Source organism: Actinia tenebrosa, unplaced genomic scaffold, assembly GCF_029948245.1.
Source record: "Actinia tenebrosa isolate PJP-AT-01 unplaced genomic scaffold, QUT_ActTen_1.0 PGA_scaffold7__59_contigs__length_16204524, whole genome shotgun sequence".
Taxonomy (NCBI): Eukaryota; Metazoa; Cnidaria; class Anthozoa; order Actiniaria; family Actiniidae; genus Actinia; species Actinia tenebrosa.
In genome coordinates this window covers 13,362,296-13,485,154 of record NW_028292584.1, presented here as the reverse complement: position 1 = coordinate 13,485,154, position 122,859 = coordinate 13,362,296, and the positions used below count along the sequence as shown (strand labels likewise).

At 42.4% G+C, this 122,859-nt stretch overlaps 7 protein-coding genes and 1 pseudogene across 9 annotated transcripts; 7 read left to right on the top strand and 1 right to left on the bottom strand.

Annotated features, from left to right (window-relative positions):
* Positions 1–18,939: 18,939 nt before the first annotated feature.
* On the top strand, positions 18,940–20,004 carry LOC116293099 (uncharacterized). The gene has a single exon (XM_031700497.2). The coding sequence runs from the start codon at positions 18,940–18,942 to the stop codon at positions 20,002–20,004; it is 1,065 nt and encodes a 354-aa protein (XP_031556357.2).
* An 841-nt stretch (positions 20,005–20,845) lies between these two features.
* LOC148905699 (uncharacterized) lies at positions 20,846–23,637 on the top strand. Its single transcript, XM_089040608.1, has 2 exons — positions 20,846–22,274; positions 22,379–23,637. Exons 1-2 carry the CDS (start codon positions 20,846–20,848, stop codon positions 23,401–23,403), a joined length of 2,454 nt encoding a protein of 817 aa, XP_088896734.1. The 3' UTR covers positions 23,404–23,637.
* A 15,484-nt stretch (positions 23,638–39,121) lies between these two features.
* On the top strand, positions 39,122–70,356 carry LOC148905697 (uncharacterized). Of its 3 annotated transcripts, none has more exons than XM_089039859.1 (3): positions 39,122–39,380; positions 39,499–39,909; positions 70,225–70,356. In XM_089039859.1, exons 1-3 carry the CDS (start codon positions 39,311–39,313, stop codon positions 70,233–70,235), a joined length of 492 nt encoding a protein of 163 aa, XP_088895985.1. In that variant the 5' UTR covers positions 39,122–39,310; the 3' UTR covers positions 70,236–70,356. The 3 variants fall into 3 exon arrangements, with proteins under 3 accessions (XP_088895985.1, XP_088895984.1, XP_088895983.1); XM_089039858.1 differs by lacking the exons at positions 39,122–39,380; positions 39,499–39,909 and adding exons at positions 67,180–67,609; positions 67,728–68,138 and having other exon boundaries at positions 70,225–70,303; XM_089039857.1 differs by lacking the exons at positions 39,122–39,380; positions 39,499–39,909; positions 70,225–70,356 and adding exons at positions 67,187–67,609; positions 67,728–68,933.
* LOC148905698 (uncharacterized) lies at positions 63,102–64,624 on the top strand (annotated as a pseudogene).
* Positions 70,236–80,727, top strand: LOC116288678 (hemicentin-2; the record flags this gene model as incomplete). Its single annotated transcript, XM_089039833.1, has 13 exons — positions 70,236–70,488; positions 73,225–73,494; positions 74,175–74,456; positions 75,794–76,054; positions 76,641–76,907; positions 77,241–77,537; positions 77,652–77,767; positions 77,914–77,972; positions 78,236–78,381; positions 78,714–78,848; positions 78,963–78,987; positions 79,065–79,095; positions 79,368–80,727. Coding segments are annotated over 13 exons (2,580 nt in total), but the record flags the coding sequence as incomplete, so codon positions are not given.
* Positions 80,728–81,567: 840 nt separating this feature from the next.
* Positions 81,568–98,070, top strand: LOC148905695 (neuroglian-like). Its single transcript, XM_089039855.1, has 5 exons — positions 81,568–81,763; positions 92,744–93,166; positions 95,827–96,102; positions 96,846–97,103; positions 97,417–98,070. Exons 3-5 carry the CDS (start codon positions 95,922–95,924, stop codon positions 97,689–97,691), a joined length of 714 nt encoding a protein of 237 aa, XP_088895981.1. The 5' UTR covers positions 81,568–81,763; positions 92,744–93,166; positions 95,827–95,921; the 3' UTR covers positions 97,692–98,070.
* Positions 90,617–91,246, bottom strand: LOC148905696 (uncharacterized). The gene has a single exon (XM_089040607.1). The coding sequence runs from the start codon at positions 91,244–91,246 to the stop codon at positions 90,617–90,619; it is 630 nt and encodes a 209-aa protein (XP_088896733.1).
* A 2,296-nt stretch (positions 98,071–100,366) lies between the features above and the next one.
* LOC116295313 (uncharacterized) lies at positions 100,367–122,629 on the top strand (the record flags this gene model as incomplete). Its single annotated transcript, XM_089040606.1, has 11 exons — positions 100,367–100,736; positions 101,461–101,721; positions 102,064–102,327; positions 102,570–102,866; positions 102,984–103,099; positions 103,287–103,345; positions 103,613–103,758; positions 120,741–120,872; positions 120,960–120,984; positions 121,065–121,092; positions 121,804–122,629. Coding segments are annotated over 11 exons (2,136 nt in total), but the record flags the coding sequence as incomplete, so codon positions are not given.
* Positions 122,630–122,859: the final 230 nt, after the last annotated feature.

Here is a 122,859-nt window from a genome sequence, read left to right as displayed (position 1 = left end):
ACAAACAAGGAAAGATCAACCCCGCCTCTCTTCAAAAGGACCACGCCGACCAGCGACGACAAGATCCAATGTTATTCCCCACGAACTTCAACAGTTCGCGCCGGCAATAAGTGCCAAGGAAACAACCGAACCCCAGCAGCCCAGGAAGACGGATGCACATCTTTTTTCCCAAGTCCGGTGTCCATTGCCTAATTTCTTTACGCCCGCGCCTGTAGCCTTAAGCGCGGACAAGATCAGCCTAATACGCTCGAAAATAGCAACCGCAAATGGCCCAGTGGAAGCCAAACTTTCAAAAGGGCTCTTTTTATTTTCATTGGTGGCTAAGTCCCAATTCTCGTTCCAGGTTGTCATTTGCGCTTGTTAATTCCGCGACTCTTTGCTGAAGGCTTCTAATTCCCTTTGTGATGCCTCCCTTCCATTCGGACGAGTTTGGTCATTGATATATCTGCTGCTCGCTCCTAGTTGTCATCCAGGTCTTCAATAGCATGATCTCTTTGCCGGATTTTTTATGTTCTGTCACTTAGTGTAAGTTCGGGAACCAAACTGCCGCCGTTCGACCTCTAAAGAGCCCCGACTATGTTAGGTACGTATAGTTCTTAGCATCTTCCTTGCTTTGTCTAGGTCTTGCAGGGCAATGTTCGAAGGCCTTTTGGGCTGGTCCCTGATCGCGTAGGGTGCTTTGCTTTGTCTGTTTTTTCTCTCATTTCTATTATTCTTTGGGTTATGCGTATTAAGTTCTCTGTCTTTTGAGGCATCGATGGGAGTATCTGGGTTTGTCGCATATAATCCTCCCTTTCTTCCAACGTTTCTTGTTAGTCCCTCGACGCGCTTTTCTAGCGCGACCCTTTTCATTCAGGGTTCCAACCTTCTAACATGCTTCTAGTGGCACGCTGGAAGCCTTTTAATCTTGAGACGTAACCCCTAACGTCACCATTCTCATACAAGAGGGGTTGTGGTTTCGTCCAGCGGTCTTTTGTCAGGAAATCCTTAGGTCTTGAACGCTTATGAGGACTTTTGTTTCCGCGTTCTGTGAGGCATCCTATGTCGTCAGCATCGAAACGGGATAACGCTGCGTTAGCTCTTGCATTGCACACTCTACGGTTTCTCCGCGCGGGCTGCTTCCGGCTCCGCCCCATGTTTGAAGCTCTATGTGCTCACGCGGAACGTGTACTCGCGTGCTTTGGGATGTCTTAAGGCCTTTTGCAATCCTTCCCTTAGGGAATCGTCGACCTTGTTGGGTGGGAAGCAGCGGTTCTTCATCACCTCGTTAATGTCAGCCTGACCTTCCTCAGTGGTGGGGATCGAAGTCTGGATCCGTTCCTTCTACTTTCCATTATATATGATAAGCTCAAAGTTTAAATCCCAACGTATTACCTAAGCAGGTTGGCGGGCTGAAGCGGAACGCCACCTTCAACCGGTCACATTCACACCTTCTAGCGCAAAGCCAGGAGAAACCTTGTACGTAGGTCGTGCCCCGTCCTAACGGATAACCTAGTCTTAGTTCCTGGCACCTTGGCTTGAGGTTTGACCTAGCGGTACAGTCAAGCCCCACAGATGAAAGGATTATCGTTAACAACGTGGGTCGCAACATTGTTTCTAAGATGCGCGTAAAGTTCGCCGGGGAATCCTTGCTGGACTTAAATAGGTACGATCTGTATACCACGTACAAAGACTTATGGTTGACGGCCTTTGACCGCGCGCAAAGGATAGAAACAAGGAATTGGTAGTGTCATTCTGCGTAAGGTTCGCACACCTACGAAAACGCAACCTACTGACGGCAGCGGAGAAACGCAGTAGCAGACGCAAAGCGAATAAAGACCGCCTATGGTAGCAAGTATATCATACCATTAGACTTTGAAGTAATCACGAAATCACGGTGTGTATTACCCAAGACAGTTATCCGAGTTACAGTTTGAAGTAACTTTAGCAGATGCTAATAACATCATTGGGTGGGCTAAGCACTGCACTTACCACGACAACCCCATACTCTATTACCACTTAGAGCTACAGTACGAAACGGTCTACAGCGAAGAGCTGGCCCGTAGCGCTGGCATGGAATACAGCTCCGGAAAGGCATTCCTTTACGACCACGTAGTGATGTATAAGACATTTAGCTTCTTGGATAAGACGGATGAGGTTATCAATCAAAGCATTAACCTCCCGCGAAGAAGTCTCACGGGGTTAATGCTGGTGTTTGCCAAACCCTACGAGGCCGGGTAAGCGCGACTCCGAAGCCTTTCACAACCCTAACATTACTAACGTCGGCGTGAATATTAACGGCGTTCCAAACAAGGTTTACTCCCAGGGAAATAAAGCCTGAAGACATTTACAGAGAGGCCGCGCGCAAGTTTGGCGACCAAATTAGCCCTGAGGAATTCTTTAATGATAGGTACGCGCTGTGGATTGATATGCGCACAACGAACGACGAAGACCTACATGGTCAGGACTTACGTCTAGTAAATACGCAGGATGGCATAACATTGGAGATCAAGCGCACCAAGAACGCCAGTGCGGGCGACGGCGACAAAATAAACTGCTACGTTTTCGTAGTCTCAGACGCGCAACTGAGCGTAGAAATGAATCAGCTAAAGAGCGTTGCCTATTAAAATATTTGTCTAATATACCATGTTGCGCGTATTTCAAAACAACGACACCAAACTGCAATGCATAGTGCAAGGCGACAAACTGTACTTTAAAGCAAAGGAAGTGGCGGCTGCGTTGAATTACGAGAACACCAAGAAGGCTATTAGAGACCACGTTTCTGAGAAGTACCAGAAAAGATGGGCTGACGTGCAAGGGGTCCCAAACCGTTCCCCTTCTACTATTCACCCACATTCCGTGTTTATCTCCGAGCCTGGGTTGTACGAACTGATATTTCGCTCTAAGCTACCCAAAGCCGCGGAGTTTCGTGATTGGGTGTTTGAAGAGGTGCTGCCTACGCTAAGGAAAACAGGTAAGTATGAAATAGAAAGGCGGTTCGATAGTCCTAACAAGTTAGTCTTCAAAATGGAAAATGAGTTTGACCTGCATAAGAAAGTCGTGGACTACATACGCCGCTTCTACCCACAGATGCTCATAGCGCCCGGCTTAGGGGAATTGCAGGATTCTGACAGCAAACGCATAAAATGCTGGCAGAAGGGTTATCAAAGGGGTCAACCCGACCTCTTAATACTGAACGCGCATTTAAGGTATGAAGGGCTTTGCATCGAATTAAAGACGCCGAAAGGAAATGGCATACTCTCCGCAGACCAACGCAAGATAATTTCGCAGTATGACGCGAATGGTTACCTGACCATGGTTAGCAACGATTATGACGTCATCTGTCGTGCCCTTAGCAACTACGCGGAAGGCATCCGTATTCCCTGTCGGTGGTGCTGCAAACGCTTCAAGACTACGGAGACAAGGGCAACGCATTTAAGAATATTTCATAGATATAATGATCGTCAACCAAATACACTGGCGTGACCTGATTTGCGGTAAAGCATACGAAATAAAAAATTACGTCGTCTTCGAAGACATCGACCGTTTACGGTTAGTCCTCAAAGACTTAGAAGGCAAGGAATATTCCCTTTGGGCGCCGGATTGCGTGCGGTACGTAATTCAGGGCGAGGAATTCACCCACTTACGCAGCTATGGTAAGGTAAATGGCCGATGGAAGTTGACATTGAAAGAAGAGTCACTCCATCTCCTCTTTGTAGTTAAGCGCGTCTGCTAAAGTCCGCTGCGCTTTAGGATCCGCGGAGCACCAATGCCCCACAAAGGATCCTTCGGAGAATACCCTGTCGCAATGAAGGCAGGTGTATTTTTTACGCGGTGCAGGAGTGGGCGTAATGCAGTCGGCAGGTAGTTCGCAAGTAATACAGTCCATATATTGAAAGGGTGATTAGGGCGCCCCCAAAGAATGCCGTGAAGTAGGCTACCATATACTTAGGGGACTCTGCAAGGCCCCTTTAAAGGGGTCTTTATTTATATTTATTATTATTCATTATCCTTAATAATAATAAATAAAAATAAGGATGGGATTTGAGACTCTTTGCGCAAACCCTACCTTACTATTAAAGGCCCCAAGAAATGCTATTTCAAAAGTGTCTCAGAATGTTAACAATAAGGTTAAATCTTTGTTAAGTATGTGTGGAAACTATTTCAAAGAGTGTCTCAGAATGTTAACAATAAGGTTAAATCTTTGTTAAGTATGTGTGGAAACTACTTCAAAGAGTGTCTCAGAATGTTGACGTTTAGGTTAAATCTTTGTTAAGACAGTTGAAGATATGTTCCTCTTCTCTAACACAACCACAACGATCACACTCCTGCCTCCAATACTCCCTTTAGTCCACGGAACGCCTTCGGCGCGTTCAAAAGAGGGGAAAGTACGGACTATCTTCTTATGGTAATCTATGCGATTCCTTAAGTAATCCTCTTTATGCGGGCAGCGACACATCAAATCCGCACATTGGTAGCAATCCACGCCTTCCAAGTCATACGCCCCAAAGAGAAATCGATAATTCACTTCATGCGTTCTCCGGTGCGTCTGTAAACGTTGACGACTACTAAGTATCTTATTACAGAAACTACACTGTCTGGTTCGATTACAAACGCCCCTTTTCAGATGCTGCTGCATTTCGAAGGGGTTGTGGAATTCCTTATTACAGTCCTTACAAAGCCCACAAATGCGTTTATCCTGATGTTGTTGCATCTTTTGAACGGTGCTGAATTCCTTACCGAAATCCTTACAAGCGCGGCTAAGGGGTTTCTTTGTACAAACGCCGCGACGAACGTGGTATTGAAGTCTTTGTTTGGTGCTGAACACCTTCTTACACAACAAGCAGTCCATATATACTTAACAATATCTTAGCCTCCATTTAACATCCTTAACAAAGATTTAACCTAAACGTCAACATTCTGAGACACTCTTTGAAATAGTTTCCATATATACTTAACGAAGATTTAACCTTATTGTCAACATTCTGAAGCATTTTTTGGAATAGCTTATGGGCGACTTAACAAAGATTTAACCTTATCGTAAACATTCTAAGACACTTTTTAAATAGTTTCCAGGCATCCTTAACAAAGATTTAACGTTATTGTCAATATTCTAAGACACTTTTTAAATAGTTTCCAGGCATCCTTAACAAAGATTTAACCTTATTGTCAACATTCTACAGGGGATATCGCATGAAGTCCTTAACGGACTCCTTAGCCCACGTTGCCATCGTTATCAGCGCGCCAAACCGTTCTGCACGCTTCAGACCGCACATTTCATCGTACAATTCCTGCACGCGCTCTTTTAACCGGTCTATCTCCTCCCTTTGCATTTCTATGGTGTCTCTTTTATCTTTTGCGTCGGCGACAATTCTTTGCACTGCTTCCACTGGCTCCATATATATCAGGGAACAAGTTCCCTTCGAGAGAAGGGATATAAATGAACCCAGATCACATGCCTTGTAACGCTCTGATAGTAGGACCCACCGGCTGCGGAAAGACCCAATTCGTAGTGGAGCAGCTATTAGGACCCTTTAGATACCGTTTCGACTACATCGTGCTATTATGCCCCACATACGTGAATAACCGCACCTGGACGGGCATAGGAGTGAAAGATGACGACTTCTTCGTAGATATCTTAGACCCTAATGAGTTATCCAGCCATTTGAAGTTCTGGCACAAACAATTCCCTAAGGATACGCAAACTTTACTCATACTGGACGACATCGCCTGTGGGGACGATGTAAAAAGGCGCACTTCGGAGTTGGTGAAGCTCGCTTTCAGCGGCAGACACGACAACATTAGCGTTTGGCTGCTTTCCCAGCAGCTTACCAGTGTCTCTAAACCCTTCAGGGAAAACATAGGCTCTCTCGTAGTATTTTATACTCCAAGTAAGTCTGACCTGGAAACCATCTTAAGCGACTACGGCGGTGAGATAAGCAAGGAACAGTTACACGAATACATGCGGCACCTAAAAACGCACCAACATTCCAAGATGATCTTCTCTTTGAGGTTTCCGTATTCCATAAAGATCGCAGATCTTTAAAGTCTTTGATTCCTAATGTATATGGACATTGAGCAGCTCTTAGATGAAGTCCCCACGCAGTTAGATGAAAGTAACCTCAAGGAACAACTTAACGTCCTTGTGTCTTCTGGGAAGTGTAAAGAAATGATAGGCAAGGAACTTACCCATGAGCATGTTAATAAGCTGTCAGAAGAGGAAGTCAAGAAGTTCCATAAGAGATACGAGGCCGCCCTCGCAAGTAAGACCACGGACGCCGTAGCAGACTCAGCCATTAAGCTGGCCACCAAGCTTCTCGGACTTGCGCTGCCCATAGACGACGTGGAGCAACTGCGGAAGGACATCAGCGAGGACTATGTCATCGCCCAAGAACTTAATACAACCTGTGGGTGGTTGTCTTTGAAGTGCGGTAAGTTAATGGCAGTCGCCTCTGCGGCACTTCACGTAGCTCAGCACGTCGACTTGAAGGAGATACTAGGTTCCTTTGGAACCTCTTGGAAGGACTTCAAGAAGGATAGAGAAGTCGAAAAGGTCTTCCAGGCGGCACTTGCTGAGGTACCTGATCACTTAGTCAAGTCGTCCTCAGGAATTACCCAGGTCGCCTCAAGTACTTAGTCAAGTCGTCCTTAAGTACTTAGTCAAGTCGTCCTTAATTACGTAGTCAAGTCGTCCTCAAGTACTTAGTCAAGTCGTCCTTAAGTACTTGCTCAGGTCCTATTAAGTTACTTATCAAGTCCTTCAAGTCCTTAGATATAAATGGAACCAGAGTCGAAGGTAGAGCAGCCCCAAGAGGAGCAACGAATCACCAAGGCTAAATCCCCAGGCAGAGTTGCCGCGGGAAAGAAGCTCGCGGAGATGAATAAAAAGAACAAAGCCAAAAAAGAAGAAAAGGTGGAGGAAAAAGAAGAGGAATCCTTCATTAATCCTGGGTACGTCATTAACGCGTTAGGAGTTGCTATAGCAGCAGGCAGCCTTTACTTACAATGGCGGGCTACGAAGCCAAAAGTAGAACCACCAACATATCACGCGCCCGTGCACGCACCTGTGGAACCAGCTGTTAGAAAAAGTAAGATCCCTGAAATGGAGTAATAACCTTCTCGCTCTATAATATAATGTCAACCGCGTTATTGAAAACTGTTGAAGAAGCAGCTATTATTACTTCCATCGTTGCGGGTATTGGTTGGGTAGGTAAGAAAGTGCTCAAAGAAGACTTTACTGAAGACCCAAGCAAGAGCTTCGCTAATTTCGCCAAAATGACCGCTGCCGTAGGCGGGGCTATCATGGTAAAGGATTACCTACGGAAGGAAAAGTACCTGCCAACGACATAACTCGTGAAAATCCCTGTGATTTTCTAATATATAATGGCTAGCGTGGTCGCAGGTGAAGTTATTGCAGCTTTAGCATTCACTGGAGCTAATTATGGTGGTCAGTATTTGGATAGATTAGTTAGAGGTGATCGCAGCGGAGATTTAGCCGCCGAAAGGAAGAGACACGACTTGGCGCTGGAGAAATATCAATGGGACGTGGCAGCTTGGAATGAAAAAAGACAAGCTTACAGGGATTGGTTGGATAAGAACTACCAAGACAAAATGCAGGCGCATAAAAACTTTGAAAACACAGACTACGCCTTTAAACTTTATGCGCAGGCGCACCCCGCGGCATTAACGGGGTTAAGAAAGCCTCAGTTTAAGAATTACTATCAGCCTTCTAAGAAACAAAAAGATAGTGAGCTGGTCTTTGTAGGAGTCGCAGGGCTGGCAGGAGGCGTAGCTTTGGCGTATCTGCTCTAACGAAGGAAACTGTGTTTCCTGAAATATATGATCGTCTTTTTGGAAAGCGACAAGAATAACTTTACCACTTATCTGAATCCTCCCATCAAAGCCCATAAAGTTCGGTTGGTTAGTTGCTCTTTGTACAATTCTTGGTATAATTTAGTCAATGCCTTGGTCACTGAGCATAAAGGCGGCGGCAATTATCAAGGCGTATTGCTGCCCGATGGACATTACACACCAATCACCCTTGCTAAGGAATTAGCAAAACACGGTTATACGCTCACCACAGGATTGCCGCACGAAATGACCCTCAAACATAATATGCCAAACTATTCAGTCACTTTTGGAAAGTCTGACCCATTGGGGTCATTATTATGTGCCTCAGGCAAGACAATTACCGACGCGGCCATACCCGTGAAATGGAAAGTCGCATCCTCTTACGAAGTCTATTGCGACTTGGTCCATAGTTACAACAATGGAGAAAAGTCTTCTCTTATGTCCAAGTTTCTGCCCAAAGGTAATCCATTTGACTCAGAAGAATACACTCCCATTTCTTTAAGCTATGACTTGTCCAATTTGGTAGAAAGCATAAACATCACCATTAAGGTGGACGGAAAGGCGGTGGATTTTAACGGACGTAAGATCAATCTTGTTTTGGAATTCATATAATGGGCCGCGTAGAGGACAAACTCAAAAGGATTTACTATGGGCCTGAAGGCTGTTGGAAAGGAGCGTCAGCTATCAAGAAACTCGCGACCGCGGCCAGGGTATCAGAAGAAACGGCTAAGAACTGGCTAAGAAAACAAACCCTCTGGCAGGTCTATCTTCCCGTGCCCAAGTACATTCCCAGGCCCAGCTTCACCGTAAATACCCCCAATGAAGTTCATCAGGCGGATTTGCTTTTCTTACCGCACGACAAGGTGAGAAAGAAGACCTATAGATACGCTTTGACCGTAGTCGATATCGCAAGCAGATACAAGGACGCCGAACCCATAACCAGCAAGGATTCTGGAGAAGTCGCAGAAGCCCTAGGTAGGATTTATAAGCGCGTCTTGAAATGGCCTAAGCTGCTGCAAGTGGATGCGGGGACAGAGTTCATGGGCGTGGTTACTAAGACCCTGAAAGACCACAACACTAAGATTAGGAGAGCCGAAGCAGAGTACCACAGGGGTCAGAGCATTGTCGAAAGATTCAATAAGACCCTGGCCGAGCGTCTCTTTGGGTACCAGTATTGGAAAGAGCTGGAAGATCCCTCCAAACGCAACAGGGAATGGACTCAGCGGCTCCCCCAGGTCATCGCGGCTTTGAACAACGAGGCGGCCAGGGCTACGGAAATGAAACCCAAGGATGCCATAAAAAAGAAACACGTGGAGCACAAGTCCTACGTCAGAAGTTCGAGGGCGGTCGGACTAAAGGAAAAAAAGCTCCCCCGCGACATAGTGGTCAGATACCTCTATCAGCCGGGGGAACTCGAAGGTGGCAGCAAGAGAGCCACGGATCCTAACTGGTCTTTGGAAACCTATGAGATTTCAAAGTCCGTCACCAAGGAAGGGCAACCCGTGTTGTATTACCTAAATGGCCCGAGTCGTGGATTTGTCATGTAAGAGCTGCTCATAGTCCCCAAAGACTCAGAGTAGTGCTGCTCCACGCGCCCGATTACACTCTAGGCATGTCAGCCTTACGTTGCCTCTGCAATGCCCGCGTTTATTATTTATACGATCCACGGAGAACTGTCGATCGTCATTCGGGTCAAACCTCCATAGTAGAGGTATGTTACATTTGGCACACCTTGCCCCTTTCTTATAGACGTCGTCCACGCATAGGTCGAACGTCATATTTTTTTCTTCGTCGTGCCGCTTGTAGCGAAGGAGTTTCTTAGCAATGTTCTCTTTGGCTATGTCCTCTGGCGTTTTATCGTAACGCAGTTGCGGACCCCAGCTTCTTTTCAACTGTTTGGCATACTCCACACGACTTACGGCGGTGTAGATAAGGTTGCTCCAACACAGCCGCTGGTCTATGATCCATAAGGTTTCTTTTATGGTAAGCCCTTGCGCGCTGTGGACTGTCATGCAATAACCCAAGCGCCAGTCTGGATGGGAGGTTATTTTTTCCACCTTTTCTATGGGTACCCAGACTTTATCATGCGTTACTGCGTTCTGCAGTTGGATGTCGGTACCAGGTACCCAGACGTCTCTTTTTTGCATGCGGGTGTCGTGGGGTTTATAACAAACAGGTACGGGATGCGTAGGGAAGCGCTCTTGGTGTATTTTGAGTAAGTCTTTCTGTATGCGAGACTGTGCTGCGCGTTTGCTGCTCAGCACCAGATCCTTTGGATGCCATGTGTAAAGGAAGTCCTCGTATTTCTTCGCTCGTACGCGTTTGCGCAGCGTTTTGCATTGCTCGGCATCACTAAGGCCCCTCAATTCCGCTTTCAGGTTTCTTATTTGATCCTTACTGCGGTAGTCGGTGTTAATTTCCTCCGCATGGTCTACGAAATCTTTTAACCATTCGTGGGGCATCTCTCCGGCTATTGGAGGAGGCTGGCAGGGATCTCCGGCGAATATTACTTGACACTTTCCACGGAGGAATTCTACGAATTCTTTGAGGATTTCTAAAGGAACGGTACAGATTTCGTCCCAAAGTATCACCGGAGGTATGTCGTGGATGGCTTCAGGTACCCACTTTTGGCCATTCCAGCGAAAGAAGCTGTGGTACGTTTGAGCGTCGTGGCCCATTTCGCAGAGTTCTCTTTCCAAACGATGTGTTGGCGTTAGCACCTTTATCTTAGGAAAGAGTTCTAACACGCGCGTAGTTTTACCGCTGCCGCCGGTACCATAGAGGTAAGAGAAGCGTTGGTAGGAAATAGGGTCCGCAACTGAAGGTAGAGGCTCTTTGGTAGGCGTTACGGTGCCCTGGGTGTGTTCTCCGTGATATTCTACGCGGCCTCTCCAAGCTTTGATCTCTTCGTCTTTGACGCGCCATTGGCCACTTTCCGCTAACTCGTCTTCTGTGTAGAATTCTTTCATCTTTTCTAAGACGTGCGGTTTCACGTACAAAGAATCCGTGGCTACGCGCGGAATGTCTTCTTTGTCGAACCGCAGCAGCATCGCGAGAAGGTTAATGTGCGCGTAGGCTAACATGCTGGCACGCAGATGGTAATACTGTGGTCGATGGTCCTGGTAGTAACACAAAGCATTCCATTTCTGTTCTTTCTGACCTTCTATGAAATAGTCCCACTTCTCCACGGACACCATGCTTCCTTGGCCATGGGCACGTTTTATGAGGAAACTCAACTCACCTTCGTCTGTTATTAAGCGCCGTTGCATGTGTTTTTCTCCCTCCTTAGCGCCCTGGGTGAATTTACCTATGACAATTCGGGCCGTAGGGTTATGCTCTGGTAACCATTTGGTAAAGGCGCTGTGACAAAGTATGGCTTCATGCGCTGTGTATTTTAAAAGCTTGCGCTCTTCAAAGAACTTCAATAGGGGTATGGGTATCCATTCTTTCTCTTGTAGATGCTTCCCGTACCACGCGTAAATTATGGGATGTAAGTCTTTAGCCAACTTCCAAGACGTTAATCGTACGAATCCAGTTGCTGGGGCGTCGTAGCGACCGTCTAACGAAACGCGGAAGAATTGGGAGTCTGGATGTCCGTAACGGTCGTAATATTCCTTACAATCCCCTAGACCTTTAAAACTTGCAGGGTAACAGTGTTTCATATCCAGAGACACGTACTCGTCTTCGTCGTACTCCATGTTCCAAAGACCACCGTGACCATGCTCTACACAGGCTTTGGCTATGTCTCCGAACTCTTTTGGGGTAGGTTTCCACCCATTCCTCTTCTTGGCTGCCAAGAAGTCCAAGCTGCGACTGCTAAGGACCTCGTCAGAGAAGTCTTCCCCTAAGGTCTCACAGGCGCTTTGAATGCGCTGTTGTTCAATTTCGGGTCGATACAAAGTGCCGTCTTGCGTCATAAACTGACTTCCTTCTGAATCCATCAACCAAATGGAATTCTCATGGATTAACTCTGCCAATGGTGACTTCTTATAGACCTTCGTTTCCTTCTTTCTTGGGAACCGCAGTTCGCGCCAGGCGTGCCCATTGTGCTGGTAGATGACTATAGGCGCACCACGGCCCCCATATTTGTGCGTTCCGGAGTAAATAAAGCCGTCGGTGATATCTTTCACTTGGATTCGCCTCTCCAGCGCCGTTTCTAACTTCTTGATGTTGTCTATCGACCCTCCGGTCCTATTAGTATCTTTTTCCCATTTCCTGATGGCTTCTCTTCTCTTTAAAGTCAGTTTACCGCCTCGAGAGGAGTCTTCAAAGAACTCTCTTACTAACTTCCCTACGCAGTTACCGGGATGTCGCATCGGTTTCAACTTCTTAACGTCTGGCGTCTTTATCTCGTACGCACCGTAAATGACTACGGTAACCGGGTAAGCAACCTCGTAGAACAACATGTCTATTCCTACCAATGCTCCCGGGCGTGTGTTTTCGTTTAAGACAAACAGGTCCTTCTTACCAGACGCCCGTATTGGATTGCGCCCCTTTTCTATCATCCACTCACCGTCTAAATACTTTATGAACGTCAACTCCAACCGGTAGTTACCTTCGGGTATTAAGTTAATTATTCTTTCAGCCCTTTCTTCTGTCATCGTCTCGTCCGTATCTCCCTCCATAAATGTTGTGAAGGCAAAGTCAGCATCCAGGCGATCCAACACCTGAGTTCGCAGTCGGCGCACAGTTTTATTTCGAATGCTTGTGATGGCGTCCATCTATATGTAAAGGATATTTTAACCTCCGTTTGCGGTACCCAACACAGCAGCAGTAAGGACTTATCGCGCGGCTTATTCCCGCTGCCGGCGCCTTCCTTAAACCGCCTGTAAAACCCGTAAATCTTTGACATTGACCGCGAGTCCCCCTTACTGCTGCTGGTGCACCGCGCCCTGAAGTTCCACCAAGAGCCGTGGATGCAGCCGTACATAGACTTTAACACCCAAAAGCGCACAGCCGCCAAAAATGATTTCGAGAAAAACCTGTTTAAGCTAATGAATAATAGTGTGTTTGGGAAGACTATGGAGAACATTCGCAAGCGGGTTAGCATAAAGATTGCTAACACACGCGAGGAAGCGGAGAAGTACGTATCGCAACCAGGGTTTGTACGCTACGTAGACATGTTGAACTTCTTTGTGATACACATGAAGAAGGCTAACCTATTTCTAAATAAGCCTGTATACACCGGGTTTTCAGTGCTGGAGATATCGAAGTTGCTGATGTACGAGTTTTATTACGACAAACTCAAACCCAAGTACGGCGATAAGTGTCGACTCCTTTACACGGACACCGACTCCCTAATAATGGAGATAGAAACCCCCGACGTTTACGCAGACTGTCTCGAAGATATTGACGAATATGACACGTCCGGTTACCCGCGCGACCATCCATTATACTCAGCCAAAAATAAGAAAGTAATTGGAAAGATGAAGGATGAAATGTCAGGCAAGCCAATCGTGGAGTACGTTGGGCTAAAACCAAAGATGTATAGTGTACTTAAGACGGACGGCGCAGACAAGAAAGCAAAAGGCGTAAAAAAATACGTAGTTAAGAAGCAACTTACGCATCAGTCTTACGTGGATGTGCTTCATAGTCAAAAGTCTCAGAAGCACCACATGAATTCCCTGCGGTCCTTTAAGCATCGAATACAAAGCATTACTCAGGAGAAGGTGTCGTTATCCGCATTTGACGGTAAGAGGTGGATGCATGACGATGGTATCCATACGCACGCGTTCGGTAATTACACGATAAGCAGTTCTTCTTTGACGAACCCACGTGTGGGACCATCATAAAGATAATACAAGATGGGCTGACCCTTCTTAGCTATTACCCTTCGGATCTGGTAAGTTTCCAAAGACCAATTAGGATCCGTAGCTCTTTTGGATCCTCCTTCTAATTCACCCGGCTCATAGAGATATCGAACCGTGACATTACCTAATCTCTTTTCCTGAGGGAAGACCGCCCTCGAACTTCTGACGTAGGACTTGTGTTCCACGTGTTTCTTTCTTATGGCATCCTTGGGTTTTATTCCCGTAGCCCTGGCCACCTCGTTATTTAAAGCCGCGACGACCTGGGGGAGCCTCTGAGTCCATTCCCTGTTGCGCTCGGAGGGATCTTCCAGCTCTTTCCAATACTGGTACCCAAAGAGACGCTCGGCCAGGGTCTTATTGAATCTTTTGACGATGCTCTGACCCCTGTGGTACTCAGTTTCGGCTCTCCTAATCTTGGTGCTGTGGTCTTTCAGGGTCTTAGTAACGACGCCCATGAACTCTGTCCCCGCATCCACTTGCAGCAGCTTAGGCCATTTCAAGACGCGCTTATAAATCCTACCTAGGGCTTCTGCGACTTCCCCAGAATCCTTGCTGGTTATGGGTTCGGCGTCCTTATATCTGCTTGCGATATCAACTACGGTCAAAGCGTATCTATAGGTCTTTCTTCTCACCTTGTCGTGCGGTAAGAAAAGCAAGTCCGCCTGATGAACTTCATTGGGGGCATTTACGGTGAAGCTGGGCCTGGGAATGTACTTAGGCACGGGAAGATAAACCTGCCAGAGGGTTTGTTTTTTTAACCAATTCTTAGCCGTTTCTTCTGATACCCTGGCCGCGGTCGCGAGTTTCTTGATAGCTGACGCTCCTCTCCAATAGCCTTCGGGCCCATAGTAAATCCTCTTGAGTTTGTCCTCAGTTCGACCCATTATATGAATAGAATCGCGCTTCGCTTGAATCAAGCGAAGGATAGGACGAGATTGATCTTACGTCCGTTAAAATCTACCGTCTCTCCGTCCACTTTAATGGTGATGTTTATGCTTTCTACCAAATTAGACAAGTCATAACATAAAGAAATGGGAGTGTATTCTACCAGGTCAAATGGATTACCCTTAGGTGAAAACTTGGACATAAGAAAAGACTTTTTTCCATTGCCGTAACTATGGACCAAATCGCAATAGACTTCATAAGAGGATGCGACTTTCCATTTCACGGGTATGGCTGTGTCGGTAATTGTCTTGCCCGAGGCACATAATAAAGATCCCAATGGGTCAAAATTTCCAAAAGTTACTGAATAGTTTGGCATATTATGTTTGAGGGTCATTTCGTGTGGTAATCCCGTGGTGAGAGTATAACCGTGTTTTGCTAATTCCTTGGCCAGTGTTATTGGCGTGTAATGTCCATTGGGCAGCAATACGGCTTGATAGTTAGATCCTCCTGTATGCTCAGTAACTATGCCCCCAATCAGGTTATACCAAGAATTGTACAAAGAGCAACTTTATGAGCCGAACCTTACAGGCTTTGATGGGGGGATTCAGATAAGTGGTAAAGTCATTCTTGTCGCTTTCCAAAAAGACGATTATATATCCCAGGCAACAAAGTTACCTTCTAGAGGCAGCTTAGACTAAGTACGCCAAAGCTACGCCTCCCGCCAGCCCTGCAACTCCTACGAAGACCAACTCATTGTCTTTTTGTTTCTTAGAAGGCTGGTAGTAATTCTTAAACTGGGGCTTTCTCATTCTAAAGTCGGGGTGCGCCTGTGCGTAGAGTTTAAAGGCGTAGTCTGTGTTTTCGAAGTTCTTGTCTGCCTGCATCTTGTCTTGGTAGTTCTTATCCAACTAATCCCTGTAAGCTTGTCTTTTTTCATTCCAAGCAGCAACGTCCCTTTGATACTTTTCCAGCGCTAAGTCGTGTCTCTTTCTTTCAGCAGCGCCGCTATGATCGCCTCTGACTAATCTATCCAAATATTGACCGCCATAATTAGCTCCAGTGAATGCTAAAGCAGCAATGACTCCACCTGTGATCAAACTAGCCATTTATACATTAGGGATGTACTTTTCCTTCCGTAGGTAATCCTTTACCATGATAGCCCCACCCACGGCAGCGGTCATCTTAGCAAAGTTAGCGAAGCTCTTGCTTGGGTCTTCAGTAAAGTCTTCTTTGAGCACTTTCTTACCTACCCAACCAATACCCGCAACGATGGAAGTAATAATAGCTGCTTCTTCAACAGTTTTCAATAATGCGGTTGACATTATATTACAGAGCGAGAAGGTTATTACTCCATCACGGGTATTTTTCTTCGGGGCTCCTGCGTCACATGCACGGGTTCTACTTTTGGCTTCGTAGCCCGCCATTGCAAGTAGAGGCTGCCTGCTGCTATAGCAACTCCCAACGCGCCGATGACGTAGCCCGGATTAATGAAGGATTCCTCTTCTTTTTCCTACACCTTTTCTTTTTTGGCTTTGTTCTTCCTGTTCATCTCCGCGAGCTTCTTGCCGGCAGCGACTCTACCTGGAGATTTAGCCTTGGTGATCTTTTGCTCGGGTTCCTCCGCCTTCGATTCAGCTTCACTCATTTATACTAAGGACTTGAAGGACTTGACAAGTAACTTAAGGTGACCTGAGAATGACTTGATAAGTACTTGTGGCGACTTAACTAGGTACTTGAGGCGACCTGGGTAGTTCCTGAGGATGACTAAGTACTTAAGAAGGACTTGAGGCGACTTGATCAGGTACCTCAGCAAGTGCTGCCTGGAAGACCTTTTCGACTTCTCTGTCCTTCTTAAAGTCCTTCCAAGACACCAGTACCTCCTTCAAGTCGACGTGCTGAGCTACGTGCAAAGCCGCAGAGGCGACTGCCATTAACTTACCACACTTTAAAGACAACAACCCGCAGGTTATCTTAAGTTCTTGAGCAATAACGTAGTCCTCGCTTATGTCCTTCCGCAGTTGCTCCACGTCGTCTATGGGCAGTGCAAGTCCAAGCAATTTAGTGGCAAGTCGGATAGCGGAGTCTGCTACGGCGTCCGTGGTCTTACTTGCAAGGGCAGCTTCATACCTCTTATGGAACTTCTTTACTTCCTCTTCTGACAACTTATTAACTTGCTAATGGGTAAGTTCCTTGCCTATCATTTCTTTACACTTCCCAGAAGACACAAGAATGTTGAGTTGTTCCTTGAGGTTACTTTCGTCTAACTGTGTGGGAGCTTCATCTAAGAGCTGCTCAATGTCCATATACATTAGGAATCAAAGATTCCAACCGTGTAGGGAAACCTCAAAGAGAAGATCATGTAGGAGTGCTCACGCGTCTTTAGATGCCGCATGTATTCATGCAACTGTTCCTTGGATATTTCACCGCCGTAGTCGCTTAAGATGGTTTCCAGGTCAGACTTACTTGGAGTATAAAATACTACGAGAGATCCTATGTTTTCCCTAAAAGGCTTAGAGACACTGGTAAGCTGCTGCGAGAGCAACCAAACGATGATATTGTCGTGTCTGCCGCTGAAAGCGAGCTTCACTAATTCGGAGGTGCGCCTTTTTACGTCATCCCCACAGGCAATGTCATCCAGTATAAGGAGGGTTTGCGTATCTTTAGGGAATTGCCTATGCCAGAACTTAAGATGTCCAGATAACTCGTTAGGGTCCAAAATATCCACAAAGAAGTCGTCATCTTTTGCGCCTACGCCCGTCCAGGTGCGGTTATTCACGTAGGTGGGGCAAAGCAGCACTATGTAGTCAAATTGGTATCTAAAGGGTCCTAATAGCTCATTTGCCACGAATTGGGTCTTTCCGCAGCCGGTGGGTCCTACTATCAGAGCGTTACAAGGCATGTGATATGGGTTCATATATTCCAGCAAACATAGTTTGCTTCTAGAATTTCGAAGGGAACTTGTTCCCTGATATATATGGAGGGCCCAGTGGAAGCAGTCATCCCTGGAGAGGACGGTCGAAATGCAAAGGGAGGAGATAGACCGGCTGAATGAACGCGTAAAGGAGCTATATGAGGAAATGTGCGGCCTAAAGCGCGCAGAGCGGTTTGGCACGCTGGTAACGATGGCAACGTGGGCAAAGGAATCCGTGAAGGACTTCATGAGATATCCCATATAAGAGGTCGATAATGTTGCGCTGAGGTTAAGGAATTTGTTAAGAAGGGCTGCAAACTATTTCAAAAAAGTGCCTCAGAATGTTGCGCTGAGGTTAAGGAATTTGTTAAGAAGGGCTGCAAACTATTTTGAAAAGCGCCTCAGAATTTTGCGTAGAGGTTAAGATATTTGTTAAGAAGGGCTGCAAACTATTTCAAAAAAGTGCCTCAGGATGTTAAATAGAGGTTAAGATATTTGTTAATATATATATGGACTGCTTGATGTGCAAGAAGGTGGTTAGCACCAAACAAAGACTCCAATACCACGTTTACCATGGAGTTTGCACGAAGAAGCCCATTGAGAAGACCTGCAAAAACTGTAACAAGGAGTTCAGCTCCCTTCAGAAGTTACAGCAACACGTAAGGAAAGAAGTTTGTTATAAGACAAAACGATGTGGTTTCTGTGACAAGGTCCTTAGCAGCCGCCAACGTCTTCAGACGCATAAGAAAGTGCATAAGGAAGCATATCAAGTCCTTTCAGAGAAGTACGATTTGGAAGGGGTGGATTGTTACCAATGCGGCGATCTTATGAGTCGTTGTGAGCACAAAGATGATTACCTAAGGAATAGAATAGACTACTTTATGAAGATGAAAAGAGTCTTACCAGGGTTCGATAAGTTGGAGGGAGTACCATGGACGAATAGGGAATATTGGAGGTGTGAATGTGAGAGGTGCGGATGCGTAAGAGAGGATGAACACCTATTCAACTGCCTTTTAACAAGAAGTTAACCTCAGCGCAACATTCTGAGGTCTATCTTGAAATAGTTTGCAGCCCTTCTTAACAAATTCCTTAACCTCTACGCAACATTCTGAGACCTATTTTGAAATAGTTTGCAGGATATATGCTAGCCTACGCAGTCGCATTCTTTGGAGGTTTCAATATATGGATTGTATTACATGTGGTTAAATAAAATATTTAAGCAAAGTTAGACTTGAACTAAGTTGCCTGTTATCGCAAGTATCTGTCATCAAAAGGCTATAGCTTCGCGGCCATCTGATAAGCAAATTAATGTCTCACGCAATGAGATGAATGATGAACAGATGGTATCTGGGGACGAAGCTTGCATCGGGTGCTATCCAATTTCGCTAACGCCATGTGCTATCCGATTTCGCTAACGCTATGCGCTATCTCATATCGCTAACGCTAGCTTACGCAGTTTGTACGCTACACCAACGCTATTTGTTTGTACGCTATACTCTCGTTATGTCTCGGGCTACACGAAGTGGTACGGCCGTACTCTCTGCAGAAGACCGGCAGGAGATTATCCGGGAGGTTGTTCAAGCGGTTTTGGAGGCATCCTCTGCAAATGGGTCAGGAAACTCGTCCTCCTCGCCACCTTATTCTTCACAGCCTGCACTGCCAACTTCTTCCACCTCCGCAGTGGTTTCTGCTACGCAGGACGCTACAGGTACGTCTATTTTACCTGTACCTTCATTCGCCAGCACTTTTACGCTACCATCGCAGTCATTGGCTGACACGAGCGCTACGCTAGCTTTCTCAGCATCTGTGCCGAGCTCCGTCTCGTCGGTTTGGGCGCCATCATTGCCATCTGTTTCGGCGGTCTTGCATCAGCCTTTTATCGTTGGCCCAGGTTGCTCTCCCGTTCCCACAAAGCTGGTTACCCAGATCATCAGTGGCAAGTTCGTCGACATGAGCGATCTCATTTCTCCTAACCTGGTGGAGACGGAAAACGAGCCCCAACTCTTCTTTGATGGTCGCATCGCTTTGACCTCTACGCCCAAGCGCCAGCGGCGAAAGGTAGAGGACATAATGACGTGGGTCGAGGCGTTCAGCATTTACTCGCTCGTGCTGACTTCTTATTTTCCCAATCGCTGGAAAGATCTTTTGCTCTACAAGCTGCTTATTCTGCGAACCTATCGCCAGTTTAGCGGCCGCGCTTGGCTGTCTTACGATAAGGCTTTTCGTGAGCACGCAGCAGCAAGCAAACTCACAGACTGGTCGCACATCAATAGCCAGCTCTACAGTTTCCACACCGCGGGATCTGTCCCACGCGCTCTCAGTGCTACAGCTGCTGAAGGAGCAGAACCCAAGGGCTCATCCAATAGCGACACCATATGCCGTTCTTGGAATCGGGGGCAGTGTTCTTCGCGTTATAGTGGCTGCCGCTTCGCACACAAGTGCTCTTCATGTTCTGGCCGCCATCGCTTGGTAGATTGCCCGAGTGGGACCGACGAGTCTTCGGAGTCCAAACGGAAATCCACGTTTGCCGAGTCGTCGAGGGAACTTCACAGGTCTAAGCGCCGCTAATCCAAGCACGCTAGTACTTTATGTTATACTTATGGTTCTTACAAAAAAAAAAAAAAAAAAAAAAAAATGTTCCGTTTAATTTGTTCTTTAGCTTTAGCTATCTTGTATAGCACTCTATAATTTTCGCTCGTAATCTTGTCTAGACAGTTCAAGTGCATTTAGATTGTGTATTGTCAATTGTCTGGAACGTTTCAATGGTCTCGGGACATTTCGTTCCGTCGTTATTTCTTTTCTGCATGCTAGGCTTTATAAGAAACGCAGACAATGTCACTGGTATTTCATTGCATATGATATATATACATATATATATATATATATTAAAAAAAAAAAACCTTTCGGGCTAGGACTTTTGTGTTATCTCTCTATGCTGTCATACCTTTTAGCGCGTTATATTTACAAAACCTTGATACAATCTTTTCGCGTAACCAGGCCCTTAAGAAATTAGCTTTGCTGTCAGTCTGGCCTCTATGATTGGCTGCGGCGTTATTAGGACAATTAAGCCGTCTTCTAGCTGTCTCTGTAGGTCCCTTTGTATGCTATCGCAACAGCATTTCAAGCTTTACGTCGGGACCCTCTTACGCGTTTGTTTTGCTAATTTTTCGTTCTTTTCGAGTCCCGTGCTATCGCCAGAGTGGGTCCTCCCCCTCCCATAGCATATACTTTACTCTCGATATATTATGTTTATGTGCATGTAATTTTAGCCCGTCTAAGTTCCTATCTAGGGTAATTAGCTTTACTCGTCGTTTATCGCCTCACGTATCTCTTTTTAAGTCGTGTGAGCAGTTCGGAACATCTGCCGGTCACTATTATTTTCACGGTCGTATTGTATCTTCTTTCAGCTATGCTTAACCTCCCGTTGGTATCTGACGTCACGCCCCTTAGTGTTGAGTGGTTTTCCCAAGAGTTGCTATCACACCCAGACCAAATTGAAGTGGCTTATGTTTTAAGTGGGATTCGATATGGTTTCAAAGTTGGATTCCAAAGTCAACTCAGCTCTTTAAGATCGGCCAAGAGTAACAAGGAAACCGCTATCCACAACCCTCAGGTGATTGATTCGTATCTGCAAAACGAGGTCAGGTCGAACAGGGTCGCGGGCCCCTTCTCCGAACCTCCCCTTCCTGACCTGCACGTCAGCAGCTTTGGGGTGATACCTAAGCGTGGCCAGCCTGGAAAATGGAGGCTCATAGTCGACCTTTCATCTCCCAGGGGACTTAGCGTGAACAATGGTATCGACCGCGAGACTTTTACCCTTCAGTATGTCAGGGTTGATCAAATCATTCGGATGATCTCTAGCCTTGGTACCGGAGCACTGATGGCAAAGTTCGACGTCGAATCGGCCTACCGTAATATTCAGGTTCATCCTTCTGACAGGTACCTTCTCGGTATGAAGTGGCGCGGAAAGTATTACGTTGACTTAGCGTTACCTTTTGGTCTTCTATCAGCCCCGTTTATTTTCAATGCGGTAGCCTCGATGATAGAGTGGATTTTGGTGAACAATTACCAAGTTAGCAATCTCGTTCATTATCTTGATGATTTTATCATGGCGGGCCCTCCTAACACTGACACCTGCGCAGTTAACCTAGCTAAGTCACGTCAAGTATGCCGCACTCTAGGTGTTCCGCTACATCCCGACAAATGCATAGGCCCTGATACTACCCTGGTTGTTTTAGGCATCGAATTGGACTCAGTGGACCAAATTGCTCGTTTGCCAGCAGATAAGTTATGCAACCTTAAACTATTGATTGCTACCTGGCGGTCGCGACGCTGGTGTAATAGACATCACCTAGAATCGTTGATTGGCCACCTCCACCACGCAGCGAAGGTGGTGTGGCCTGGTCGCACGTTTATACGGCGCATGATTGACCTGCTAGGCTGTTTCCGCAAGCGAGACCATCCTATACGTCTGAATTGCGAGTTCCATCGCGACTTAGACTGGTGGCACCAGTTCCTCTCTACGTGGCACGGGGTTTCTTTTTGGCTGTATCCTGGTATCCCAGTCGTAGGCGATACCCAGGTGGTATCGGACGCCTCAGGAGCAATTGGTTATGGAGCTTTTCTGGACCAAGCGTGGTTCAACGGTGTCTGGTTGGAGAAGCAGGGTTCTCAATCTATTGCATATAAGGAACTCTTTCCGATCGTTCTAGCCGCGCATGTGTGGGGCCATCGGTGGTCCAAAAAGCATGTCATCTTTCGTTCCGACAACGAGACTGTGGTGTTCATGCTGAACGGCAGGACTTCTAATGTCCCCGACCTGATGCGGCTGTTGCGCAGTCTGTTGCTAGCGGCAGCGCGCTTTAACTTTTCCTTTTCGTCGCTCCACATACCCGGCGTCCACAATGCAATCGCTGATGCCTTATCCCGTTTTCGTTGGCAGGAGTTCAAGCGTTTGGCTCCTTCAGCGCACCGATCCCCAACTCCAATTCCGCATCAGCTTCTTCTCAACTTGACCAGTCCACTCTAAAGAAACAGTGTCAGGAATTCCTCCTAAATGGCCTGGCTCCCACCACACGTCGCACTTACGCGTCTGCTCAGCGTAAATTTATTGATTTTTGCCATCAGCTTGGCAAAGTTCCTGTCTTACCTGCAGATGAGAGAACTTTATGTCTTTTTGTAACGTTTCTGGCACAGTCGCTTCAGCATCGGTCTATTAAAGTCTACCTGTCAGCGGTTCGGGCCCTTCACATCGAGCAGGGTCACGCAGATCCATTGGTAAATTGTCCGCGGCTGCATCAAGTCTTTCGGGGCATTAAACGTTCCCAAGGGTCCCAGTTTTCACAGCGTCTACCGATTACCGACGCTCTCATGCTCACCATTTTCAAGGCCCTGGATATTGACTCGTTTGACCATGCCATGTTTTGGTCGTCATGTACGCTCGCATACTTTGGTTTCCTGCGATCGGCAGAGTTTACGGTCTCCAGCTTGGCCAGTTTCGACCCCACCATTCACCTGCAGGTCTCGGACTTGTCGTTTGATAGTTTGGACCGACCATCGTGCTTATGGGTATGGATCAAAGCATCCAAAACCGATCCTTTCCGCGCAGGGTGCTATGTTCACATTGGTTGTGGCGTCTCCCCACTATGTGCGGTGACTGCAATGTCCGCTTTTCTGCATAAAAGAGGAAATGCTTCAGGTCCACTATTCTTATTAAAGAATGGCCAACCATTGTCTCGAGAGTTGCTGACGTCGTGGCTGAGGGATATTTTCGCTGGTGCGGGAGTGACTGGTAATTTTTCCAGCCATAGCTTCAGGATTGGAGCCGCCACAGTTGCAGCGCGCAATGGTGTTCCAGATCACATGATCCAAACCCTTGGCAGATGGACTAGTAACGCTTATCAAAGTTATATCCGGACACCTACAGAATCCTTAGCCTCGATCTCGCGCTATCTTTCTCAAGCTTAATTTCCTGGAGTGACCTTAGTTTGGGTTGGTGCTTGGATCATTGTGGTGGGAGGCCCTTCTTCCTGTTCCTCCTCTCCAAGCACCTTGGAGAATCATTTGGAGGTGACAGGGTTGCCATAGTTACCGCTGACCTCCGCCGAGTTCCCGAGGCTCCTCCCACCCAAGCACCAACGCCAAGCTCATCTACGTGTGATGAGTTTAAATGTGGTTAAATAAAATATTTAAGCAAAGTTAGACTTGAACTAAGTTGCCTGTTATCGCAAGTATCTGTCATCAAAAGGCTATAGCTTCGCGGCCATCTGATAAGCAAATTAATGTCTCACGCAATGAGATGAATGATGAACAGATGGTATCTGGGGACGAAGCTTGCATCGGGTGCTATCCAATTTCGCTAACGCCACGTGCTATCCGATTTCGCTAACGCTATGCGCTATCTCATATCGCTAACGCTAGCTTACGCAGTTTGTACGCTACACCAACGCTATTTGTTTTCCCACCCACCCTCCACTAAGGTAAGGATAGGTAAGTATTCCACTGCCAAGTCAGTGTGACGGTGCTAGGTGGGAGGTGACAGGGTTGCCATAGTTACCGCTGACCTCCGCCGAGTTCCCGAGGCTCCTCCCACCCAAGCACCAACGCCAAGCTCATCTACGTGTGATGAGTTTAACTGCGAGATATCCAACGACTGCATAATCACCCCTGAGGTCGTAGAAGTCGTTAAGGAGCGCGCCGACCAACCCAAGCAGGTTAAAAAAAAGTCGCCCTCTCACCCAACGAGAGGTACGACTGTCTCTACTGCCGCCACACCTACTTAGGCGACGACTTCACCGACCATTGGTGCAGCGCAGACCCTAAGGCGCTACGGACCGTCGCCGACGCACTTAACTACAGAGGGGAGATTGAGTAACCCTCCTTTCTATGTCAAACACCCATCTACCGTTCTGCTTACCATGTGAACGCAGGTGGGTAAATTCTTCACCTTGCAGTATGTAGCGAACCCTGTCAGGCGCCCATAAAGAATACTCTACATCGTCGTATTTGAAAAGTAACCGCATTCGGTTCAAATCCTCAAATACTACGTAATTTTTTATCTCATATGCGATGCCTTCGATCAATTCACGCCATTGCGTTTGCACCAATTGCCCTTTCGATGTAAGCTGGTTCATATATTCTATGAAATATCTTTAAGTGCGTTGCCAAAGTCTCAGAGGTCTTAAAGGCTTTGCAGCACCACCTACAGGGAATCCTCAATTGCTCAGCGTATGCGGCAATTGCGCGGCATATGTCGTCGTAGTCGTTGCTTATGAGCACTTTGTAGCCGTTTCCCTCATATCTTTGCAGGAGCAGCTGTTGATCCTGGGAAAGTATCCCATTGCCTTTTGGCGTCTTTAATTCGATGCAAAACCCGCGGTAACGAACATGCGCATTCATGATCATTAAGTCAGGCTGACCACGTTGGTAGCCCTTCTGCCAGCACTTGATACGCTTACCGTCGCTGTCCTGCAATTCTCCTAAGCCTGGCGTTATGAGCATCTGAGGGCAAAACCTGCAAATATAGTCAACCACCTTCTTATGCAGATCAAATTCGTTTTCAATTTTGAAAACCATCTTGCTTGCGCCGTTAAACCGTCGCTCTACCTCATATTTACCTGCCTTCCTGAGTTCAGGCAGTGCTTCTTCAAAGACACAATCGCGAAACTTCGCAGCTTGAGGCAACTTAGAGCTAAATATCAGCTCATACAACCCAGGCTCTGAGATGAACACGGAATGCGGTTGGATATTAGAAGCGCCCTGTTTTAGAGCCCCCTTGAGATCAGACAGCCTTTTCTGGTACTTCTCAGAAACGTGCTCCCTAACTGCGTTTCGCGTTTTCTCATATCCTAATGCGGCTGCCGCCTCCTTTGCTTTAAAGTACAAAGTTTCGCCTTGCACTATGCATTGCAGTTTGGTGTCGTTGTTTTCGAATACGCGTATCATCGTATATATACGATATTTTTCATCAAAAATATCCTAGACACTAGGATGAGTGAGCGCAGCGAGCGAATCAATAGGCGACGCTTTTCAATTGGTTCCTTTCTACACTCAGTTGCGCGTCAGACACCACGAAGATGTACGCGTTTATCTTATCACCGTCGCCCGCACTGGTGTTCTTTGTGCGCTTAATCTCCAAAGTGATACCATCCTGCGTATTCACTAGACGTAAGCCCTGACCGTGCATGGATTCATCGTTGGTGGTGCGCATGTCGATCCACAGCGCATATTTATCCTTAAATAATTCCTCAGGGCTAATTTGGTCGCCAAACTTGCGCATGGCCTCTCTGTACACGTCTGCGGGCTTTATTCCCTGGGAGTAGACCTTGTTTGGAATGCCGTTGACATTCACCCCCACGTTAGTAATGTTGGGGTTGTGGAACGCTTCGGAGTGGCGCTTACCAGCCTCGTAGGGTTTGGCAAACACCAACATCAACCCCGTGAGACTTCTTCGGGGAGGTTGATGCTTTGGTTGATAACCTCATCCGTCTTATCCAGGAAGCTGAACGTCTTGTACATCACTACGTGGTCGTAAAAGAATGCCTTGCCGGAGCTGTATTCCATGCCAGCGCTGAGGGCCAACTCTTCGCTGTACACCGTTTCGTACTGCAGCTCTAAGTTAGTGATAGAATAGGGATCCACAGCTCCACTGATGGCGGTGTCCATTCCTCCTATGACATTCGTAGTGTCCGCCAAGGTTACTTCAAACTGTAACTCGGATAACTGTCTGGGGTAGTACACGCCCTGACTCGTAATTACTTCGAAATCCAAGGGGATAACGTACTTGCAACCATAAGCGGTCTTTACCCTCGTCGCGTCTGCTACTGCGGTTGCTCCACTGGAGTCGGTAGGCGCCGGGTTGGTATCGCTGCGAAGCTTACGAAAAATGACGCTTCCGATTCCCTGCTCTATTTTTTGTGCACCGTCGAACGCCGTTAACCATAGGTCCTTATAGGTGGTGTATAAGTCGTACCTATTTAAGTCCAAAAGGGATTCCCCGGCAAACTTGATTCTCATCTTAGAGACGAGGTTCCTGCCCACGTTATTGACGGTATAGCGCTTGTCCTTGGTGCTGGGCTGCACCGCTAGGTCAAACCTTAAAGCCAAGGTGCCAGGAACTAAGACTAGGTTATCCGTTAGACGGGGCGCGCCTACGTACAAGGTTTCTCCTGGCTTTGCGCTGCTGGGAGTAAAGGTGACCCGGTGAAAGGTGCGTTCTGCCTTTAGTCCGCCAACCTGCTTAGGTAATACGTTGGGGTTTAACTTTGAGCTTATCATATATAATGGAAGTAGAAGGAACGGATTTCGACCCCACCACTGAGGAAGGTCAAGTTGACATTAACGACGAAGAATTTGACGCATGGACTAAAGGCGCGGAAACCGACCCCCTAGTGTACGACGCAGCCTTACGACGTAAGTATGGTGATAGATGGAGAAGCTTCAAGGCGGCCTTAAGTCGCATGTGGCAATCAAGAAACCGCGGCCCCGTACCTGAGTATTTGGAATTGCAAAACTTGGGGCCCACGGACCTAAGAACCGAAATGCTAAGGGGGCGTTTAGACGACGTAAGGGAGAAATTTTCAAATGTGGACTTGGCCCGCCTCAATTTCCAAGCCGGAGATAAGGGGCAAATTCAAATCCAGTACCAAGGAAGGGATAAGTGGTATAATCTCTACCAAAGGAGAGACTCCGACAGGCTCACCAGTAATCTCCCAAAAGAGATCGTAGACGCATTAGGAGGGCCTAATTTGCTGGAAAGACTAAGAGAAAACGATGAAAACACCGGCGAGGCCTTTGAAAAGTTCAAGGTCCTACTGCAGCGGCAACAAAGAGGCGCTGAAGCAATAAGGGAAGTCGAAGAACTAAAGGAGGTAACGGACGAAAGGGAAGCAGATTACATGAGACAAAACCGACTACTTCTCGATGCTCAAAAAAGAGAACTTAACGACAAAGGCGTGCAAATAGCAGAGCTTAAAGAACAAAGGAACCGTGCCCAACGCGAAAGGGATCGAACCCAAAGGGTCTTTGAGCTTGCCCTGCAAGACTTAGACTTAAGTAAGGAAGAAGCCAAGGATTTGCAAATTACCATAACTGGCTCTTTGGAGGAACGGCGGCAGTTGGTTGCCGAAATCAACACCAAAGAAGAGCAAATTCGGCAAATGAGTCAGGCCATTGAAGACCTGGAGGAGCAAATAGAGCGGCAGCGAGAAGTAGTTGCGGACCAAACTCATCCCGAAGAGGAAAGGGAGGCAGCCCAAAAGTAAGTAGAAGCTTTAGAGGTGCGCCTTGCGGAATTACAGGCGCAAAAGGAAAACCTGGAAAAGGAGTTGGGGCTTACCACCAAGGAAAAGGTAAAAAGAGCTCTGGTGAAGTATGGTATTCCGCTGGCATTTGCGGTCGCTATTTCAAGCATAGTAGGAGTTATCTTGTCCGCGCTTAAGGCTACAGGCGCAGGCGTAAAGAAATTAGGTAGTGGGCTGACGGACTTAGGAAAAAAGATGGCAGCCGGCTTGCCTGGGCTGCTTGGTTTAGTTGTTTCCTTGGCACTTAGGGCCGGCGGAGAACTGTTAAAGTTCGTGGGGAATAACATTTGGATCTTGGTTGTCACTATTGGAGTGGTACTTATGAAGAAGATGAAGGTTTAATCTTGTCCTTGTATGTTACTGGGGGCTTGTCATCGTCAGGCGCCCGAGGCGTCCTCGACTTGGGATAAGTAAAGATAGTATTCGCGCCGCCTTGATAATTTGGTATCAAGGGTATAGCAGTCATGGTGCTAATAGGCTTATGATTCCAAGTGGCATTCTGAATAATTTCCGGTTCCCACTCCTTAGCTGCGTTAATTATTAAAGCTCTGGCAAAAGAATCGGCCTTGTCCTTTTCCTTTATTTGAAGCTTTGCATATTTGCAGTTGACTATCATGTGAAATGTTACGGGCATTTGGTCTTCGTCGGTAACCGAATGCGGAAAGGCTGCAAAATGAACCGGATACCTCTTCTTATTTTTAGCCCCGTAAGGCGGCAGGGGAACGTCGCCCTCATCAACTATCCCAAAGCCAATAGTACCACTATAAGCTACGCATATGTTAATCGTGCAAATGACCAATCCAAAGCCGCCTACTTCTACAAATAATCCTGTATCCCGCCAGCCTTTTAGGTACCCCCTCTCCTTTAAATAATAAGTATACCCAGTTTCCTTTGTGTGTGGATTCATATATTACAGGGAACAAGTCCCCTTCGTTAGAAGGGGCTGCAAACATAGTTTGCTTCTAAAGGCTAAGTACCGTAAGAGCTCTAATGGTCATGTGATTATAGGCTGCATCTCTCTGATCCTCTATGCTGTTTATGCAAACGCTCCCGGTGTCATCTACTCGTATTTGTAGCTTTACCTTTCCATGGCAATCAGCAACCATATGAAAAGTCCAAACGGAAAGATTTTCAGAGCTACCAGCATTTGGCTCTACGGAAAAATGTACGGGCTCTCTGTTGTTTGTTTTCGTGCGCATAGGCTGCAGTATGCCATTGTCATCCAGGAACCTAAAGCCAACCTTGGCGTGGCTGCTCGTGCCAATGCAAATGCTGCATATTATCAGCTTCTTCCCAGAGTAGTTCAGATCCACAGACATGCCCGTGACGTCAACCCAAGATGCCTGGGTGTATTTTTTCTCGCCTGTGTAGGTCGTGTAAACACAATCTACTCCAGCTACGTAGGGGTTGTTCATCGCCATATATAATAACTCAGACCAATGCTTGCAGCTGCTAGGTCGGCTTTTAACAAGTTATGGTCATATTCCTCGGGTATGGCTGGTAGCGCGGGAATATGCTTTGATGGTTTCTTAACTGCGGGTAGCTTTGCTTGGTGTGCCTTTTTTGGCTTCTCTACGAAGTGAGGAATGCCCTTGGTCATGTCAGAGTTTACGTCATTCACCCCAAACTTCATGTCTTTGGTTGCTCGCTGCAGCTTGTTGTTATAACCCACAACGGAATAAGCGTTGATAACCAAATTACTTGGCATCAACCAACAACCAGGCGACAAAGCGTAATCCAGCCGCACTTTAGATTGCTGCACCGCTAATTGATATCTCTGCACCGACTTGGATATGTCATTTTCTATTATTGCGGACTCAAAAAGGACAAGGAATTCTTGTTGCGTTTCCCGCGAAGCACCTTGGGAACCAACAATGGGGCTGCTTGTATTTACCTGCGCTCCCAGGGTGCAGTAGACGAATGCTTCAATGCTGCGGTTGATCCAGGCTAGGTTTCTTAGGCCTTTTCCTTTTAATAATACGAATGGATCCCAAGGACTGGGGTAAATCGTCTCAATCCTATCGATCAGCGTAACGTCATTCTTACGACCACCCAAGTCGTAAAAGTTTAGGACCCCGGGGTATTTTTGATGATACATGTCTGCCGGACGCACGCCGTCAACATGCCAAGCATAGATAATGCCCAAGCCATGCGTGGCGCCCTCCCGATAACGAAAGTCTCTTTGCTGCGGCTTAAACTCATTCATTAGTCTTTCTAGGGCAGCGGAATCGTAGTGGTTATCCATTCTATTGAATGGCTTTTCCCCCGGCAGGGGCACTCTCAGCTCCTTCAATATGCGCCGCATAGTAAAGGCAACGTGGAACCGTAGAAAGGCAATGTCGAACATATCCGCGGCAACCCCGCAGCCCTTTGTAGCCGCCCAGACGGCAAAGTTTAACTGCTGCGGCCAGTACTTAAAGTTAGGCCCCCTTAACCATTCGTGGGCTTCTTTTCCTGAAGTGTGCGTAAGGTTAAAATCCTTAAAGATATCCCTTATTACTACGTTAAAGGTTTGCTTACCCACTGGGATCTTCAAATGCGTCACTATCTTATCAAAGTTGTTTACGCCACCTTCCGTATCGTAAAATGGGTAATCCTGGTTGGTTATCGATAGATTCTCCGGAAAATTAGGTGGCGCAGGCTTTGGTTTAGGGGGAACAGGCTCTGGCTCCTTCCTTACAGGTTTTGGTTTACGCTTCGGATCGGTATGCACAGGCTTCGGCCGATGCTCAAACATCTTTCCGAGATCTTTCCTACTTAAGTAATCTCCATAAACATCATTCCCAAAAGCGTCGTACATTAGTATATATAATGGATGTTATACCATCAGCACCTCCACTTTATCCTGATTTACCTAGGGAGGGTCCTAACGAATTAAACGCAGAGAATTTCAGACTTAACAAAGCAAACTTAATCCTGGCTTACTTGGAAGGGCAGGCAAAGCACTATGAAAAAGTTAGGAAGAAATACGTCAGAGCACGGAGTACGCTACATAAGATTGCGATAACTTCAGGGTCCATATCTGTTGTGTTAACGGGCTCCGGCGTTGCTACTTCGCTTACTGGACCGGGAATAATTATTGGGGTTTCTTTGGCCGGCGTTGGGGCAGCCTGTGGTATCATTTCGGCTGTTGCTACGGGCATTATGAAACAGTTGTCAAGCAAAATATCCAAGCATGACACGACAATAGCTCTGTCAAGGACTAAAGTAAATACTATTACCGACCTTGTCTCAAAGGCATTGCGTGACCGTAAAATAGATGATGTAGAATTCTCGCTTATTCTGGCTGAGGAGGAAAAATACGAGAAACTAAAGACGGACATAAGGAACAAAAAAACAGTCGTAAAAGATCTTTCCGAGGAATCTCGCAAAAAGATCTACCAGGAGGCAAAAGAGGACCTACAAAGAAGGCTTGCTCAGTGAACATCTGCTTCGAAAAGAGCGCAACAGGGTTTCGTTTACATATTGAACGCCGGCTGTCTGGTTCATATGCAAATTAAGTAGTTTCCAAGAATTACGCGTAATATAAATCATTTGGCGAATTATTACGCGTAATACGAATTCATCGTATGAATTACGCGTAATATGTTATTGTCGCCTCGGAATCCATCCTAACAGGGGGTGGTTGGGGTCGATTTTGTAAAATATTTCGTAAATTACGTCAGGGTAATAAGGAATATCCTTATCCAACCGACAAAACATCCACTCGGCTTTTGTCATATCAGAAACCTCAGGAATAGACTTGCCGGTAATTTCAGACAAAAGATAGGGAATAGCTTTGTAATATTTCCCTAGTTTTAATTTTTTCAGCGTTTTCCGTAGACTTTGTGGGGTTGGCTCTTCTAAGTGGTCTATGATTTTCTTCTTTACTTCGTTGTCTAAATATACCGGCCGATAACCATGGATATGACTCATCCAGTCTCTAAAGTATTTTATTCTTTTGTATGGGGTCTTCTTACGACCTCCATTGGCGTAATATTGCTCTTTGGTAGCATTTGGTACGGCATTACGAATATTCTTACCACACTCGTAACACTGTGCTGACGTGTCGTCTTCTATCTGCATTTTCCTACCACAACAAATATACTTATTTGGTGGTGGGGTAACAAGCTTGGGTTTCAAGCACTTTACACAGAAGTCATAAACGAATTCTTTGCATTCGTGCATATATATCTAGCATATTTTTTGCCCGCTTTTTGAGACCCCTGTAATCCTGGGGGACCATTTTTTGGTGACGTAGCTTTTACCGCGTTTTTGGAATTTCATTACTACGCGAATTTGATTAACTCAGGGAATCATGGGGTAAGGTCGGGTGAATCAGGACTGGTATGCCCTATACTACTCAAGCCCAAAGAAATGCGGCTTATTCAGCTATTGGGCACTCTTAGTCCCAACGGGCTTAATGAACGCTTTACTTTTAATCAACCCACTCTTTTGTCTTTTGACGCGTTTCGGGGAACGAAGTGTCAACAAAAGTGAGCTTGAATATATTCAAATTTTTCGGAAGACGTCCTTGCATACATTTTAATTTCAATATTACAATATATATATATATATATATATATATATATATATGATTTATACATTAGAAGACAACGTATATGTTAGAAACGCTGATGTAGAATCCTAAGTCAAATTAAGGATAATATTGAAGCACGAAACTATTACTTTCTGCTGCCATTTGATTCATATATTACGAGTTGATTTGCTGGTAGAGACTTTCATTGGAAGGCCAAAAACAACTTCTACAACTAAACTCCACTACTAACTAACTGAATTATCTCAATGCATCCTTTTTATATGGATTTGTACAAAAATCAAATTAAATGACAGGTTGTCATAATTATCCGATATTAACTAATACATTTCTGGAGGCGTTCCTTCTTAATCAATAATAATAATAATAATAATAATAATAATAATAATAATAATAATAATAATAATAATGTAAACTTTATTATGTTTTCCAAATTCCATCGTAAATCTCGCTATATATAGGCAATTTACGATTAGCTACTTAAATCTTTTACGCATAAGTACATGAAATATACTAAGAACATTAATCATACATTTTTTTCACATTTAGTTGTAGCGCCAAAGTTAAAACTTCATCAATTCAGGGTTATCCCAGATTTTGTTTCTACAACAAAATATATAATAGGTTGTTCGAATAGCAATGTTCATAATTTTCCTTATTACATATATATTTACGTTGGTTTTTGTCAAAATCTAAATTTTCTAACATTTCAATAAATGTTGCACAATCACTAGAAAATACTCCGAGGGAACTTATTAAAAGATTAACAAACTTTACATGACTATAATCATTATTGAAATCACTAAGTTTTTTATTTTTTTTTTCTTTTTACGATTCAGCATTATTCTTAAGGTTTGATTCAAAGCCAACAGTAAGTTCCAATATTTAGAGTGTACTAGATGTTCTTAAAATCAAGTCAGGGCGATAACTATCGCCAGTTAAAATTGAAGGACTGTGATAATTATCAAAGTCAGCATAGAAAGTAGAATTGTCAACGGGTTTGAGTGATGAGGCAATAAAGTTGAGGACAGAATTATGGCGCCAGGTGAAGCGATCGAGACATCCACTTAGTTTATGTAAAAGAGATTCGGATGAAAGACAAAATGAACAATCTGGTGATTGCGAGATTTATGTTCTCGTTCTGTATGAAACGTTTTCATTACCTGTTTTGTCGTTTTGAAAGTGTCATATTGGATGTTATTGTGGTGATTTGGTGATTTGATGATTCGAATGAAAGACAAAATGAACAATCTGGTGATTGCAAGATTTATGTTCTCGTTCTGTATGAAACGTTTTCATTACCTGTTTTGTCGTTTTGAAAGTGTCATATTGGATGTTAGTGTGGTGATTTGATGATTTTCAAAGATGTTGAATGTCAAGGTTTTTCGAAGATTTTAAGGACTTTCGTTGACGGTTTGACACTGAGTAAACAGATTTAACTGAGGGAGGGCAGATGTTTAAGCCAAATTTATTGTAAGGAAGAAATGTATTACTCAGAGTTCTAGAGATGGGAATATCTTGCCACTTTCGTAGAAATTGAGATATTTTGTTATCGATGTCTTGGATAACCCATGTTTTTGAGAGATCACAAACCGTAAAATGCCAGCTGATTTTCGAAAGGACGTATCTACCGTAAAGAAGTAGTTTGTTTTTAGGATGTAGTGGTTTATTGTCAATGTCGGTCATCAGATTGTCAATAAGATTACTTATCTCAGTCTTGTGGCTATCATTTGACATTTGAAAATCTAGATAGCGACTATTTTGACACACGGGACAAGATCATTGTTGATGATTAGTTTGGGTAATATTGAACAGATTTGGAGTTGACTTTTTTAATTCCACAGCATTTATCCACTCTTATTAACATGTCAGACCATTTACACCAAAGAGCAAAGCGAATTAACAGAAAGGTAGGCTGTTACAACGGTTTAAACGGTTTTAGGGCACAGTTTACGTATCCCACTAATTTACATCAGGGGGCAAGGAGTCATATTCGTCATAGAACAGGTCTAGGCCTGACCGCAAGCTTGCATAAGATCAAGGTCAAATTTATCTTGTACGTGTAAGTCGTGAGAGGCATGTGACTATATACGTTATGACTTGCCTTCAAGACCAACGCTGGCTTGTATTTAAGACATGAGTGACATTTGTTAATGATTATATAAAATAAAATATTTTTGGAGTTAATATGTTTCCTTGATTGTCGTCCCGTAACACGTATATGGCGCAAATGTCCAGTCCTTTTTTTTTTTTCTGCCGTAGGCAACGAATTAAACACGTTTTCTGGTCCGTCTCAGCAGTGGTAGCCAGCATTAAGCTTTGGGGTTAAAAGCTATTTTATATGCTGTACTTAGGAAGCTAAGCTAGAATGTCATAAACAAATTTTAAAAAGCAATTGTAAAATTATGTTGTTGTTTTTAAAAGAGAGATAGGAATTAAAGGTTACTAAGACCTATAATAAAGCTAATATGATAATGATAAATAGATAACACTAAAAATGCACGAAAACGAATTGTTATTTGCTGACTTGATTGACCGCACTATGGTATTTTCATTACTAATTTTGAAATAATTAAAGTGCTCCTAATGCCTGAAACAATACTTTTAGCATTGATTCTACATAAAGTGAATAGAGTTGTTCCGCACAAGAGCGTTACGTATGCAAATCTACAACTACTTGCGTTGGACATGCAGAATAGACCCAAGAGCTCTGAAATCCACGCGCCGCCTCATTAGCAAAGGGTGCGAAATTTGGTAAGCTAAAGCACGCATTCGAGCAGAACACATACAATACCTTCAATTTTTACTGATGAATTTTCTAGTGTTCACCCATATTGACCTATGATTTTGTTGATCTTTTTTTGCTTGGGAGAAAAGGTGATACGCTTTTTGCAAATGATGTGCTACTACAGACACTTTTTACTCGGGCTTCTTTCCGAAGGAAGGCCCGAGTTATAAAACGCCCATTATTATTGGTCGTATTTTCCATACTCGTCTACAAAAAGCAGGCATGCGCACTTAACACCAGTTAGGGACGCCTGGGACACATGATGAGAGAACACCTTACGAGCGAACATTTAACGAGCGACCAATTTATCGTGAACAATTTATCGAGAACCAATTATCGCGAACCATTTATCGAGACAAATCTATCTATCTATACAAATAGGGAAACAAGTTATAAATCTTATCAAAACTTTGACCTTACGAAGGACTCAACTGCTGAATTTCCAAACGGCTTTGCTGATAAACAAATAAAAAGAACTACTGTATACGTAAGCGAAGGCGTAAACACACCGGATGTGACTCACAATGTGCTGTAATGATTTCTAATCGTTTCGAAAACATATGGATTATCTTGATGGTTCTTTATATTACCATGTTTTTCACGCTGCAAGTTCATTGTTTTGCTATCTTGATGATAATAACTGCTATTACTTTACTAGCTCATGTAATTATTAACTTCATTATTGTTTCATGCATTGACGTTTACGTTCACAAAGTTATTATTTCATCGTTATAATTTAACTATAATTTGACTGTATTTAGATCTTAACCGAGCGGGAGGTCTGTACGGGGTAACGTGATCTTGACCGAGGTCTGTACCCGACCGAGGTCAAGATTATCCCGTACGGACCGACCAAGATCGGTTTGATAAGAGTTTTATCATATGACCACTTTTCATTGAAAAGGACAAAATGTTTTCGCCGTAAGATTAATATGCGATCGGACCGGTTAATACCGGAGAATCTAGACCAGTCCTTAATGCACATGCGGGTTCTTGTTTCGGGCTGCTCGGCTATAAACTCTTCGTACGGCTTCCATACGCCATCCATGGTTCTGGAGAAAAGGAAGGCTGCTGTTCTTTGAGAACACACTTTTATAGGTAAATTGGAGCACGCCTGCATGGACAAGTTTGAAATTCACGCCTAACCCACGAGTGTTTTTCAGCAAGGTGAAAGGGAACACGAATCCAACAATCAAGCTATATCAACACTACTTGAAATAAGCATAATATTCTAGTCTGGTGCAATCTAAATAGGGGTATATGGATCGCCAAAACTTGGTTCAAGTTACAGCTTTATTGACGGTGATGGCTGTGGCCATTCGCGCGTTGGTATTCGTTCCGCCACCTCTTGTTGTTCATGGTCCAGAAGAAATATTTTGTTTAATGATGCTCATTTTCAACACTCAAGTACAACTCTTGGCCTTACTCACCTCAATTGTCATGTTTCTGCGGTTGAAGTTCAACTTGCGCTCAGAGACAGACTTTTTTATGATTTCCATGGATACCAATTTCCAGGTCGTGACTTGTTCACTCTTATTTCACAGCAGCGGTATCTCTTTTGGTTAAACACCGTTGAAACCCCAGAATCATTTTTGCAAATGGCTAGAGAAACGAGCATGAATTTCCTCCTCCTAACAAGACGAAACAACCTGAGACAAAGAATGGGACGAATTAAACTGAACGCTATTAACAGTCTTCTTATTGTTCTCGTTTGGCTTCGACGATACACCCATGTACACACTCTAGCCATCATGTTCGATGTCATCCCTCAATCTGTAACTTCCTATATCTACCAAGGAGTCATAATTCTGTGGCGTCACTTTAATGTCAAGGTTAGGTGGCCCTACTATACGGGAGTGGAATGATATGCGCAATACTTGGGCGGAATTTCCAGATGTCGTAGTGTGTATTGACGTTACTCCGCATGAAATGCAAATGCCATCAACAGAACCTCAAAGAGATTTCCACAGTGGGCATAGACATTTTCATCTACTTAACACGCAGTTAATATGTGACAACCAAGACCACATTCGATTTTTGCAGACAGGTTTTCTGGGTAGAATGCAAGATACTAAGTCTTTTCGGCTAATGGGGCCTGTGGGACCTGGACAGGTCTTAAACATGCCACAGGGTGTGGTATTATTGGCAGATAAAGGCTGCCCTGATAATGTCCCTTTGCTTACGCCGTTCCGACAAGCGCAGATAAGGATTATAAGAAATAACAGGGAGAGACGAAGGGCAAAGAAGCTTAACGTTGAGCTAGCTCGAAAACGCATTAAAGTAGAGAACATTTTCAAGCATATCAAAGATTACAAAGCCATATCGACTACATGGCGCCACCCGAGATGGCTGCTTCCCAGTGTAACCGCCATGTAATCGAACTGCGTGTATTCTTAACTGAACGCAGGATTACTTTATTTCAGGAAGTATAAATTCCTAATTAGTATCTGACCAGTAATAATCTAAAAATTTATAATGCATAAAAGAGGTATAACAGTCATATCTCTTTCGTGTTCATGTTTATCATGCCAACCCAGGAGAAGAAAGCGAAGAAAACCATTTTAGAGAAACAACTAAAGAGGCGCAGATTGCGCACACCAAGATGTGTGCAAAAGTCACTGAGGGCCTTGAAAAAATGTCGAATATACTGGATAAACTTGACAAAAAGCTTGATGAAATGTAACACAGGATAAACACCTGTAAAATAGTTTCGTTTTCTGGGGGTAGGATTGTGTTAACGTTGCCTGTTTTTTCTATTTATAAAACAATGTAATTTGAAAATAAAAGGTGTCTGTAGTAGAGTGCAAACAATATATCAGTGAAGCTGCGGTGAGTTTTTAGCCGTCATCGTATTCGAAAAATTTCGGGTACGTAATGTTCTCCGTCCACACTAATACGGCTAGCCGGCGTTTTCAAATTGTTCCGTGACTCTGGAGACCGTATTCGAAAAAAATCGTTTTCGGTGAAGAATCGTTCCGGATTCACCCGGTCTGGTGTGGACGGTAGGCCTAACCGAATAAATAAAAATTCGGATTCAAATTTATCCGGCATAGTGTGGACGGGGCCTGAGTGTTGCGTTGTTAAGTGATAAAGGTTTACACTTTTGGCTGTGATAAATCATCTGGGTATTTAGGTAGATTTGTTTCAACCTGTAATACTAAACACAGGCCATTATGAAACAACAAATTTACAAGAAACATTGTGTAAACCATGTGTATGATTTTGCTATATATTACATACTTTTTGCTTGAACAAGTCAGAATTTGTATGTTTAATTAATCACCCAAATGATAAACCTTGAAATCTTCAAGATGCATCACTCAAATCATAAGAAAATGTTTTCATTCAACTATTAACTTCATGTAGAATCAATACTAAAATTATTGTCTCAGGCATTAGGGACACTTTAAGAGCGGCTGTCCCTAAAAATCAAACAAAATCTGAATTTTGTAGCACGGCTCAACTTTTCAAATTTGCTCTGCTTTTTTATTTAAGTAGTGTATAATTCAAAATAAAACGCTATGTGGTTATTTCAGCTCTTTCTTCTCTCATTTAGAATATATATATATATATATTTTAAATCGGACGATTCAAACATGAATGAATGCAGGGATAGATTCCCATATTGGCGCTGCTGAATATTATTTTCCATATTTGGATCTTATTTTGGTAAGATATAGCATATCTTAAATTTTCTTGAGGAATTTGAAAACAGTTTTGAGGTAACCAATAAAATAAAGATCATAGGTACGTAAATTTTCATTTTCATTTGCTCTTTTATGCTAAAACTAATTCAGATAACCGTGACACAGAGCGTTTCAGTCGTGACTCTCTTAGAACAACAGACAAGATGAACTGTACAGAAGTACGAGTGTCCTTGCTGGGGTTTCCTGATGTCAATACACTTCTGGTTGTACAATACAAGGCGACATCTGATATAATTCAGCCTTGTCTGGCAAAAGTTACCAGTAAGGATTTTATATTATTTAGATAGAGTAAGGAGTCACAACTTCAGTTTGTAACACTGTCACGTGCAAACTTAACTCTGTTCCGACGGAGGACCAGTGTGAAAAATTACACCATCCCCTCTCCTAGGACTAGAGTTGATGGAGCATGCAAAGACATATTTAACTTTTCGTCCATCCAGTATGTTTAGCTTTAAAAAGGTGAAATCTGGCTAATCTTTTCGTTTTCTTTTAGTAGAGTGTTTTGTAACTTAGTCCTCCAACTTGAATTTACTGTTTGACGATGGTGATTCTTGGAACATTGGCTCTGGAACTAATTATTCTTATTCTTCTTGTTGAACTTCCGCGTCTATGTAAGAAGATTGTGTTATTTGAAATGATATAAACATAAGGTTTACCAAATTGATATTAGAAATGCATGCTGTATGTCTTAATGAAGTTTTTCTAACCGCACATTATCGGTCGTTTCAGCATGTTTTAAGTTTACCAAGGAACCTCAAAATCCTATTATCGTAGTACTTGATCACAACACAACGAATGTCAACATGGAATGGAAATTCGAGGCGGAAGGTTCTACTGTTGCAAATATCCAAATAGATCGTTTCTTAAAAAATGAAGATAACAGCTTATCCAAGGAGACAAACATAATTTATTACAATCCTTCATTCAAAGATTGGAACGAAACGTTGTATGAGTTTAGAGCGAGTTTCGCGACATCTGGATATGCAAACTTCACAATCAAAGATATCCTGAAGAGACTCAATAATGCAGACCAGACGAAAGTCAGTTCTCTATCTGGTGAGGTCTACACGTACGAACTAGACGTTGTCACAATTCGGCCGTCTCAGACAGTTAAAGACAGCGTTGAACTGCAAGTTTATTGTAAGTTTTTGACGCATAATATAGTTGGTTATATGTTGTTGTTTTTAGTTTTTAATTTTTTGTTTTGATTTTTTTGGTTTTTGTTTTTTGTTTTGTTTTGTTTATCGAGCACACACTTATTTGGTAAGGAATTTTCTTCGTTTATTTGGTTTTGTGTTCGTCGTCGTCGTTTTGTGCGTACTTTTATAATAAGTTTATTTGGTCATTTTAATCCTGAACTTTATACACAAAAATGGATGAACCTTTGTTTTAAAGGTGTAATTGCGTGACGCAATAATTATTATAGCGGAACTGGCCAGTCTCCTGACAACTGTCACTGAATAATTAATTAGCTATTACAAGGCCACTTGGACGAAAAGCGCTCCAAAATTAAAACTCTTTCCTTTGAGCTGGAACTTTGCTGAAATAATCTTGAATACATTAACAACCACTCACTGAAATATCTTTCTCATACTCGAAAGGAAAGGGCCAAAACTTTGCGATTTATTTTCGTCCGCTACTGATTTCTTTGACTCACAGAATTCGGCTCAAGAGGAATGGCAGGAGTAACGTATGACGTCATTTACTCAACCAAAACCAAAACAGTGGTGGCTAAATGTATGTGCCATGCTTGTAAAACTCTTTTTATTTGGTTTATCAAGAAAACATATAATGTTTCATTCGATTCCTTAACTATTATATGACCAAACAATGTCTATAATACTGACGATGTCTGTCAATAATACTGACGATCATAATTCGAAACTTTCAATACATCTCGGCACGCCAAGAATCGCAACAAAGTTGGACGCATAGACGAGATTCTAGCGGCTCCGTCGCGCGAAGTGACTGGGAGATTCGGGATTTATTCGAATCATATATTTACATACAAGGGCAAAGAGCAACCCCACAATTTGGGTCTGCGAGACATCCGACACAATGAAAGAAAAATCTACGAGCTGAGTGACAGACGCCGCTGTCGCGCGAGTAATAAATGAGAAACCTTTGACATGTTCTTTTTCAAGGATGATATTAGATAATCGTATGCAAATAATAACCATTCTGTAGCAAATCAGCTAGGAGAATTACGAGCTCATATTCTAAATTATTCGGCACAAAGACCTAAGTAATTGTCACAAATCTTTATATCACAACGCAGAATTCAAAAGGCAATCGGTTTTTTTCATAACATCAATCACTATTAGAACACATTGAAACTTCAAATTTAAGATCTTTATATCATGGACAGTATGTAGCAAATACAAATAATGAAATGAAAGTAAGGAATTCTCATGAAAACCTCTTCCCAAGCATTGTTTCTTCTTCTAGTTCGGCTTCATCCTCTTCAGGATTGACAGAGCGAGCGTCCAAAGGACTTTCCATCTTATTTGAAATGGGGAGTAACTATCGAATACCCCGTACTTCAAACCCTTTCTTTAAATGTTGGATACGCGTATACGCAGTGAGAAGACCACCCCTCCCCCTGTAGATATGAAGGCATATGCGGAATATTAACTTTTAAAGAACGAGGCATATATTGGAGTGGATACGCGGATACGCGGATACGCAATGAAAAAGACCACCACTCCCCCTATAGATATGAAGGCATATTGTGGAGTGAATACGTCATGTGTGTTTTTGTTGGCAATGGATGTCCACCGATGTTAATAAGTAAATGGATCTTGACGTCAGTTAAACTAAAGGGTCCTAAATGCGAACTTGATAAGCGTGTCCGACAACTACAGTGGATATTGAGAAACTGGAAGAAGCATGAAAGAAGATGGTTTTACTTCGACTTAAGACACAAACGATATCTGTTTCTGGATGAAACTTTCAAAACCGCCTCAGTGTAGCAGCTAGTCGAAGAGGAAAATGATATTGCAAATATTGCAAATGCGAGTGTAATTGATTGCAATAAGTAAATGGATGTTAAGACCAATTCAACTTAGGTTAAGAAGAAAGAACAAGTATCTTGTCAGAGAACTACAAAACGATATTTTTTATGGAAGTTTGAAATATAAGTTACTGTAAGATGTATCACATTTAGGAGAAATAAAATGTAAATGTTAAGTTTTACTCTTTTTTGTTGTTTGTTGTTTGTTTGGTTTTGGTGTTCGGATTTTTTGTTCGTAAGCATTAACTCGTAAGCATCCTTTGATGCTTAACAAGAATCCTGGATCCTTTGGGTGTGAGAAGTGAACAATAAGAGGCAAAAGAAAAAGGGCGAGGGACAAGCTTATTATCATCAATTGGGTTAAATCCTTTAATCAAGAGTATACCGTTCATAATGGTAAACGCGCCGCGCCGCTCATTGCGTTTAATAAATGTTTAGTGAATTGACTGAGGTTAAGGAGAAAGGTACGAAATATAGCCACTTTGCACTAAAAACATTGTAATTCAAGAGACTAAATTTTCCAAGATGGTTTAGATCTGGTTGTACAGTCCTTGTTTTTTTTTTAAGTTTCACTTCTAAAAACAATTCAAGAATTCAGTCAGATGATGCTTCGCGACCGATGCTTCAATTAGCGCCGCGGAATTGCCGTGAACAAATGCAGCGCTTATTCGAGGGCATAGGTTATTAATATTTTTGCTCTCATATTAGAGTGTGAGAAGAGAACAATAGGGCAAAAGGAAAGCGGTATATACACGTTGATCACTAGGAGAGTGACTGAGAAGCGTAGGCGTTAGAAGAGAACAATTAACCAAAAGAACACTGCCGCAGTTGATCATCAGTAACTAGAGCATAGTTTATAGAGTGCATGAAAGTTGTTGCCACAGGCGGGTCCCCTGTGTCAAGTGCGACGCCGCGCGGTATGTCCAGCGGTCGCGCGTATAAGCATACGTTGGGACTACGTTGTTCGCCCAGATAGAACGATTACTGTCTTGTTATCTAACCGTAAAGAGTAGTTTTTTTGGGTTAAATTGATGTAAATGCGATATATAAGCTATTAAAACGGTTTGAATTAGAACAAGAGTAACTTTGAATCGAAACTCCATCCCCAAGTGGCGATGGCAGCCACAATAACAAGACAATTTGGAGCTGAACACGCGACGAGTTCAGTGAAGTCCTTTGGTCAAGGTTGACTGGTTCAAGGATAAATAACAGCAAGTTTATAGGATATTTGTGTCCAAAGTTGAGCACTAGCAGATACAAGGTAAATTTCGAAGTAATAGTCGTGATCTCGAGTTGTTCAAGTGAACATGGAAAGTGAAAATGGAGATAATAGTATCCGTCAAAGGAAACCTACAGAAAAGGGCCTAGAATATTTGCTGGAAATTAAGGTAAAGAATTTCTTTGCAAAGAAAGCAGAGTTATGTAAGGAAATGAAATCTATCCTTAAGTTGAGAGGACAGTACGAAGATATATCAAAGTGGAAACAGGAGCTAAGTAGAGCCCATATTATCCAGTTAGATCTTGCTGATATACATGGCACAATTGCTCAGCTGAGTGGTGATGAGGGATTACAAGGCCTTAAGTATGTTTGGAGCCAGATTTCAAGTGAATGGAACGAGTTTCAGGAAGTTGTCGAATCAGAGATCAGGTATGTTGAACAATTACACTTAGAACAAACAAAATCAGTATGTGGGTCTAAAGTTTCCAAGACTTCAAGAAAGTCGAAACCCTCCACAGGAAGTAACCGAACCGGCCTTTCACATACACGTAATGATAAGTATGAGTTACAAAAGAAAGAGGCTTCCTTAAAGGTTGATCTTGCCTTCTTGCAAGATGAGCAGAGACTTGATCGTGAAATACTTAGGCAAGAACAGGAAGCAAGGGACCTGAAGCTACAGAAAGAACTAGCTCAAAATAATGCCCAACTAAAGGTGTGTTTGGAAAGTGAAAGGCTGGGATCTGAGTGGAATGATCAGAAAAGTATTCTTTCTGCGCTCCCAAAGGAAAGCCATGCTGACTCTATAGAGATATATTTTGATTCATTTCTCTTCGAGCAATCCCAGGACGAGCCAGTGAAATCAGTTGACAAACAACATCCCTCAATTCCTCCTCACCACGTTGCTGTATCTAGTTCAGCTGAGAATGTAACAACTGTTTACTGCACCACAAAGCCACACACTACTGCTACTTTCAGTTCCCCCCCTCATCAGCCCAGCTCAATATGCTTTCTTAAACAGTCAAGATATAGTGCAAGGCAAACACAGTTTCAATCCAAGCACAAACGACAAAGATGCTGCTCAGTTAATAGCAGACCTGCCCTACACAAACTCTAACCTCCCTTGTTCCCAATATACTGCTGCTGTGACTTCAAGCCACCTTTATTCCACTCCAGTGAGTGCCAGTCAGCACATTAGGATGTCCAATAAGATATCTCCTATCAGCTCTAGTGCCCTTACCCTTAACAACAAGCAGCACCATTCACCCGCTCACGAAGATGATTCTACAGACAAGAGCCATCACACATTTGGTCAAACAAACCAAAGCGCTCCTGTGTCTGAAACTAAGACTGTAGTAACTACCCTTCCTGTGGTGCACGAACACCTCACAAGCATGAGAGACAATGTTGAGCTACAAAGAATACATCAAGAACCGCAAGACTCAACCACTAGTCCCGCTGAGTGGCAGAGAGTAGCCGTTTCCCTAGAAAGGTGTATGAGTAAGTTAGTAGAGACTAATGACAGACTCTTAACTAGTATAAGACCTGGCGAAAGAACTAGTACATCTCCTTCGAGAGTTAAAGTAACAATTCCAATCTTTAGTGGTGACCCATTACAATATCCTATCTGGCACAGCTCTTTCAAAGCTCACGTTGATGTAAAGGACTGGGATGCAGATACAAAACTGAATCTTCTCAACCAATACGTTTCTGGAGGACCCAAGCAAGTCGTGGAGCACTACCTACTTATTGGCACTGAGGATGCCTATGTTAAAGCTAAATCGGTGCTGCACGAAAGGTATGGCAACCCAAATGTCGTAAGTTCGGCATTCCTGAGCAAGCTGGAGAAGTGGCCAAAGATAAACCCCAGAGATGCGGGTGGTCTGAGAGAGTTCTCAGACTTCCTTGACAAAGTTGTCGCTGCCAGAGAAAATATTCAGAGTCTCGCAATCCTGGATTTCGCGAAAGAAAATGTGAAGCTGATCGCTAAGCTGCCATACCACGTCGAGAGTAAGTGGAGAGAGGTGATAACGACATGGAGAATTAAGAACGGTGAATCTCGTTATCCAACCTTCTTGAAGTTTGCAGATTTCTTCAGAGAGACCGCTGACAGGGCCAATATACCGGAGCTAGAGGACTTGTCTAAGTTGACGAGTAAGCCTAAGTTGGTAAAGGGTCCAGGTATACAACCTCTAGCAACTTCAGCGTCGACCTACAAACAACAGCCTCAAAGAGAGCCGACAAAAGATCAAGTGATCAAGCTCGAGAAGGACCTCAAGAAAGGGACTGCAGAAAGAAAAGACCAAAAGACTTGTTTGTACTGTAGCAAAGAGCATCACCTTAATGACTGTAAAGACTTCCGAGAAAAACCCTTTTCAGTGAGAAAGAACTTTTTCTTTAAAAGAAAACTATGTTTGGGTTGCACCCATGGCAACCATCAAATCAAGGATTGTGAAAACCTGCCAACTTGCAAGCAGTGTAGAGGAGCCCACCTGACCTGTCTGCACCAGGAAGAAAAACCGGAAGATAAAGGAGACAGCAAGTGTACTAGCGTGTGCGGCATCAAGCATCAGTATGGAACTTACAACAGTATGATTGTTCTGGTTTGGGTACGACCTCAAGCGGACCCATCCAAGGAGATTCTTCAATACGCAGTGCTGGATGATCAGTCGAACGTCAGTTTTATCTCCAGAAGTTTGTATAACCGCCTAGGCCTTCAGGGAACTCCTGCAACGTTGTGTTTAACGACTATGCAAGACGCCGATGTACCCGAAGAAACCAATCGAGTCAGTGGAGTGGAAGTGCTTGATTATTACAAGGAGCATATTATCAAGCTGCCTACCCTGTACAGCAGCAGTAAGGGGGACTCGCGAAATCCAAATCACCAAGCATCGAATTTCACGGGTATTACCCGCGTTTCAGGCTCCTCTAAATGTATGCGTCGGCAGCGGGTATTACCCACGCGATGATTCCCTTACTGCTGCTGTGTTTGCGTCGCAAACAAAGGTTAAAATATTTGTCTTATATACGATGCATGAATGTAAAGAGTTCGTTTATGACTTCTGTATAAAGTGCTTGAAACCCAAGTTTGTTACCCCGCCACCAAGGAAGTTAGTTTGTTGTGGTAAAAAAATGCAAATAGAAGACGACACGTCAGCACAGTGTTACGAGTGTGGTAAGAATATTCGTAATGCCGTACCTAATGCCACCAGAGAGCAATATTACGCCAATGGAGGTCGTACGAAAACACCTTATAAGAGAATAAAATACTTCAGGGACTGGATGAGTCACATCCAAGGTTTACGACCGGTATACTTAGACAACGAAGTAAAGAAGAAAATCATAGATCACTTAGAAGAGCAAACACCGCAAAGTCTGCGGAAAACATTGAAAAAATTAAGACTAGGGAAATATTACAAAGCTATTCCCTATCTTTTGTCTGAATATACCGGTAAGTCTATTCCCGAGGTTTCTGATATGACAAAAGCCGAGTGGATGTTTTGTCGGTTGGATAAGGATATTCCTTATTACCCTGACGTAATTTACGAAATATTTTACAAAATGGACCCCAACCACCCCCTGTTAGGATGGATTCCGAGAAGATAGTGAATCTTATGGCATAAGATGAGTAATTAGCATAAATATTACGCGTAATTTCCAGACTGACGTTCGATATGTAGATAGAATCCTGTCTCGCTTTTTTCAAAGTAAATATTTACTGAGCGAGCTTTCTTTGAAGCTCCTCTTTCGCTTCTTGTTAGATTTTTTTGCGAGATTCCTCGGAAAGATCTTTTACGACTGTTTTTTTGTTTCTTATGTCCGACTTTAATTTCTCGTACTTTTCCTTTTCGGCTAAGATAAGCGAGAATTCTACGTCGTCTATCTTTCTGTCACGCAATGCCTTTGAGACAAGATCGGTAATTGTATTTACTTTAGCCCTTGACAGAGCTATTGTCGTGTCATGCTTGGATATTTTGCTTGACAACTGCTTCATAATGCCCGTAGCAACAGCCGAAATGATACCACAGGCTGCCCCAACGCCGGCCAAAGGAACTCCAACAATTATTCCCGGTCCAGTAAGCGAAGTAGCAACGCCGGAGCCCGTTAACACAACAGATATGGATCCTGAAGTTATCGAAATCTTATGTAGCGTACTCCGGGCTCTGACGTACTTTTTTCGGACTTTTTCGTAGTGTTTTGTCTGCCCTTCCAAGTAAGCCTGGATTAAGTTCGCTTTATTCAGACGAAAGTTTTCAGCGTTTAATTTGTTAGGTTCCTTAGGAAGTTCAGGATAAAGTGGAGGTGCTGATGGTATAACATCCATTATATATACTAATGTACGACGCTTTTGGGAATGATATTGAGGAGCAGCCACATCACGACAACAGGGATTATGCCAACTGGAGAGCATTTAGGAAGAGGTTTCCACATGCAGACCCCACTAAGTTCGAAAGAAGACCCGATGGGATTTACTTCAACGGCGAAAGAATGTACAGTAATGCGGACTTGGAGCCAAAGGCGACCGTTAAGCATAAAGAAAGGCAACCTAATTTTCCAGAGAATCTATTACCGACAACAGAGGATTACCCATTTTACGACAACAAAGGTGGAGCGGATGACTTTGCTAACATGGTTACCTCTTTGGAGATTCCCGTGGGTTCTACGACTTTCAAGACAAAGGTCAGAGACATCTTTAGAGAAACCGGCTATGGTGATATGCAAGTTTTTAGCTTCCTCCTTGCTCATGTCCAAGTCTTGCAGGGCGAGATTGAAGGCCTTTTGGGCCTGGTCTCTATCGCGTAGGGCATTGTCTCTTTGTTCTCTCATCTGTACTATTAACTGATTCTTGTCGTCAAGTTCTCTCTTTTGAGCATCAAGGAGTAGTCGGTTTTGTCTCATGTATTCTGCTTCCCTTTCCTCCAACGTTTCTTGTAGTTCCTCGGCGCGTTTTTCTAACGCAATTTTTTCATTCAAGGTTTCCAAATTTTCTAAGTCACTCCTGGTAGCCTCTTTGAAGCCTTTTAATCTTTCCACGTCAGCCCTGACTAAGCCAGTATCATCAAAGAGATGTTGTGGCTTGGTCCAACGGTTATCGTTGGGATATCGCATGTTTTTAACGCTTATGAGGACTCTGTTTCCGCGTTCTGTGAGCCTTATGTCGTCGGCCTCGAGATGGGGATAACGCTGCCTTAGCTCTTACGTTGCCCACTCTACGGTTTCCCGAGTGGTTGCTTCGTCTATGTTTCGAAGTTCCAAGTACTCAGGAACGGGGCCGCGGTTCTTTGATTGCCACATGCGATTCAAGGCTGCCTTGAAGCTTCTCCACCTACTGCCATACTTGCTTGCCAAGGCCATGTCGTACATTAGGGGCTTTGCCTCCGCGTTTTTAGTCCATTCATCAAATTCTTCATCGTTAATGTCGACTTGACCTTCTTCGGTAAGGGGGTCAAAATCCGTTCCTTCCATTATATATGATAAGCACAAAGTTAAACCCCAACGTATTACCTAAGCAGGTTGGCGGACGAAAGGCAGAACGCACCTTTCACCGGGTCACCTTTACTCCCAGCAGCGCAAAACCAGGAGAAACCTTGTACGTAGGCGTGCCCCGCCTAACGGATAACCTAGTCTTAGTACCCGGCACCTTGGCTTTAAGGTTTGACCTAGCAGTGCAGCCCAGTACTGCGGATGAAAGGTGTTGCGTCAATAACGTGGGCCGCAACCTTGTCTCTAAGATGAGAATCAAGTTTGCTGGGGAATCCTTGCTGGACTTAAATAGGTACGATCTGTATACCACCTATAAGGACCTATGGTTAACAGCCTTCGAACGCGCGCAAAGGATAGAACAGGGAATTGGTAGTCTCATCCTGCGTAAGGTCCGCACGCCTGTTAAGACGCAGCCCACGGACTCCAGCGGAGAAACCGCAGTAGCAGATGCGAAGCGAATAAAGACGGCCTATGGTAGCAAGTACGTTATCCCTTTGGATTTTGAAGTGATTACGAACCATGGTGCGTATTACCCAAGGCAGCTAAGTGAGTTACAGTTCGAAGTAACCCTGGCCGATACGACCAACATCCTTGGAGATATGTCCACCGCAATTAGTGGAGCCGTTCACCCTTATTCTATCACCAACTCAGAGCTGCAGTACGAAACGGTATACAGCGAAGAGCTGGCCCGTAGCGCTGGCATGGAATACAGCTCCGGCAAGGCATTCCTTTACGACCACGTAGTGATGTACAAGACGTTCAGCTTCTTGGACAAGACGGATGAGGTTATCAACCAAAGCATTAACCTCCCCCGAAGAAGTCTCACGGGGTTGATGCTGGTTTTTGCCAAGCCCTATGAGGCCGGTAAGCGCGACTCCGAGGCCTTCCACAACCCCAACATTACTAACGAGGGGGATAAATGTCAACGGCGTTCCAAACAAAGTTTACTCCCAGGGAATAAAGCCCGCAGACATTTACAGGGAGGCAATGCGTAAGTTTGGCGACCACATTAGCCCTGAGGAATTCTTTAAGGATAAGTATGCGCTGTGGATTGACATGCGCACCACCAACGACGAAGACCTACATGGGCAGGGTCTGCGGTTGGTCAACACCCAGGATGGTATCACTTTGGAGATTAAGCGTACCAAGAATACCAGTGCGGGCGACAGCGATAAGATAAACTGCTACGTCTTTGTCGTGTCTGACGCGCAACTGAGCATAGAAATGAACCAACTAAAGAGTGTTGCATATTAACGACTTTGTTACCTCAGTCGTTCTATAAAAAAAGTTAAAATATTTCTCAAATATACGATGCTACGCGTATTCCAAAACAACGAAACAAAACTGCAATGCATTGCGCAAGGCGAAAAACTATACTTCAAAGCGAAGGAAGTGGCGTCTGCGTTAGGTTATGAACGTTCCAGGGACGCAATTAGGGATCACGTCTCCGATAAATACAAGGAAAGGTGGGTTGACATAAAAGGGGCTCCAAATCACTGCTCTTCTACTATTCATCCACATTCCGTGTTTATTTCGGAGCCTGGTTTGTATGAACTGATATTTAGCTCTAAGCTACCCAAAGCTGTGGAGTTTCGTGATTGGGTATTCGAGGAAGTGCTACCCGCATTAAGGATGACCGGCAAATACGAAATAGAAAAGCGCTTTGACACCCCAAATAAGTTGGTATTTAAGTTAGAAAACGAATTTGACCTACATAAGAAGGTGGTTAACTATATCCGCAGGTTTTACCCACAGATGCTCATAGCGCCAGGCTTAGGAGAATTGCAGGACAGCGACGGTAAGCGTATAAAGTGTTGGCAAAAAGGTTACCAACGAGGTCAACCCGATTTACTGCTGTTAAACGCGCACGTGCACTACCGCGGCTTCTGCATTGAGTTAAAAACCCCTAAGGGCGACGGTAGATTGTCGCCAGATCAACAACTACTCCTGAAAAGGTATGAAGAAAATGGATAAAAAGTGTTAATTAGCAACGACTACGACGACATCTGCCGTGCGATTGCCGCATACGCTGAGCAATTGAGAATTCCCTGTAGGTGGTGCTGTAAGTCTTTCAAAACCACGGACACTCTGACAACGCGTTTAAAGATATTTCATAGAATATATGATCCAGCAAGTGCATTGGCGTGATTTAATTGAGGGTATTGCATACGAAATAAATAATTATGTTGTCTTTGAGGATTTGAACCGCATGCGGTTACTCCTCAAATACGACAATGTAGAATACTCCCTTTGGGCGCCTGACAGGGTTCGGTATGTAATACAAGGCGAAGAATTTACCCACCTGCGTTCACATGGTAAGCAGGATGGGCGGTGGGTGTTTGACATCGAAAGAAGGGTTGCCCCGTCTCCTCTATGTGGTTAGGCGCGTCGTTTAAGTGGGGTTCGTCGACAATGAGGGTCGGCGACTCTTTTTTAACGATGCAGTCAGCAGGGGGTTCGCACGTAATACAGTCCATATATTGAAAGGGTTATTAGGAATCCTCCTAGGAATGCTGCTGCGTAGGCTATCATATATTTTAAGGATGGCCTTATTCTTATTAAGATCTTATTAAATGCCCCGGAAACTATTTTAAGGAATGTCTTAATAATAAATAAATAATAATAAAGGATATCTCAAAATAGTTTCCTGGATTCGCTAAACCCATGTATGGGCCTACCCTGAGGTTTTCTTAATCTCCTCTCTTTTCTTTGCACGCGCCATTCCAAGGCGATCGACGTATTCTTGAAACGTTTTGGGGCACTCTGCGCTCACGTACGAACATTGCCAGATATGTTGCTCGCTTCTGTTACACCCACACTTTGGACAATCCGCCTACCAGTATTCTCTGTCTTCCCAACGCACACCTTCAACGCGGTCGAACCATGCAAAGCGGTCGTCAATCTCTTTCTTACGACGTATCAAACGGATAATAGTCTCATTTGGACAACAACGCGCAGCAACGTCGCCGTGTTCCTCACAGGCCACAGCGATAAGATCATAGCCCGTAAAGCAGCGGAACTGATGCCAGTCGCTATCTACGCTTTCTTCGCAGCGCTCACAGATGTTCTTCAGGCAAACTCTGTTATCCACGTGGTACTTTAACATCTGCTTGCTGCTGAACAGACGATTGCAGTGTTCACAGCGCTTCTCCCGCGACTTTCTGCAGACCTTCTTTTTGACGTGATATTCGAGCATTTGCTTAGAGGTGAACTCCTTATTACATCGCACGCACTCCATATATAATAAGAATTTAATAAGCCTTATATGGGATACTTCATAAAGTCCTTAACGGACTCCTTAGCCCATGAGGCCATCGTTAACAGCGCACCAAACCTTTCCGCGCGCTTCAAACCACACATTTTATCGTACAACTCCTGCACGCGCTCTCTTAATCGATTGATCTCCTCCCTTTGCATTTCGATGGTGTCTCTCTTATCTTTAACGTCGTTAACGATTCTCTGCACTGCTTCCGTAGGCTCCATATATATATCAGAAAACCTTACGTTTTTCACTAGTGGATTTCGTTAGAAATCCTAGTATATTATGAACCCAGATCACATGCCTTGTAACGCTCTGATAGTAGGACCCACCGGCTGCGGAAAGACCCAGTTCGTAGTAGAGCAGCTATTAGGACCCTTTAGATACCGTTTCGACTATATCGTGCTACTTTGCCCCACCTACGTGAATAACCGCACCTGGACGGGCATAGGAGTGAAAGATGACGACTTCTTTGTGGATATTTTGGACCCTAACGAGTTATCCAGCCATCTTAAGTTCTGGCACAAACAATTCCCTAAAGATACACAGACACTCCTCATACTGGATGACGGGGACGACGGGGACGGCGGGGACGACGTAAAAAGACGCACCTCCGAATTAGTGAAGCTTGCTTTCAGCGGCAGACATGACAACATTAGCGTTTGGTTGCTCTCGCAGCAGCTTACCAACGTCTCTAAGCCTTTTAGGGAAAACATACGATCACTTGTCGTCTTCTACACACCCAGTAAGTCTGACCTGGAAACCATCTTAAGCGACTACGGCGGTGAGATATCCAAGGAACAGTTACACGAATACATGCGCCACTTAAAGACGCACCAACATTCCAAAATGATCTTTTCTTTGAGGTTTCCGTATGACGTTAACATATATGGAGATTGAGCAGTTGATAGAAGTCCCCACGCAGCTAGATGAAAGTAACCTTAAGGAACGACTTAACATCCTGGTGTCTTCTGGGAAGTGCAAGGAAATGATAGGCAAGGAACTTACCCATGAGCAAGTTAACAAGTTGTCAAAAGAGGAAGTTAAGAAGTTCCATAAGAGGTCGAGGCCGCCCTTGCAAGTAAGACCACGGACGCCGTAGCAGACTCCGCTATCCGACTTGCAACTAAATTGCTTGGACTTGCGCTGTCTATAGACGACGTGGAGCAACTACGGAAGGACATAAGCGAGGACTATGTTATCGCCCAAGAACTTAAGATAACCTGTGGGTGGTTGTCTTTGAAGTGCGGTAAGTTAATGGCAGTCGCCTCTGCGGCACTTCACGTAGCTCAGCATGTCGACTTGAAGGAACTTACGATGTCTTGGAAGGACTTCAAGAAGGACAGAGAAGTCGAAAAGGTCTTCCAGGCGGCACTTGCCGAGGTACCTGATCAAGTCGCCTCAAGTCCTTCTTAAGTACTTACTTAAGTCATCCTCAGGAATTATCCAGGTCGACTCAAGTACCTAGTTAAGTACGTGCTCAGGTCACCTTAAGTTACTTATCAAGTCCTTTAAGTCCTTAGATATAAATGTGTGAAGCTGAATCAAAGGCGGAGGAAACCCCTCAAGTAGAGGAGCAAAAGATCACCAAGGCTAAATCTCCAGGTAGAGTCGCTGCCGGAAAGAAGCTCGCGGAGATGAACAGGAAGAACAAAGCCAAAAAGGAAGAAAAGGTGGAGGAAAAAAAAGAGGAATCCTTTATTAATCCTGGGTACGTCATCGGCGCGTTAGGAGTTGCTATGGCATCAGGCAGCCTCTACTTACAATGGCGGGCTACGAAGCCAAAAGTAGAACCCGTGCATGTGACGCAGGAACCCCGAAGCAAAATACCCGTAATGGAGTAATAACCTTCTCGCTCTGTAATATAATGTCAACCACGTTATTGAAAACTGTTGAAGAAGCAGCTATTATTACTTCCATCGTTGCGGGTATTGGTTGGGTAGGTAAAAAGGTGCTCAAAGAAGACTTTACTGAAGACCCAAGCAAGAGCTTCGCTAATTTTGCTAAGATGACCGCTGCCGTGGGTGGTGCTATCATGGTAAAGGATTACCTACGGAAGGAAAAGTACCTACCTAATGTATAATGGCTGCGTTAGGAGGTGCAATAATTGCTGCTTTAGCATTCACTGGCGCCAATTACGCGGCTAAGTACATAGAAAAGGCAGCAACTGGCGGAAGTAGTCTCGAAGCCGAAAGGAAGAGACACGACTTAGCGCTGGAGAAATATCAGCGGGACGTGGCGGCTTGGAATGAAAAAAGACAATCTTACAGGGATTGGTTGGATAAGAACTACCAAGACAAAATGCAGGCGGATAAGAACTTCGAAAATACAGACTACGCCTTTCAACTTTATGCACAGGCGCACCCCGCGGCATCGACGGGGTTGAAAAGGCCTCAGTTTAAGAATTACTACCAGCCTTCTAAGAAACAAAAAGACAATGAGCTGATATTTGTAGGAGTCGCAGGGCTGGCGTGAGGCGTAGCTTTGGCGTATTTAGTCTAAGCTACGCTTAGCCTCTAGTGGCGCCTTTGGCGCCTAGAATATAATGATCGTCTTTTTGGAAAGCGACAAGAATGACTTTACCACTTACTTGAATCCTCCCATGAAAGCCCATAAGGTTCGGCTGGTTAGTTACTCGTTGTATAATTCTTGGTATAATTTAATTGGGGGCCTGGTCACTGAGCATAAAGGCAGCGGCAATTATCAAGGTGAAATGCTACCCGATGGGCATTACACGCCAATCACCCTTGCTAAGGAGCTCGCCAAGCGCGGTTATACTCTCACCACGGGATTACCACACGAAATGACCCTCAAACATAATATGTCAAATTATTCAGTAACTTTTGGAAAGTTTGACCCATTGGGATCTTTATTATGTGCCTCGGGCAAGACAATTACCGACACAGCCATACCCGTGAAATGGAAAGTCGCATCCTCTTATGAAGTCTATTGCGACTTGGTCAATAGTGACAACAATGGAGAAAAGTCTTCTCTTATGTCCAAGTTTCTGCCCAAAGGTAATCCATTTGACCTGGTAGAATACACTCCCATTTCTTTGAGCTATGATTTGTCTAATTTGGTAGAAAGCATAAACATCACCATTAAAGTGGACGGAAAGACGGTGGATTTTAACGGACGTAAGATCAATCTTGTTTTGGAATTCATATAATGGGCCGCGTAGAGGACAAACTCAAGAGGATGTACTATGGACCTGAAGGCTATTGGAGAGGAGCGTCAGCTATCAAGAAACTCGCGACCGCGGCCAGGGTATCAGAAGAAATGGCTAAGAATTGGCTAAGAAAACAAACCCTCTGGCAGGTCTATCTTCCCGTGCCCAAGTACTTTCCCAGGCCCAGCTTTACCGTAAATGCCCCCAATGAAGTTCGTCAGGCGGATTTGCTTTTCTTGCCGCACGACAAGGTGAGAAGAAAGACCTATAGATACGCTTTGACCGTAGTCGATATCGCAAGCAGATACAAGGACGCCGAACCCATAACCAGCAAGGATTCTGGGGAAGTCGCAGAAGCCCTAGGTAGGATTTATAAGCGCGTTATGAAATGGCCTAAACTGCTGCAAGTGGATGCGGGGACAGAGTTCATGGGCGAGGTTACTAAGACCCTGAAAGACCACGACACTAAGATTAGAAAAGCCGAAGCAGAGTACCACAGGGGTCAGAGCATCGTCGAAAGATTCAATAAGACCTTGGCCGAGCGCCTCTTTGGGTACCAGTATTGGAAAGAGCTGGAAGATCCCTCCAAACGCAACAGGGTATGGACTCAGAGGCTCCCCCAGGTCGTCGCGGCTTTAACTAACGAGGCGGCCAGGGCTACGGGGATGAAACCCAAGGATGCTATGAAGAAGAAACACGTGGAACACAAGTCCTACGTCAGAAGTTCGAGGGCGGTCGGACTGAAAGAAAAAAAGCTCCCCCGCAACATAGTGGTCAGATACCTCTATCAGCCGGGGGAACTCGATGGTGGCAGTAAGAGAGCCACGGATCCTAACTGGTCTCTGGAAAGGTATGAGATTTCGAAGTCCGTCACCAAGGAAGGGCAACCCGTGTTGTATTACCTAGATGGCCCAAGTCGCGGATTCGTCAAGGAAGAGCTGCTCATAGTCCCCAAAGACTCAGAGTAATGCTGCTCCACGCGCCCGATTACACTCTAGGCATGTCAACCTTACGTTGCCTCTACAATGCCCGCGTTTATTATTCATACGATCCACGGAGATTTGCTGATCGTCATTTGGGTCAAACCTCCATAGTAGTGGTATGTTACACTTGGCACACCTTGCCCCTTTCTCATAGACGTCGTCTACGCATAGGTCGAACTTTAACCCCTTTCCTTCGTCGTGGCGCTTGTAGCGAAGGCGTTTCTTAGCAATGTTCTCCTTAGCTACGTCCTCTGGCATCTTATCGTAGCGCAGTTGCGGACCCCAGGCTCTTTTTAACTGTTTGGCATACTCCACACGACTTACGGCGGTGTAGATAAGGTTACTCCAACACAGCCGCTGGTCTATGACCCATAAGGTTTCTTTTATGGTAAGCCATTGCGCGCTGTGGACTGTCATGCAATAGCCCAAGCGCCAGCCTGGATGGGAGGTTATTTTTTCTACCTTTTCTATGGGTACCCTGGCTTTATCGTGGGTAACTGCGTTCTCTAGTTGAACATTCGTGCCTGGTACTAAGGCATCTCTTCTTAGCATGCGGGTGTCACGCGGCTTATAACAAACGGGCACCAAATGACTAGGGAACCGCTCCTGGTGTATTCTCAGTAGATCTTTTTGTATGCGCGACTGTGCTGCGCGCTTACTGCTTAACACCAAATCCTTAGGATGCCAAGAATACAGGAAGTCTTCGTAAGACTTTGCTCGTACCCTCTTACGTAACACCTTAGATTGTTCGGCGTCGCTAAGGCCCCTTAATTCTGCCTTTAATTTCCTCACTTGATCCTTGCTACGGTAGTCTGTGTTAATTTCTTCATGATAGTCTACCCTTCTTTTAACCATTCATGGGGCATTTCTCCGGCTATAGGAGGTGGTTGACATGGATCACCGGCAAATACGACTTGGCACTTTCCGCGGAGGAAGTCTACGAACTCCTGCAGGATTTCTAAGGGCACGGTACAGATTTCATCCCACAGTATCACGGGAGATATGTCGTGGATGGCTTCCGGCACCCACTTTTGGCCATTCCAGCGAAAGAAGCTGTGGTAAGTTTGCGCGTCGTGGCCCATTTCGCAGAGTTCTCTTTCCAAACGATGTGTTGGCGTTAGCACCTTTATCTTAGGAAAGAGTTCTAACACACGCGTCGTCTTACCGCTACCTCCCGTACCGTAAAGGTAAGAGAAGCGTTGGTAGGAAATAGGGTCCGCAACTGAGGGCAGTGGCTCTTCCGTCGGCGTAATGGAACCGCGGGTGTGTTCTCCGTGATATTCTACGCGTGCCCTCCAGGCTCTTATCTCCTCATCTTTGACGCGCCACTGGCCACTTTCTGCGAGTTCATCGGCAGTGTAGAATTCCTTCATCTTTTCCAACACACTGGGCTTCACGTACAAAGAATCCGTGGATACGCGTGGAACATCTTCTTTGTCAAACCGCAAGAGCATTGGGAGAAGGTTAATGTGCGCATATGCGAGCATGCTGGCACGCAGGTGATAACATTGCGGTCGATGGTCCTGGTAATAACACAGCGCATTCCATTTATGCAGCTCATCATCTACGAGGTAATCCCATTTCTCCACGGAGACCATCGTTCCTTGATCGTGGGCTCTTTTAATGAGGAAGCTTAACTCTCCTTCGTCTGTTATCAAACGCCGTTGCATGTGCTTCTATCCCCCCTTAGCGCCCTGGGTAAATTTGCCTATGACAATTCGGGCGGTTGGGTTGTGCTCTGGGAGCCACTTCGTGTAGGCGCTATGGCAAAGTATGGCTTCATGCGCTGCGTATTCCAGGAGCTTACGCTCTTCAAAGAACTTTAACAATGGCACTGGTATCCATTCTTTCTCTTGTAGATGCTTCCCGTACCATGCGTAAATTATGGGGTGCAAGTCTTTAGCCAACTTCCAAGACGTTAATCTGACGAACCCCGTAGCTGGCGCGTCGTTGCTGCCGTCTAAGGACACACGAAAGAACTGTGAATCTGGATGGCCGTAGCGGTCGTAATATTCCTTACAATCTCCCAGTCCTTTAAATGACGCAGGATAGCAGGGCTTCATGTCTAAAGACACGTATTCTTCCTCGTCGTACTCCATGTTCTAAAGACCACCGTGGCCGTGTTCTACGCAGGCTTTGGCTATGTCTTTGAATTCTTTGGGGGTCGGTTTCCACCCATTCCTTCTTTTTGCGGCTAAGAAGTCCAAACTACGAGAGCTGAGGACCTCGTCTGAGAAGTCTTCCCCAAGGGTTTCACAGGCGCTTTGAATGCGCTGGTGTTCGATTTCCGGGCGCTACAAAGTGCCGTCTTGGGTCATAAACTGGCTTCCTTCCGAATCCATTAACCATATTGAGTTCTCATGAATCAAGTTCACCAACGGGGAGGTTTCGTAGACCTTGGTTTCCTTCTTTCGCGGGAATCGAAGTTCTCGCCAAACGTGTCCGTTATGCTGGTAGATGACTATAGGAGCACCTCTGCCGCCGTATTTATGTGTCCCAGGGTAAATGTACCCGTCTGTGATGTCTTTCACGTGTATGCGCCTTTCTAAGGCAATTTCTAATTTCTTTATGTTGTCTATCGTAGCCCCAGCTTTGTAGGTGGCGTTTTCCCATTTCCTGATGGCTTCTTTTCTTTTCGGAGTTAACTTACCTCCGCGGGCGGAATCTTCAAAGAATTCCCTTACCAGTTTCCCGACGCAGTTGCCGGGATGTCGCATTGGCTTGAGTTTCCTAACGTCTGGCTCTTTGATCTCATACGCACCGTAGATAACTACCGTAACAGGGTAAGCAACCTCGTAGAACAGCGCGTCGATGCCTACCAGCGCTCCGGGGCGCGTTTGCTTATTTAAGACAAACAGGTTCTGCTTACCAGACGCCCGAATAGGATTGCGACCCCTTTCTATTATCCATTCACCGTCGTAATACTTTATAAACGTTAACTGTAAACGGTAGTTACCTTCAGGCATCAGGTCTATTATCTTTTCGGCTCTTTCTTCATCCATGATTTCTTCTGTGTCTCCTTCTGTGAATGTCGTGAAGGCGAAGTCGGCGTCCAAACGATCCAATACCTGGGTTCGCAGCTTGCGTACAGTTTTGTTTTGAATGCGCGCGATGTTGTCCATCTATATCTAGGAAATATTTTAACCTTCGTTTGCGACCCTACAAGATACTCGATAGGATCTAAATATCTTCGCAAACACAGCAGCAGTAAGGCGCTCCTCGCCGCTGTCGCCGGATCGCGCAAGGGGGTCACAGGCCCGGGAAAAACCCGCATAATTCCAGGTGCGTTGCCGACGCTCCGCGAGTCCGCCTTGCTGCTGCTCTCTACACCTGGAAGAAAATATCAACCGATACCTCTCAGACCCCTAAACCTGAGGTTGCTCTAGAATGGGACCATCTTGTAAAGATCGCTGAAGATATCATCCCTTACCAACCAGGTGTTGAGATATCTCTACTCATAGGAAGTAACTGTCCGCAAGCCATCCGCCCTCGAGAGATATGTGCGGGAGGTGAGGACGAGCCCTACGGTCACAGGTCCTTGCTTGGTTGGGGCATAGTTGGTCAAGTCTGTAAGTCAAGACAAGAAATCCAAGGTAAAGTGTGCAACAATATCTCTCAGATACGCAGTCACTTCGTAGTGCCTCCTAAGGCGAAAGAAGTTGTTGCAACCGACGTACTGAAAGTGCTGGAGGCCGACTTCCAAGAAACAAGTACAAGGTCAAAACCCCTCTCGGTTGAAGACAGAAGGTTCCTGCGACTACTGGAAGATGGGATATGTAAACTTGACAACGGACATTATCAAATGCCACTCCCTCTTAGGACAGAAGGAATTAGTCTTCCTTATAACCGCCCTCTAGCAGAAAGGAGATGGAGACAGCTCAACTCAAGATTTAAGAAGAATCCACAGTTCCTAGAAGACTACAAGGAGTTCATGAAGGACGTCATCCTTTCATGTGCAGAAAAGTTCCCCAAAGAACGTCTCAACGTTCGAGACGGAAGGGTCAACTATGTTCCTCATACAGGCGTGTATAATGCAAGGTAGCCTGGACAGATAAGAGTAGTTTTTGACTGCTCGGTACGTTACGAGGGAGTTTCTCTCAACGATTGTCTGCTCCAAGGCCCAGACCAGCTGAATGGTCTATTGGGTGTGCTATGCCGTTTTCGAGAAGAGAAAGTCGCGTTCACCATGGACATCAAGGGAATGTTCCACCAGTTCTTTGTGTCAGAGCAACATAGGGACCTGCTAAGGTTCCTTTGGTGGGAAGATGCAAACCAAGAGAAAGAAGTCACTGAGTACAGAATGAAGGTGCATTTATTTGGTGCCGCAAGTTACCCTGGTTGCACCAATTTCGGCCTAAGGAGAGCAGCAGATGATGGTGAAGAGGAGTTCGGATCTGAGGCAGCAACACTCATTCGAGAAGACTTCTATGTAGACGACTGCCTCAAGTCGACCCCTACAGCACAAGATGCCGTGAAGCTGATTAAGTCATGCCAAGCAGTATGCGCCAAAGCAGGCTTGCGCTTGCACAAGATCACTAGCAACAATAAGGAAGTTCTACAGGCTGTTCCTGCGGAAGATCGTACAAAGAACACTAGAGAAATCGACTTGAAGGTCGACCCTTTACCTATCGAACGAGCTTTGGGTGTAGTGTGGTGTGTGGAAGATGATACCTTCCAATTCCGCATTGAACTAAAAGATAGGCCATTTACGCGTCGCGGTGTGTTGTCAACTGTGTGTTCGATCTACGATCCAATTGGCTACGTAGCCCCGGTTATCCTAGAAGGAAAGAAGATTCTTCAACAGATGTGCAGGGATAGGCTAGACTGGGACAGTCCTATTCCAGAATCGATGCGACCATCGTGGGAAAAGTGGCGTACCGAGATAACAGATCTAGAAAGCTTGAAAGTACCAAGATGCTTCAAGCCAGCCGGCTTTGACGAGATAAAGTCAGTAGAAGTCCATCACTTCAGTGATGCTAGCGTAGAGGGATATGGACAGTGCTCATACCTTCGAACTGTTAATCAAGAGAACCATGCTCATTGTTCTTTCATAGTGGGTAAAGCGAGAGTCACGCCGTTAAAGCAAAACACTATCCCGAGACTAGAGTTGGCAGCAGCAACAACATCTGCCAGGATGGGTGAATTCCTGCGTGCTGAGTTGTCTTACCCAAAGCTAGATGAATACTACTGGACTGACAGCAGAGTCGTCCTTGGTTACGTGAAAAATGAAGCACGAAGATTCCATGTTTATGTGGCAAATCGAGTTCAGCAGATTAGAGAGAAGACTGACCCCAACGCTTGGATGTACGTGGAAACGAGTCAGAACCCCGCAGATGACGCCTCACGTGGTTTGCCAGCTCGTCAGCTGCTGAACGGTTCACGCTGGTTGACAGGGCCTAAGTTCCTGTGGGAAGACGGTCCCTTTAAAGTTAAGCAAACAGAAGATCACCCGATAAGTGAATCGGATCCCGAGGTAAAGCAAGGAAAGGTTCTCTTAACCAAGACACAAGACCCACCAAGCCACCTGGAACTGAACAGACTGAGTCACATTTCATCATGCTTTAAAGCAAAGAAGGTTGTCGCCTTGTGTCTCCAGCTGTTGGCCAAGATCCAAAGCCGAAGGATAAAGAATGATAATGAGGCCAAAGAAGATGTCTCAAAAGCACTACGTACAACATCGATAACCCCGTTACTTCTTAAAGAAGCGGAGAAAGTGATCATCAGAAGTGTTCAACGTGAATACTTCCCAGAAGAACTCGGAGCCTTGAGTAACCTGAGTAGATGCAGTTGTGAAACAGAGAGGAGTCTTATAAAGAGGAAAAAGACAGTCCTGCGGAAGGCAAGTTCCATTTATAAGTTAAACCCCTACATCGACCAAGATGGTCTGATCCGGGTTGGAGGTCGTATTGCCTGTGCTGACGTTACTGAAGAAGTGCGCCATCCCATTATCCTTCCCAGAAAGTGTAATGTGACAACTATACTCATCCGTTACTATCACGAGAAGGTCAACCATATGGGTCGTAATACCACCCATAACGAACTGCGCCAAAGAGGTTATTGGATCGTCGATGGATCATCAGCTGTAGCGAATATTATTTCTCAGTGCGTGACCTGTCGCAGGCAGCGTCGACCACTCGAGCAACAACAAATGGCAAGCCTTCCCAAAGACAGGTCACCGAACCGTGCGAAGAGCCTTGGAAACCGTTCTCAGAAACCATTCCCAACAGCTGGACGATGAGTCTCTAAGAACTGTCATGACAGAAGTGGAAAACATCGTGAACTCGAGACCCTTGACAGCTCATAATCTGTGTGACTCAGATGCACCAGAGCCCTTGACACCTGGTCACCTTCTGACTGTGAAACCTAAGTTACTGATGCCTCCTCCAGGAGAGTTCCAGAAAGCAGATGTTTACAGCAAACAACGCTGGAGGAGAGTACAGTATCGTATCAACGAGTTCTGGTTAAGATGGCGAAGAGAATTCCTGCACACCCTTCAAGAGCGTGAGAAGTGGGTCAATCCAAAACGAGACCTCAGTGTGGGAGATATTGTGATTGTGAAGGACGAAGACTTGGCACGAAACAAGTGGCCTCTTGCGAAAGTCGTACAGACCCAAGTCTCAGAGGATGGTCACGTGAGAAAGGTTAAACTCCTTATAGCTGACGGAGCTCTCAACAACAAAGGCAAGCGCCTACACCCCCCTTCCTATCTGGACAGACCAATTCCCAAGTTGGTTCTTCTTCTTCCTGCCGAAAGCTGTCAAGAAGACTAAACAGGAGATTACCGGGAATTCCCAGCCGAGGAGCCTTGGTTTACTTTTCAGACATTGAACTTTGTTAACATGGAACATTACGTTGAACTTTAGATTTCTCATGTTGTGATTATTAGCGAGCGCATCATTTACATATTTTAGTAACTGTTAGCCACAGTTAGGGGAGCCATGTTGCCACAGGTGGGTCCCCTGTGTCAAGTGCGACGCCGCGCGGTATGTCCAGCGGTCGCGTGTATAAGCATACGTTGGGACTACGTTGTTCGCCCAGATAGAATGATTACTGTCTTGTTATCTAACCGTAAAGAGTAGTTTTTTTGGGGTTAAATTGATGTAAATGCGATCTATAAGCTTTTAAAACGGTTTGAATTAGAACAAGAGTAACTTTGAATCGAAACTCCATCCCCAAGTGGCAGCCACAAAAGTCGTAGGTTGTAAAAAATGTATACTGTAGTGCAAAAGCGAAAAATTGGAATTCAGGCTGGATGCCCCGTGTCTTCTTTGAAGAATGCTGCAACACAATGTGGAGAAGCCAAAGGAAGTTACTTGAAGAAGGAGAAATGTAAGTTGAGATATGACATGATAAGAGATAACTACCTTTGGGACAAAGATAAGAATATGTGGACCACGTAGCACTTATGAAATACAAGATATAGAAGTATAGATAGGTTATAGTGCTTTGGAACGAGGTTATTCCTGGCGAAAGACCCTTGGAAATAAATTCGGAAAAATTAAATTCCAGACCTCGCTGGGAACCGAACCCACGACCTTCGGAGTTGTACTACCGATTCTCTACCAGCTGAGCTAGAGGTCATATTGAGAGTAGGTAGGGGTGAAATAGATGTGGAGTTACGATAGCAGAGAGAAGCGAGGCACTTGGCGGACCAGGGAAGATAGTTCAAATCAGATATTTAGGTCCATATTTATGGAGTAAGATTAGTAAGGACTTACGGAACAAACCCAGCATAAATGCCTTTCGAACTGCTATAAGAACAGTTGATGTCTCGGGATTGTTGGATGGATCCTGTAAGTGTATAGCATGCTCAACCTAGAGACTTATGGTTGAGCATGCTGTTCACTTGGTTATTCAGTTTCATCCTATCCATCCAGAAATCTATCGAGAGATCGTCTGTTCTCTACTGAAGTTATATTTTAATTACATGAGAATTGGGGTTGGGCTTGGATCTTGGGATATGAATAGGGTAGGGAAAATTTTAGATAGTACTTAATGTTAATCACTATGTACATATTAATATATCTTAGAATACATATATTCTTAAATATTTGTATATTTCTATTTATTTATTTAGTTTTTGTATTAATTTATTTGGTTCTTTTATAGTGTCCCCAATTAGCTTATATCTTAGCTAAATAACTTGACACTTTTAATAAAGTTTATCTATCTATCTATCTATCTATCTATCTATCTATCTATCTATCTATCTATCTATCTATCTATCTATCTATCTATCTATCTATCTATCTATCTATCGACGAAAGTAAGATTGGTAAGAGAAAGTATCACCGAGGACATATGGTAGAGGGACAATGGGTGTTTGGTGGAATCGAGGAATAGTCTCGAAAATGTTTCATAGCTGCAGTAGAGAACAGAACGGAGGAAACATTGTTAGCGTTGATAAAGAAGTGGATCAAGACTGGTCTCTGATAGTGTCTGATTGTTGGAAAGGATACATCAACCTGGAAAAACACGGCTACGAACATGCATAAAACCGTAAATCACTCAAAGGAATTCGTTAACGAATTAGGATTCCATACAAAACAAAATTGAAGGACAATGGCGGCAAATGAAGGCTAGTTTGCCGACCCATGGAAGAAGAAAAGAGCACTATGACTCTTATCTTGCGGAGTTTTTATGGAGATACATGAACAGAGGAGAAGAATTGTTGTGGGTGTTTTTGAATGACATGAAGAGAAATTACTCAAAATCCTTAAATATTCTATAGGAGTTTGAGTAGTTATATGTGAAAGTTACAGATATTGGAATGAGATTTAGTGACTGTCAGTTGAGAGAGCATTGTATGTTGTACATTTGAAAAAGAGTCACCTAGATACAGGCGACATAATTCCGATTGCAGTAATTATAAAAGTTGATTAATAAAACGTTTATTGTGCAAAAGAAAGTCGTTTTTTCGTTGTAGGGGAGGGATGGTCTTCTTCACTGCGTATCCGCGTATTCACTCCAAAATATGCCTTCATATCTATAGGGGGAGGTGTGGTCTTCTTCACTGCGTATCCGCGTATCCTCGTATCCACTCCAACATATGCCTTCATATCTATAGGGGGAATGGTGGTCTTTTTCACTGCGTATCCGGGTATCCACTCCAAAATATGCCTTCATATCTATAGGGGGAGGGGTGGTCTTCTTCACTGCGTATCCGCGTATCCAAACATTTAAAGGAAGGGTTTGAAGTGCGGGGTATTCGATAGTTGTACCGTATAATGATGTTATTTTGATAATATGATGCCCTATAAGCGTTCACTTTCCTTTGAGAAAATGTAGTGCTTATCATGAACAGTGTTGCGTTATGCATGTCACAGTACTCGTCAACTTGCCGTCTCAATGCGACAAGATCAGAAAACATTCATTTACTCACCAAAATAAGCCGATCTTTTCTACGAATTCCTTTAGAAATATTATTGAACTTGCCTTTATTCGGATATGTAAATCGCTGCTTACTTTTTGTTGCAAATATTCGAGTTGTTGACCGAAAATGCGGTTGTGTCTAAGTCGATTGCCCTTGGTAATTTAACACTCGAATAAACCTTTTTATGTTTTCTATGTTCGTTTAAAGCATTATTTTATCTCATAATCAGTAAACAGGAATGAGAGTCTAAGAGTAAAAATGGGAACTGAAGGTCGACAACTTTATTAAGTCAAACACAGAAGAACCCCGAGTAAGCGCCAATGCGGGCGTCGAATATTTCCGTAGATAATAACGTTTTATGTCATAATTACTCAGTCTCTCTAGACATCGACGAATCAAAAGTTGCAGAAGCAACTCCTAAGCTAGATGATTACTTGAGTTGTGAAACGGTAGGCGTTGATTTAAGGACGGTGCCTACTAATTGAGAATCAATCATTTTTTTAAATGACTATGTGAATTATTTTAACCTATCAAAGGGTTGTCAAATTCTGGTTAGAAAAGTAGGGGTCACCATGCATTTAAAAGAAATAATAAGGCTTAAAAATCGTTAAAAAGTGATGACGTCATGATTTTACTAACAGCAGGAAAAAATTTTTTTTTCAAAAGAATTTGAGAATTTTCTAATTTAAATCGTCCTAAATGAATGACACTTTGTTTCTTTACTAAAATATACCCAATTCTACCATTACTTTAATAGTTGGCTATAATATATATAATTTTTTAGCTTCGTGCTCCCTATTTTCGATCAGTAGGTACATAAAGATTGTGTCCATATTCTTTTCAAAACCAATTATTTTTTATAAATTTCATTTCACGAGGCTAATTTAGCATTTACTCTATCATTTAAAAGAAGAAAAAAGAGGGGTATCCAGGCGTTTTTAAGAGATACGAATTTTTAAAGAACATTATTAGGGATAAATCTGATGCCGAATGCGTGACAAGCGTTACACAGCATAAAAAACGGCGTGACAAACTCTGTTTTCGGCGCGTTTGCACGTCAAGCTAAACATGCTGCTTCCTGCCATGCAAGCAAAAAATATTTATAAGCTTTATAGTTCTAGAAAGACTATTGGGTTTGAAGTGAAGTTACTATTGACTTTTTACTTAACAGCAGAAAGGAATTTCTGAAATATTTGGTACGTAATAAGATGATTTTTTAGATTGAGAACTCCAAAGTAAAAGAATTTCATGATGAAGGTGTTTAGCGACCAAAAAAAGATTTTCAAAACTATAATTACACACCTAGATATTAATAAATGGTAAATTTTCAATTTCATATATATTTCTTGTTTGTTTTTATTCAAGTTTTATAGGATTAAATCTAAACAAACGGTAAAAAGCTTCATTATTGAAAGGATTTGGTTTTTTAGAACTATGAGTCTGTCATTTTTTCACTGAAACTTGCCCAAAAAACCTTATGATTCTTTGTCAATAATACTTAAACCTTAGCAAATTATCTCTTTAACAAGCCTGGGTTATTTAAGATCGTTTTCTGTTCAACTTTTATTGAAAATAAACGTTTTATTTCGTGCAATTCGAGTAATAAATTTTGAAATTCCTCGAATGTAGATGCGCAGTACGTGTGCGCGTGGACAATAGTAGGCACCGTCCTTAATTCGTTTATTTTCAATTGTATATTTTGAAACAAGCATATATAAAATTTTCTTGATGAATTTGAAAACAGTTTTGAGGTAATCAATAAAATAAAGATTTTCAGGGTAAATTTTCATTTTTATTTGCTCTTTTATGCTAAAACTAATTCAGATAACCGTGACACAGAGTGGTTCAGTCGTGACTTTCTGAGAACAACAGACAAGATGAAGTACAGAAGTACGAGTGTCCTTGTTGGGGTTTCCTGATGTCAATACACTTCTGGTTGTACAATGCAAGGCGACATCTGATATAATTCAGCCTTGTCTGGCAAAAGTTACCAGTAAGGATTTTATATTATTTAGATAGAGTAAGGAGTCACAACTTCAGTTTGTAACACTGTCACGTGCAAACTTAACTCTGTTCCGACGGAGGACCAGTGTGAAAAATTACACCATCCCCTCTCCTAGGACTAGAGTTGATGGAGCATGCAAAGACATATTTAACTTTTCGTCCATCCAGTATGTTTAGCTTTAAAAAGGTGAAATCTGGCTAATCTTTTCGTTTTCTTTTAGTAGAGTGTTTTGTAACTTAGTCCTCCAACTTGAATTTACTGTTTGACGATGGTGATTCTTGGAACATTGGCTCTGGAACTAATTATTCTTATTCTTCTTGTTGAACTTCCGCGTCTATGTAAGAAGATTGTGTTATTTGAAATGATATAAACATAAGGTTTACCAAATTGATATTAGAAATGCATGCTGTATGTCTTAATGAAGTTTTTCTAACCGCACATTATCGGTCGTTTCAGCATGTTTTAAGTTTACCAAGGAACCTCAAAATCCTATTATCGTAGTACTTGATCACAACACAACGAATGTCAACATGGAATGGAAATTCGAGGCGGAAGGTTCTACTGTTGCAAATATTCAAGTAAAACGTTTCTTAAAAAATGAAGATAACAGCTTATCCAAGGAGACAGGCATCATTTATTTCAATCCTTCATTCAAAGATTGGAACGAAACTTTGTATGACTTTAGTACTAGTTTCGCGACATCTGGATATGCAAACTTCACGATCAAAGATGTCCTGAAGAGACTCAATAATGCAGACCAGACTAAAGTGAGTTATCTCTCTGGTGACGTCTACACGTATAAACTAGAAGTTGACACAATTCGGCCGTCTCAGACAGCTACAGGCATCGTTGAACTACGAGTTTATTGTAAGTTCAGTTGAAAAAGGAAATGTAATGGCGAACTAAATGATGTCCTTCCTTTTATTAGCATAAATTTACGGCGAGAACACCAATTACCAAATTGTTTTTGTATATTACTAAGCAAAATAATGACGTATACCTGACTTTCTGACTAGAGCGAGGGCATAACTTGAATTATACCAATTGTATGGAATGCATTATAAGGTCTATACTAATTTTTTAAATTTTATTTTCGTTTGAAATATTTGAAATTTTAAAATTTTGTATATTTGTTGTGCTTGATAAGTCACATTATTTAAATAATGCAATTACTAAATTTTTTTAATATCTTTCAATAAAAGTCACAAACAAATAATTTTTACAAACCAGCTAGCTTTAGAGCATGCTGGAATAGAACATTGTTGTTCTTATGGAATCTGATATTTTGACACAATTCGGCCGTCTCATGAAATAGTTACAGGCTCCGTTGAACTGCAAATTTATTGTAAGTTTTTTGACTCATGATGTTGTTGGTTATACTTATGTTGTCTTATTTTTTGTTTTGATTTTTTTCCTTTTTGTCTTGTTTTGTGTATCGAGCACACACTTATTTGGTATGACATTTTCTTCGTTTATTTCGTTTTGTGTTCGTCGTCTTCGTTTTGTGCATTCATGCAAATGTTTGTCGAACCACGCTATAGAATATAACGTTGACCCTCATGATTGTCCAAACGCGTTATAGGTTGTCAATGATTATGCTAATAGCACTAATGAATTTTCACTTTTGTGTAAATGATTGTCCATAAATGCAATTGTTTGTCATTTGCTGTTATTGAAGTTGAATTTCGCGCAAGAAAATACATTCCGCGCATATGAATGTACAAACGCGCTATTGACTGTCCATTGATGCATATGAACTGTACACGCATATTCAATTATCGTTATCGAAAGTTGATCCGCGCTAATGATGTTACTAGTGGTGTTGATGAAAGTACATTACACGTTATTGATACAACTATTGGCACAAATGAATGTACATTTTCTGTTAATGAACAGCAAAAGGTGTAATAAGTTCATTTGGTCATTTTAATCCTGAACTTTATACACAAAGATGGATGAACCTTTGTTTTAAAGGTGTAATTGCGTTACACAATAGTTATTATAGCGGAACTGGCCAGTCTCCTGACTTACTGTCACTGAATAATTAATTAGCTAGGAAGGAGCAGTATAAATCAACTTTTCGGCCTCTCAATAGCCCACATCCGAGATATGCTTCCCTTGTCACGCAAAAAGGTTTCAGTATTAGGCTACGTTCTAAATCAAATTTATTCTTACCGCCTGTCACGAATAACTGAGCACGTAGCATCATACTGAAACCTTTGTGCGCGACAAGCGAAGCATATATCGGAAGTGGGCTGTTCCGTGGGCCCTACATTGTTCAGGACTCAGGTCAACGAAGGGGTGGATCCCCTGTATTGGGTCCCGTAGTTTATCCGATGACTTGCAATGGGTGTGGGGAACTCAACCCCTGCTTTCTGCTTTTTGCATTTCCATTACTCGCATATTCAGTACCACTGGACAGCACAGGTTGTAATGCATGTTTTGAGCACTCATTCACCATTAGCTTCGGTACTATACCGCAGCAGGCCTCAATCGCCGGCACTGAGAGTGGTCACCGCGGCCAGGGTTTTGTTGCGTTGTTAGGCGGTCAGAGTCACTAGTGTACTTGATAAGTCTGGTGCAGATAGAACTAAGGTAGTAGGAATCTTCTCTGTTGGAATTATTTGGGCGTTTGAAGGTTTCGATGGATTCTTTGATGCGTTGAGGGAAGTATTGGAGATCTTGGCGAGAACTTAAACAGAATTAAAGTCCATGTTATGATCAGGGTTGTCGTGAAAGTGGTTGGTAATGGCGGAAAGATAACTATTGACAACCCTGATCATAATGTCCATCGCTTCATTGCCTCTTCCCACGCATTGTTTGCATATATGCGCTGCACACATTTTCATCATCATTATTATATGTTATTGTTAAGCAACTGCACTAACTTAGTAGACGATGTAAAATTTGTATTAGGCTCAGATATATAATCGTCTTCCGATTTCCTTCTCAGTCTTACCATAATATACATCAATCATCATTTCTCCAAACCAGACGGGTTTTTGTCGTGGAAGTCTTGCAACTATCTCCTGTACATCCTATGCCAAGCCTCCTGCTAAATACTCTTTGTATCACAACACAAAGCTGATCCATGATAACAGTACAAGTGGCGTGTTTAGTGTGACATTAAATGATACAGGAAACAACAGTTACACCTGTGTACCGTACAATACAGTGGGGTTCGGTCAAAATAGAAGTGTAGAGCTCCTTGTCAAAGGTACTATGGGAGTACTAAATCTTTCTTTCAAACATTTTGTCATATCATGGTCATATATCTAACTAATAAAACTGGTATTTTCGTGCTTTGTTCAGTAATAAAGCACGCAGGAAGTGACGTAAGCACAAAAGCAGTGTAAGAAGAAGTACAAAACGTAGGCAAGTGCTTCTCACACTTCTTCAGTCACATTCTAAGTGCTAATATGTTAATTTATTATAAATATTTAATATAGAATCATAATTTGTTTATGATGCTAAATAAAGTACGTATATATTTGGTATTACATCATAAACGTTTTTTTCCTCAAAACGATTTTAAAATGACCTTGGTTCAGCATTAAGAAATTGTACGTACTGCATGACTTTTCCTTTTTTATAACTTTCATGGTTTTGAATTTCTGTTTTGCTTCTCCTCTTTCATTCCAATATTTGAGGTGACACTTGCCATAGAAACACCATTTGATAGAGTGAGGGCAATTTTATTAACCCTCTAAATAAAAACTACTATTCAACATCTGATGTAATACTCTACACAAAACAAAGCAATGGAATTAGGGTCTACTTATATCTTATTTGTTTTTTTTCCCGTAATACGGGCTGATATTATACGAGTTGCGAATGTATTTTTCCTAGTCCCGTAGGGACGAGGAAAAATACGAGTAATGAGTAAAATATCAGCCCGTACTACGAGAAAACCCCAAATAAGTTATTTATTATACGACATTGAAAATTGATATGTATTTGTCCCTTTTTGAGCGAGTTCATCAGTATTTTTTGAGTCTTCAAGGTCCGCACGCTATCTCAGAAAAAACGTAAACACAAGGAAACCCATTAAGTGCCTTTAATCTTATTGGTCAATAGGCAAATTACATGACAACTGACATGAAACTCGTCAAACTATATATGATCTTCGTAAAATCACACTTCGCATCGATTCAAAATAAGTTTACTAACAATCAAAAGTTTTGAAAAGTTAGAATTATGAAGACGAATTCCAGCAAAAAACAAAAAAGCTTAGTGAGTTCACTAGTTCTTATAGCTCATCGTCGCTGTGTAATGGATCAATTCTCTTGAATTTCTTCTTAAAAATGGGGGATGGTTCAATCGCCAAAGCATGATGATCTCTACCAAGTTGATAGAACAGTTATTGAAAACAGCTCCATAAAACATGCTTTGATTGGATTCTGGCTGTTCTGCAAGCTCAAATGGGTTGGATGTCAGAGTACTGGAAAGTTGAAGCGGTACTTTAGGACTCGAGGCCGAATCTTTCGTTAGTTTTCTTCCTTCGATGTGCTCACTTAATTTGGAAGACATAACGTGCTGTTGCTCTGTTGACGCTTCTGAATAACTATCCAAAGACTTAAGGTTTCTCTGGCCAGCTAGAGCGATTATATTCAGAGGCTCTACGTTTTCTTTTCGTAGCGTTGAAATCATGGTTCTTCGTACCGAGTGGTTGGTAAAACGACCTTCAATACCGGCGGCTTTGCACATCTCTTTCATGAACTGTGCCAGCGAGTGCTTTCCAAGTGGTTGTCTCTTGTACCATATCTCTGATGATGGTTTTTGAATGGCTGCCAAGTAGAAAGGAGATTCTGATTTTTTTATTTCTGGTGGTACATGAGAAATGTACTCCTTGAATAATTTCACTGGACAACGAGGTCCACCAGTTGCAAACATCTTAGGATTGAACGGACGACCCGGGACGAACTCATTTTCACCTGTTCTAGTTTTGCTTCCTCGTTCCTTAATCCATTCCACGTACTCTCTTTCTCCATCTGTTTTGACTTCAAAGTCGCCGTATCTTACACGATGGTGCTCATCTTGTGCTCTCCAACCCAAGTAAACAGTGTTGTGAAACCAAACTGTACGTAGAAGGACTTGAGGATAATTGTTGCCAAGCTGTTGTTTTTGCCATAATATCTGAATATGGTCTGTACTCAGCCCCTGTGCCTTGTTTGGCTTCTGGCCTTTCCCAAGCCTACGGAGCTCCTTTCTTTTGCAAGCCAAGGCTTCCCGAGAACAGTTGAATTCTCTATCCAACAAAATGGAGTATTGTTTGCCTTGTTCTCTTAGGAAGCGGTCGATACTACGGAAATAGGAGGTAAGAGTATCTGGTTCAAATTCATCGCCATTTTGCTTGCGTACTTTTACCACAAAACAGGCTAGTAGTTTGTCCAGCTCATTAGGCGGTATCTCTTCAATTTTTCTTGTTTCTTTAATCGCTTTCGCCCACCTGTAGAAGACTTGTAAATAGTTATGTGTCTTTTTTGCAGTGTTTTTGTTCCTGTTTTCTCTTATGAATGTTGATACTTCATCTTCATCGGCGAAATTGGTGGTCTCGAGCTCGTTGTCCTTCTGTACTTCGACTGTCGTATCCTGCGGGTTTTCAAAAACTTTTAAAATTGATCTATTTCAAAATTGATGTCTAGGAAATCTAGGTCAGTGTTCGTGTCATAGTGAAAATTTAGGTCAAAATTTGGGTCACTTTCACCTCGAAACATGATGAAAAAAGTTGCGAAAAGTTGCGAGCGTATTATGCTAGTCCTGTCCCGGTTAAACCGGTTAAACCGGGACAGGACTAGCATAATACGGTGCCATATTTTGCGAGTTCTCTTGACCTTATGAGGTAAAATTACGTAATAGTCGTATAATAATGTGTATTTATCTGTTTCACGGGTTTAATGACTTATATTTGAATTCAAATTACTATTTGATGTTTTGCTTTTTTTCTCTGTAGAGCCACCAAATATTGATGGATGTCAGGTTGTCAGTATGAATATGATCAATGGATCAGTGGTTGAAGGAGAAAGAGTGACGTTGTCGTGTAACATCACTGGTAGTGATCCACTGAACATAACATGGACCAATGGTAGTCACGTGTGGAATCAAGGGAACCTGACGTTTGATTCCGTCAAGAGAGAAAATACTGGAAATTATTATGTGACAGTTAATAACGGCAAAGAGTGTAAAAAAACAGCATCGGAAAATCTCTCACTCAGTGTATACTGTTAGTGTTATGTCATAATTGTTATTTTAGTGATCTGAACCTAGTTTTGTTATAAAACGTTTCAAATTGTCTCATCTATATCGATCACATCATATGATGGTGTGTACAATTATCTACCCGTTGTTTTAGAATAGGCTAAACTAATAGCTACTAGCTAATTTAATTATTCATCTACTAATACCTGGCCATTACACTGAGCCGAAACTATATGTGTCTAATGCATACCCCATTTTTTCTCACACTAATTATCTTCATCATCAACATCATCGTCGTCATAATTATTATTAATTGTAACTGTTATAGCATAATTGTCAAACAATTACAGATAAAATGTTTTACTTTTTCCTAGTTTTGAGTTAACTATTTGCGGTACTTATTTGTAAGATAAAATATTAAGCAGCTTTTTATTTCACTTTTTTAAACGGGCAAAAACTTAATGCGCCAAAAATGACCGATCTATTGTAAAAAAAAAAAAGGTCTAATTGTAGCCCTCTTTGACGAGCAGCAATGCTAATTTTAAATATTGGTTATGGGGGCGTTTCATATCGGTCACGTGAGATGGCCTGAGTGTTTTTCTAAAGAGTACCCTAAAATTATACCTTACTTCTATTATTTGCAACCTGTGAGATTGTCGTATATATCTATTATTCATTTAACTATCCTATTCAACAATATTGCAGTCCCTCCAACAATCATTGTGTTGATTTGTCAAGGCTGTCAAAGTGGAGTTGCCGTAGAGAACCAAACCATCACCTTGTTGTGTAATGCTACTGGTAAACCCATACCAAACATCAGATGGATGAAGAATGGAAAATATTACGATGGAAGTAGTTCAGTGTCAAGCCCAGTGAACAACCTTGTCTTCCAAAAATTTGCAATAAGCGACACAGGAATTTACACCTGCATCGCTGACAACGGGGTTGGCAATCCGGGAAGGAAATCATTCATTTTATCTGTTAACTGTAAGTGAAGATTTATTATACCCAATGTACATTTTGTCATGCGAAAAGAACAATTCATTTTTCATAAGGGAACTTTTTCTACTGATTATCATTGATCAAAGTGAACAAAAATGTTTGTCCAGAAACTAGAGAATAGCGCTTTATGTTTGCAATTTCATTCAGAAGACTTCATATTTCCGACGAGCAGCAGCGTTACTTGTAATGGTCATATGCTATAAATTTCAATTGAAAACTAGCTTATATAATGCTCTATCTAGTTATCAAAAGTCGCTTTTAGGCGCACGTTGAAAATTTTAACATTACTTAAGGATATTGATACAAAATATGAATGATGTAGAGTGGTTTTCATAAATCCATTAAACAAAGTGTACTAATTAGAGTGTGTCGCGTTCCCGATGTCGCAGACACGTGGTGTTGGGCACCGGCGTTCGCCAGGTTAACCACTCAGAGTCGTTGTACAATCAGTTGGTAGTTTTCTTTATTGAGAATTAACTAATTGTCCAAATTACACGTTATGACTCACTTGCGGTAAAAACTAAAGAGCGAATAATACTTAATGTTAATTACTACTAAAGCTATGTTTAAGCGATGCGAAATTGTCACACTTGCGTCTAATCTTGTGGCTCCGCGGGTTTGAGAGAAACTAGTATTTGTACTCCTTTTGAATATTGTCTCCACTCCGTTGTAATCTAGCTCCACTCCATTGTAGTCTAGCTCCACTCCGTTTGACTGCTAAGGTTGTACTGCTAAAATCGATTGAACGTACTACAAGATATTGGCAACTAGCTGACTCTCCTAAATTCCTTACCTATTAGCTGTATACCATTGCACAGGAAAAAACTAAAATGGAACAAACCGCAAGTAATACATTGCATTTGGCTCTATTACAAAAATCCTAAGATAAATGATTATATTGTTTGTGATATAATGTTCAGATTAATGTTATTGGTATTGTGACAGAGTGTAATAAAAGTAATAGTCAGATTTACACAATAGAAAACAAAAGAATTAGAGTGCAAAAGTACTAAATGTGCTAAAGTGTATTTCACGGGTTTATGAAAACCACTCTATTGTTTTACGCAATTGCCAAATTACTGAACACAAAAATGTATTAACTGGTATGTCAAAGACAATTGCTCGTCGTTGTTGCTTTTTTTAATCCAATTTCGCTTCATCTAGAGAGGCCACTTACTTTCCTCTCAGCTCCCACCAACAAACATGGTTTTCATTCATATGTAAGCGAAGCTGATTGTATGAAAACTGGCCTTCAATTACATTACAATGCAACCATGCTTAACAAGGTTTATCGTAATGTATGATGCGTTGTTATTTTGCAGACAGACCAGAAAATACCAGCATTAAGATATCGGGTGACAAGAAGGTCTTCTGTAAAGGAGGATCGATACACGTCAACTGTACGTCAGACGCGAAGCCCGCCCCTGTCTACTCTTTGTATCGTAGTAACGTGTTTCTTGGTAGTAATGCTATTGGTATCTTTGTTGTTGAACTTGCCGAGAATGGAAATTACAGTTTTACCTGTGTACCAAATAATGCAGTTGGTATTGGACCAAGTAAGAGCGAAAGTGTTACAGTAAAAGGTAAACCAGATAACATACCATAGCATTGCTGATTGCTATATATATATTTATATATGCATACCAGGAGAAAATGTCAGTCATAGAGTAGAGTTGTTCCAAACAAAAGCATAAAGGATGCAAGTGTACGCCTTAGCACCTTGGAGATGCACATCAGCCAACAAAGCGCTCGCACTGCATGCATCGATAATCATCTGTCTAAAAAATACAGGCGAGAGTACACCCCCCCCCCCCCCCCCCCCGGGGCGCATCTGTATTGTTAAAATATATGGATATCTGTTAATAAATGGTTTTGTTTTCATTTTTCACATGTCATTTTTGAACATGTCTCAAATTCTACCTTACTTTCAAAAATAATGAAGTCATTTTTGCTATGACAATACCGGGCCCGGTTGTATTGAGGGAAGATAGCGCTATCCGATGGATAAATCCTTATCCAGAGATAAGCCTATATAGTATATTAGGTAAAATGTCATTAAAGATATCCTCTAACACTTCTACCTCTTTATTTCGTGATTGACAGGATCGATTTAAAAACAAACATAATAAAAAGATCCAACTTCGAATCCATTCAATTAATATTTTTCAGAGCCTCCCAAAATCACCAATTGCCGTATTAATGGTTCTTTAAGTACGAGCCAACCAGTCGTTGAAGGGGATGTGGTAACAGTGACGTGTATTGGATCTGGAAGTCCTCCACTCACTGGAAGATGGATCAAAGATGGACGTGTGTGGAATGGGAATGATCTTATATTCAACCCAATGAATCGAGCAGATGCTGGATCCTACAAGTTTATTCTAAACAATGGAGAGGAATGCAATGAAACAGAGCAAAAAATTCCCATATCTGTTTATTGTAAGTAGACTTGCTAGATGATAAAGAAAAGTCCATTGTTTACAATAAACCCTATAGGTCGTCAACGTTACACGTCAATTCCGCTGCGTGGCAAGTCATTGCTATGAAACTGTACACCAATGGTTGATTGCGTATGGGAGCAGTGCTTGCTCCTCACTGAAGTATGTTAATCAGATATTCAGATTTATGACATTCATTCAGCTGATTGATATCAAGCCCTTTCTTTATATCCTAAAGCAGTGTCGATGCTGACTGACTGACTGAGTGAATGATTGTTTGATTCAATGATTATCAGTGTAAATATTTCTTTCGTTTGTTTCTCTTTTTAAACAGACTTAGATCCTCTGGAAGTGATTGGATCAAGTAACAAGAGCTACAGTCAGTCCAATCCACTGGTATTGTTCAACCTTAGTATCAACGCATATCCCAGTAACACATCCCTGTCTTGTATTCCTTCTGCACCGAATATATTGACTGCCATCACCAGCCATGATGCAGGGTTAAATAGAAAACAGTATCTGGTGTTGGCTATCATTCAGAATGATGTCGACAATGCTAGCATTGTATGTAAAGCTGAAAATAGTGTTGGTGTACGAGAAAGGACATTACATTTTTACAGACAGCCGATAGGTGAGTAATCTTTAATAAGAGTTACAAATGTCACTGGCTTAAGTTGAGCCAGTCCTGATGTTTCTTGCTATGCTCTACCAAGCCATATTTTACTGGTTTTGTCTTCTAATTTAGTCTTAAAGGAAGCTTTTGCCGGCCAGTTTAGTATAGCAAACCCTAAATGGCAGGATGACCTTCAGGATGTAAAGTCAGCGGGCTACAATAATCTTAAACAGAAGTGCATCAAAATAGTAAGTAGAATTTTCATTTTCGTTCGTTCGTTCGTTCGTTCGTTCGTTCGTTCGTTCGCTCGTTTACTCGTTCGTTCTTTCTTTCGTTCGTTCGTTCGTTCACTGCACAGTCATTGTTTTCATTCGTTTATTTTATTTATTTCTAGTTAGAAGCTGCATATTTTGGTGTACCATATTTGGCTGCTATAAAAATTAAGGATTTCATGTAAGTATTCAAATATATAGTGGCTATAATTTCAGTAACTGTACTTATATTCGCTAAGCACCGCCACAAAAAACAGCAGTAGCGCAGCTCGCCAGGGTCTGTGCTATAGATCATCTCTCCTTACTGGATTTGAGCACAGGATAACCTTGCAGTTAACGGAAAATCCACATGATATCTCCCCCCACATGAGTGATTTCAATATGTTATGGTTTAACTTGAGCAAAGCTGTATTCTTTTTATCTTTACGACTTTCATTACAATAGTAGGGGAAGCATCATAGTGCGGTTTGAACTTGACGTCATGGGTCAAGTACCTGATCCACTGCTGCCTTTGAGAGATTATATCAAAACACAAGGAGAAGAGATCAATGGCTTACAGATAGACTACAACAGCATTCAGAAATCAAGTGGTAAGATGGTTTAGTGGCTTGGGTTCGACTTGGGGAAGGCAAAGAGTGTTTTTACTTTTGTTTTACCACTGCTGTCATCGCTACGAGCTCATCAAGACATAGGTCGTAACTGGGAAATCGAACAATAGACTGTCGTCATTCAAATGAATCGCCCCATGTACTTTTACCTACTCTAAGGATTTATTTGACGAAGTTTGCGATGCTTAGTCTATATTGCCTGATTTGGCTGTACCGAATTTTGTCTCGATATCGTGTATAAATGAAAATAGTGGTAAAAATCTGTGTGGCCATATTTGTATTGTATTGTAATGACATAAATAACCCTTTTGTAGACTACAAAGAAAATACGCCGATTCCATGTAAAGGGGAGAACAAGACACTAGTGGCAGTTCTTGGAGCACTGTTTGGTTTGTCGATTGTTCTGATCATCATACTTATAGTGGGGTTCCTGTGGTTAAGTAGAAAAGGTATGATACTTTATTTTGGGTGTAAACGCATGGAACATGAAGGTAAAGATGGAAAAGGAGAAAAAAGATAGGATTAAAATTCTAATTTAATTTAATTTTTTTTCCTGATTTTAGATTCAAAAGGAAGTTCTGGGGAAAAGTACGTACTATCTGAGAGACATTTAGATGATAAAAGTTCTGATTAAGACAATTAAATGTTAATATCCCCTTTTGCAGATCGAACACAAGTGACGAGATGGGAAAAATGGTAATTTTGTATATATATGTATATATAATATATATATAAAGTATATTATCTAATATTATCTACGTGTTATTGTTTTTTTGGCATGAAATTTGGATGTAGCTATCCATGTATATTCATCCTATCCATGTATATTTATCCATCCATCCATCCATGCATCCATCTATTCATTCATTTCATCTTTGTTGCATTTTATAATTATTTCTTCGTTCGTTATATATTTGTTTCTTCTCTGTCTATTCATTCATTACTATCATTCTTCCTTACGAACAAAGAACGACATCTCACTTCAAGAGACAAGTTTCAATGCTACAGATAACGAAACACCAAACGTGCCAGAATATGAACCAATAGGAAGGCGAGGATTATCGACGAGTAATGCTGGCATCCCTGAATATGAAGCGGTGTCAACAAGAACACAGCCGTCCCAACCACATTCCGGTGTACAGACGAATATCCCCATGCCTCAGTATGAAAGTACAGATCAACATAGACAGACCGGGACTGTTTCAAATCCACCACCACTCACCTATCAAACCATCCAACCTTGTACTGGTAACTATGATTCACTGAGTCCTTTCACACGGCTGCCCCATAAGAGTGCGGTAATGTCATCCACAGGAAACCCAACACGTACAGGAGAGTACCAGGCCCTTCAACACAAGGGCGTGTCTCCACAGTACCAGTCTCTCGATGACTTGAGCAAATGTTGAGTCAATAAGGGCCAAACGAGAACAGTATTGATGATCCATTGCCTTTTGCTTTTAAAAATGCTATTTTATAGTGTAAATGATATGCGGGGCATCTGTGTCATTACTGATAGCACACTCACTCCTCCATTATAAAAGATACACTTGCAGTTTTGATCACATTTTGCACTTTTTTTCGGTCCTTTTAGACACATTCATCAAACGTAAATGCAGTTTTGTAATAAGATCAAGCAAGAGAAAATGAACAAAGAGAAGGAATCCCCCCTGTATAGCCTTGTAACCATCATGTGCACAGTTTGATGCTATTTTTAGACCATTTGTTTTTCTGCACGCGAATTTACTGCGCGCGCTCTACGCTGTTTGCTGTTTGCCACGTTTTTGTGGTTTTTCCGTTATTTCGACTATGCCCTGAATATGAATGTGCACGTCGAAAGCTTGACAAATACGACAGGAAATATAAGTAGTAATTTTTTTTAACTTTCTGGAGTATTTTTACATTTATATTTTCCAAAGCTTTCGACCTACATCGTCACTGATCTTGAGAGGGCAGATTTGAACATTTGAACATAAGAAAATCACAAGAAACGTTAGCAAACAGCGTAGAGCGCGCGCGTACTATGCGCGAGCAGAAAATCAAACGATCAAATAAATGATATCATTGGATGATATTTTTAGAATAGGTTCTAAAAATAGCATCACAGTGTGCACATGATGGGGCACGGGGATTCGATCTCTTAGTTCATATTCTCTTGAATCAAGTTAATCATACACTGATATTTCATAATCTTAAGCAGAAACTCAAGAAAAGAAAGTAAGACCTTCAAAAAAGCGATAAATTCATATTTATTAACCAGATACATTCAATATAATATGCTGACACAATAATCAAGCTATATTGGATTTCAATCACTTATTGATACTAATAAACAATAAAGCAAACAGTTGAAAAATATTAATTGAAAGTTGAGTTTTATGTTTGTTAGATTTACTTCTACCACGTGAAAGTTTTTATTTGAAAGCTTCATTGAGAAGAATGACAAACAAGTCTCTTTTCTCTCCCCTTCCCGTACACTCTCGATCATAGCTGACACTTAGCAATCTGTACTTGAATCTCATAACTTGGATTTCAACAGCTCAAATTTCCAAGGTCTCCTAGAAGCTCCCATATCGTGTGTGGAATGGAAAAAAGATATATGAGCTACATAGCATTAACATAGGTAGCCCAACTTAATATATTGTACTATGTTAAGTAAGGCGAGACCGTCAACTGAAGACGACATTTCTATGACAACTTTGTGAGTAGCGTGTATTTATTTGATTATGAAATCAAATACATTGTACAATTCAGACAAATGTATGCTTTTTAATATGGAATCGTTGGCAATGGTTTTGGTTTCAGCATTGCTTTTCCGTTCCTCAGGTAAGGAAATATGTTTTTTGGGGGGAGCACGTTATGACTAAACAAAAACAAACAACACGTAATAGAATAAGCTCATTATAATAAGCTGTTTCTAGAAGATGGATCATTCACTTGGCTACAATGGGATGATACAGTGAATGTTGTGGAAGGAGAAACGGCGAAGCTCAACTGGAGTGTTCGTATTGATTTTGGTAGACCATGGTTTGCAGTAAAGGTCTCAAGGAGTGCTACAGCCCTTGTTGGTGCTAGAGTTATAGAGTGATGATACAATTAAAATAATAATATCAGATGTAAAGCTAATTTAGGTACCAGGCTCCAATATACTGTATTCGTCTCTTCCGGCCAGTGATAATGGTAGCAGCCATAACTGACTATTAAACTGTTCTTCTAGACGGACGTTCACTTGAAGATTATTGAAGATCTGTAAGCTAGACGAGAGCTTTTATGATCAGAATAATCAACAGGCCATTAATTGGTATGCCTCATAACCAGCTTTGTTTATATCCTGTTCTAATCCTTGCTTACTTCCTACTGCCGTCTGGTAAGTGTTGAAGGCTTTGACACTGAAAGATATATAGATATCACTGTTCTGCATTCCAAATTTAATATAGATAATGTAGTGAACTGATGTGTGATTTGTTTACTCGTTCTGCGCAATATCTTTAAGCTAAGAAGTCCCAAGTTACGTATATCCATGAAGTGAATTGAAACCTAGTATAGCGTGACCTCCACATAGCTAAGTAATATATACAATATGAGTGGCGTGTTGTATACAATATTTAACATACTCAATAATTAGGAAAACACAATATATATTAAATCCCTGGAGAGTTTGATTTTAATGTGGAAGCACTTGATCAGTGTAATAGTCTGCTCTATGGATTATCACAATATTTTATCGAAAAACTTCAGCGAGTACAGAATACAACTGCACCAGACTTATCTGTAAAGTCGGCTATGGCGATCACAATACCCCTGTCCTCAATAAGACTTGCATTGGTTGCCGATCAAGAAGCTTATTTAATACGAGTTCCTAGTATTGACATACAAGCTTATCTATGCTTTAGGACCTGATTACTTATCTGAATTGAACTTATACGGGAAACTGTGAGAACCAGAACCAAGACTTTTGGTGACCATGCCCTTATGATGTGTGCACCACTTCTATGGAATGTTCTTCCCTCAGTTATCAAGGAGGCTGAATCTCTAGGCTTTTTAAAGCAAGATTACCGACTTATTTATTTGATTCCCTTTATAAAATTTAATAGACTATACTTTTAGGTTTTCCTTTTAAATTTTGTGGAGTTATATAGTTTTATTAGCATATTATAGGTTATTATCATTAGTAGTATTTTTTCTTAAGTAGTGTTTTAAAATTCGTATCTCCAAGCGGCCATGTAATGTTCTGTTTATTATATAGATATCGATGAAACTTAAATAAAACAAAAGCTCAAAAATTCTTTATTAAAATACGTTACCATGTCAACAGCGGTATCTTCACGTGTGAAAGATATGGTATCTTCCACTAGTGAAAGATATCAAGTTTTCGACACTAGAGAAAACCTGGTATTTCATCGATATCTATATAATAAAATAATATATTTATACAGACAGCTTACATACGTAAGGGTTCCGGTTGCTCCGGTTGGTACGTTGGTTTCGACGTCACGGTTCCGCCGGTCATTCCGGTTGTTCGGTTGTATCTGGCGTAATGGTTCGGTCGTTCAATTTTCCTGTGGTTCGATGTAACGGTTCGGTCGTTCCGGTCGTTCCGGTTGTTCCGACTTAACGGCTCCGCTGGTCGTTCGTTTTGGCACAAGCCGCGAAGGTCATCTGCGTAGGCGGCTAAATAACAGACAGTGCTGCGTGACTCTCTGCATAACGACAAAACGTGACATTTTGGACACAGGGAGCCCAATTTAAATAAAACTAAAACTGATTTTAAAATTAGTTCTATATCTTCACTGCATACTCATTACCTCATCGCAGATGGTTAATTTATGGGGGGGGGGGGGGGGGGGGGGGGGGGAGGGATCCGCGACAACTGAGGAAATAGGTATGTAATGAAGGTACATGTGGCGTGGTATGTCACCGCCACCAGGGGAGGTGGGTGAGTCCAAAAATGTATCCTTCCACGGAGTTTGATCTGTTGAAGTGACCACGCTCTAGATGGGAGCGTATATTTATATGACAGAGGCGCAAAGGATCATGGCTATCGATTATAAGCATGATCCCGTCGGAATCTGGGGGATACATAACTTTTAGCGATGCGTTCATTAATTATGCCGTGAAAATAAGCGATCTAAGCGATCTAAGCTTCCCGTTGAAGCCTGAAATCATTTTTTCAGGTCTTTCTTTACAGCGTTCGCTTAGATCGCATATTCACTGTGATGATCAAAATCAACACGGGCATCTATCACTATTAAAACCAATAATTTTAAATAAAATAATCGAAAATGTACAAAATTTGAAAGTTCAGTAAAAACTGCCTTAGGCCCTTCTGATCATCATGCGCATAATTTCTCATGTATGTACTGAGGATTTACGTTTCACTTTTGCATATTTTAAAAGTTCATGGGAAATAGCCTTTCTTGATTTTATATGCAAGTTCATTTTCTTGGTCCGTTCTGATCACATGGTTGAACTCATGAATTATTAATGACTTTGGAAGGCCAGTAGTATCTATCTTGTCCTCATAACGTTCATTTTATTTTATTATCCCAACTGCTACAGTAGGTAGTCGAAGTGGTTTATTTGGTGTTGACAAAAACTATGGCCTATACTACAAATAAGCTATTTTCCCTTCCCATGGTAGATGATGGACACACACTGACCATATCTCACCCATCCATTCATCCATCCACCCATCAATCCATCTCTACCTCCCTCCCTCTCTCTACCCATCCATCCATCCATCAGACCAGTCACCCAGCCACCCAGCGACCCATCCACCCATCCACTCATGCATCCACCCATGCATCCACCCATCCACCCCCCCCCTCCCAACCCACCCACCCACATAATAATAATAATAATAATAATAATAATAATATATTTATAACGCGCATATTTCATGTGGATATGTTCATATGCGCAGAAATTAACTATGCCATTCAATTTAATAAATTGGATAAAACGAAATATAGATATAACATAATGTAGTATAGTATATAATAATATATAATAATATAAATATATGAAATAAATAAAATATATAGTAAATAGCAATAAAGATGTATAAAATTCTAAATAAAAGCTAATTTAAAAAGGTATGTCTTAACAAGTGATTTAAATTTCCTGATACACAGTTCATTCCTGATTTCAACAGAAAGAGCGTTCCACAGTTTAGGGGCCGAAGATCGAAAAGCCCTGTCACCTAAAGTTTTTTTACATTTCCCACTAGCTGGATTTAGCAGAGTGCCCTTATGATTTCGGAGGTTATACCTAGAAACCTTACTTCCTGAAACCAAATCAGATAAATATTGTGGGGCTAGCCCACGTAAACATTTAAATGTTAACAGTAGTATCTTAAAATGAATACGATATCTAATTATAGGTAACCAGTGTAAATAAAAAAGAACTGGTGTGATGTGGCAAAAACGAGGAAGCCCTAAAAATAACCCTGGCAGCAGAATTTTGCACTCTTTGTAACTTATTTACATGAATATCAGGATGCCCATACAATGAACTATTACAGTAATCAATTTAACTCACTATAAAAGCATGGACCTAAGTCTCGGTAGAACCACGTGAAAGGTATTTCCTAATTCTTCTAATATTGTATAGATGGTAAAACGATAAACTACAAGTTTTCTTAATTTGTTTATGCATATTCAAGTGGGAGTCAAACCAGGCTCCCAAGTTTTTTTACAACAGAAGATTGGTTAATCTTGGATTCTCCAACTCGTAGATTGGTGACGTTCACTTTCTCCAGCTGTTGTTGGGTACCGATCACTAAGAATTCTGTTTTACCAGGATTCAGCTTCAGTTTGTCAGATAGCATCCATTGTTTAATGTCTGAAACACACGCTTCCATAGCACTCACAGCCAACCTCTCATCAGTATCGTCGCCAGGCTTGAAGGCCAGGTACATTTGTGTATCATCCGCATATGCGTGGGCTTGAGGCAGATGACTTTCAATAATTCTGAATAGCTTGCTTGAATACAATATAAACAGCAGAGGACCGAGGCAGCTGCTTTGTGGAACACCGTATTCCAGATCAAACGAATCAGAAACAACACCCTCAATGGTGACACGTTGACGTCCGTGTGACAGATATGACTCAAACCAGCTTAAGGCCATCCCTGATATGCCAAAATCAAATGAGAGGCGGTTAAGTAGAACGTTGTGATCTACTGTATCGAAGGCAGCACTGAGGTCAAGTAGGACCAACAAGGTTACGCATTGTTTATCCATGTTCATTAGGCAGTTTCAGTACTGTATCCCGGTCGATAGGCTGATTGAAGATCAGGTATCAAGCCATACTCAATCATGTAAGTATACAGTTGATCAGCCACTGCTCGTTCAGCAAGCTTTGATAAAAACTGCAAGTTGCTGATTGGGCGATAGTTCGTGAAAACTGTGTCAAGTCCATTCCGCTTCAAAGTTGGGTACACAAGAGCATCTTTCCATGAGTCAGGGAATTCACCAGTTTGCAGTGATGAATTCAGCATTTCAGTCAGAGGTGGTAAAAGTTCTTCCAAACAGTCCTTCAGTAAAGACGTAGGTAAAGGATCAAGAGGACAGGACTTCGTAGATGCTTTAGTTACAAGCTTTCTCACAGCATCCATATCAAGGACACTAAACTGAGAGAAAGTTGCATTCATTCCGAGAGAATCAGAAACCGAAGGCAAAGTCTGTTGAGCTGCACAGGTCATATCAAGCTCATCTCGGATGTCAGATATTTTCTTCACAAAGTAAGCTCCCATGTCATTTGCAAGAGACTGTTTATCACTATGCAGCGGGAATTGCATCTCATATTGTTGACCCAGCAACTTCTTTGTAGCAGAAAACAGTTTCCTCTGATCATCAGAATTATCGTTGACGAAATCAGTGTAAAATTCACGACGAACACTGTTCATAACATACGTTGTCCTATTCTTTAGAGCTTTAAATGCAGCTAAGTCAGTATCAAGTTTTGTTCTTCTCCACTTATAGCACGGATCTCATCAGTGAGCCATGGTACACGAGGGCGTATGACGACAGAACGGGTTAAAAGAGGAGCATGCTTGTCAAGCAAAGATGACAATGTCTTGTTGTAGGAGCTTACCAAGTCATTCAGCTGAGAAGGTGTCTGTACAATGAGTTTAGAAGCACGTAGATCATCTTTGAGAGCTTTTAGATCAATTGATTTCAATTTCCTGTAAGATACTGTGTTAGTAGTAGATTTTGCTTTGCACAGCAATAGACCAGAAAGAACTGTTGCATGATCAGAAAGAAAACTGTCTGATATAGGTGAATCCAAGATAATGTTATCAGAGACTCTTGTAATGATTAAGTCAAGGCAATGGCCATGGATTTGGGTAGAGGTGCGTACATGTTGCTTCAGGGCCATCGTTTCAAGCAAGTCAGATAATGCAGTAGCGTAAGGATCAGATGGGTCATCGATGTGTATATTGAAATCACCACAAATCAATATAGGTTCCGTACAAAGAACAAAGGACTCCAAGTAATCTGAAAATTCAATTGTTTCAAGACGTGTTCGTGTTGGTGGGGAAATAGTTATGCGTCTTTAATCAAACAATCACTTCTCTAAGTATCTAATTACAACTGCGTAAGCTAATATTGCAACATCTCCCCTTTTATAATGTTTGAAATACATGGCTGGGATGATATAGAAAGATTTTAAAGATTTAAAAAATAAATGACCAAACAAAATGGCTGACTAAACTACGAACTGATTATATGGATATTAAAGTTCAACTGTAACAAAATCAATGTCCTATAAATGTTCGGTAGTCAAGTAAACCGATCAGGTTTCTTAACCACTCTCTGACTTCTTCGCAGTACAGGTGGATTGACCGCGGGTTCTGACGCAGGTAGAACTTGAGGTGTCCTTGCACTGTCTGCCTCTGGTGATGCTTGTGTGTCACTAGCTGGTTCTTTCGGTGCTTCGTCGACGGGCTTTAAAAGCTGTCTGTTTCGGCGAAGTAACTCTCCGTTCGACTCAACTAGGTATGACCTGTCTGAGAGTTTCTCTTTACAGTTCCCTACTTCCCAGGGCTTGCCTCTCTGGTTTGGCGCTACTCTTACCTCTTGGCCTATTTCTAGGTCTGGTAGGACCTTTACATGTCTGTCGTAGTGACTTTTGGCTTTCTGGCGCTTAAGGTGGATTTTGGTTGTCACACCTTCCGCTACTTTGGGATACAGAAGGTTAGTTGCTATGGGGACTAGTGTCTTTGTTCTCCTAGACATCAAGCGCTGTACTGGGCTGCTCTGCATTCCTTGAGTGGGGGTATTCCGATAATCTAGCAAGGCTAACCACGGATCTTTACGGTCTTGCATGGCTTTCTTGAGCAGGCTCTTGGCTACTTTCACTGCTGATTCCGCCTTTCCATTTGACTTTGGGTGGTATGGCGATGAGGTGACATGTTTGAACTCCCAGTCTCTTGCGAATTCAGCAAACTCGTTGCTGACGTATTGAGGCCCGTTGTCGGATACCAGCACATCGGGTATCCCATGTCGACTGAACTGTTCCTTCAGAAACTTGGTAATGGATGCTGAGGTTGTATCTTTCAGAGGACTTATTTCTATGTAGTCTGAGTAGTAATCTACCAAGACTATATAGTCTCTGTTCTGCAGCGTGAAAAGGTCTGTGCCTAGTCTGCTCCAAGGTCTGTCGGGTATTTCGTGCGACTGCATTGGCATGCTGGGGTTACTTGGTTGATATTCTGAGCACACATGACAAGCCTTTACTGCATTTTCGATGTCGTGGTTCATTGCTGGCCAGTAAACGCGATCTCGTGCTTTCCTTGCACACGCCTCGATTCCTTGATGACTTGAGTGTAACCTCGCGACTACTTCAGATCTGAGGGCTCGAGGTATGATGATGCGTTGATTCTTGAATAAGATGCCGTTGTGGAGTGTCAGTTCCTCTCGGAAATGCCTGTAGTCTCTGATAGCTACTGGTACTTTGTCACGTACGTCAGGCCATCCTATTGGTATAGTATTCTTAAGTGACTGCATTATAGGGTCTTGCTCTGTGGCTTTTTGTAGTTGCGCTAACCTTTCACTTGTGACCTTTACATTGTCGAGGGGGTTGATTCCTTCTAGTTCTAGCGCAAATACTTGGAACTCGTCTCCAGGTTCTCCTTGGTCTGCGAGGAAGGCTCGTGAGAGGTGATCTGCCACGTACATTTGTTGTCCTGGCTTGTAAGTTACGTTTAGGTTGTATCGCTGTAGGCGTAATATCATCCTCTGTAACCTGCTGGGTGCTGCTAACAAGGATTTCTTGAAGATCGCTTGCAAAGGTTTGTGGTCTGATTCTACTGTTATCCGCTCTCTCCGTGTGATGTACTGGCTGAACTTTGCACAAGCGAAGACGATTGCAAGACATTCTTTTTCGATTTGTGCGTAACGTTGCTCAACTGGTGTGAGAGTTCGGGATGCAAACGCTACTGGTTGGCCGTTTTGAAGCAAGGTTGCTCCGAGGCCTTTCTCACTAGCATCACATTGGATAGTGACTTCTTCGCTCATGTCATAGTACTTGAGTACTGGATGCGCAATCACGAGTTGTTTAACTTCTGAGAAGGCTTTGTCGTGCTGGCGTGACCACACAAATCTTGCATTCTTTGTGGTTAGTTCACGAAGAGGCAGTGCGACTTCTGATAGTCGTGGGAGAAACTTGGAGAGATAATTTACAAAGCCTAGTAGGCTGAGTGTCTCTTGCTTGTTGGTAGGCTTTGGCATTTCGGTCACTGCTTTGACCTTATCTGGATCTGGCTTGAGTCCGGTGGATGACCAGATGTGTCCCATGAACTTCACTTCTTTTCTCCGCATGATGAGCTTCTTGCTGTTCAGCTTTAAGTTGATCTGTCTTGCTCTCTTGAGCAGACGTAGCAGATTTTCGTCATGGTTTTTGTTGGCTTCTGCTAATGTGTCACCGTAACCGACCACTAACATATCGTCGCGGAGCACTTCCACGCCTTCTAGGTCTCCCAGTCGCTCGTGTAGGGTGCTTTCGAATTCCTCTGGGGCTGAGCTGACGCCAAAAGGCATGCGTAGATATCTGTAACGGCCAAATGGGGTCCAAAAGGTTGTAAGCTTACTGCTAGCTTCGTCCAAACCGATTTGGTAGAACCCATCCTTTGCGTCTAACGTTGTGAAGACTTTGGCCTTGCCGAGTCTGGGTAGCATCTCGTCCATCGTAGGCATTTGGTATTTGGGTCGTTTGATCGCTTTGTTTAGATCTTTGGGATCCAAACAGATTCGTATCTCTCCAGGTTTGGCTACAACGACCATGCTGCTGATCCATTCGGTGGGTTCTGTCTCTTTGACGATGATTTTCCTTTTCTCGAGTTCAGCTAACTTTGTTTTGAATTGCTGGCGAAGCGTAACTGCGATTCTTCTAGGCGCGTGTTGAACTGGCGTGACATCTGGGTCAACTGCGATTGTAGCGTTACCAATGTTTCCCAATCCTTCGAAGACGTCTCGAAAATCTTTTAAGATACTTTCTTTAGTTAGGGGCAGAGTTCCGGTTTCTTGAACCGCGTGGACTTGATGATCGATGTTTAACTTGATTAGATCTAATTGTTGGCATGTCTCGGCTGATAAAATTGGTTTGTGGTTTCCGTTGACAACCTGAAATTTGAAGCAATGTTTTTCGTTGACCTTAAGTGTCACTTCACCTAATGTTTCCATGACTGATCCATCAAACAATCGTAGTTTGACATTGCTTTGCTTGAGCGTCGGATTACCGTCTTGGTTGATGATTGCTACATCCTTGTGGCTGATTACGTTACAGGTCGCTCCTGTGTCTAGTTGGCAGTCCAAATCCGTTTTATAACTGGAATTGGTGTTCATAAACTCAAGCTTTGCAAAAAGCTGCTTGCCCTTCGTTTTCACCGAACCAACTTCTTCAATCTTCAACGTGAATTCGTCGGATGAGTATTCTCCTTCTTCTGATTCTCCTGATTCAGCTGTCATCGCTTTGACATTGCTTGATCTCGATTTACACACAGACGCGAAATGGTTTTGTTTCTTGCACGTTTTGCATTCACGGCCATAGGCGGGGCAGTCTTCTAACTTGTGTTTCTGAGAACCACCACAGCGGTAGCACTTGTAACTGCTCGTTCGTCGACTTGTAGTTCGTTTACTGTCCTCGCTTGGCGTTTTGTGGGAACGTCTGTTGTTGTACTTGTCACTTGGCTTGCTTGGAGATTTAGGCTTCCGTTCTCATGTTTCATTGATTTCTTCGTTATTTGTCTTATCCACTAGACTCATGGCTTTTAACTGACTGCTAGCTAATTCACTTGAGCGGCAAATGTTGAGGGCTTTGTTGAGATCTAGACTGTCCTCTTTTAAAAGACGTAGTTTTGTTGCGTGTTCTCGTATACCAAGAACGAGTCGATCCCTGATAAGCTCTTCCGTTAACGGACCAAACTGACATGATGAAGCGCATTTTCTAAGGCGATTTACGTAGCCATCTACGGTTTCTTCTGGGCCTTGAGTACAGCTGTTGAACAGATATCGTTCGTACACCACGTTGCGCTTTGGTTTGAAGTAGGCTTCTAGCGCGTTTAAGCATGTGTTTACGTCGTTCTTTTCTTCGTCACTTAACTTGAGATTAAGGAATATTTGCAGACATTCCTTCCCCATCACAGAGCGAAACGTTGCTAGTCGTATCTTTGGGTCTTGCTGGTACAGTCCGGTTGCGACTTCGTAGTCCTCCCACTGTTGTTTAAAGAAGTCCCAATTGTTTACTTGATCTCCTTTGGTATTCATCGGCGTTGGTACCGGAAAATGCGACGTGAATATTGGTCCTCGTGGACCGCTGCTGGTCGAAGCTTCCTCCTTACTTGACATATTACTTCTTCAATGCCTCGGCAGTAGGAACTTGACGGTTTTTCAGCTACTTTGGAAGCGTTATTTCCAATCCCACTTCTGACACCATGTTTCAAGACGTGTTCGTGTTGGTGGGGAAATAGTTATGCGTCTTTAATCAAACAATCACTTCTCTAAGTATCTAATTACAACTGCGTAAGCTAATATTGCAACATCAATGATAAATGTCCCAGTGGACACAGGGTTGGCAGTAAAATAAGGAGGTCTATAGATGATAGATAAACGCAGATGTGATGATTGGGCACTCGATAAAGTCCATTCGGCAACCTCAAAAGATTGACGGTTAAAAGAGTCTATATTCTTCACAACGATGTCAGAACGACAGACCAGCGCAATTCCGCCACCTTTTCGTCCAGATCTTAGAGAGTCGAATCCATCTGGCAGACATTCAGCTTTAGCAGCAGAGTCAAACTCATTAAACCAAGTTTCCGTAAGTGCAGCCAAGTCAATTTTTTTCTCACATAGATAGTCAGCAAAACAAGCAGTTTTGTTCTTAATTGACTGAGCATTCTATAAACAAAAATTAGTGAATTTATTAGTAGCAACAGCGGCCGCTTGGGAAATAGAAGGTTGAGAGTCAATTAGGTTGTTTGCATTCCTTTCTTCTGGTTCAGTGGCTATCTGTTGAGAGTTTGAATGATCAAAACATTCAAAATTTGAGGAAACCACTGTCCTCTCTGGAGTTGAATCAACTTTAGGTCGTCCACCACGACCTCCCCTGAAACGCTTCAAAATTTCAGCCTGTTTTAAAGAGTTCCAGACTGGTTTAGGCACAGGTTTAACTTCATTCTCAGAACAATGGCGGGAAATTTGAAAATCACTCAGTGACGGAGTTTTCCACCAAAATCGCAGATCAAGCAGTTGATTCCTTGAATATCCCATGGTATCAAAACAGAAACTTGTTAGAATCCAACTAGCTGAGGTTTGACAATATAAAACGATGTAAAAACGGAAAAAAACTAAAACATAAGTAAGAGCTCAGCGAAGTCAACCAACCGGCGCCATATGCTCTCGATACATAAACATAAACATAAACATCGTCTCCCATTCATGATCAAGTTTCAATATGTTCTCAGTTGGTAAAATATCTGTTTTTCTCTATTACTAAAATAGTGCGTGAAATCTTCAGATGTGAATATATTACATGATGTCTTCTCACAGTTAAGATAACCCAATTGTTATGAATTCTTAGGAATTGCGCTCATTAAATAGTGAAAATTCAATAAAATTGCATTTCACCGATAATAGTTTATTAAACAGAAAATAACATGGCTGCTTGGAGATACGGATTTTATCTTCTCTTGTTGAAAATATGTTATTTATTCGCTACCATCGCTAGTACCCTGGTAAAATATGACCTTAACACACGAAGACAAAATCCGTATCTTCGCGAGGCCATGTAATACTCTCCATTTGTTAATGTTCCAACGTGATCAGAAGTTTCACTTTTTTTTCCAGATTGCTTTCAGTTTATTGAAGTCAGTCAGAATCCACTTGTTGTTATCATTGGCCACAACAGTACAGATGTCAAGCTGCATTGGGAGTTTGACCTGGATGCAGGTGATCATTTTAACAGTCTCGCCATCAACAGATACAAAGATGGTCAGGTTGATCAAACAAAGGTGGAAATGGCAAGTTAATATTCCAGTGGTTTTACCAAGACTAATGATGACACTCTGTATGCTCTAAATGCAAGTGGTGTTTCACCCAGAGGGTTTGCTATTTTCTTGATCAAAAACGTACTTCTTCAAGATCCTAACAAAGATGGCACCAAGTTCGATCCCCTCGCCCCTTATGTAACATATGTATACAGGCTTACTATTACAATTCCAAACCTGCGACCAACTACCAGGGAAAATAAAATTGAGCTACAAGTTAAGGGTAAGTACATTTCGTAAAAAAAGTTTTATTAAAAGAGACCCTTAATGAGGAATCACACCTGTCTATACTCTTCAGTTGTGTTTTTCACTAGAGCTCCAGGTTTTTTTTTCTTTTTTTCTTTTTTTTGTTTTTGTTTTTTGTTGTTTTTTTGTTGTTGTTGTTTTTTTTGTTTTGTTTTTTTTTTTTTTGTTGCTTTTTTTCTTTTTTACTTTGAAATTTGAATTACCAATCTATTTTACTTTATCTTGAACTACCTAGTCTCCTACGCAGCTAATATTAATCTCTCACGCAACGCTCATGAGCGTTACGTGACGACACTAATAGCGGTTGTGTCGGAGAGTAGGACTACCCAGATCATCGATAAATGATTGCCAGAATAGGTCCTTTGCAGTTTAAGTGTTTGTTCTGGTGAGCAAAATGTTTTATTTTATTTTAAATTGGTGATTTTAAAATAACTGAGTTCTAACGCGCGCTCTGATTGGTCGAAAAGCCATTTTACGTGAGAGTATCTAAAATGCTCACGTCATCATATTTTTTTCAGAAAGTTTTTCACTCTTCTCAAAGCGACAATCGCAGCAGCTTTTCCGGGTTGTTTAGTTCTTGTGCCATCGAAAATATAAGCATTACTTTTGAAAAATAACCGTTAAGAGAACAATATTCATTGTACTTTTTCAAGCGAATTCTTTACGCGCTTCTTGAACGCTTGAACAATCTACTTAACTTATCTCCCTTTTCTCCGTGTTTTCTCCAATTTTGTCAAACATTGTGAATATCTTTTTCATATTTCCTTATTAAAGTAATGAGGTTTAAAAAGATTTGTGCTTTTTGATGTTTTAAATCTAATTTTCTATCTTTCTCTTGACTTAAGGAATTTAAACAAAAAAGCTGTCGACAACATGGATACAACTTCATAAAATTTATCTTTGTTTTTTTAACTTAAGCTTATAAGTCAACAAATTATTTCGCATCCCCCCTCCCAAAAAAAAAAACCACTAAACAGGCCGAGTCTATTTAAAGATCTTACTAGCTTCAGAATCTGTTTGCCTATATCGAGTACGGTATTTGCACTTATACTTTGCTGCTGAAGTTCTTAGAGACCATTTCTCTAAGCATACGAGTCTAAATCCTGGGTGTAGCGTAAAACAATTTGGTGGCTGGGGCACGTCCGAATCCAATGCAGACAAACCAAACATTAGTTTGTCCATCTGCACTAGACCCGGCACGCGCGAAATTCCACGTCCAAACCGGGCCCAACACGTTAAAACAAATGGGAAACTAATTTGTAAATATTAAATAAAAGGAAAACTAATTAAAAGCTAGTCTAAAAAGGTAGTTCTTTAACAACGTCTTGAATCTATTAAAATGTCTCTCGTTACGTATCTCTTGAGGTAAAATGTTAAAATATATCCTATGAAAGATTTTACTTACCAAGCTTCAGCAGGGTCAATTCCCGCGAGTCTCCTAACTAACTCTTCCTCCTTCTCTTCTCGATCTTTTGTTTCTTTGTTGTACTGTTCCAGGAACTCAGTGTCTGCAAGTGGTTCTTTATCGTAAGCATATGGCAACTCGACCTCGCTGTTGATATCAAATGCTTCTTGTTCTCCGTTTCCTTCATCTTCGAACGCATATAAACCGGGAATAAAGTTATATTCCGAGTCGTCTTGACTGTTTTCAGAGTCTGTGCTGCTGCTATCGCACATAGTTTTCGATAAGTTTTATTTGATGCAAGCGAGCTAGTCTACTAAACGCCAATTCTATATACGCTCCCTGGTAGCCTGATAAGTCCCTAGCTTAACTAGCGCCAGTCCCCTGTAGTGCGCAGTTTTTTGTGAAAAAATCGATATTTAAACGCTCATAAAAGAGAGAGGAAATGTTTAAAGCCAAAATTTATTTCGAAAATGTCTTTTTAAAACGTCTCTATTTTTTGTAAAAATGATGGCTTCTGAAGCCTTATAAGCACTTTAAAGCAAATCCAATTCTGTTGGCTGTTGATAACAAAAGTTCAATTGACAAATTTCAAAGAAGCCTTTGTTCATTCAACTCGATTTTTTCTCCAATGTTTTTAAAGTCGTATAAATTCACTTCAGTACAAGCAATCAAAAACATAAGCAGCAGCTTTATCTTCAATGTAATTATCCTAGTACTTTTGTCTCCTCCACGCGTCGTGGTTTGCTACGCTTCTCTCGTGTTCTCTCAACATCCCGCGTGTTTAGATCAGAGTATCTAACATGGAAAACTGTTTTAAAATTGTTAATTCTTCTTAGCTACTTGTTAAGAACTGGATGAAACGATGTGTAACCAGTGTGTCACGAAATGCAGTTTTATTACGATCTCTCGAAACAGGTTGTAGAAAGTGTGTTTGCTCACCAGTATATTTCACCCATGGGGATCAAGATGTTCATTCATTTGCCCTCAGTGAATTAATCAGCACGTGATTACTAAGCTGCAAAGGGCCTATTTACCGGTCCACGTATTGGCTTGGGCTACATAAAATGTGATTTGCTACTGTGTTCCCAACATTAGAGACTGCGTAGTACAGTGCACCTTTCAGAAGCTTTACATATTTCCCTAAAATAAGATCTGTATATTTTATGATTTTAAAGCGGCAAAATGATTGTAGTACGGTTATTACTCAAATATCCTATTCGACTTAATTCCAGTCTCTCCCAAAATCACCGCACTCTTCTGTCAAGGCTGTGAAAGTGCTATCGAGAACCAAACCATCACCTTGTTGTGTAATGCTACTGGTAAACCCATGCCAAACATCAGATGGATGAAGAATGGAGAATATTACAATGGAGGTAGTTCAGTGTCAAGTTCAAACAACGCGCTTGTCTTCCAACAAGTAGCAATAAATGACAAAGGAAACTATACCTGTATTGCTGACAACGGGGTTGGTAATCCAGACAGGAAGTCATTGACTTTATTCGTTAAATGTAAGTAGGATTTAATATAAGCAACATAGTTTTTGTTACGCCATTTAGTACAAATTAAATCTAGACTGTTTTCTAATTAATGCAGGACTGCGTGTTGTGGGTTCTTTTCCCATCAAGGTTGGGGATTTTTCCACCGAAATATTTGAAGAGCAATGGTCGAAATAAGTTTGAAATATTATTGTTTGGTTCCTTTAGCACTACAACGTATCTTTACATAGTTGTCTATTGTTTTCTAATTACTATTAAAAACATGGAATATATATTGTTTGTTTTAAAGTACTGTAAGTATGCAAGCAATCCATGCACGCATCCCGAGCAGCAACCTGAAAATAGCGCGTTCTGTAATCTTAAAATACTTGTCTATCGGATAAACATTTTCAAGCTAGTGTAATGCATGAGCCAACCACTGACTGATGCTTTCAAGCTCGATGCCTGTTACAGTAAATGGCATTCATTTATTTTGCCAGAGCTGTTAAAGCATAAGCTGTTATATACCCCTTGCATATGACGTCAGAGCAGCTAAATTTGGGGGGAAAACAAAAGAATCATGAGAATTGGAAACCTACTGTTATGTCCTCCAAATTGAGCTGCAAGGGGTCTATAGGTAATTGAATTTGGTGGAATAAAATGAAAAAATGAAAAAACGAGAAAACTTTGAAACTCTAGTGCCTAGTGCACTTGCATTCTCCTACGCAATGACGCACCAACTCATTACTTATTTTACTCACATAATGTTATTTCAGATAAACCTACGAATACTTTGCTCTCTCCAACCAAGTTGGATGTATGTGAGAATAAGAAAATTACTCTCAATTGCACGGCTGATGCATATCCATCAGTCAAGAACTACTCGCTGTACAATGGAAATACTTACATTGGATCAAGCAGCAGTGGACAGTTTACTACAACAGCAAGATCATTGGGATGGAATAAGTTTTGTTGTGTTGCTTCGAATGAAATAGGAAGTAGTCATTGTGCCTTTTCTGAAGTATATGTACTGGGTAAGTGAAATGATACGGGTTGGTATGCATACTTCTTATCCCGCCATACTGTAACGATATTTAACGGGTGTCATTCAACATGAGGCCGATATTTTTTTAATCAAACGATTTCATGTATTTTAGGTTTGTATTTTTTTTTCTTTTTTTTTTTTCATATAACCAATCATCATTGGGGTCATATGTCCCAGTACCATGGTATATTACGTATAGATGTACAAAACCACATAAAGTTCTTTGTATATAGAATACCTCGCTTTGGCTTCCAGTTGTTGCTCGGTCTTTTTAACCAAGTAACATTTTCTCCTAATTTCAGAGCCACCAAAAGTCACAGGTTGTCATATTAATGGTTCTCTAAATGCAAGCCAACCAGTCGTTGAAGGGGATGTGGTAATAGTGAGGTGCAATGGATCTGGAAGTCCTCCAATTACTAGAAGATGGGTCAAAAGTGGACGCGTGTGGAATGGGAATGATCTTACATTTAATCCAATACATCGCACAGATGCTGGATCCTACAAGTTTATTCTAAACAATGGAGGCGAATGCAAGGAGGCAGCACAACACATGAAGATAACTGTTTATTGTAAGTAAACAGACATTCCATTTTTCATTGGGATGGAGATCAATGTCACTTGATCACATATTATAAAATAACTTAGATCTTACGCGCCCTTTCATCCTAAGTGCCCGACGAAATGTCAGAGACTCTGGGAAGTACTGTTAGCGTAGTGGTGAAAGCGCTCGCCTCTCATCGATGCAACCCGGGTTCGAGTCCCGCCGCTCTCGTCTTATGTGAATAGAGTTGTTTGTTTGTTCTCTCCTGTGCCTCAAGGGTTTTTCTCCGGGTTCTCCGGATTTTCCTCCCTCCTCAAAAATCAATTCCTAAATTCTAAGTAAACAGTCAAAGCATTGCGATGAAGCTTGTATGCTTGTTCTAAATTAGGTTATTTTTCATTGGAATGGAAATCGATGTCACTTGATCACATTTTATAAAATGAAATAAAATAAACAATAAATAAATAATAATAATATTTTAAAATAAAATATTGTTAGAGTGTTGATCATCACAGTGAATAAGCGATCTAAGCGACCTCCGCAATAATATAATAAAGTATTATAAAATATTATAAAATAACTTAGATCAAACGTGCGCTTTGATTGGTAGAAATGCTATTTGAGATTAGAGTGTGTACTGCCGAGCGCGCTTTTCTGTTTTGTTTTTTTTTCGTTTCGTTTCGTTTCGTTTTGGTTTTTGTTTGTTTGTTTGTTTTGTTTTTGCTTTTGCTTTTGCTTTTGCTTTTGCTTTTGTTTTTGCTTTTGCTTTTGCTTTTGCTTTTGCTTTTGCTTTTGCTTTTGCTTTTGCTTTTGCTTTTGCTTTTGCTTTTGCTTTTGCTTTTGCTTTTGCTTTGCTTTGCTTTTGCTTTTGCTTTGCTTTTGCTTTTGCTTTTGCTTTTGCTTTTGCTTTTGCTTTTGCTTTTGCTTTTGCTTTTGCTTTTGCTTTTGCTTTGCTTTTGCTTTTGCTTTTGCTTTTGCTTTTGCTTTGCTTTTGCTTTTTCTTTTGCTTTTGCTTTTGCTTTTGCTTTTGCTTTTGCTTTTGCTTTTGCTTTTGCTTTTGCTTTTGCTTTTGCTTTTGCTTTTGCTTTTGCTTTTGCTTTTGCTTTTGCTTTTGCTTTTGCTTTTGCTTTTGCTTTTGCTTTTGCTTTTGCTTTGCTTTTGCTTTTGCTTTTGCTTTTGCTTTTGCTTTTGCTTTTGCTTTGCTTTTGCTTTTGCTTTTGCTTTTGCTTTTGCTTTTGCTTTTGCTTTTGCTTTTGCTTTTGCTTTTGCTTTTGCTTTTGCTTTTGCTTTTGCTTTTGCTTTTGCTTTTGCTTTGCTTTTGCTTTTGCTTTTGCTTTTGCTTTTGCTTTTGCTTTTGCTTTTGCTTTTGCTTTTGCTTTTGCTTTTGCTTTTGCTTTTGCTTTTGCTTTTGCTTTTGCTTTTGCTTTTGCTTTTGCTTTTGCTTTTGCTTTTGCTTTTGCTTTTGCTTTTGCTTTTGCTTTTGCTTTTGCTTTTGCTTTTGCTTTTGCTTTTGCTTTTGCTTTTGCTTTTGCTTTTGCTTTTGCTTTTGCTTTTGCTTTTGCTTTTGCTTTTGCTTTTGCTTTTGCTTTTGCTTTTGCTTTTGCTTTTGCTTTTGCTTTTGCTTTTGCTTTTGCTTTTGCTTTTGCTTTTGCTTTTGCTTTTGCTTTTGCTTTTGCTTTTGCTTTTGCTTTTGCTTTTGCTTTTGCTTTGCTTTTGCTTTTGCTTTTGCTTTTGCTTTTGCTTTTGCTTTTGCTTTTGCTTTTGCTTTGCTTTTGCTTTTGCTTTTGCTTTTGCTTTGCTTTTGCTTTTGCTTTTGCTTTTGCTTTTGCTTTTGCTTTTGCTTTTGCTTTTGCTTTTGCTTTTGCTTTTGCTTTTGCTTTTGCTTTTGCTTTTGCTTTTGCTTTTGCTTTTGCTTTTGCTTTTGCTTTTGCTTTTGCTTTTGCTTTTGCTTTTGCTTTTGCTTTTGCTTTTGCTTTTGCTTTTGCTTTTGCTTTTGCTTTTGCTTTTGCTTTTGCTTTTGCTTTTGCTTTTGCTTTTGCTTTTGCTTTTGCTTTTGCTTTTGCTTTTGCTTTTGCTTTTGCTTTTGCTTTTGCTTTTGCTTTTGCTTTTGCTTTTGCTTTTGCTTTTGCTTTTGCTTTTGCTTTTGCTTTTGCTTTTGCTTTGCTTTTGCTTTTGCTTTTGCTTTGCTTTTGCTTTTGCTTTTGCTTTTGCTTTTGCTTTTGCTTTTGCTTTTGCTTTTGCTTTGCTTTTGCTTTTGCTTTGCTTTTGCTTTTGCTTTGCTTTTGCTTTTGCTTTTGCTTTTGCTTTTGCTTTGCTTTTGCTTTTGCTTTTGTTTTTGTTTTTGCTTTTGCTTTTGCTTTTGCTTTTGCTTTTGTTTTTGTTTTTGTTTTTGTCTTTGTTTTTGTTTTTTTTCTATTTATTGGTAACATATAAAAATAAATATGTAATTAATCAAAAATCTATAACAAAATTAAAGTTCCGTATTAGAGATTTTTTAAAGCTTCGTCAATAGTTTCGTAACCAATTTTAAAAAGCATTTCCAAAAATAATAAGATTTCACCGCACATTTTGTGATTATAATGCCTTGAAAAACATGAAAATCTGATCCAACAAGTCTAACATTATCATTAATACCCATATGCGAACGCGTGCTCAAGAAAGCCTTGAAAATCAAAAAACAATAATAATAATAATTTCGTTAATTCCTGTGCTTGTCTGTGTTCGTTTACATACGATATCCTTCCAATGCACGCCGTCTTCTAAGCTTTAGTATAGGGTGTATTGAGCATCGGACAAATCGAAAAAAGACCTTTTTCTCAGATAAACCTGAGAATACAGGTATCAAGATTACACCTGACAAGAAGGACTTTTGTAAAGGAGAGTCGATAAACATCAGCTGCAAATCAGACGCTAAACCCGCCCCACTCTACTCCTTGTATCGTAATAACGTGTTCAATGGTAATAATGGAGACGGTGTCTTTGTTGTTAAACTTGCTGAGAATGGAAACTATACTTTCACTTGTGAGCCGTACAATACAGTTGGTGTTGGAACAAATAAGAGCAAAAGTGTTACAGTAAAAGGTAAGTAACATTTTATGGAGTAACATAATAACATTTTATGGAGTGTTTATTTTATGGGAATAGAGCTGTAAGTGGCAGTAGTAGTGCGGTAGTAGTGCGGTAGTAGTGCGGTAGTGCTCTAGTGAACGGTCCCGGGTTTGAATCATTTACTGGATTTGCTTAATCAAGGGTTTTTTCTCCTGGTTCTCGAATAGAATTATTCGACGAAAAGGTGGCCATCTTGGGCTGCACGTGGACATTATGGGGTGTCCCGAGGTAGCAAATATAGAATGAATGTAAGGCTAGATGATATATTTTTCTTGATATTGCTTGATTACACGTTACATTATTGAGCAGCTTTAACAATGAAAGAAAGACAATAACATGAAACTATTCATGTTATCGCCGCCAATTTTTTGTTCTGTTTTTCCCCTTGTTTTTTACACGACATCTTAAAAACATTTTCTTTCAACATCATCATCATCATCATCATCATCATCATCATCATCATCATCATCATCATCATCAATAATAACAATTTATTGACTTGCTATAGCGCCTTTACAAGAATTATATATGAATTATAGTTTCCCTATTTCCGATCTTATGACAACCTCTATAGTTATGCATTCATGACAACCTGAGTTCAATATATAAATCGACTAATACTAAAATGGCTGGAAAAGATAAGTACATTGCGCATCAAAGGTTTTTTTTTTTTTTTTTTTTTTTTTTTTTTTTCTAGTACGGACATTAGCACCAGAAATAACAAATCCGTACAAACAAGAATTAGCAGTTAAAGAAGGCAAGGACGTTAGTCTTGTTTGCAATGCCAGTGGATACCCAGTACCTAATATCACCTGGACGAAGCATGGCACTGTCATTGGTGTTGGAAGAATATTCAATATAACACGAGTAAAAAGGAACGATTCATCGTGCTACCCGTGTACAGCAGATAATGGTATTGGACACGCCAAGAATGTCAACATATGTTTAGATGTGCAATGTAAGTTTGAAGTCATATGCTATTCTCCAGAAAATAGCTTTCTCGTTGTGATGATCGGTACTGGCTCTAGATAAAAGACATTACGATTTGCTATGATAATGATAAAAGAAATGTTTTTATTGCGAAAAAATATACCAAGCCAGTTTTAATAACTTTGGGTTCATTTTTCCATTGCATTGCATTGAAGTCTATCCCGGTATATTATATATATTATCTTCTTTTTTTCGCTGCTATTAATAATTTTCCATCTTTCCGGCTCGAAAATTACCTTTTATAAAATTAGAGACTTTATTTGTTTTATATTTTAAAGTATTAATTAATGTGATAATTTACATTGTGCAGATCCACCTTCCAACATTAGTGTTCTATCATCGAGAAGGCAAATGATTCTAAAAGAGGGGACTAGTTTTTCCCTTTATTGCCAAAGTGACAGCAATCCACCACCGACTTACACATGGAAGCATAATGAGGTGACATCAGCTGATGGGCAAAATGGCATACTAGTATTCAACAGCATCAAGCGAAAACAAAACGGAACATACCAATGTGAAGCGAAAAATCCTCTTGGCTTGCTCCTATCTGTCCCGATCGAAGTCGTCGTACAATGTGAGTAGGTATCCGTAAATGATCACCAATGAGCTCAAAAGTATCTTTTATTGTTTTCTTATTTTCCACTTTAAGGGTTCTACAATTTATTAGCATGTCTGCATGCCTACACAGCTAAGATAAAACCTGAACTGGTAGTGATGTATAATAACTGAAATACTTGTATGCTGCAGTGAGCGTTTACTAAACCAGGAAGAGTCATTATAATTGTTTCACGTTTTATTTTGTTTCACTCTTAACAGACATAGATCCTCTGGAAGTGAGTGGATCAACTAACAAGACCTACAGTCAGTCCAATCCACTGGTATTGTTCAACCTTAGTATCAACGCATATCCCAGTAACACATGCATGTCTTGCAATCCTTCTGCACCGAATATATTGACTACCATCACCAGCCATGATGCAGGATTAGATGGAAAACAGTATTTGGTTTTCGTTATCATCCAGAAAGCAGTGGATAGTGCTAGCATTGTATGTAAGGCTGAAAATAGCGTTGGTGTACGAGAGAAGATATTGCATTTTTACAGACAGCCAATACGTAAGTAATGATAATGAGAGTTACAAATATCACTCGCTTGAGCTGATCCAGTCCTGATCAGAGGAACTTCCTATAACCCATCATACCATATTTGACTGTTTTTCGTTTCTACTTTAGTTTTCAAGGAAACGTTTACCGGGCAGTTTAGAGTAACCAACCAAGAATGGCAGGATGATATTAAAGATACAAAATCAGCAGACTACAATGATCTTAAAAAGAAATGCATCAAAATAGTAAGTAGAAAATAGTCATTTTTGCTCGTTCGTTCGTTCGTTCGTTGTTGGTTCGTTCTTTCGTTCGTTCGTTCATTTCGTTATTTCGTTCGTTCCTTCCTTCCTTCCTTCCTTCCTTACTTCCTTCGTAGTTCGTTCGTTCACTGCACGGTCATTATTTTCATTAGTTTATTTTATTGATTTCTAGTTAGAAGCTGCATACTCAGGTTTACAATATTTGGCTGCCATAAACATTAAGGATTTCATGTAAGTATTCAAATATATAGTGCCTATAATTTCAGTAACTGCACTTATAATCGCTAATTAAGGACCGCCGCAAAATACAGCAGTAGAGCAGCTCACCGGGGTCTGTGCTATAGATCCTCTCTCCTTACTGAATTTGAGCACAGGATAACTTTGCAGTTAACGGAAAATCCACACGATATCCTTACCCACATGAGTGATTTCAATATATTATGGTTTAACTTGAGCAAAGCTGTATTCTTTTTATCTTTACGACTTTCATTACAATAGTAAGGGAAGTATCATAGTGCGGTTTGAGCTAGAAGTCATCGGTCAAGTACCTGATCCACTGCTGCCTTTGAGAGATTATATCAAAAGACAAGGAGAAGAAATCAATGGCTTACAGATAGACTACAACATCATTCAGAAATCAAATGGTAAGATGGTTTAGTAACTTGGATTCGACTCGGGGAAGGCAAGGGGCTTTTTTACTTTTGTATTATCACTGATTTCATTGCTACTTGGTTATCAAGGTAATCGTGAAGTACCTACGATTTATTTGACATGTTTGCGGTTGCCTAGTGCCTTATTTCGCTTTCGCGACAGTTGCCGGTCTCGATAGCGTGTAGCAATCAAAACAGTGGTAAACATCTGTGGGACCATATCTGTATTGTATTGTGCTAACATAAGTAGTATAGGGAATGGGGGTTCCAGCGCAACGACCACCGGAGGATTACCCGTCTAAAGTACCCCCCTCGATTCGTACCGCGATTACCCGCATCCCGTGGTTATGTAAAATATGTTAGTCTATATATGGAGTGCGAAGATTGTAAGAGAACTTTTAAGAAAGAAGTGGACTTGAAGAAGCATTTAAAGATGAAGACGAAATGTATGAGCAGCTATGATTGTGGATGTGGTAAGAAGTTTGAGACTAAGGTTAAATTGTTTTGGCATTGTCAGGATTGTGAGTATGACTACGACGATCTGAAAAGGGTCTGGAATTAGGTATAAGATATTTCCTATTATATAGATGGAATCCCAAAGCAATTTCGAAACGGTATCAATACCCGGTAACGGTGAGATTGACGTTAGACAGTTTTGGCGTTAGTCAGAAAGGAAGGTCAAGAGAACGCTTCGAAAAGGCATAGAAGAATTAGGAGCCCTGAAAGCGAGTATAATGGTGGAAGTAAGTTTATCAAAAGATGAGGTAACGACGACAGCAATGCTGCGATCAAAGTCACTGGTCATATTAGAGTCCACGAATCTGGATAGGTCACTCAGCGAAGCCTTAGAAGCAATAATGGAGTCGCTGTCTAACTACACGAAAGAAGGATCAGGTTGGACAGTGGAGGAGGTAGAAGGTATGGAGGTTAGCATGGCAAGGTACGTACCAATACGAGGAGGAAGTTACGTGCCCCTACCAACGTGGGTAGAAAGGAAGAAAGCCATAGTCAACGTAAAAAATGATGACAACAGATGCTTTATGTGGGCAATACGATCCGCACTGTATCCAGTAGATAAGGATCCGTGTAGACCAAGTAAGTACCCAACAGACGATTTGGAGTGGGACGGCGTGGAGTTCCCAATGCAGCTGATAGACATACCGATATTTGAGCAGGAAAATGATCTAGCAATTAACGTTTACGGAGTCAGAGACCAAACGATAGTGCCACTAGTGTTGTCAAAGAGTAAAAGAGAACGAATACATCTCTTCTACCACGGCGGGCATTATTCGTGGGTCAAACATGTTAGCAGACTATTTTACAGACACACCAAACACAAAGGCAAGAAATACTTCTGCGATTGCTGCTTATTATCCTTTACCAGCGTTAAAGCTCTAAAGGATCACAACGAAATATGTCGCGGAGTCGAAGAAGTGGCGCAACGGATCCAGATGCCCACAGATAAGAACCTATCCTACTCAGACCATCAAAAGCAGATGCAGGTGCCTTACGTGATATATGCAGACTTTGAAGCGTTGATAACTAAGGAAGAGCAGAAAAGTGGTGCCACGAATAAGGTGGGATTACACGAGATCTGCTCCTTTGGTTACATAGTAGTCAGATCAGACGGTAAAGCAAACCCTCCTGTGATTTACCGAGGTAAGAACGCAGCTAATGAGTTTCTAGAAGCATTGCGAGAAGAGGAGGGGGAGATAAGAGAACAATTAAGACGTCCAAAGAAGATGGAATTTACCAAAGAGAACCAGGAGGCTTTTACCAAGGTAAAGAAATGCCACATTTGTCAACATACGCTTCTCCAGTTTGGAAGACGAGCCAAGAAAGCGTGGGATGAAGATGGAAAGTATTTAGGAGAAGCTCATTTTAAATGCGGGAAGTATGCTAAGAAGGGTGAGAAGCCGGGAAAGCCCTCCACGCATTGCATTCACTGCCACAAAGCATTTGTTGAGGATTTCTATGTGGATAAGGTTAGAGATCACTGCCACATCACGGGTAAATACAGAGGAGCGGCTCATTGGAAATGTAATATAAACTTCAAAGTAGATCCAGAAATGGAAATACCCGTGTTCTTTCACAACCTCCGCGGTTACGACTCCCATTTGCTACTACAAGGAACGGACGGCTCCGACGTCAAATGCATACCCAACAACAAAGAGCGCTACATGTCCGTAACTGTGGGTAAGCTAAAGTTCTTAGACTCGCAGCAGTTCATGGCGGACTCCTTAGCAAACCTCGTAAAGTATAACACCAACTTTCCCATTTCCAGTCAATATGGCGCGGAAAGGAAAAGAGTCTACCCATACGAATACATGGATTCCTGGGATCGATTCAAAGAGTCCCTACCACCCAAAGATCACTTCTACAGCACCCTAAACGAGTCCGGCATAAAGGATGAGGAGTACCAGCATGCGTTAGACGTGTGGGAAAAGTACTCCTGTGAGAACATGGGGGACTACCACGACATCTACCTAAGGTCTGACGTAGTGCTGCTCGCAGATGTTTTTCAAAGCTTCAGAAAGATGGCTATGGAATATTACGGATTGGATCCCGCTAATTTCTACACGGCTCCTGGGCTCAGCTGGAGTGCTTTGTTAAAGAAGACAAATGCGCAGTTGGATCTCCTAACGGAGTACGACATGTATCGGTTTATGGAAGACGGTATTCGTGGCGGTGTATGCGGGCCCAGTCGACGTTACGCCCGCGCAAACAACCCCTTAGTAGAGCACGACCCAGAGAAACCAACCACATACATTTACTACCTGGATGCGAATAACCTTTATGGTTGGGCAATGTCACAGTACCTACCTGTGAGAGACTTCGAATGGGATCCAGTGAAGCCGATAGACTTCTACATGCAGGTAGGAAAGGAGGAAGACAAGGGTTACGTCTTAGAAGTGGATCTGGAGTACCCAGAGCGCCTGCACGACGAACACAATGAGTTCCCCTTAGCACCAGAAGCGATAGAGATACCATTTAAGCAGCTAAGTCCGCTGCAGAGGGAAATGTGCCCTGGTTACAAACCGTACAGGAAACTAACTATGAACCTGATGGATAAGAAGAAGTATGTGGTGCATTACCGCAACCTGCAGTTCTATGTGCGCCACGGCTTACGCGTGAAGAAGATCCACAGAGTCCTAAAATTCACGCAGGAACCCTGGATGCGCCCCTACATTGACTTTAACACGCAAAAGCGTACCGCAGCGAAAAATGACTTCGAGAAAAACCTTTTCAAACTGATGAACAACAGCGTGTTCGGAAAGACAATGGAGAACATCCGCAAGCGCGTAAGCATAAAGATAGCCAGCACCAGAGAGGAAGCAGAAGCATACGTGTCACAGCCAGGCTTCGTTAGATACGTAGAAATGTTAAACTTCTACGTGATTCACATGAAGAAAGCGAATCTATTCCTGAATAAACCCGTATACACGGGGTTTACAGTGTTAGACCTATCAAAGCTGCTCATGTATGAGTTTTACTACGACAAGCTAAAACCGAAATACGGTGATAAGTGCCGCCTCTTATACACCGACACCGATTCCTTGATACTAGAGGTGCAGACGGAAGACATTTACGAAGACTGTGTTCCCGACATCGATGAATACGACACCAGCGATTACCCACGCGACCACTTTCTTTACTCCCCTAAAAACAAGAAAGTAATCGGGAAAATGAAGGACGAGATGAAAGGAAAACCCATCGTGGAATACGTGGGGCTGAAACCCAAGATGTACAGCGTGCTAAAGCTGGACGGTGTAGAAAAGAAAGCTAAAGGCGTAAAAAGATACGTGGTTAAGAAGGACATAACCCACGATTCCTACTTAAAGGTCCTGCGTACGCGTAAGGAACAGCGACATAAAATGAACAGCCGGCGCAGCTACGGACATCAAATACACAACGTTACACAGGAGAAGGTGTCACTGTCTGCATTTGACGGTAAGCGATGGATGTGTGATGACGGAGTGCATACGATAGCATTCGGACATCACACGATAAGCAGTTCTTCTTTGACGAACCCACGCGTTGGACCATCATGAAGATGATACAAGATGGGCTGACCCTTCTTAGCTATCGCACTTCGGATCTGGTAAGTTTCCAAAGACCAATTAGGATCCGTAGCTCTTTTGGATCCTCCTTCTAATTCACCCGGCTCATAGAGATATCGAACCGTGACATTACCTAATCTTTTTTCCTGGGGGAAGACCGCCCTCGAACTTCTGACGAAGGACTTGTGTTCCACGTGTTTCTTTTTTATGGCATCCCTGGGTTTTATTCCCGTAGCCCTGGCCGCCTCGTTGTTCAAAGCCGCGATGACCTGGGGGAGCCTCTGAGTCCATTCCCTGTTGCGTTTGGAGGGATCTTCCAGCTCTTTCCAATACTGGTACCCAAAGAGACGCTCGGCCAAGGTTTTATTAAATCTTTCGACGATGCTCTGACCCCTGTGGTACTCAGCTTCGGCTCTCCTAATTTTAGTGCTGTGGTCTTTCAGGGTCTTAGTAACCACGCCCATGAACTCTGTCCCCGCATCCACTTGCAGCAGCTTAGGCCATTTCAAGACGCGCTTATAAATCCTACCTAGGGCTTCTGCGACTTCCCCAGAATCCTTGCTGGTTATGGGTTCGGCGTCCTTGTATCTGCTTGCGACATCAACTACGGTCAAAGCGTACCTATAGGTCTTTTTTCTCACCTTGTCGTGCGGTAAGAAAAGCAAATCCGCCTGATGAACTTCATTAGGGGTATTTACGGTGAAGCTGGGCCTGGGAATGTACTTAGGCACGGGAAGATAAACCTGCCAGAGGGTTTGTTTTTTCAACCAGTTCTTAGCTGTTTCGTCTGATACCCTGGCCGCGGTCGCGAGTTTCTTGATAGCTGACGCTCCTCTCCAATAGCCTTCCGGCCCATAGTAAATCCTTTTGAGTTTGTCCTCTACGCGGCCCATTATATGAATTCCAGGACGAGATTGATCTTACGTCCGTTAAAATCCACCGTCTCTCCGTCCACCTTAATGGTGATGTTTATGCTTTCTACCAAATTAGACAAATCATAGCTCAAAGAAATGGGAGTGTATTCTACCAGGTCAAATGGATTACCTTTGGGTAGAAACTTGGACATAAGAGAAGACTTTTCTCCATTGTTGTAACTATGGACCAAGTCGCAATAGACTTCGTAAGAGGATGCGACTTTCCATTTCACAGGTATGGCTGTGTTGGTAATCGTCTTGCCTGAGACACCTAATAAAGATCCCAATGCGTCGTATTTTCCTAGGGTTACCGAGAAATTGTTAGGAAGATTATGTTTGAAGGTCATTTCATGTGGCAATCCCGTGGTGAGAGTATAACCGTGTTTTGCTAATTCCTTAGCAAGGGTGATTGGTGTGTAATGTCCATCGGGTAGCATTACGCCTTGGTAATTGTTAGACACCTTATGCACGGTGACCATACCATTGACTAAATTATACCAAGAATTGTACAAAGAGCAACTAACCAGCCGAACCTTATAGGCTTTGATGGGGGGATTCAAATAAGTGGTAAAGTTATTCTTGTCGCTTTCCAAAAAGACGATCATATATTACAGGGAACAAGTCCCCTTCGTTAGAGCAGATACGCCAAAGCTACGCCTCCTGCCAGCCCTGAGACTCCTACAAATACCAGCTCATTATCTTTTTGTTTCTTAGAAGGCTGGTAGTAATTCTTAAACTGAGGCTTTCTCATTCTAAAGTCAGGGTGCGCCTGCGCATAAAGTTTGAAGGCGTAGTCTGTGTTTTCGAAGTTCTTATCCGCCTGCATTTTGTCTTGGTAGTTCTTATCCAACCAATCCCTGTAAGCTTGTCTTTTTTCATTCCAAGCTGCCACGTCTCGCTGATATTTCTCCAGCGCTAAGTCGTGTCTTTTCCTCTCAGCGTTAGATTCTGCGTTTTTGTCACCGCTAACTAATCTATCCAGATATCTACCACCATAATTAGCCCCTGTAAATGCTAAAGCTGCAATGACTCCGCCTGCTACTAAGCTAACCATTATATGTTAGGTAGGTACTTTTCCTTTCGTAGGTAATCCTTTAGCATGATAGCCCCGCCTACGGCAGCGGTCATCTTAGCAAAATTAGCGAAGCTCTTGCTTGGGTCTTCAGTAAAGTCTTCTTTGAGCACTTTCTTACCTACCCAACCAATACCCGCAACAATAGAAGTAATGATAGCTGCTTCTTCAACAGTTTTCAACAACGCGGTCGACATTATATTACAAAGCGAGAAGGAAAATCTAGGTCGCCACGGTACGTGGTGATAAATCTACTCCATTTCAGGGATCTTACTTTTTCTAACCTCCACAGGTGCGCGATACGTTGGCGGTTCTACCTTTTTCGTTGCCCGCCATTGTAAGTAAAGGCTGCCTGCTGCTATAGCAACTCCTAACGCGCCAATGACGTACCCAGGATTAATGAAGGATTCCTCTTCTTTTTCCTCCACCTTTTCTTTTTTTTTGGCTTTGTTCTTTTTATTCATTTCTGCGAGCTTCTTTCCGGCAGCGACTCTGCCCGGAGATTTAACCTTGGTAATCTTGGTATCTTCTACGGGTGGTTGTTCTTCGGTGTCACTCATCTTATATTAAGGGACTTGAAGGACTTGACAAGTAACTTGATGACGACTTGACAATGACTTGGCAATGACTTGACAACGACTTGACTAAGTACTTGAGAATGACTTAAGGACGACTTGACTAAGTACTTGAGAATGACTTAAGGACGACTTAACTAAGTACTTGAGAATGACTTAAGGACGACTTGACTAAGTACTTGAGAATGACTTAAGGACGACTTAACTAAGTACTTGAGGTGACTTGACAACGACTTGACTAAGTACTTGAGGCGACTTGATCAGGTACCTCAGCAAGTGCCGCCTGGAAGACCTTTTCGACTTCTCTGTCCTTCTTGAAGTCCTTCCAAGACACCAGTACCTCCTTCAAGTCGACGTGCTGAGCCACGTGCAAAGCCGCAGAGGCGACTGCCATTAACTTACCGCACTTCAAAGACAACCACCCGCAGGTTATCTTAAGTTCTTGGGCAATGACATAGTCCTCGCTCATGTCCTTCCGCAGTTGCTCCACGTCGTCTATGGGCAGCGCAAGTCCAAGCAATTTAGTCGCAAGTCGGATAGCGGAGTCTGCTACGGCGTCCGTGGTCTTACTTGCGAGGGCGGCCTCGTACCTCTTATGGAACTTCTTAACCTCCTCTTCTGACAACTTATTAACCTGCTCATGGGTAAGTTCCTTGCCTATCATTTCTTTGCACTTTCCAGATGGCACAAGGATGTTAAGTTGTTCCTTAAGGTTACTTTCATCTAACTGCGTGGGGACTTCATTTAAGAGCTGCTCAATGTCCATATATGTTAATGGAATACGGAAACCTCAAAGAGAAGATCATTTTGGAATGTTGGTGCGTCTTTAAATGCCGCATGTATTCGTGTAACTGTTCCTTGCTTATCTCACCGCCGTAGTCGCTTAAGATGGTTTCCAGGTCACTCCGGCTCCGAGTATAAAATACGACAAGTGAACCTATGTTTTCCCTGAAGGGCTTAGAGACGCTGGTAAGCTGCTGCGAGAGCAACCAAACGCTGATATTGTCGTGTCTACCGCTGAAGGCGAGCTTCACTAATTCGGAGGTGCGCTTTTTTACGTCGTCCCCACAGGCAATATCATCCAGTATGAGTAAAGTCTGCGTATCTTTAGGGAATTGCTTGTGCCAGAACTTCAAATGGCTGGATAACTCGTTAGGGTCTAAAATATCTACGAAGAAGTCGTCGTCTTTCACTCCTATGCCCGTCCAGGTGCGGTTGTTCACGTAGGTGGGACATAATAGCACTATGTAGTCAAAGCGGTATCTAAAGGGGCCTAATAGCTGCTCTACCACGAACTGCGTTTTACCGCAGCCGGTGGGTCCTACTATCAGAGCATTGCAGGGAATATGGTTCATTATATATACGATGGACCCAGTGGAAGCAGTAAGAAGGATTGCCGCCGACGCAAAAGATAAAAGAGACACCATAGAAATGCAAAGGGAGGAGATAGACCGGTTAAAAGAGCGCGTGCAGGAATTGTACGATGAAATGTGCGGTCTGAAGCGCGCGGAGAGGTTTGGTGCGTTGTTGACAATGGCAGGCTGGGCTAAGGAGTCCATTAAGGATTTCATGCGATACCCTCCATAGAATACAGTTCTCATTTTAATATATGGACTGTATTACGTGCGAACTACCTGCCGACTGCATTACGACCCCCAAACCATGTAAAAAATACACCTGCCTTCATTGTGACAAGGTATTCCCTGAAGGATCCTTCGTTGGGCATTGGTGCCCCGCAGATCCTAAAGCACAGAGAACCTTAGCTGACGTCTACAAATAAGTTCCAAATTATCCCTTATTATTTCTTTTATAATTTATATAAGAATAAAGACTCTATATAGCATGCAATGCGAAACCTGTCAGCGTACTTTCAGTAGCAAGCAAGGATTGACCTACCACCTCAAAAATAAGGTCTGCCTTAAGGAAGAGAAAACCCTAACGTGTTCCTTTGTAATAAGATCATGAGTACCACGCATTAGATTACCATACCCAACATCGTGTCTGCCTCAAGGATCGATGCAGTCGATGTCAACGGAGCATCACCGACGACTGGCATATTCACCGTTGTTTATCTTACGATCTCTCTGATGTCAGCTGCGAAGACCACGGCAATGTAGCCAGCCGCTGCTGCCCCATAGGTACCGCGGCTAGGTTAACAGCGTAAAAAAGGGTGATTGACGTTCACTTTATGAACTTTGACAAATACGAAGGCGTTCCTTGGGAAAACAGGGATTACTGGGATGATACTTGCAGTCGCTGCGGCTGTTGCCGGTCAGACCAACATATTTGGCAATGCCTGTATGACCCCACGGCAGCCAGGACCTTCTTACATTACGTAGGCGTCTTTAAGAAGGCCGCCGAACAAAATGCAAAGGACAAAGCCACCCAATAATGGTTTAATATATATGTCATCTGAAACGATTGTGAACGCTATCCTTATAGGTCTACCTGTGCTCATGGCTGCTAGTATCGCGTATAATTACGCAATAGGCAAGCATGGTATAATCATGTGCCCCGTTTGCGAAGAGGTTTTCCCAGCAAGTGAGGAATTTCCTCTTATCAACGCCTATGACATTGATAGCTCATACGTCAAGAAAAGATCGAAATGAACATTGCAGGTGAGAAAAAATAGTTAATATCCCTTAATATATGTCGAACTTGTTAATCGTAGCACGTTATTCCCTTGGAGCGCTGGGTCTATGTCAAGCTACCGGTCTCGTGCGTGAATACGTAACAGGTAAATGCCCGTACTGTGCGAGGGACTTGCCTGAAATATCGATCAAGCATAGCGGAGAAAAAAAGTCGTCGCTCACACCTGCGCATTCGTAGGCGGAGCATTAATTTATTGGTCGCTTAATCACATAATGGATTAGCGTCGGTGCGGCGTTCGATGTCAAACTTCCATCGACCGTTCACTTTACCATAACTTCTTATGTGTGTGTATTCCTCACCTTGAAGGACATACCGCACGCAGTCAGGTGCCCATAAAGTGCTCTCTTCATTGTCATGCGTTAAGATTAACCTCAATCGGTTGATATCTTCAAACATGATATAATTTTTTATTTTGTAAGTTTGACCCACGGTCAGATTACACCAGTGCGTTTGTTCAATGATCATTATACCTATGAAATATCCTTTGGTGGGTCTGCAGCGTCTCCTGCGTCTTAAAAGCCTTAACACACCAAGGACAAGGTACCCGAATGCCTTCCGCGTAATAGTCAATTTCCCTGCAGATAAGGTCGTAATCGTTGCACACCATAGTTAGATAACCATTTACTGCGTATTGCGCTAGTAACGCCTCTTGTTTAGGGGATAATACGCCGTTACCCTTAGGTGTCTTCAACTCCAAGCATAACCCATTATATTTTTTATGTGCATTAAGAACTAAGATGTCAGGCTGACCTGCCTGGTAACCTTTCTGCCAACATACTATCCTTTTGGAGTCCGAGTCCTGTAATTCTCCAAGACCTGGTGCAAGCAATAGGATAGGGTGGAACCGACGTATGTAGTCCACGACTTTCTTATGCAGGTCAAACTCATTCTCGATCTTAAAGACTAACTTGTTAGGACTATCAAACCGCCTTCCTATTTCATACTTACCTGTCTTTCTCAATGCGGGAAGAACGTCCTCGAGGACCCAATCCTGGAATGTCTCTGCCGTTGGCATCTTAGAGCTAAATATTAGTTGATACAACCCAGATTCGGTTACGTACAGGGAATTAGGCTGTGAATACGAGGGGAGGCGATTCACCTCCACTCTAAGTTCGCTAAGCTTTACCTTATATTTTTCACGAACATGCACCTTAATTGCATCTTTTGGACGTTCGTAACCCAACGCCAGCGCCACTTCCTTTGCTTTGAAGTATAGTTTATCGCCTTGCACTATGCATTGCAGTTTGGTTTCGTTGTTTTCGAATACGCGAAGCATATTATACGTAAGGGATATTTTTTTTTTTTTATCAATAGGCAACGCTCTTTAGCTGATTCATTTCTACGCTCAGTTGCGCGTCAGACACGACGAAGACGTAGCAGTTTATTTTGTCACCGTCGCCAGCGGAGGCATTCTTGGTGCGCTTGATTTCCAACGTTATACCATCCTGCGTATTTACTAGACGTAAACCCTGGCCATGTAGGTCTTCGTCGTTAATGGTGCGCATGTCAATCCATAACGCATACTTATCATTAAAGAATTCCTCGGGGCTAATTTGGTCGCCAAACTTGCGCATTGCCTCCCTGTACACGTCTGCGGGCTTTATTCCCTGCGAGTAGACCTTGTTTGGAACTCCGTTGATATTCACACCGACGTTAGTAATGTTGGGGTTGTGAAAGGCTTCGGAGTCGCGCTTACCAGCCTCGTAGGGTTTGGCAAACACCAGCATCAACCCCGTGAGACTTCTTCGGGGGAGGTTAATACTTTGGTTAATAACCTCATCCGTCTTATCCAGGAAGCTAAACGTCTTATACATCACTACGTGGTCGTAAAGGAATGCCTTCCCGGAGCTGTATTCCATGCCGGCGCTACGGGCCAGCTCTTCGCTGTACACGGTTTCATACTGTAGCTCTAAGTTAGTGATAGAATAAGGATCGACAGCCCCGCTAATTGCGATGTCCATTCCTCCTATGACGTTCGTAGTGTCTGCCAAGGTTACTTCAAACTGTAACTCGGATAACTGTCTAGGGTAGTACACGCCATGGTTCGTAATTACTTCAAAGTCCAAAGGGATAACGTATTTGGTACCGTACGCAGTTACTACCCTTGTTGCGTCTTCTACTGCGGTTGCTCCACTGGAGTCCGTAGGCGCCGGGTCGGTGTCGCTGCGAAGCTTACGAAGAATAACGCTTCCAATTCCCTGCTCTACTTTCTGTGCACGGTCGAACGCCGTCAACCACAAATCTTTGTACGTGGCATACAAGTCGTACCTATTCAAATCCAACAAGGATTCCCCTGCGAACTTTACGCGCATCTTGGAAACCAAGTTCCTACCTGCGTTATTGACGACATAGCGCTTGTCCGCAGTACTTGGTTGTACCGCTAGATCGAACCTCAAGGCCAAAGTCCCAGGAACCAACACCAAGTTGTCTGTTAGACGGGGTACACCCACATACAGCGTTTCTCCTGGCCTTGCGGTGCTGGGGGTAAAGGTAACCCGATGAAAGGTGCGCTCTGCTTTCAGCCCACCAACCTGCTTAGGTAATATGTTTGGATTTAACTTTGAGCTTATCATATATAATGGAAGTAGAAGGAACAGACCCCGACTTCGATCCTACCACTGAGGAAGGTCAGGCTGACATTAACGACGGTGATGAAGAACCGCTGCTTCCTACCCAACAAGTCGACGATTCCCTAAGGGATAGGATTGTAAAGGCCCTAAGACATCCCAAAGCACGCGAGTACTTGTTTCCGCGTGAGCGCATAGAGCTTCAAAACATGGGCGAGCCGGAAGCAGCCGCGCGGGAAACCGTAGAGTGGGCAACGCAAGAGCTAACGCAGCGCTACGACAACTTTGATGCTGACGACGTAAAACTCACAGAACGCGAAAACAAAGTCCTCATAAGCGTTCAAGACCTAAGATTTCCTGATAAAGACCGCTGGACGAAACCGCAAAACCTCTTTGATGAGAATGGTGACGTTAGGGGTGACGTGGCGAGATTAAAAGGCTTCCAGCGTGCCACTAGAAGCATGTTAGAAAGGCTGCACATCCTGAATGAAAAGGTCGCGCTAGAAAAGCGCGTCGAGGGACTACAAGAAACGTTGGAAGAAAGGGAAGCAGATTATATGCGACAAAACCGACTACTCCTTGATGCTCAAAAGAGAGAACTTGACGATAAAAACCAAAGAATAATAGAACTTAGAGAACAAAGAGACGATGCTGAACGTCGAATGAACCAGGCCGAAAAAGCATTTGATCTCACCCTACAAGACCTAGACATAAGTAAGGAAGATGCTAAGAACTTACGTACCACCATAACTGGCTCTTTAGAGGAACGGCGGCGGTTGGTTGTCGAAATTAACACTAAGGAAGAACAAATCCGGCAAAGAGATCAGGTCATCGAAGACCTGGAGGGGCAAATAGAGCGGCAGCAGGAAATAATCAATGACCAAACTCGTACCGAGGAAGAAAGGGAGGCAGCACAAAAGGAATTAGAAGCCCTTCAGGAAAGAGTCGCGGAATTACAAGCTCAAAAGGACAACCTGGAAAAGGAGCTGGGGCTTACCACCAAGGAAAAGGTAAAAAGGGCCCTCTTGAAGTATGGGGTACCTTTAGCATTTGCAGTCGCCGTTTCAAGCGTCGTAGGGGTAATCATATCTGCCCTTAAAGCTACAGGAGCTGGTGTGAAGAAGTTAGGCAATGGCCTAACAGACTTGGGAAAAAAGATGGCAGCCAGTATTCCAGGGCTGCTTGGTTCTGTTGTTTCCTTGGTCTTAAAGGCAGGAGGTGAATTGTTAAAGTTCGTGGGTAACAACATTTGGATATTAGTTGTTGCTATCGGAGTGGTACTTTTGAAGAAGATGAGGGGTTAATCTTATCCTTGTACGTTACTGGTGGCTTATCGTCGTCGGTCGCCCGAGGCGTTCTCGACTGGGGATAAGTAAAGATAGTATTCGCACCGCCTTGATAATGCGGTATCAGGGGTAGGACACTCATAGTAGAAATGGGCTTATGATTCCAGGGCTTGTCGGGGGTGGCAGCGCCGCCGGCGTAATTTATCCTTACGTTGCCATCGTGGGGGAGAATTTGCAGCTTGGCATATTGGCAGTTGGCTATCATATGAAAAGTAACCGGCGTTAAGTCTTCTCCGCTTAGCGGAGGGGGCTCCGACGAAAAATGGGTCGGGCTTCTATTGTTAACTTTTTTTCTGTATGATGGCAATGGGTGGTTATTCTCGTCGACGAGCCTAAACCCCACGTTTGCACCATTACCCGTGTTAATGCTAATAGTGCATATTATTAATCCCAAGCCACCGACTTCAACCCACATTCCGATGTCAATCCACTCATTCTTTTCGCCATATTCCTTTTGGTCTAAATGGAAAACATGATGGGTTTCCTTTACATGTGGATTCATATACTTAATACCGTAAGAGTGCTAATGGTAGCGTGATTATAGGGCTGGTCTCTTTGGTCATGTATGCTATTCACGGTGACGATTCCCGTATCGTCTACACGCATTTGTAATTTTACCATCCCATGGCAGTCGGCGACCATATGGAAAGTCCAAACGGATAGATTCTCAGTGCTGTTAGGGTTGGGCTCTACGGAAAAATGCGTGGGCTCTCTATTATTCGTTTTTGCGTGCATAGGCTGTAGTATACCATTCTCATCCAGGAACCTAAATCCCACGTTAGCATGACTGCTCGTGCCAATGCAAATACTACAAAGGATTAACTTCTTTCCTGAGTAATTCAGGTCCACGGACATGCCCGTGACATCAACCCAAGATGCTTGGGTGTATTTTTTCTCGCCTGTGTAAGTCGTATAGACGCAATCTACTCCAGCTACGTAGGGGTTGTTCATCGCCATATATAATAGCTCAGACCAATGCTTGCAGCTGCTAAGCCGGCTTTTAATGAGTTATGGTCATATTCCTCGGTAACCTTCTTCACGGGTTTCTTTGGGGGTACGTACACTTCTTTTTTAGGCTTGTCTATGAGTTCCTTCTTCGGTTTCTCAACGAAGTTAGAAATACCCTTGGTAGTGTCGGAGTTAACGTCATTGACTCCAAACTTCATATCTTGTGTAGCCCGTTGTAACTTGTTGTTGTAACCAACCACAGAATGGGTGTTAATAACCAGGTTACTTGGCATCAACCAACAACCAGGTGATAAAGCATAATCCAATCTTGCCTTTGACTGCTGCACCGCTAATTGGTATCTCTGTACTGACTTGGATATGTCGTTCTCTATTATTGCAGACTCAAATAGGGTCAGGAACTCTTCCTGCGTCTCACGCGAAGCACCTTGGGATCCAACGATTGGACTACGGGTGTTTACCTGCGCTCCTAAGATACAATACACGAATGCTTCAATACTACGGTTAATCCTAGCTAGGTTCCTTAAACCTCTTCCTTTCATTAACACGAACGGATCCCAAGTGCCGAGGTAGTTCGACTGAATTCGGGTAATGAACGTGTTGTTAGCCTTATCGCCGCCCATGTCACCAAACTCCAACTCATGACTTGGATATTCTTGATGTTCATAATCGGCTGGTCTCTCACCACCGGCACCCCAAACGTAAACAATACCCAACCCATGCGTCTTACCTTCTTTGTAACGAAAGTCCTTTTGCTGTGGCTTGAACTCATTCATTAACCTTTCTAACCCTGCAGCGTCGTATCGGTTATCCAAAGGATTAAATGCCTTGTCTCCGGGTAAGGGCACATTGAGTTCCTTTAACAATCTTCGTACCGTAAAGGTAACATGAAACCGCATTATTGGAATGTGTAACATATCCGCACCGACACCACAACCCTTAGTGGCAGCCCAGACAGCAAAGTTCAACTGCTGCGGCCAATAACGCATGTTGGGGCCTGCTAACCATTCCCTGGCCTCTTTACCCGACGTATGCTTCAACATCGTCTCCCCGTAGATGTTCCTTACTACTACATCGAACGATTGCTTACCCACTGAAATCTTCAAGAACGTTACCATCGTCTTAAAGTCGTTCACGCCCCCTTCGGCGTCGTAAAAGGGATAATCTCCCGTGGTTAACAACAAGTTGTCTGGAAAGTTGGGCGTCGGTGCTTTGTAAACAGGTGTTGGAGCTTTATGAACAGGCGTTGGAGCTTTATGAAAGGGGTTCCAAGTCTGCGTTGCTGTACATCCTGGAACCATTGAAATAAATCCCATCAGGTCTCCTTTCAAACTTACTGGGGTCTGCGTGTGGAAACATCTTCCTAAAGGCCCTCCAGTTGGCATAATCCCCGTTATCGTGATATGGTTGCTCTTGAATATCATTCCCAAAGGCGTCGTACATTATTATATAATGGACGTTATACCATCCGCACCTCCTATCTACCCTGAACTTTCCGAAGACCTTAACGCAGGTAACTTTCGCCTCAACAAGGTAAATCTAATCCTGTCTTACTTAGACGACCAAGCGAGACATTATGAAAACGTTAGAAAGAAGTATGCCAGAGCACGCAACGTGTTACACAAGATTGCTATAACTTCTGGTTCCATGTCCGTGGCCCTTACAGGTACTGGGGTTGCTACCTCCCTTACTGGACCTGGCGTAGTCGTCGGCGTCCCATTAGCCGGCGTTGGAGCCGTCTGTGGCATCGTTTCTGCCGTCATGACAGGCATTATAAAGCAGTTGTCTGGTAAGATATCCAAACACGACACACATATAGCCATAGCAAAAGCAAAGGCCAACACCATCACCGACCTCGTATCCCAAGCCTTGCGGGACCGTAAGGTTGACGACGCGGAGTTCTCTCTGATCCTTGCGGAGGAAAGGAAGTACGGGGAACTGATGACAGGAAATAAAAAAACCATCGTGAAAGACCTCTCAGAGGAATCTCGCAAGAAGATCTACCAAGAGGTAAAAGAGGAACTACAAAGAAAACTCGCTCAGTAGATATTTCCTTTGAGAAGAACCCCGATGGATTTCAACTACGCATCTCATCTTCTAGGAATCCATTCTAACAATGGGTGGTTGGGGTCCATCTCATAGAATATCTCATAGATCGTATCAGGGTAATAAGGGATGTCTTTGTCTAGTCGACAGAACAACCACTCCGCCCTTTGCATATCCGGGACATTAGGAATGCGCTTACCCGTAATCTCAGACAAAAGATAAGGGATAGCCTTGTAATGTTTCCTTAACTTCATCTTTTTTAAGACCTTTCGCATGCTTTGTGGGGTTGGCTCTTTCAAACGGTACATAATTTCCTTCTTCACTTCGTCATCCAAGTAAACAGGATGTAAACCTTGGATGTAACCCATCCACTCCCTAAAGTATTTTATTCTCTTGTATGGGGTCTTCTTACGACCTCCGTTGGAATAATATTGTTCCCTGGTAGCATTTGGTACGGCATTACGAATATTCTTACCACACTCGTAACACTGTGCTGACGCGTGGTCTTCTATTTGCATTTTCTTACCACAACACCAGAAACCCTTGGGCTTAGGTACGATAACTTTAGGTCTTAGACAAATTATGCAAAAGTCGTTAACGAACTTCTTACAATCTTCGCACTCCATATATAGACTAACATATTTTACATAACCACGGGATGCGGGTAATCGCGGTACGAATCGAGGGGGGTACTTTAGACGGGTAATCCTCCGGTGGTCGTTGCGCTGGAACCCCCATTCCCTATACTACTAACATAAATAATTCCGTATTCCGAAGATCAACAAAATACGCCGATTCCATGTAAAGGGGACAACAAGACACTAGTTACAGTTCTTGGAGCCCTGTTTGGTTTGTCGATTGTCCTTATCATCATACTTATAGTGGGATTCCTGTGGTTACGTAGAAAAGGTATGATACGTTATTTTGGGTGCAAAGACAAAGAACATAAGGGTACAGATAGGATTAACATTTTAACGATACTTTTCCTGATTTTAGATTCAAAAGGAAATTCTGGGGAAAGGTACGTACTAATCTGAGACATTTAGATGATAAAAGTTCTGATAAATAAAAACAATTAAATGTAAACATCGCCTTTTGCAGATCGAACAAAAGTGACAAGGGACAAATGGTAATGTTATATGTGTAAATCATACCACATTATCTAATATTATCTACGTATTATTGATATTGCACATGGAATTTTGATTCAGCTATCCATGTTTATTCATTCATTCTTTCATCCATCATCCATCCATCCATCCATCCATCCATCCATCCATCCATCCATGCCTCCCTCCATCCCTCCCTCCCTCCATCCCTCCATCTATCCCTCCCCCCCTCCCTCCCCTCCATCCATCCATCCCTCTCTCCCTCCCTCCATCCCTTCCTCCATCCATCCATCCATCCATCCATCCATCCATCCATCCATCGCTCCCTCCCTCCCTCCCTCCCTCCCTCCATCCATCCATCCATCCGTTCGTCCATTAATTCATTCAATCTTTGTTGCATTTCATTTCTTCGTACGTTATATATTTATTTCAATAAAATTATTCACCTGAAAAGCTATAAAGCTGAGGCCGACAAGGATTATGGGTAGACACATTTTACATGTTTCAACCGCTTGTTAACTGTTGATGGACTTGCATATCTTTTACAAGTTACAGTCTCACCTTCCCTGAGCATCCTCAAGCTGCAGTTTATATCAAAAAAGCTTTACTTCCATATGATCCTCAGTTATCTCAGCTTTCTAGGTTTTTGGTGACTAACTTTATTGAGATTAAGTATATTTTTGTTTCTTCTCTGTCTATTCACTCATTATTATTCTTACTTACGAACAAAGAACGACATCTCACTTCAAGAAACAAGTTTTAATGCCACAGATAACGAAACACCAAATGTGCCAGAATATGAACCAATAGGAAGGCGAGGATTATCGACGAGTAATGCAGGCATCCCTGAATATGAATCGGTGTCAACAAGAACACAGCCGTCCCAACCACATTCTGGTGTACGGACGAAAATCCCCATGCCTCAGTATGAAAGTGCAGATCAACATGGACAGACAAAGGCTGTTTCAAATCCACCACCACTCACCTATCAGACCATCCAACAATATAATGGTAACTACAATTCACTAAGTCCTTCAACACGGCTGTCCCCTAAGAGTGTAGTAGTGCCATCCACAGGAAGCCCAACACGTACAGGAGAGTACCAGGCCCTTCAACACAAGGGTGTGTCTCCACAGTACCAGTCTCTGGATGACTTGAGCAAATGTTAAGTGAATATGGAACAAGATGAGGCATTGCCTTGTGCTTTTAAAAATGCTATTAATAGAGTAAATGATATGTGGGACATCTGTATCATTACTGATAGTACACTCACTCCTCTATCATAAAAGATACACTTGCAATTTGTATCACATTTTTCACTTTTTTTGGTTCTTTTAGACACATTGATCATACTAGACAGTCTTGTTATAATCAAGTATTAAATATTATCAATCAAGAGTGAATAAGGACCAAACGAGAACAGTATTGATAAGGAATTGCCTTGTGCTTTTAAAAATGCTACTAACAGGGTAAATGTTATGCGGGACATCTGTATCACATATTACTGGTATCCGTTACCTTTACTTCTCGATAATTAAAGATACACTTGCAACATAATTTGTTCACATTTTGCTCTTTTCTTCGGTTTTGTTAGACACATTGATCATACTTAAAGGCAGTCTTGTAATAATCATGTAAATCATACACATATATCATATGCAGATGCAAAGCTAATTAATTTCAGTACCAGGCTCCGATATTCGTCTTCGGCCAGTGATTAGGCAGCAGCCATAACTGACTATTAAACTGCTCTACTAGACGGACGTTCACTTGAAGATTATTGACGA

Bases quoted from the DNA above. Each gene is read 5' to 3' on its own strand.
- LOC148905695 (XM_089039855.1), top strand. From the start codon at position 95,922: ATGCCAAACATCAGATGGATGAAGAATGGAGAATATTACAATGGAGGT. The intron at 96,103-96,845 runs GTAAGTAGGATT...ATGTTATTTCAG, and splicing joins ATTGACTTTATTCGTTAAAT to ATAAACCTACGAATACTTTG. The intron at 97,104-97,416 runs GTAAGTGAAATG...TCCTAATTTCAG, and splicing joins TTCTGAAGTATATGTACTGG to AGCCACCAAAAGTCACAGGT.
- LOC148905696 (XM_089040607.1), bottom strand. From the start codon at position 91,246: ATGTCAAGTAAGGAGGAAGCTTCGACCAGCAGCGGTCCACGAGGACCA.
- LOC116293099 (XM_031700497.2), top strand. From the start codon at position 18,940: ATGTCTCGGGCTACACGAAGTGGTACGGCCGTACTCTCTGCAGAAGAC.
- LOC148905699 (XM_089040608.1), top strand. From the start codon at position 20,846: ATGCTTAACCTCCCGTTGGTATCTGACGTCACGCCCCTTAGTGTTGAG. The intron at 22,275-22,378 runs GTCTGTTGCTAG...TTTCGTTGGCAG, and splicing joins CCTGATGCGGCTGTTGCGCA to GAGTTCAAGCGTTTGGCTCC.
- LOC148905697 (XM_089039857.1), top strand. From the start codon at position 67,540: ATGGTGATTCTTGGAACATTGGCTCTGGAACTAATTATTCTTATTCTT. The intron at 67,610-67,727 runs GTAAGAAGATTG...CGGTCGTTTCAG, and splicing joins TGTTGAACTTCCGCGTCTAT to CATGTTTTAAGTTTACCAAG.